The sequence below is a fragment of the Protomyctophum parallelum genome (assembly GCF_964188405.1).
Source record: "Protomyctophum parallelum genome assembly, chromosome: 4".
Lineage (NCBI taxonomy): Eukaryota > Metazoa > Chordata > Actinopteri > Myctophiformes > Myctophidae > Protomyctophum > Protomyctophum parallelum.
This window is the reverse complement of record NC_139700.1, coordinates 24,267,588-24,401,605: the sequence shown is the minus strand read 5'-3', so window position 1 is coordinate 24,401,605 and position 134,018 is coordinate 24,267,588. Positions and strand designations below refer to the sequence as shown.

Sequence of the window (134,018 nt, the reverse complement as noted above, 5' to 3'; positions counted from 1 at the left end):
GAAGGTGATAGGGAGCTACTTCAAAGAGGAGCGAGCGTTTGTTGTTGTTCTCTCCTATGTCGTCCTTGATCCCTCCGTGCGCGCACGCACGCATGCACGTGCGCACACACACCTTCTTTTATATGGTTCTACTGGATGCGTGTCATGATGACGATGCCAGCCAACGGGGTGCGTGACGTTGCCAAACGTGTCGTGTATACCCATGAGGTTTCTACATTAGCCTGATGTCAGTGCTGGATGTCGCCGTCGACCTCATATACAGTATGGAGCTCTAGGTTGTCTCCATATATGGAGCTCTAGGTTGTCTCCATATATGGAGCTCTAGGTTGTCTCCATATATGGAGCTCTAGGTTGTCTCCATATATGGAGCTCTAGGTTGTCTCATATATGGAGCTCTAGGTTGTCTCCATATATGGAGCTCTAGGTTGTCTCCATATATGGAGCTCTAGGTTGTCTCCATATATGGAGCTCTAGGTTGTCTCCCTATATGGAGCTCTAGGTTGTCTCATATATGGAGCTCTAGGTTGTCTCCCTATATGGAGCTCTAGGTTGTCTCCATATATGGAGCTCTAGGTTGTCTCCATATATGGAGCTCTAGGTTGTCTCATATATGAAGCTCTAGGTTGTCTCATATATGGAGCTCTAGGTTGTCTCCATATATGAAGCTCTAGGTTGTCTCATATATGGAGCTCTAGGTTGTCTCCATATATGAAGCTCTAGGTTGTCTCATATATGGAGCTCTAGGTTGTCTCCCTATATGGAGCTCTAGGTGAAAGCCTTCGTTACACCTATACTGTCTCTCTCCCCCTCTCTCACTTACTCAGACGCACACACATCACACACATGCGCGCATGCACACACACACACACACACACACACACACACACACACACACACACACACATACACACACACACACACACACACACACACACACACACACACACACACACACACACACACACACACACACATACACACATTTTAACAAATTACAATTAATTTGACAGTGAAACAAATATAACAGGGTTGAGAGTTCATGGACACGGATAAGGATACACATGGCACCTTCTCCTCCACACAGACAAACTGCCTATAACAGCCGAAACAGAGCCGTATTTGGCACGTTGCTTTGCTCTTTGTCTTGCCAGCTCTTGTTAGGTCACTCGTGGTCAGTTGCAGTATGTATTGTAGCCTACTACATGGCCCAGGCTTCCAAATATCATTATAAATCGATACCCGAGGTTTGTTATGATTCCACGTAATGGTTGGTATTTAGAATGTTTATCTAGGAATGCTGGTCCATGTATCATAGAAATCAAAGACATAGCCCACCTCCAGAATCAGGACTTCCTTGTGGCTGGTGTCAACAAAAACAACATCAGGTGTATTTGGGATGTTAGCAAGGACATCACATGCACAACTAAACCAATGCGGTAACACTCTTGAATGTTTACATTTCTCCACTGCATATTTTCGAACTGCATCAGACACTATAGGTCAACAATATGGTCGTGGCGAGCAATATACACACTTTAGTATGCACTACATCCATGTGTTATGTGTGCAATGGATTCTAGGTGTTGTTCAGAATCATGATTCATGATAGCTTATACAAAGTGACACACACACACACACACACACACACACACACACACACACACACACACACACGCACACACACACACACACACACACACACACACACACACACACACACACACACACACACACATGGTAGTGGTTGGAGAAATATGCCTGTAGTCTGTCTCTCATGGGGCTAGATCAAGTCAAACCAAGACATAGCCTAAATAAATTCTGCCCACTAACACGGACGTCATCATGTATTTAATTTGCCCCTTGCCTGGTCACACCCGTATTTCCTGGAAGCACATCAAACTGCAGGGAAATTGGTTTGTTATTGTCTTGCTGTCTCTCTCAACTTACACACACGAACGCGCACGTCGCGCATACACACCCACCCCCACACACACACCCCCCCCCCCCCCCCCCCCCCCACACACACACACACACACACACACACAAAGGATTTGGCAGTGGTTGAAGAAATATACCTGTATCTGTCAAGTCAAACCAAGACAAATACATTCTGCCCACTAAGACGGACGTCCTGGATGAATCAGAGTAAAGATGGAGTGCCACAATTCTTGTATTTTTCCAGTTTGTCATGTGTCTATGAGGTGACAGTACAATTCATTAGACACCCTGGAGTCGTTTTTATGTGCAATGGTGTATTAACTTATTTAGTGTTTCTTCCTGGAGGACAGTCAAACGGACCAATGAAAAAAACAGTAATATAGTGACATCACAATATCAGCCCCTCCCCTAACCCCTCCCCCTTTATCATACAACTACAGCTGTGGGTGCGGCTTCAGTTCAGGTGGATCACCACCCACCAGGCAAACCAGGTATACTTAATGAACTGGTGGGCGTGCCCACATAAAAACAAAATTTTAACAAATACTGTACACTTTTCTTTACTATACTATACTGTACTGTACAAGCCCTCCCTGGCCTGTGTGTGTCTGTGTGTTAGGCTGTGCAACAGTGACACTTGATGGTGAATAAAGGATATAACGCTATTTTCGTGCTCGGGCCACATTTTCGTGCTCGGACACAGGGACCCACACACATAGCTGTCTATAGGAGTGGTTGCGACACTCAAAAACGCCATTGACAATGAATGGACAATGGAGTTTAATGTTTGTTTTGTCTGTTTGTTTTACATCACCATTACATCACCTAATCATAGTAATATGAGTTAGACTTCAATATATTAGCGCCCCTCACTTCACACGGGTGTGATTTTTTCATATCAGGAAGACTGGCTGTTTAGGGTGAGTCAGACTGATTGTAAACCTTCGGCATTTATCATTCCAGCGTGACTTTGGACTTTGACGTATACGTACGTCACACCAAAAGGCTCTGTCTGCTGCGCCCGTTGTTCCTTCATATACACATCGGAGCAGCATTGTCTGACCAGCTGTACATAATGGACATAATGTACGCTCCCTGCAGTGTGTTCTTGCCTAACATTGGTGTTCAGTGGGTGAGCGAGGTCACAGATCAGATAGCATAGCGTCCACAAAGCCCTCAGAAGTGTCCAGCGGTGGAGGTGTGTGCCGGTCCGGTTTCTCTGGTGGAGTGACCGGGCCACTGACCGGTCCGCTCCCTCCGGTCCGGGGCAGCCGCAGCAGACAGGTCCACAGCGAGCCGCTGGCGGGGAAGCCCTTCATCTGCCGGCGAGTTTTCCAGGCCTCGCCGCCCGACTCCACGCCGTACACCAGGGTCAGCATGTGCTTGACCGTGAACACCTGGTGGTCAGTGGGTGTAAGGTTAACCCACTGAGTTCATGATAAGGCAATGATGATGATGATGATGATAAGGGTAATAATAATAATACTCAAGTAGTTTAAAAAATCGAAGGCATTGCAATAAACACTCCAAACAAATAATTACCATAGTCAAAATACATAAACCAATAAGCAAAAATCAATACCATACCCGTGTCACGATAGAGATCCACCAGGATCCATATACGTTATTTTGCATTTCCATATTAGTTATTTTGCAATAATTACAATAATAGTCATCATTATTACCAATATTATTATCATCATCATCATTATTTTTTATATTATTAGGCATACTTTCCCAAGCAGAGCGCGCAAGTACTGTAATCGCCTGCGTATGTCGGTCATATGTCGGTGTTTGTGTGTGTGTGTGTGTGTGTGTGTATGTATGGCCTACTTGAGTAACTCAAATGTTGTTTTGTTGTACAGTACGTATAAGATAGGCACTTATAAGCTATAGTTGGAGCTTTCATCTCCAACTATATGTTACTGTTTCCTCATGTTGATGAATAATTGTATCGTTACTGTGAAGTTGATCAAATAAACTAAACTAACCGAGTACATTTACTTAAGTACTGTACTTAAAGGACCACTTCAACGCTTTTCAACTTATCTTTGGTCCTCATGTTCATGATAAAATACCACTATCTTTTTCCTACTCAGTCTGTGTCTCATAGGAGGGCCGTGGGCAGTTCAGAAACCTGTCCACCAGTGACATAATTGTTAAGCTAAGATTAGTTTATTTTAAACAATATTATTTAAAAATATATATTTAGATTTGTATTATTGTGAGAACGATGGCTTCCATTATCGCATTGCAACCTTTCTGGAATAGAAAGCCTGCAGTTTATTTGAAAACCTTAGTTTTAGTTACTTTGTAGATTTGGATTATTATGACAAAACCACTTCAGCCCTATTTGCTCACAATGCATTCAGCCCTATTTGCTCACAATGCATTCAGCCCTATTTGCTCACAATGCATTTATACATTTGAAAACTTGAAATTGAGACATTCTGCGCAATAAGTATAGGCCTACTTTTGCTTTTGGCACTTTAAGTACATTTTTATATACTTTTGTTCTTTCACTCAATTTACATTTTGAAATCCAGACCACTACTTGTTAACGGATTTCTACATTGCAGTATTCTTGATACTTTTACTTAAAGTAAATCATCTAAGTAATTATTTTCCACCACCACACCTGGTCGGCGCGCACAGCGGCAGTGAACAGCGCCCCCTTGCTGTTGACGTACAGGCCGGGCATGGCGCTCCACTGGCCTGTGGTCACGTTGTAGCGCTCCATCAGGCAGCGCAGGAAGTCATCACCCGGTCCGTTACGCATCACGTACAGGTTGTCCCTGTGGGGGGGAAGTGGGAACCAAGTACATTTCATTTACTCAAGTACTCTACTTACAGATTGCCATTGACGTGATACATTTCATTTACTTAAGTACTGTACTTCAAGGGTCAAAAATTACCCCGGGTCTTAACCGTAAGTTAGCGAACGGCGATCCTCCCATGGTAGAATCGCGCACCACACGAGGCATGAATTTTGTAACCATGAATTATAATCCGAGACAAAAGGCTTTTAAAAATCCAGCGGCCATCTTGTGGCCATCTCTACCTGTGAGCCACCATACAGTGTCCATAACTCTGCGCTCGTATCATGGTGGTGGTCAGCGTCCATATGTCCCGCCCCGCCTCGTACTCGTAGATGTCAGTGGTGTCCGGTGGTCGCCAGAAACACATGAACATGCGGCGGCGACAGACGGCGCAGGCGGCCGCGCCCACGGGGCGGGGCGCGGGCGCCACGGACGTCCACTCCCCCATGCAGACATCGTACGCCTCGGCGCTGGAGACCGTCTTCTTGTTCACCTCGCCTCCGACCGCGTACAGACGGCCCTCGTGGCCCAGGAGGGTGAAGTCGTACCTGCAGTCAAAACGTTAAAAAGAAAGACCTGCCATCTCTGGTTTACTCCCAGCGTGAAGGGGTGTCTTTGGTCTGACATGCAATAGTCTGTCACCCTATACCCCAAACCCACAGCATGCAATTTAAATGAAATCTTTCACAGACGTTCTTACTATAGGCTGAGGAATATATCCCACTCTTTTCACATTGGCCTGTTATAGCACTACCAGGAGGCCGACTTTTGTAAAACAATTATTTTGATATTACTCCACCATATTTTGTCCAAAATTCCTGCAAATCGTTACACAGTATCTCTATAGTCTATAGTGTGCTCAACACAGCACTGTCTGATATTTCAGATTCCATCCTGATTGGCTAACATTGACTTTCAAAGTTTACACGATTGGCCCGTTTTGAACAAAAAGCCTCAAATCATGAATGCAGCGTGCAATTTACGTGAAATCTTTCAGACGTTCCTACTAGGCTGAGGGATATATCCCACCCTTTTCACATTGGCCTGTTATAGCGCCACCAACAGGTGGATTTTTGCAAAACACATTTTTGGAACAAAATGCCTCAAATCATCCAATTGCCATCACAGGCGTAAGAAGAAATGGCACCCTTTTCACATTGGCCTATTATAGTACCACCAGGAGGCCACAACCTGACCTGCCCTGGTGGAGAGTGGAGACCTGTGCCCTGAGGGGCACTTTTTCTAGTTGTCTCCACCAGGCCGAAGGCATGTGGGGAGAGTATGTTTTGCACTCCGTCCGTCCGTGTGTCCGTCCGTGTGTCCGTGTGTCCGTCCGTCCGTTAGCAGCTAATCTCGGCCACCGTTAACCCGGTCGATGCCAAATTTTGCACACACACTCCCTGGATGCCAACGATGAACCTCTGCCCCAAACTTTCCAGAACGGCCTGTTATAGCGCCACCAGGAGGCCGCTTTGTGCAAAACACGTTTTTGCACAGTACACCTACAGATTTTGTCCAAACATCACGCAAATTGGTACACAGTCTCTCTAGAGCCATTCAACGAAACGGGTCTTTCAGATTTCTCAGACTCCATCCTGATTGGTTAAGATTGGCTTCCAAAGTTCACAGGAGTGCTCAGTTTCAAACAAAATGCTGCAAATCATGAACACATCGCATGATTTCCTTGAAATTGTGCACCCACATTCCCACTAGGCCGAGGACGAAATGCCACATGAACAATTTCAACTCAGCCCTCAAGGTGGCGCTATAACTGGCCGAAAAGTGTTTTTACCTCTAACTGCACGAATCTGTGGATCACTTTGTATGCCAACTCCTTAGAGGCCAAGGAAAAACCTTTGTCTGGAATTTTTCACATGTGCTCTTTATAGCGCCACCAGGAGGCCCACATATGTAAAACACATTTTCTATTATTACTCCTTCAGATTTGATCCAAATTTCACGCAAATCGGTACACATGCTCTCCATAGTCATGTGATCAACACAGGTTTGTTTGATTTCTCATATTCCAAAATGATTGGCCACGATTGGCTCCTACAGTTTTCAGGAGTAGCAAATGGCCACAACTCCTCACGAGTCAACGCAGCGTCCGATTGCGATTAAACTGTGCACGCATATTCCCACTAGGCTTAGGAAGAATCCTGGTGGAGACCTGTGCCGATTGGCACTTTATCTAGTTTGTACCTGGGTTGTTGAGGTCCCGGCATGGTGCTCCAGGCGCCTGTCTCGGGGTCGTAGCAGAAGCCTCCGTCCACCGCGGGCTTGCCGTAGCCGTAAACCCCGCCCACCACGTAGAGGCGGTTGTCCAAGACGGCCACACCTGCCAGGGCGGTGCTGCAGGCTGTGGGCAGCTCCACCAGGCGTCTCCACTCGCCCGCGGTCTCGTCCAGGTGGCACACCAGCCTGAGGGAGTCCCGGAGCTCCGCCACCGAGGGGGAGTGGGTTCCCAGAGCCACATAGGACGCTGGAGACAGAGACTCCACGTATCTTAGGAGGGTTATTATTATAGGGATGTTGTTATAGTCCACTGAAACGAAATGAACAAAATAACCAAAACTAGGACTGAAATCTCATTTTAGGCAACTGAAACTAAATTAATAAAATAACCAAAAATATAGCTGCAAGCAGTGATAAGACGGGGACAAACAATAAGTAAAATCACACACGTGTGAAGTGAGTGGTGCAACTTCGTGTGGGGGTCCGCGGAAGTTCCAGACCACATGAACACGGCCAGGGTCCCGGCCTGGTTCCGGCAAGCCGCCCCGTGTCCGAAACGGTGGAGAAATTACAGAGTTACCGTGTGGGGGTCCCTGGGGGTGCCCGGAACATCCAGACCACCAGGAACGTGCCTAGGGGGCTGGCCCGGATCCTGCGAGCCGCCCCGCATCCGAAACATGACAGAGTTACCGTGTGGGGGTCCCTGGGGGTTCCCGTAACATTGGGGACATCAGTAGATCCTAGCGCTAACGTACGTCAATAGATCCTAACGCTAACGTCGGTACCTCAGTAGATCTGGCGGGAGGTTAGACTCTGCCTCCTCTCTCAGGTCATCGTAGGCGTCCCGTAGGAAGTGGGCGGAGCTCTGCTCCAGCACCCTCAGGCCATAGACGGAGGCCGCACGGTACGACAGAACGCAGTTGTCCGAGTCCAGCGTGTTGCAGAGGTGGCGCTCTAGCGGTGCCATCTGGAGGAAGTGTTGATTTTGAAAACAGCTCATTTTGATTAACTTCTTTTGCCTTAGTCTTTTGAATACATTTTCATTTAGTCAACTGAAATGTTTGTCTAATTAGTCTCATTTTAGTCGTTGATAAAGTCGACTAAATTATGTTTAATTGTCATCTGATTTTAGACTTGGTTGCATCTGCTATTTTCAGAGCGCAAACAAGCATAACATGACTTGTCATTTAGTTCTCTCTTCTAGTCCCTCCCTGTAACATTTTAGTCTAGTTTTTATTTGTCGACAAAATTGTCAATACATTTAGTGTCTTAGTCTTAGTCATCACAGCTTAGTTCTTATTTAGTTTCTAACTTTCTATTCAGAAAAAAAGGTATAGTCGGTCAAAGAACTTTTTTTTTCGTCGTAGTTTTTACTAGTTGACGAAATCAACACCACTATACCTGAAGGAATGCGGCGCACTCGATGGCCTCCACCAATTCGTCGGGGTCATTGACCCCACTGAGGGCGGGCACGACCTGGCCCCTGCAGACGGCCATCGCCAGCAGGAAACCCCGAGCGCTGAGCCCTCCTTTCAGGTGCAGCAAGTCCCCGCCGCTCTCTGCCATGCCACAGGAGAACAGCGCACGGAAGTAGTCGCTGCAACTGGCCAGCAGGGAGCGCTCTGCCGTGAACCAGCTGTCCTCCACTCTCACCTGTGGAGAGTATGCATGCATCACTTTTCCGCCGGGACCCCCCCCGGGGGAGCTAATGCTATTATATCTATATATATTTATTAGTAGGCTTGCTTAGTTGTACAGGTTATAGGGACGCCTGTTTCCTGGTAGGTGTAGGCTGAAGCCAATACAAATAAAAACCCTAAACCCCTGTCCGATTAATTAACTATGATTTGTTATCTGTAAATAAATACAAATAATTATTCAACACAGCAGCTGCACATCAATTCTGCCCTACAAAGCTGGTGGGGCAGAATATATTGGTATATATTTGTGTGTGTAGTGTACACGTGCGTGTGTGGCAACAATTTTGTTGCTACACACGATATTTGTAGTTCCAAGCAGGTGTATAATAGACCTGTGTATAATAAACGGTATAGTGTTGGTTAAGTGTAGCAAACCTAAAATACAAACCTTTGCATTTTAATTTCCCTTTTGGAGTAACGGCACTTAATACAGTGTTGTTTAAGTGTAGCGAAATTATAATAGGAAAGTATTTTGTTTCCGTAAACGAAATGCATGCCTCCTGTTTCCTGGATAGACTGTGACAATAGTGAGCAGCTGTCCTCCTTGGCGGGGTGACATGTGACTGGTGGGCGTCACCATTTACTCAAACCCGCAGAAGATTCCATGCTCGTGCCTCCATGCATTTTGCAGACGCATGCGCACTGGTGGCGCACCAGTCTCACCTTCACAGAGCCTGTCCACTGGTCTCTCTCCCCCAGATCGGGCCTCCCGTCCTGGCTGCCAGGTCGCTGGTCCAACGCCAGGCCGCTGGAAGTCTCCATGATCCTTCACACTCCTCTGGTTGGACGAGGGGGAGGGGGGGGAAGCCCCCCCCTCCCCCTCCCCGTTCTCTAGTGACAATGCATGACGAGCATGTGACAAGAGTGTCGGTCTGTCTCTCGGGACGCAACGTTTTAACACACGTTTAGTAAGTTAGTCAGCGTTCACACGCGTTGTTGTTGTGCCTTCTGCCACGAATGCTCCAAAAATAGAGCTGGGCTATAGATAGCGAGCCTAGCACGCCCACACACACGCACGCACCACTGTGACGCACACGCGCGCACACACACACACACACACACACACACACACACACACAGAAAGACATGCACACACAACGCTATAGTGACAGGATTTAGCCATTCATTTTTCATGACATATAAGGTGACATTCCCCCAGATTGCCTGCAAGCTTCTTTTATTGCACCTGCATAAGATATTCACCTTGCTCTTAAAGTGCCACCCCCTCCGGCGCCGTTTGAATTTGTTTGTGTGACTCTCCTGAGGAACATTATCAGTCACGCAGGTGTGTATTCGTGCGAGCGCTCATGTGTTGTATGTTTGCGTGTCCACACACACGCATATACCTTTGTGTGTGTGAGCGTGCATGCTCCTCTCCTTGCCAGCGAGTGCTAGATTGCAGGAGCCTGAGGTCTGTGAAGTTGATGGATGCAGCGACTTGTGTCATCTTTCTGAGGTGGATGTGTAATGAACCCTGTTCTGCTTTTGTAACAGTTTCACTGATTGATGACAAACAAAGGCCGTTTAACATGCAGTGGTGGTTTCACACACACATGCACGCGCGAGCGCACACACACACACACACACACACACACACACACACACACACACACACACACACACACACACACACACACACACACACACAAACTTTGTTGACCGGTCCCCCCCAGGGGTCTATACTTGGGTTTATGTGGTTAAACCTATACGTATATACTTCAGTTCATGGTCGCAGAATGTTTGCCTTTGGCTTTAGGGGTCCTCTTGTCCCATTCTCTCTCTGTCTCTGCAGCACTAATAAACCGAGATTTTTGCATTGAGACATATAGAAATGTATATTTCCACTGAATTAACACATTCTCCTCCTCTGTCCAAGATGTGCTTTAAAAACAAACTACTTTTCTCTTAGCATCGTCTCCTCCTAATTGCCTCCCTTATTTTGAGTTTTCCCATGCAGCTCTAGTTGGTGTCAGTGTGGAAAAACTGATGGTTGTTTTTTCCCCAGTATCCAGGAAGCTCCAGATGTCCTCCTCCCTCTGTTTGTTCATTCTCCTCTTTCCCACAGTCCAGCCTGGCAACTATAATGTGTGTGTGTGTGTGTGTGTGTGTGTGTGTGTGTGTGTTCGTGAGTGTATGCGTGCAAATTTTGCCCCAACATTTTCAGGATGACCTGTTATAGCGCCAGGAGGCCGACTTCCACAATTCATGTGAAATCTTTCATGGACTTTCCTATAGAGGAATATATCCCACCCTTTTCACATTGGCCTGTTATAGCGCCACCAACAGGTGTATTTTTGCAAAACACATTTTTGGAACAAAATGCCTCAAATCATCCAATTGCCATCGAAGGCGTATAAAGAAATGGCACCCTTTTCAAATTGGCCTATTATAGCGCCACCAGGAGGCCACAACCTGACCTGCCCTATAGTGGAGACCTGTGCCCTGAGGGGCACTTTATCTAGTTATCTCTACAGCACTTCACTGGTCATGTATCACATCCATACTGATCTGTATATCATCTCTTGGATCATCTCATGCTTTCAGTCATATTCCTCTCAGCTTCTTTAATCTGTCTTTCTTTCAAATCAGTGTGAGAGAGCAGAAAATGGATGCATGAGGGAGAATGTGCGTGCGTGCGTGAGTGCATGCTGTCCCTGAAGTGACAGAGCAGGGGTATAAATAGTCTAGGCAAGCACACAGATCACTGTGCCAGACAGAATGTGGCATCTGTTTTGCTATGGTGGTAGAGAACCACTCAACTTTCCTTTCCATCTCTCACCTTTCTCCCTCTCTCTTCTTTTTAGTTGCCATTCCTACAGTCCTTCTCTCTCTCTCTTACTCGCTCTCATCTTTGCCCTCCTCTTCCTTCCCTCTCTGTTTCTGTCTCTGTCTTTTTCAACCCCTGTGTCGCTCCTTATACGTCCCCCTCCCCCATCTTCACTCTCACACACTGCCACACATCTGCCACCATATGTTGAGTGTTGTTGAGAGCTGCTCCTATTTTCGACTTAGATCATCCTATTTCTAAGGCTATTCGTCACCAGTGTGCAACAAAGTATATCAGGCTCAAACGCACGGGTCAGACAAAGTGAGGTAAAAAAAAGGGCGTTTGGGCAGATTGTCCCAGCAGGCCATGCAGGGCTGATATCAAAGCTCTGATATCATACAGTACATGGCACCTTTTTGTTTTCACACATGGTACCGTGTACTACATTGCGATGCTACGTGGGTTGCATGTATAAAAAAACAATCTAATCTTGTGGGATTGTGTGGTGCCTTTGCTATATGCAGACTTAACCGGAGGTGGAGACCACGCAGGAAGAGGAGATAAAAGCAAAGTCATCACAGGCGAAGCTGTGTGGGTTATTTTCCATCCAGGGATGATTATCAAACCAACTGGCCCATCCACACCGATCTTGGCAATTCATTTGCTCCATTGCAGCCATTAAAGTAATCATAAGCATGCACCCATCTGCTGCTACAACTGAATAAGGACAAAGGAGCATTCAGGGTTGCTGCCCTCACTGCGGGAATTACTTGCTTTAGGGCTTATAATCAAAGGACCTATTACCTAATATCTCTCTGGCCATGAGCCAGACCTCCAAAATTGGAATGTTAATTATGAATTGAGTGGGAAAAACCATACCTATATAAAATTGTTTATAGGATCAATATAAGTAAATTTAAATATGATAACCCTTCCACAGTTTTTTTTTCATATTTTCCTATAATGCCTAATTTGCATACCGGTATTTAAATGTACAATTTCTGAATTTTTGTAATACAATAAATCATTGTCTTTGTGTAAGTAATCAACTGGGGAAATTTCATGGTGATAACTATTAATTACATTTTTACCTATTCACCTATCACGTATGTACTGTACACTACAGTATCACGGTGAAACTAAAATGTGTGATAAATATGAAAAAGCTATACTGTGGAAGGGTTATATATTAATTTACTTATTGACCCTATAAACAATTTATTATAGGTATGGTTTTACACACTCAATTCATAATTAACGTTCCAATTTTGGAGCTCTGGCTCATGGACTAAGAACCAAGAAGAACTGAACTGGTTCCCAACCGGAGGAAAATGGGCCTCTTTATGATTTGACATCATGTGGAACAAGATGTCAGAAACTGTCAATATTTTATTTCATGGCAGTTTGCCATGAAACTTTCAGAGAACATTCTGAACATACTATTTTGGTGACTCCAGTATAGTACAGTACTAGCCCTTTCTAGTTAAATTTGACTTAAAAATAAGTCAGATTTGAAACCAAATCAGATTCCATGTGACTTGTATGTGACCTGTCTGCATTTAGACTTGTTAAAACAAATCAGAGATCTATCTGGATGTTGCACAAATCTTATTCAGGCTGGATTTGGCTGCCAGTGTAAAAGGGGCCTTAGTCTTGGGAGAATGAGTGAATGCAGTCTTTCTTCTCATTTTGTAAGACTGTTGTGGTGTGTTTTGCTATATTGTGTTATGCATTGTAATTTGTTATGTGATTATCTGCAGAGCTAGCTAAAAGCATTATTTATTTATGTCCTCTGGAACATGACTTAATCTCTTAATCTGTTTTCCTGAGAAGTTTTGTATTCTTTAAAATATATTGGTTACACTTTACGGTTGAAGACGATAGACATTATCTCCCATCCACTTGTGTGAAGACAAACGAACACACAAAATTATGCACACAAACATGCATGCATGTAAACACAATTGTGTCTACCGACAAGAAGCTTAATGTCCATTTCCACTTTTCCCTCCTTCCCATTTTACACACCCCCCTCCCAACCACCCCCCCCTCCCAACCACCCCCCCCCCCCCCCCCCCCCCACACACACACCTTTTTTGCAGGTGCTGTTCCACATGTGTTTGCTGACGCTGCACTATGTCCAACCCCCCCTTGCCCCCCAGGCTGGCAGTTCCATAATTGATTTTAAGCGTTGATATTGGACACTGACAGAGGAAGACACTTCCCTGTGGAGGGTGCGGTCATGAGAGAGAGAGAGAGAGAGAGCACCTCTGCACATCATCCTTTTATCCTTTTGTTTGCTCACAGGCAGTGTTCACCTCTCAGCGAAGACGAAATTCAATCTTCATCCATTCACACGCTCTGTATTTGTATTTCCTTCCTCTTCACCCCACCCTTTCTCCAAAGTATTCTCTGCTCCCCCATCTCTGCCCACCTTCCTCTCTCTCTCTCTCTCTCACTCACACACACACACACACACACACACAGGCACAAAATCTATCTATTTCTGCCCTACACATCAGTCGCATCAACATACCCACATGCACAAAGGGCCCCTCTATTCAGTTAGCCAAAGGCAGGGTCGTTTGAGTGAACATTGTGTAAGTCTCTTTCACCTTCAAATCTGTAATTACCTCAGTGATTGTTACGCTACGTAGCTCTGCTGTCTTCTTCCTACAATAACCCCCCCGCCCAATCCCATGTTCTTCCTCCAATAACAACGCCCCTGCCCCTGTACCATTGTCTTCCTCCAATACGCAATAACAAGCCCCCATCCTGTCCCTCGCCTCCAATACCACCCCACCCCCACCCAACTCACAGGGAGATGAACAAGAAAGTTCTCACGGATGACAGACAGGTACAGTACAGCACTACCTTGAACTCAAGAGCGGGACTGATCAGAGCACAGAAATAGACTGAGTCGGAAGGTCAGGCAGCGGCATGAAAAGATGATGAGGTGTTGCTCCGTGTGTGTGTGTGTGTGTGTGTGTGTGTGTGTGTGTGTGTGTGTGTGTGTGTGTGTGTGTGTGTGTGTGTGTGTGTGTGTGTGTGTGTGTGTGTGCGTGTGTGCGTGTGCACCTGTGCAAAAGGCTTTGCTTCAAAGACCAGCTGTATGCCTCCTCTGGGGAGCGTGTGCTGCAGCAGCTCCCTGTTTCAATCCCAGATCACAAGTGGGAGAGAGACCTTTGCCTCCACTGACATACTTTAGAACAGTCACAGACTGACATACTTTAGAACAGTCACAGATTGATACTAGGCCTGGCAGTCATTAACAGTATAGGCCTTAATACTGCCATGCAGTATTCCACCGCTTTACAGATTTTCCTTGCTTTCTCTGTCTCTTACTTTTTTTTTGTTGTAAACTTTATTTTTACATTTCTTCGTTCTTACATTTTTACATCTTAATTTTTACATTACACATGTATGCAGGAAAACACACAAACATATACAACCCCCCCCCTCTCCCCCTAGGCTAAAACAAAAAAAAAACAAAAAACAAAGTGGTGGGAAAAGCAGCAGACAATCATAGATCAAAAAAGAGTCAAGACAGGGACATAGTCGGACACAGTCGGACACAGTACAGATTACAGTTCTCAACAAACTCCACAAAGGCACTCCAAGCTAGTTTTTTGGGGGGGCTCTGTCTACTCTATACCTGAGTTTTTCCAGAGGCAGGAATGATAGAACTTCTTTTAGCCATTGTTGAAAGGAAGGTGCCTTATCTGACTTCCAATTAAGGAGGATTAGTCTACGGGTTAATAGGTATGCAAATGCCAAAGCATTTGCTTGTGGAGATGTGAGTATACAGTCTGGGGGAATTATGCCAAAAATGGCGGTGTGGAAAGAAGGGGTCACCACTGTTCCACACATATGAGAGAATACGTCAAATATTCGCTTCCAGTAGGTAGTGAGGGAAGGACACATCCAAAACATGTGGCCTAACGAGGCTGGGGTCTGGCCACATCTTGGGCATCCAGTGTCCGGCATGTTAAAGAGCCTGGCCAGCTTATCCCCTGAATAGTGTAGTCGATGTAGTATCTTAAATTGAATTAAACCATGGCGTATGCACATTGAAGAGGTGTGAATACGTATAGTCTGTCCTCCCACATCTCCTCAGGGAGCTCTACACCCAGATCTCTCTCCCAGGCAGCTTTTGTCTTATCCCAGGTTACTGGTTTTAGATCCCGTATCAAATCGTAAATCACAGACATTCAAGTTACTTTTAAAAAGTAATTAGTTATAGTTATAGTTATAATAATTAGTAACTAATTACTTTACTAGTTAAATTATGAGTAGTTACTAGTTTACTTTACTTTATTAAAAAAAAATATATATATATAAGATTTTCCAATTCAGACACATTGTTTTCAAGGAAAAGAAAAACAGGAATAGAACACTTATGCCAATATTAGTACAATATCCAAAATCACAGACAATATCCAGTCTAATGATATGGATATAATACTGATGCACTGCACATTCACAGACCGGCCTAAAGTATTTACCCTTTGTTACCCTATGTTGACCAATCATCATCATTATGATGACGTTATGCCCTGTGGAAGCCACTTTCTCTTTCTCATGTGGAATGTGTTTCACTCTGGGAGCGCACTCAGTGCACCATGTCAGTTTACATGACAGACTCCACACTGGCAGGAGACGGTTCTTTTGGATTACATTACGTAACGTGGGTAACTACTAACTCACCCATTGAAAACACAGTAACTATAATGGCGTTACTGAATGGGAAAATGTAAAGAGTTACGTTACAAGTTACAGCAAAAAGTAGTTTCGTTATGTAAAGTAACTTTAAGTAAGGGCGTTAGTTCCAACACTGCTACGCCACACACAATACCGATACCGTAAACCTGAATTATAAGTCATCTTGTGCCGAAAATAGCCAATCTACAAGCTCGCAAAGTGTTGTGCGGTTGTTGATCGGCTATTTTCAGCACGTGACACTGGTGCACGCAGCACGACGACGGAGAGTCTCGCATAGGAAAAGCATAGGCCCTGGAATCCTGGATGAATTCAGCCGTTGGTATGGAAGGGCCCGGTTTAGAGTCCTTTTGGCAGCGTTGGGCCTGTGTCAATGCCAGGATGCCATACGTCAGGGGGGCCACACTGGAGCATTGTGACCTATAACGCCCACAGGGGCCTGCTGAGAGGGGACCACTGACGGGAACACTGCATGTTACTGTTGTGGAAAGGCCAACGATCTGCTTTGTGTCCTCAGAAATTATGTCATAGCTTTTAGTGTTCCAGCTGTGCCAAATATGTGCATCTGTTTTCATTCTGGTGAGACGTCTCCTGCACGGTTAAATGCCAGCGCTAATTAAACTCGAAAGGGTAACTTTCAACACTGTCAGAGTTATAAATGAACACTCGAGATTTACTGTGTAAAATGAGTTTGTTGATGGACCTAGTGGGGATTTGCATACAGTATTTGTACAACAAGTATACCGTACAAATGCATGAGGGTGTTGTACACTGTATAGTTATATAGTACATGCTAAAATGAGCCTAGTGCATCTGATGGGAAGAGCATAGTCTCATAATTGTTATTATACCGCTTCGCACAGTCTCCTACTATGAGAAATCACACCCGTGTGAAGTGAGTGGTGCAACTCCGTGTGGGGGTCCGGCACTCAAGGTGCCAGCCCGATTCCGTCGAGCCGCCGCGCTTCTGAAATGGTTGAGAAATGTTCTACCGTGTGGGGGTCCCTCTACTGTACCCTCTACTGTACTGTACTGTCACCGTACTGTACTGTACCTGAAATCACCATAATATGGTGATTTCAGGTGTGCACACAAACACAAAACAGGTGTGCACACAAACACACGCGCACATATTAACTGTATATATTATATACAGTTAATATGTGCGTGTGTGTTTGTGTGTTTGTTAGGTTGCGCACAGGTGGTGAAAAACAACCATGCTGTTTTCGTGCTCAGACACACCCAGCCACCCACCCACACACATAGCTCCGTAAGGGAGTGGCTGCACCACTTAAAAAATGAAAAGACAAGAAGAATCTCTTTAAAGTTCATAACCTGTCTCTTTGCAGCATTGAAGTGGTTGTTCCTCTGCAATTTAGCAGTGCTGCAACACTTAGGGACGGGTGAAGACTTGTTTGCCATAGAATAGTTGAATCACAGATAGAGAAGGAAAACGGGCGCCTCCGGTGTCATGAGTTACCCCTATATGTGACAGTCTCAGACAAATCCCCCATTGTGTTAAGACGTTTAGACCCGGTTGTTTGTGGCAGACGAGAGACAGTGTGACTCTCGTTATTAATCAGAAAACAAAAAAAGGTGCTGATACATGTGAGGCTTTTTAAACTATGTGAAATAAATAGACTGCATTTTCTGTCAGTTTGGATTATGACAAATCTAGAGGAATGGCACTAAAGTAATGTAAAACACTGTAGGTCAAAATGTCATACTGTAACCTTCACCACAATCGCTCTTCTATATGCTCTGACAGTATTACTCATTTGGACACATTCTTTCAGAAATTCAGATTCTTTACCCTTATTGTCCCTATTCTGGACATATAAAATAAGATAAGATAAGAAAACATTCAACAAAATGTTTGAAAATAGCAGATCTATAAGCATACATTTTGTGGCCCATGGAACCAAATCCATCATATTGGCGGCCCGGGAAGTTGGGTTCTGATTCTAAATAACTCTTCCTTCGATGTCCCTTGGTACTTCGATAGTTCTGTAGCCGTATGCAAAATTGGACCTTGAACCCTGCAGGAAGCTGTAAGTTGCACATCGCTGCCCTCAGACTAGCACAGTAAGACAGTTTACCTCAGGGACGGGGAGTGCGTGCAGGAGAGTGATAAGAGTACTGCTTTGATCCAAGCCAGCGAGGCTGTGCGGGACGAGGGGGGAATGTAGGCCAAGGTACTGATGTTGCATCATCCCTTTTTTCCTGTGTGTCTTAATGTTCTTACGACGCGGCTCCTATGGGGCCGAGCTGACTGGAAGAGGGGCTTTGTATGTGCTTGTGCGTGCGTGCATGCGTGCGTGTTGTGTGCGAGCCAAGGGGCTGATTTATCAGTGCCAAAATTCTTGAGCACACTGCCAGTAAGCCAATGAGGTAAATCCCTATATTTTGCCAACTTTAGTGCTTTCATAGATTTTTGAGGGGCTGCACAAAGCGGCCTCCTGGTGGCGCTATAAGAGGCCAATGTGAAAACCTTGGGGCAGAGGTTCAGCTGTGGCATTCAGGGAGTGTGTGTGCAGAGTATGGCTGCGATGAAGCCAACGGTGCCGGAGATTAGCTGTCCACCGACGGACGGACACACACACGGACGGACGGACGGACACACGGACGGATGGAGTGCAAAACATACTCTCTCCCCATGCCTTCGGCCTGGTGGAGACAATAACATAAGCTGAATGTATACAACTTTATTATCATTGCAAAACGAAAGAAAAATAACAGAAATGCAAAAGGAAATGCAAAAGGAAAAACAAAAGGCTCACATGACAGAAACACCAGAAGCAGCAGACCCTGGCTGACACTGACAAGAAGTCTGAGATCCACATGGGAGCTACGCCATTATTAGACCCCCTCTTGTTTACCTTATAGAACTTTATACTGGAGGCCAATGGAGGTACTGTAGCATTGGGTGAGTATCACCAATTCAAAATTGGATTGAACACCAAAAAGCAGATGCTTGTTTCCATTGTGGTCCGTTATAAAACAAACATGCAACAGAACAGACTATACAAAAATATACACAATATACTAATATTGAAAGCCAAATGTAGCCGAACGTCCAGCAAGGGACTAAAGTATAAAGTCCAATTAGTTTTTAAGTGAAGTCATGATTTATCAGTTTTAAACTTTACACTCAGTTACATGAACACGGTTAATTTAACGATGGTTTTACAGTGTATAAAAGTACATTTTAAGCCAATTTGTTGGAATATGAACATTTTGTACTGACAATAATCTAAGTGACTGATGGTCAGCTTGTCTTTGGTCAGCTGTGTAGGATTTGACAACCCGGGGGACTGAAGTGCTTTTCATCTGAGTGACAGAAATCACAGCCGCTTTGCTGGGTATGTCATCAGTCCGTTTTCCCTCAGTTGCATCATGTTATAATCATGGTAGTCATCATGGGTAATTGACATCCTGTCAGAACTTCAATCTGTCTCCCTCAGTGGAAATGGACACTGGGGGATGATGGAAATGTATTATTGAGACATGTGTGCCTTTGAATGTATAGGCCTACTACATAAAACATCCTATAGATCCTCTGGTCTAGGGCTGGTTGATATGGACAAAACCAAATATCACAATATTATTGACGAAATCCTGCACACACACCATTTTGGAAAGAACTTTGGCCCCTCCCTACTTCCTTCACAGGTGTTACCGATCATACTAATTAAGGCTCTGTTCCGAGTTATGGGGGTCCTTGAAATTAAAACGTTTGAGAAAATGAGAACCACTCCACACGAAATGGAACAGAGCCTTAGGTCACATTCCCACCTAATACTTCGGTAGACTCGATGCGAATGGGCGGAGAAGTTGGAATTCTTGCATATTTAATTTGCTGTGGTTTGCCTTCACACTATCATCCGCAGCAATTGGAAACGCAGCAGGGGGGACCTTTATCAATGTGTTCCATTCATAAACTAGCCTACACAGTGAAATCTATGGTGATAGAATTATACTCATAACGTGCATGTTATGCCCATTATGGGGGATGATACATCATGTTATGCACGTTATGAGTCTCTCTCTCTCTCACTATACGCACGCAGCCACGCACTGTTCTTTTGGGCATGGAGGCAGAGCGCTGAGCGCATTGATATAACAGACAGCAGCGCAAAATGTTTACAAGTTTATCGAGATAAACACAGTGACAGCACTCCATGTTTACGGCACGCACAGACAGACAGAATATTCTGTAGGCTATAATACACTGCAGTGTTTTTATGTGTTTCTTTAAGCAATTGATTAATGTACTCGTCCTCATTTCGATCAGGGCTTCAGTCTCCTCATTCGACCACGTCTATCCATGGTAACGGGACATCTTTGCGCTTCGTAAAATATGCCTTCTCCGTCTCCAACTGTGTTCAGCTCCTCACCCGCCACATTGTTTGCTTCATTTCCTTTATTTAGTGCGATTGGAAGCGAAACGAAACGCCCGTTTTTGCTCAGAGTAGAATGCGGTTCTTTGATACGCATTAAGATTCGAATGAGCCTTCACACCTGCCAAACGAAGTGCAACATACAGTATGTGTCAACATATGTGTCACGTGGTAGTGGCCACCATACTTGTTGGCTTGTCTGGTTTGTTTACATTGAGCGACTATCTGGTGTGCTTGTATACGTACCTTTAACCTGACCTCACAATGGTGCAGACTTGCTCAGTAAATAAGTGCCACAGCATATCACGTCGAGGGAATGAGCCAGAAAACGGAATTAGATTTTTAGCATGAAGACATCATCAAGGAACCCAGATTGACCAGTTAACAAAAATACGTAGAATGGCTTGGATCTCGGCTGTACGGCGCACGGGCACAGAGACATAACTTTCAACAAAGTATCTAAGCGCAGCCGGGTTTGTTCACGACATTTTCCTTGTCCTTGTAAGGTATTTGGGCCCGACGTTCTTTCTATCCATCCTGGTGTTGGTTCACTATGTTGTCGCCAAGAACGAGCTCAATATTTACAAAAACATACCACCGTCACTCTATTTGAGTGATGTAATCTCATTGTAACTCACAGATTTAAAGTCTTTCAATGTGATTATTTTGGATATTATAATATAGGCAAAGAAAAAATGAATGACATTTTCAGAATTTTCAAAATAGCGAAAACAGCTAATTTACAAGGTCACATGTTGCATGCAAGCATGCAAGCTTGTAGATCAGCTATTATTGCTCTTTGTTATATGACTAAGTATGTAAGTGGTTACATAAAGGTCTAATAATAAAAATGGCTTGTGAATTGAATGCCACAGACAAAAAATAGTCTAAGTCCACACTATTTTGTATAAATGATAGATAAGGGGTCAGGACAACGAGGCCTTTTCGTGGAGGGGTCAGAATGAAATTTGGACTTGGACTGTTTTTCGTCTGTGGTTATTGCCAGCACTCTCTTCTGCTGCTGCCCATTTACAACAAAATCCGAAAAAGGCCACCACGGTTATGAAAGCAGACATGGGGCAGGCCTTTCGTGCGCTGATTGATTCAATGAGTGGAATTGGAATGGAATTATACTGCCCAGAGGCTGGGTATTGATCCTGTTTCTATAGGGAAAAGAGGAGAGCGTTGTGCACATACAGGTCTAGTCTGATTCGCATGGTTGCCTTAGAGAAGAGAACAGAAGCATGAATTAGACAGAGCCATGCAGCATACAGAGGGCTTTATTGCTTTTAATCAACATTTCATAAATGCATGTGAATGTGAGCGCACATACTGTACACAAAGAAAGAGGGAGAGCGAGAGAAAGAAAGAACTAACGGACAAATGATATTTCACACCAATCTCACTCCACTGTTAGCCAAGAGAGAGTGGCACACTGTTAGTGTGAGAGAGTGAGAGACACACACACACACACACACACACACGCACGCACGCACACACGCAGGCACGCACGCACGCACGCAGGCACACACGCACGCACGCACGCACGCACGCACGCACGCACGCACACACACACACACACACACACACACATGCACGCACGCACGCAGGCAGGCACGCACGCACGCACGCACGCACGCACGCACGCACGCACACACGCACGCACGCACACACACACACACACACACACATGCACACATGAATTATAGACCTGGTTATGATCTACAGCACATTTGATTAAATATGATCTGATACCCATGTGAAAAATGGATTACACGGGTGCACTGCAAAATCCTGAGCATAATTTGAACACTGAGATGCTACAGAATCGGCTTGTAACACTCAGGATTTTACCGTGTACTGTGAGATAGACATGATGAGATGGTACAAAGTACAAACAATGAGAAGAAGCTAGATAGATACTGTATCATTGCTGTCACACAGAAACCTTGTATCTCCAAAACTGTTACTTTTCAGGAAATAGAGAAACTTTACCTGTGTTACAATGGCGCCACTGTAGTTATCATTTAGTCTCAGGCTCTTGTAGTTTTCATGGGTTCAATATTAACCCACACTCCCACAGACACACTTAACCACTTAACCACCATAAAATATATGAGATCAGAGATCTATAAGCTCACAATAAATCATATTGCGATGCTTTGAGAGCTTGTAGATCGGCTATTTTTGCTACTTTTGTGTGACACTGTAGTATGATGAAGTAGTATTAGGCATTAAGCCCAAACCACACCAGTTGCAATACTTGCAAGCTAGTCCTTGGAACAAAACAGTTTTATGGTCAACCACACCAATGCAACTCCTTGCAACTGCCATTATGTTTGCAAGTAGTTGCATGTTGCAAGGAGTTGCAACATGGAGTTGTGGTTTGGGCTTTAAACTATGGAAAAATAGAAAATTTTAAGTTGGAGATACAGTATAAGGTTTCTACCTGATATCAACGATGCTGTAGGAGCAAAGCAATAGAGCAACACTGCTGCAGAGTAGATTTAACTCCACTTTATTTATAGAGCTTAAAACAACAGATTTGAACCAAAGTGCTGTACACTCACTAAACAAATTCTAAGAGTAAATAATAGATATTAATAAGCAATAGATGGGGAGAAAACACACAGACGGTACAACACATAATTTGCCTAACGGAAACAGCAACTCTCAGTCTAAAGTGAGTTCTATCTATTTATAACTCAGATGATGTAACCTTACGGCTCCATTTGGTTCAACTTGTGCACTCTCTGAGTTAAATTAACACAGAGGATTCAAAATATATATAGATTTAGATGACCGGCACAGACAAATTCAATAGTTAGTTTTCATTTTGCCTACCAGGATGTTTACTGTGACAACCGAATTGTGCTTGGTTGTCATCACTAATTATAGACTGCATGACATGTGGAATTAGACATTAACAACGTTATCTTTTGTAGCCTGGGGGATGACAGCATTGTATTGTGTTGTTGTTGGCACTCCGTTGACATGAGTAAGCATAGCCTATACTTGATTCAACACACCGAGCAACAAAGAGGAAATTGGGCTCATTTGATAAGGCACTGTACCGTCTCTCTCTGCTCATGTTGACACTTCAAACGTGGCGTGTTTATATTGAAGTATCCATCTGGGAACATTGTGAGATTCAATAATCAGCTGATTCTCTCTCTCTCTCTCTCTCTCTCTCTCTCTCTCATCACTTCTGAAGCTTCCCCTCATGTCATCCACACCTCTCTCTTGCCTCTGATCAGTGTTGACATCTGTCCTTCAATCACGCACGCACGCACGCACGCACGCACGCACGCACGCACGCACGCACGCACGCACGCACGCACGCACGCACACACACACACACACACACACACACACACACACACACACACACACACACACACACACACACACACACACACACACACACACACACACACACACACAGCATCACCATAGACTGCCTTATAACGCAGTGTATTGATTATGTCTCATGACTCTCAGCTGTGATAAATAAAATAATAAATAATGAAAAGGAGAGAGAGTGTGAGAGTTCATAATTCTTATTTCTCTTCATCACATCTTTCACGTGCATTTCCGCAACTTTTACGCTTTGAACTTCATCTGCAGAGTCGGTTTAGTATACTATATGAATGTGCTGTATGTATAGTTAATTGCTGTATAAACTAATGTATACCCTCTATGTTCATACTTTCTCTTTTGTATCACCTTCGGACATAGGACCACAAGCCCCCAGGGCTTTTTGTGTTATCTTTTTAGCTCAGATTGTTAAATTATAATATTTTCAATGTGCTAATAAAGTAAAGTATTCAATCAATCAAAACCAATACACCAGGGGATCCCAGATCTTGCAAAGATCTTCAGCAGTCTGTGGAACGAAAAGGTTTTGTTTTATGTAATAATTATATTCACGACCAAGTCTGTGTAGGACAACCTCCCTCAAGCAAGCCGCTTTCTCACTGCTATCATGCACTCACTTCTTCATTTCTTTTGTTGTAGGTCTGTGTAAGCAGTCTTGGGAACCAACAGTCCATGATGTGGCCCATAGGTCAGGACTCAGGAGCCTATCTCATGTTTCTGTAGCATGAGACAGTTTGATGTAAACAAGATTGTTTTGAAATCAAGATTTCAAAACAAATATGGGTAATTTGAATTTCACCTTCTACAGCACCGCCATCCAAGCGTGGAATGCCCTTACCCTCTCCCTCGAAGAAATGCAAATCACTTGCATCTTTTAAAACAGGTCTGAAAATCCACCTTTCAGCAGGCCCAAGGGAGAGGAAATTATCCCCCCTTCTCCTTTTTCCCCTCATTGTATATAAAGTGTTTTTATTACTTGCACAAGCAGATCGCGCAAGTACTGCGATCGGCTGGGTATGTATGTATGTCGATGTACTCCACCAGCCAATAAAGCACTATTCTTGATGACGTAAGATTTTAGAACAGCAATTGTACGCATTATGACTCGGCCAGGAATTGACAATATGACGGGTACAATAAATATTCACTGCAGTTGGCAGAGGTCATTGTCACTCTTCGCAATGCTCTTCGATAATAGAAATCTATGTATTAGAGGTGCCATTGGGCACTGGCCCCATAAAGTGAATGGAGTTGGCGTAACTATAAAAAACGGGCCTGTGTGAAAAAAATGTTCTGCTGAGATCAATATCCTGTGTGTGTGTGTATACACGTAATCTCGGAAACTGCTGGACTGCATGGTCAGCACCAACATTTTGGAATTAGCCTCATGGTGATGCTATACCGGACCACTTTACATTTTGACCCCTAAGTTTTGAACCGCAGGTCGTACAATCAAAATTGTAAACGTGGAGTCCTTCGATCATGATGCAACTTCACATATAGGCCATGCCAGAGGGGCCATGCCTATTTCCGGCTTTTACATTTTCATCAAAACACTTTTTATTACTAGTACAGATTTTGTCCAAAGCTCACACAAATCACTACACGTTATCTCTGTAGTCATGTGGTACACACATCATTAAAAAATATATTTTCCATTCCAATAGAAGAAAGACTCCTGCACACTTCAAATGCAAAGATAACATTTAATGGGGAAGAAATGCAATGTTATCCATGCATTTGATGACAGCGAGGGAGTCTTTCTTCTATCTTGCAGGTGCACTGTGCATAATATAAGTCTTGCTCGTTTTTTTAATTTATTTTCATGTTGCAATATTTGGTCATAAAATCAACAACACTCGCAAGGCTGTCGTTACAGAAATTTCTGAACAGCTCATGCCTAACAATTCCCCTTAGCTGTTCTAATCCAAGGCCTATGGGCTTTATTGCTTTATTTACAACACAGCTTTGAATGCGGCTCAGCCAATCACAATCAAGGACCGGAACAATCCGTTATTATGGCCCAAAACACTTGCTTTTGTGTGATGCTCAGTTTCTGCAGTGAGGACTTTATTTTCACTGCTCTCCCTCTCAAAAGTGGTTGGTAGCTTCAAGCTGGTAGCTAAACCGGCAAAAATTAAATAAAATTGGCATTCATAAAATTAAAATTGCTGTCCTAAAAAGTAAAGCAATAGGCACAGGCCCGGCACCACGGTGGGGCAAAGGGGGTGTTTGCCCCCTTAAATCAACCTCTTTGCCCCCTTAGATCAAAAGTGGATTTTTTTTGTTACAGACAAAACAATGGTACATTTCCAGGCATTCAATTAAATTCCATTGCTTGAAAGGAGGGAAGTAAGGATGCATCTTAATACAGGATGCAGCAGCATCTTAATGATCTCCCATCTAGAACTGGAAAAACAACATTCCTCACCTATAGGCCATCCTTGGGGTGGGGAGGGGTGCTAATGTCATTGTTTCAGTGGTCAGGGTGCTTAAGTGGGCAGCTACTGTAACTAGCCTATTTATTTGTTTGTACAATGTCAATGTCAATGATGATCGGGAGGGGTGCTAATGTCATTGTGCTGGGTGTGGTCAGGGTGCTTAAGTGGGCAGCTTAGCTATTGTAACTAGCCTATTTATTTGTTTGTAAAAATGTCAATAATAAAATATAATTTTACTTTGTGTTCTGGATTGGTTTTATATTTGGCAATTTTGGCAGTGCCATTGATTGATAAGTTGCAGCATTTGATGTGTGTAGTTCTTTATAGATCTAGCCTCTTTTTTTATGCACCAGATTATAAAAATAAAATAAAAAACGGAAAAAAAATGTTTTTTTGCCCCCTCAAAAATATCAATTGCCCCCTCAGTCATTTCATCCTGTCTTTGCAACGTCATGTCGCTGGCTTCCTTTGACAATGAATGGTAGATTGCATCGTTTAATCTGCCCCGTATGGCAAGCCGAACTGAATTACAGATATCTGGAATACATATCCAGTCTAGCGATTAAATGTTAAAACGGCTTGCCATAGCCCCGTGTGAACGCAACATCAGTGTGTGTGTGTGTGTGTCATTCCGTCGCTTCTCTCCGTCGCTCTCGGCGAAGCAGGAAGTGGGTTAAAAAAACACGCACGCAGGAGGAGAGAGCACAGGGAGGCAGAGCTGTGAGAACTGTATGGAAGCAGCTGATGATGATGATGATGATGATGATAACACGGAAGTGAAATTAATTACAGTGTCGTATCGGAGCGAGTCGTTGCTCAACTGCTCTGGTTTGAAGTGAAAGTAGAGCAGCAGAAAGAAAGAAAAACAACAGTAGCTTACAAGCTGACAGTGCTAAGGAAGTGTTAGCATCACAGCTAGCTGCGTCGCAACAACAAACCATAACAGAGAGGGATAAGAAGAGAACAGAGAGTAGCAAGCCAGCAAGCACACACTGGAGTGAGTTACACACTGGTAAGTGTGTGTGTGTGTGTGCGTGTGCGCGCACGCGTGTGCATGAGTTACAGTACGTGTGTGTGTGTGTGTGTGTGTGTGTGTGTGTGAGAGAGACAGAGTGAGAGAGAGGAAGGGGGTTCTCTGCATTAAAGTAGTTATTCTGCTGGTGGTTTGTGTCAGCAGGAGACAATACACACAACTCAGGAGAGGAAGGCCCCAAGGAGAGAGAGAGGGAGGAAACAGCGATTGAAATGGAGACTTTAGGGGGGTTTGTGTGTGTGTATAGACTGTCTCTCACTTTATGTAGGTAGGCTGGACCCACGGGGCGAGGAGGCTGGTGAAAGCCAAAAAGGAAGGAAGCGTTAAAAAGGTCACCACAGGCCAGACCTGACAACGCTCAGTGAGAGTCGGATAGCAGACAGAGAACTTGAGAGATAGTGTTTGTTTGTTCGGTCACGCCGAGGGTTGTTGGTGATGAAAGCATGCAGTTTCCTGTTGTTAGCTTGTTTGATGAATGGTATGTTATGTTTAGAGTAGACACATTACTTACAATTGAGGCTGTATGTATGTATGTATGTATGTATGTATGTATGTATGTATGACTCACTCAATATAACTTATACATATGCAGGATATTGCATGCATGCTTGTCTTGTGAGCCAGCCTCTGTTCAATGACTCACTCAATATAACTTATACATTTGCAGGATATAGACAAATTCAGAAACGGGTCTCATGGTCGCAGCTTACGTATTTCCTGTAGGCGGACTCGACATAGCTGCGGCCGGGGTTTAAACCCTCACCAGGCACACCTCTTCTACTACAGTGAACTGTACCTCAAACGTTACTCTTTTACCTGCTTTTTACTAACACTAACATTACAAAGATGCCCAGAACATTGAGATGAACCTGTGTAGTTTATGGCTGCTCCAACAGTAGTGGCAACACACAGTGGCGGAGACCACCGCAGTTGAGTAATGGTTGAGACAAAGCAGTGAAAGTTCCTGAAAGATACATAACGTCAGTCTTACCCAATACCCAATCTTTCTGTTTTATGAAGACAAGGCTGCTGTACTTTATACCTCATACTAAGCATTTAAAGTACTATGATGTAATGTTAGTGTTAGTAAAAAGCAGGTAAAAGAGTAACGTTTGAGGCAGACTAACATCAGTCACTCCGTTGTTCACTGTAGTAGAAGAGGTGCGCTTGGTATTGGTTTAAACCCTGCAGCTATGTCGAGTTCGCCTACAGGAAATATGTAAGCTGCGACCATGAGACCTGTTTCTGAATTCCTCAGTCTATAACATGAAGAATAAAAGTGCTTCTCCCAATAAAGTCCTGGGCAATTGCACGCGCAAAGGAGACGGAGCACTTTAGACTTATATTATCCTGACTGTATCTGGTGTCACGAGGGTTTTGCTGCCCCTTTACGAGACTAGTGGCCTGTTCTGAGTTTGTGCGGATTGGAGGAACAGTGTGCCTGTGAACCCGGTACATCAGAGGTCTGATGAAGGGCCGTTGAGGCTACAAACATCACTTGCTATGGTGGAAGCCAACACACTTTGGAGCATGAGCCAGTGTGCAGACTTTATTGTTTTTTTTAGATGTGGACTTCTGTCCGGCACCTGTCACGTTATTGTTTGTTCACATATATAAGTGATCCATGCATGTTTGGTTGTATGTTTTGATTTGATTTATAAACTCAAACATACCCCCGACTCTATTCCCAAACCTTTTAACAATTATTTTCAAACTAATTCTCAAATACACAAACGCAACACTAGACAGGCTACTCATCTCCATCCTCCCCTTTATCGTACCAGTCATTACATAGTCAGTTTTCCATCAAATACAGAGGCACTGTGCTTATATTCCATCCATTTTTGACAATCATGATATAGATAATGAAGTCTCTTGTTTTTTTCTAGACTTCTTCTTTATAATATGCAATCAGGGGTACGTACACTTTTCCGACCAGTCATTGGCCCGACATGCGAAAAACGACCGGATTAAGGTTGGTAAACATGCATTAAGGTTGGCGAACATGCGCTGCTCCGTGCTTGCAATCATATGTAAGGTGCAGTACAAAAAATAAATAAACTGAATAAATAAATAAATATAATAATAATAATAATTGCTATTATTGTAATGATGTAACAGTTTTTTTTTCTGATTAAACCTTTTATGATGTATTGGGTTAATCAGATTGTGTAAGGTTAGCACTTAGCAGATCAAAATAAGCAACAAAAACTTTTACTTACAACCACACCATTAGGGAAACATTTTCTGATTAAACCTTTTATGATTTATTGGGTTAATCAGATTGTGTAAGGTTAGCACTTAGCAGATCAAAATAAGCCTCAAAAACCTTTACTTACAACCACACCATTCACAACAATTCCAAGGGGAATACTGGTGAGGGCCCGTGCCCATTTTAGGAGAAAGGAAGTGTATGTATACAATTTCATGGCATTGGCATATTAATGCATAACCTTTTATTATTATCTTTGGTTTTGGTTGCCCTTTCAGCAATGTTTTGCAATGATTACAGAGTTGGTGGTGTTTGTAATTGCACTGGGTCTTCTTTATCTTTGACCGTTGCCTCTATTCTATGGTATATTACCGGTATTACTATTTCAGGGATATCAAAGCTGAAACCTGTCCTGAAATGATTAATAAGTGCTTTATGATTTATCATATAAAGGCTTGAAATTGTGAAATTTTGGTTGCATATGCTCCTGAAATTTAACTTCTGCAACGTATTTATTTAAAGTTTTCAGTCAAAAAAACCTGTCTGTACATTCTCAGTATGTGTCTTATGAGCTATTGAGCTTACAGTAGGCATGCTGTATGTAGGCAAGTATAGGTGCTTATGTGGTGTGGAGATGGTTTACGCATTGTCACGGTAACGGGTACTGTCGTCCATAATCCATCTCGCACTATTTTCTTTCCACCGACCTCATGCCGACCGCTCGGTGCAGTGGTTCTTGTGTTCTTTTGTTTTACTTAGAGTAAAGGTCCCCACACACCAAGCGCGTTTTTCGGATTTCTAGCTGCGTTTCTCCATCGGTTTTCTGAAAAACGCGTCCAGTGTGCAACCACCTTAAGGTTAGAAATAAGTTTAGGGTTAGGCATAGTTTTACTGGGTGGGGTTAAGTTTAGGAATACGGTTAGGTTTTGGCACCGTTATACTGAGGTTATTAGGAATAAGGTTAGGTAAGGTTTAACCGTTTAAGCATAATTTACTTAGGTTACTTTAGGAATACCAGGCTGAGCAGTTCCGCCAGCTGTACGCCTGGTGCGAGTTGGTAAAAGGGCAACTTTGTTGATATTCTTTGGCACAATGTACTGGAGATGTCGCTGAGCTCTCCTGTGCCGACATTCCAGCTCTTTCTATGCAATCTTAATCAGTGTCAGTCTGGTGTTTATTCTCCCTTCATTATCTCTTGTCATATATTCTGCCATGCTCGCTGTTTTGCCTCAAATATGTCTTTCAATAACGGCAGCACTCGTGGTGAATTTTGGCCCTTGGCCTTCTGAACAAAAGTCTAGCCAAATCACGTTACCGAGTGATTGAAAGAGGAAGCACAATATAAATTGACTTTTGTCCAGAACTCTCTTGTATTTCATGGAGGCTTAACGCAGAAGAACATTTCATATTGCATCCTACCATGTGTTTTTAAGGCATTTAACTGTTTTATTACTTGTACTACAATTGTTTTTATTTAATCAATTAAAAATAATCTAAATCGGTCATAACTATTTATAACTGGTTCTCTACCTTTATCTTATAGGGCTTACTCATCTGAACCCCGCAGTCACCACCTGCTGCCATGAGTGGTCTTGGGAAACCCGGGGACAGACAGATGCAGCCGATGGAAGATCTTCCGCAGATGGATGGGTCATGTGATGCATGTGAGCCTGACGAGGCCCAGCCAGCCACACAGATGTGCCGTATCTGCAGCTTTGCTTTCTGCACTACCCATGGCGAAAGACATGGCAGCAGCACACGCCACCCATTAGTGCCGTATAGTCGAGAGGAGCCTCCACCACCGCCTCCGAGGCTGGAACGGGGTGAGATCTTGGCTGGACGGGTCGCGTTTGAGGTCCAGGCAGCAGGGAGGATGGCGAAAATAGAGAATTTCATTGGAGACCACATAGCAGTGCTTGGGGAGATGATCCATCAGGCGGGGGATGCTATTGTGGAGAGGGTTGGATTGATTGGAGAAAGACCCGGCATAGAGGCACAGAATGGTCTTTCGCCAGAGGATGGCGAAGGTGCAATGGCTGAGGGCGCAGAGGCAGGCGAGGAGGCTGTGGCTGCACCAGAGCGAGGGAAGAAAGATACCGTGACTGTGGAGAGACTGCGATGCACGGAGCACGGACAGGAAGGCTCCCTGTACTGTAAGGCCGATGAGAAGATCATTTGTGTGGTGTGTGCTGTGCAGGGGGACCACCGCGAGCATGAGATCATCACTCTGCATGAAGCTTATCTCTGGCAAAAGGTGAGAGTTGCACATTGATGACATGACTAGTTTATATGGATGAACTCACCAGGCCACCAATTGCGCCTTTTGACGCCCTATTTTCAGATGTTTCTCCACATCGATGGTGCCTTTTTCACGCCTTTTTTAAATATAAATTGATTACGGTTCACAACTGTGTCCTGTACACGCTCATAACACTATGGTTCCGGTGCGGTGAAAAAAACGAAAAAGGAAAAAAACAGAAATATAACTTCTTGCAGCTTATGCTGTCTATGGGGACGCAGTTTTTAGAATCTTAATATCTCGTCTTCTTTTTGGGTCAAAACAAGCATTTGTGGCTCATTTCTCTACACTATGTGATCCTCGGTTACAAATAGTATGTTTTGAGTGAAACGGCTTTCAGAATTAGATCCTTCACCTATTAAATGACTGGATGGCGCCCTGAGCCCACCACCATATGGCGCTGTTTGCGGTAAATGAGTTAAGTGTCACTTTATCCCCCCTACTGCATGTGATCATTATAGTACAATGCATAGCATCCACACCGTAATCACAACATCCCCTATCCGGTTTGCATTTACTATGCTGTATATACAGTAGCTGTATGCCAATAGCTGTAGGCTCGGTAGACTTTTAAATCAACATACCAGAGCCCCAGGATGAGCTCAGTGTAATGTTTTAAACATAACCATCTAGCGTTGACATCATATGAAATTCATGGCGGGCACATGAATAATTTGTTTGGCTACTGTGAAAAAATAGGCATTATAAAAATGTGATGCACATATTCCAGTGTCCCTTTGGCTTTGTATCAAAAATTGTTTCATGATCTCTATTCCCCACGTATTATTTTTGTTTGTATGGGTGTGTTTAACATAGGTTCACTGAGGGGCGATTCACAGTCACACTATGGTCCCGGCCTCCCGGGTGCGCACTCGGGACCACTTGGCAGATGTTGTGGTAGTGTGAATGATCGCCCAACCGTCCCTGGGACCGCATGGGAGGCGGGTCTCTGGACCGTTTAAGTGTATTCAGATACGGATCGTTCCAATGTGAATGCATGCGTACCTAAAGAAGGAAGTGGACTTTTTTTTAGAACGTGACATAATGTCTAGTCGACGAGCCAAGCGTCAACAAAAAAAAACACGCTGCACGACGCATAACACCAGCACATTTCTCAACGCCGCCTGTCTCCTGTTGAATCTGCGTATACACGCAGCACCACAGTACGCGCTGATCTTATTATGTGGACTACACGTGGCACTTGGGCTTTGCTTGGCATAGTTTCCAAAGTAAAACAAAATAATAATAATGCTAAAGTAGAATCCATAGCAAACTAATATAAAACACGACACTGGAGTACAGAACTGACTGACACAGTGAATAACAGGCAGGCTGACAGTGAAGTAGTAGGCTATAACGGCAAAGAGGCAATGCATTGCAGTGTGTCTGGATTTATTGGAGACAATGTCGCAGAGTTGATGGTCAGTGTCCGTGTGCGCCAACCATCAAGCACACCGCCATCTGGAGCATTAAAGTGTGTTATGCAAGTGTACCCGGGTGCGCTGTTGAATCTCGGGCAATGTGAATCATGGCCATCGGGGACCAGGCAACCGTATTCGGAAACGGTCAAACGGTTCCAATGAAACGGATTCAGTCCCTCTCAGTGTGAATCGCCTATGAGTCTTCAGCCAGTGGCATTGCAATCCGTACAGCAGCCCCGGATAACATGCAGAATGGGAGATTTACCCGGCCTGAGCAGTGAGCACCAGCCTTTCTGTCGGCTCGTGACGTTATTTGTTCTGCCCTTACTTTACTATGTTGGTGTACAGTCTGTACATCGGCACACTCCCTGCATGGTATAATTGGTTATACCACTATACAGTCTCTTTTTGAAGAAGAACAACTTCTGACACATGTCTAGAGTACACCTTGGGTCTTTGGGAGTACCTTGTCGGATGACCTTCACGTCGACTTCCCTCACTTTCTTTTCGTGACCGGGATCAGCCTTGACGAAGAGTCCTGTAGGCCACCCACCCCCTGTCACCCGAGAGTCCCCCAACAGCATGACATCTCCAACTTGCAGATTGGGCTTTTCGGCCTGCCATTTCCTCCTAGGCTGTAGAGTGTCCAGGTATTCCTGCTTCCAGAAGCTATCGGAGAGGACCTTGACTCTACTAGGACTAGAGAAGTTGAACTTCTTATTAACATGAATTGTGGTAGGGCAATTGCTTAGTGGTGGGTTGAAGACTTCCTCATTCTCCCCGCCTTGATCTTCCTCAGTTGATAGGCGCTCCGTTAAGAATCTTTCTTCCCTAGCTTGTTGTTTGACCGTAGCTTCTCCATCGTTGTCCATTGTTAGCTAAGAATGGGATGTTTTGCCACATGGTGTGAATATTTACAATAGCCTGCTTCAGACTTTTGTTCCTCTGCTTCATACTGCTGCTGCTGCTCTTCATCCTGTCGCTGCTGAAGCACTTCGTCCTGGCGACGCTGCTGCTGAAGCACTTCATCCTGCTGACGCTGCTGCTGAAGCACTTCGTCCTGCTGACGCTGCTGCTGAAGCACTTCGTCCTGCTGCTGCTGAAGCACTTCGTCCTGGCGACGCTGAAGCACTTCGTCCTGGCGACGCTGAAGCACTTCGTCCTGGCGACGCTGAAGCACTTCGTCCTGCTGCTGCTGCTGCTGAAGCACTTCGTCCTGCTGACGCTGCTGCTGAAGCACTTCGTCCTGCTGACGCTGCTGCTGAAGCACTTCGTCCTGGCGACGCTGCTGCTGAAGCACTTCGTCCTGCTGACGCTGCTGCTGAAGCACTTCGTCCTGGCGACGCTGCTGCTGAAGCGCTTCGTCCTGCTGCTGCTGAAGCGCTTCGTCCTGGCGACGCTGCTGCTGAAGCACTTCGTCCTGGCGACGCTGAAGCACTTCGTCCTGGCGACGCTGAAGCACTTCGTCCTGGCGACGCTGCTGCTGAAGCACTTCGTCCTGCTGCTGCTGAAGCACTTCGTCCTGGCGACGCTGCTGCTGAAGCACTTCGTCCTGGCGACGCTGCTGCTGAAGCACTTCGTCCTGGCGACGCTGCTGCTGAAGCACTTCGTCCTGGCGACGCTGAAGCACTTCGTCCTGGCGACGCTGCTGCTGAAGCACTTCGTCCTGGCGACGCTGCTGCTGAAGCACTTCGTCCTGGCGACGCTGCTGCTGAAGCACTTCGTCCTGGCGACGCTGAAGCACTTCGTCCTGGCGACGCTGCTGCTGAAGCACTTCATCTTCTAGAACACATGATTGCAGTGCGTCTGCTTCAGCTGATGCAATTTCTGCAGCTTCCTCTGATTTTAGCAACAGCAGATTAGCTTGTAGATTAGCTTGTTGTTTTAATATTGCTCCTTCCTTGTGTGCATAGGCTAGTTTGACAAGTGCAGCTTGTGCTTCAGCACGTGCTTTTACTGCAGCAGTACTGATTGGTTTTGAGCTCTTCATCACCTTTTGAATGTGACATGATGAAGAAAATAAACTGCAGTGTTGAGCCATGTCTTTCTGTGAAGCCCGCTGTGCTTAAAGTCTTTTTACTGTTCTGCCCTTACTATACGTTGATGTACAGTCTGTATGGCTTGGCAGACAGCTAACAAAGTTCCCAATAAAGCTCCAAAAGGCAGTGACTTGGTTTAGGTTCTTTACTGATGAATAAATTGTAAAACTGCAATACAGAAAAAATGGAAAACACAACATAGGTGTCATATACTGTAAAATCATAAACCAAACATAGTTATTTGTATGCATCATAAGATTACAAAAAGAACATGTTGTACTCAACAACTAGTATATTGCTTTAAGAGCCAATATAATGCCTAAAGTGCCATAAAGTTTAACAAATAAAACACAAACTTACAGACTTATCCTGTCCAAGGCCTGAGAGAAACGGTTAACTCAACATGCAGTGAGAGAGCTCTTGACAGTGTGCTGGCTTGAACTGAACTGAACTGACTCTGACCAAACTAATCACTTCATTAACTACCCTGGTGAAGCTACCAGGTGAGGAGAATTACTAATTAAAGGTATATTCAGTGATTTCACTCAAAAAACCATAGGTTTCGTTTTTGGCTGTGGGACCCAGCCTTTCGTCCAATCAGGATAGAGAGTCAAAAACAAAACCTAATGTTTTTTGACCCCCAGGGGTTAACTGGGGACAGGGAGGAACTCCTTATATGGCCAGCACACTCTATAGTAGAGAGGATTATCACAACAAAACAAAAAAATAAGTGATATTTGAATTAAGTGAAATCACTGAATATACCTTTAAGCAAAAGAACATTGGTCTCCATTACACATAGGGCCTACTAGGTGAAAGGTGAACTACCTAGAAAAGTAAACAGCACATTATTGCTTTCCCATTTAGAGTGAGATGTTATCAACACACTGATGAGCGCATTAGAATTATGTCACTGTGTAGAATTAGCAGGGAATGACTGTGATAAGATCAGGGTTCTTGTCTAAATTGTAATACTTTCAACAATCAAAGCTTTACAGAGTGTAAAATGTCGCCTCAACACTGAGTCTTTGTCAATAGCTTGTCTGAGAAGACTGAGAAACCGAAAGCTGTGCATGTAAAAGTGATAAATGGATTCAAGAGCGTTAGCTAGCACAGCATTTACAAACTGTAAGCTATGCACTTTGTTATAGTAGTAATGACCTAAGTGGTTTAGTGGAATTAACTTACTCTTACTGTAATTTCTAGAGTACAATCCTGAGTCTGCAGAGCCATGCCACAGCTCTTTTCAATTGTGATTTATATACATCTAAACGCGGCGCATTTCTCAAGCTTAAGTTACGCTTACACAATGGCAATATGTGTGAACAGAGAAAAGGAGGGTCAAAGCACACGGTCACAAGACACTATTTATTACTTGAGTCCAGAGAGACTCTTGGACATAAGGAACCATTCTAATGGCAACTTTCTGTTGCCAGAACAGTGATTCTCAAACCTTTCAAAATATTTTGACAAGCATGAGTTGAAGCATTACATTTAGTTTGACTTGGTTCGGTTTTGGTTCAATAAATATTGTGAAAATAGCCGATCTACACACCACACAAGCACGCACTGTAGATCGGCTATTTTCACAATTTCTGCCTCTTTCGTAGGTAGTAATATTTGACAGTTTGGACTTAAATTTGCTGACCATGTTTTCATTTATACTATAGTTTATTGAATATTTTGAAGTATAGCTGTAATTCACATGGGTGCATACTGTGCATATTATGTTTTAGTATATCATTGGCTGTTTTGTTTGCTCCATCAGAACAGGGAAGGCTATGACCTGCTGGGCTGCACACGGCGGATGTCTGAGAAGATGAAGACTAAATGGACCAATCCTGAGGTAAATCCAATTAGAGGTGCAACCGGTTATCCAACTAATCAATGTAATCATCACATTGAAATCAAAACGATTTTAGCGTATTACAAAGTATAAAATTGAGCTTAATCGTTAACCCATTAAAACCAGGAAACCTGTGTTATTTCAGATTTTACATTAAATTAAAAAAGTGTGAGAACTACTTATTTAGAAGGCATTTGTAGAATTGGCCTCAGCCAGGTCTTAATGGATTAATCAGTCTCATCGATTTAGTCAATTATAAAATTCCATTAGTATTAGAACCTAATTATGGACCTAGTTATGGATACAGAAACCTGAGTTTGAGTGTGTTGCAGTCAAGCTTCTATTAAAGGTAGGGTTAGTGATCATTTCTGGTTAAAACAAAATGTTTTTAGTTTAAAGCATTATATTGTGAATCGTAATCATTGCCATAGAAGAGCGTTTGTTTAGTAACATGGGTCTCCCCGTCACTCCAGATTTTTAATAAACAGAAAATACATTTTCAGCTGTGTTATCAACTTAACATTTATAGTGTTTCAGTTGTATTTTTTTCTGTCTGTCTCTCCTAATTGGATAAAATAAGTATCCCGACCTGAAAATATGTGTTCTGTTTACTAAAGAGCTGGAGAGACGAGGAGACTTGTAGACATATGTAGCAATGCGTACTATCAGAATATAGAGCTATTTATCACTCATTTTAACTAAAGCATAATCACTTACCCTATTATTACCTTTTAGTGTCGCTTTGTCTCACCCTTTTCGCTAATGTTAAGTATTTAATATCGTCATAACCCTCTGAATAGGCATGCTAGGGTTCATGTGGTTAAGCAGGTCATCACAGAAAAATAAATCAAGCCTAGTTATCATATACCAGAGAGAGCCATAACATAGGAGGACAGATGAGCCGTTAATCATTGTAATTCAGTTGGCAGAGGAGTAAGCACTACAGTGGCATCACACACACACACACACACACACACACACACACACACACACACACACACACACACACACACACACACACACACACACACACACACACACACACACACACACACACACACACACACACACACACACACACACACACACAGCAAGACACAGCAGTCTGGATTGAGATAGAGGGATTAGGAAGAGATTATGTCATAAAGAGTTGGTATACACAGTGAGAGACAATTATTTCAATCCATATACTTTAATTCTTTCTGCCCCATTCAATACAATACACTCTGGCTTTCATCAAAGATATAATTCCAGCCGGAGCTTTGGATTGATGGCATTGTATTGTGTGATTACTGAGTCATTTCATTTCAGGCTGTCTGTTGTGGTTTGCATTGGCGCCTGTGTGCTGACTCACGTTTTCAAACTGACACAGTGATTTGAGTTTCATAAAATATGAAGTGGAGTTAGAATGCTGTAGTCACTAGGCGTTTATTTTTATTTTTTTACTCTTATTCAACAAGATACAATCTTTAACTATAAATGCACCAAGTCTCTGCGTGTGTACATACGTACGTACGACTGTACATGATGCAAGTTGGAAATGCAAGTCCCACCCAGGTATTATGTCTGTGTACAAAGAGGCTCTACGCACGCCAAAGTCCTTGTGGCAGTGCCGGCACACGGGAGAAAACTGTAGAGGAGATCTTGAATAAACAAGAAGGTGGCCGCACACACCAATAGCTAGAGTACCAATATTTATTAGGACAGCAGGTAAGACAGGAATATCCAACGTTTCGGCGGTTAAGCCTTAATCAGGGAATGTGTCCCTTTTGTGCCCATATATGGAGTTCTTTGTCAGGCATGTCCAAATATGGAGTTTATGCAGACGTCAGAATGATGTCAGAACAGGCCAGCTCCATAGTAGGCCAGTGCCCTTGGGCACCGCTCTGGAGGCTCCAATGGGCACCGCTCTAGTTATACAAATACTATGAATACAAAACTTATACAAACTGCAATGAGGGCCTATGGATGAAAAAAGGATTTTATATACATCTACTGGGGGTACACTGTGCCTTTTTAACTCACTTGAGCCACACTGATAGGGCCTCGTTCAAGGTAGTGTCCCTGGTAGGTAGCACCCCCAAAAACAATTCAAACCCAGTTTTCAATATAGGTAAAAAACATTGGATATAGCCTAGTTCTATTAAAGGCAGTGGCAGTAGTGCCACTGACCACACTGTGACTGTGTCCTGTGTATAGAATGTAACAAAGAGCTGTGGTCATCATGGGTCATGACATGTCTAAGTGGCTAGGTCTCATCTATTCACAGCACCAGCTATGGTGGCTGCACCTGCTCTTATGCAAGCGTCCCTCAGCACCAGCCCCGCTCCGCTGTGCTCTGCCACTCTAGTAGTGTAACCATGCGTGCGTGTACCAGAGAAGCATCGGGATTAGGGGAGTGCCGCTCCAGAGACATGACCTGTGGCAGCTTGGCATAATGTAGAAGGTTAATTTGAACCTATCGGCTAGAGGTAATACCATTATTGGCAGCCACCGCCACACCCCAGCTTACGGCCCCTATCATACTGAAATATCAATGCTGCCCCCGAGCCTTCCTAGACCTTTTGTCTCACGCCACCACACCGGGGAGGTGTAGCGTGTTCGGAGAAAACCACTAACCTAGTCACTCGCAGGGCTTTGTGTCAAAACCCATTATGAGAATTTGTCGGCGTATCCTCTCTGCTCTCTCAAATGTCAGCAGCTCTTATTATGCATGAGCGGTGGCCACTAGAGTGACCGCTTCTAGCATGGAAAGAGTGTGTGTGAATATAAAAACGTGTGTGTGTGTGTGTGTGTGTGTGTGTGTGAGTTGGAACTTTAGATAAGCTTCAAGGGAATAAAAGCAGGAGGAGGTCTGTTTTTGTTGCTTTTATTGTGCATGCACTCCAGTGTGGTTTGTTGTGTACCCTAGTACATTGTGTGTCTCTCTGTGTGCATCTTAAAGTGTAAGACCACTTTTTTTTAGGTTTGGGTTGTGTAGTTACCTTGCCATGATGTAACTCCAAATGTGGACAAGAAATTTAAATAAAAAGTTCCTGTGATTAGAAATTGATAATAAAAAATATGCCCCTCATTGACTTGCATTGTACGCTAAACGGCTCTCAAAGTCACTCTTCTAGTACGTAAACAAACACAAACTAAGTTGATTCAGACAATATAGACTATATATAGAGCATCACCAAAACTCATGTGGTTAACTTCCTGTTGATTTTACTATTTGAAGATCTGGATCCGGATCCACAGATCCAGTCCAGGTTTTCTTCCTAATAAAATGGACAAATCAACAGGAAGTTAACATTTTTATGAAAAAAGTTTTGGTGATGCTCTATATTGTCTGAATCAACTTAGTTTGTGTTTGTTTACGTACAGTACTAAAAGAGTGACTTTGAGAGCTGTTTTAGCGTATGTATGTCAATGAGGGGTGAGCTGATGGGAAGGTTTAACCCCTAGTTGTTGTTTACTTATTAAAAACTTCTGTGCTTAATTATGCACGTTGCCTAACTTGCCTCAGGTGTGAGGATTTTAATCTCTCTGAGCTCATATCCCTGTTATCCGCAGGGGGATAGAACTGAGACTATACATATTAATAGGAGACCAGAGAGGAGCGCATGGGGGGGTCCAGGAAAGATGTCTGACATTCAGCTAGTAGGCAAGACTTGTCAACACTTGAATACTCCTCAGAGTTTTAAACATTGTGTGAAGTATTTAGTAGCCTCCAACCATGGTGGCAGCGGGGGAGTCTGCATGTCATTGTTATGTCAGGCAGAAACCCCTTATCTCCATATTTGAACTTGGTATGTTTTCTCGTAAATGAATGCGCTACTTCATCATAGTGTAAACATTGTGTTACATGCATCGTGGCGTGTTGTGAATATCTGCTATTTTTTGGACATACAAGGTTTCCACTTTGACGATATAAACATTTTTTTTTACTCATATTTAATTTACTCACGTCCTGCTGCACACAATGTCGGCTATGGCACAATGCCTATGGGGCTGCTGGCTGGCTGCATGACAGGTACAGAGTAGACTAGAGGTATGGCAGTCTGACGGATCACACTCACGCACGCCCGCACATACACGCGACACACAAATGTAGCTACTTTTGTGAGAATACTTTTAATTAACTTTCTCCGTTTCCTTTTTTTGCGTCAGGGGCTGAATTGGAGAATCTGATTGTGAGAGATGCAAGAAAGGGTGCCAAATGGATGAAAGTGTTCCTTTGGAACAGGTCCACTACTTCCAGGGGCAGGCAGTTCAAACCCATTTGCTCTTAATGTTCCATTAATGCTTTTCACCATTCTTTTTAAAAACATCACATAAAACAGAGCCACTAACTAAGCAGCAGGCCAGGCACTGTTTGGGCAGTGATAACGTTTCACAGAAAGTTTAAAAGCTTGCGTTATTTTTAGTTCTCCCGTGTATTTTTTATTGATTTTACAGCAGGGCCAAGGTGCCAAGCTGCCTGGAACGTGGTTTGTATGTACAGTATCGTACGTATGTATGTGTACCGTATGTCTTGTCTCGTCAAAAGTCAACCAATCGCAGCTCATGCCAGTACATGCATGGCATCACAGAACAGAAACACCTCCAGTCATAAACAAAAGTAACTTATGAAGTGTGAAAGTTGCTGGACGCAGAGCCAACCGCAGACTGCCGAGCCAATTTCAATGCGGCACTGGACTCAATATCCTGTCTGGGTTTTTACAGCTAACGGCCACTAGGGGACCTTCTAAATCTATCTCTATGGCCACCTGCGGCTTATAGTGCAGTGTGGCTTTTATTTGCAGGGCTGCACACAACCTTTTTGGTCTAGTACTCAGAGGAGCACCTGGAGGAGTTTCTTGGTGCTCCTAAAATGCGGCGACCCGTCTCGCCGGATGGATAAAAGAGGGATGAATAACTTATAGCAAAACGATATTTATTGGATGAGTGGGGAGTCAATGGAGGGTATTGCAACTCTAGATTTAGCCATAGAATGGCTCTTGTTGTAGATTTATCCCATTATTAAAAAAATCTAAATTTGCTAAAATCTAGGTCCATGTGTGGTCCAGCCCTATGGAATGCATATTCTAATAAAAACAACTTAATACTTCCTAAGGATAATATGATCATCAAAGCAATATTTAGATTTTTTATTATTTTGTATATAAATAACCGATCTACTAGCTCACAACGTGTTGCGACACGTTGTGAGCTTGCAGATCAGCTATTTTTTTAAACATGCGACACACCGTACGGCGAAGCATACATGGCTTCCCTTTTGTTTTTTGAGGCGACGTAGTCAGACAGTCAGACACACATGGCTCCTCGGTGCAAAAATAAACAGTGTACACTACCCGACTTTACGATAATAAGGGACATTCTAAAACGGGTAGTCCCAATACTTCATTCTGATTGGCTGGTTACCGTCACGTGACCGGTGTAAATTTCACCGATAACCCACTGCTTCAATCACTTTGTATCAAACTGCAGCCTTGTAGCTGAACTGGGGAAGGGGAGCGCTTGATTGCTTTACAAACGCATGCCGTGCGGGCGTCTAAGCACCGCCCGGCTCATATGACTGTGAATGTGTGGCTCCAGGCAGCCCCGTAAATACATCAAGCGCTATTCTCCCGTCACATAGGCTACTTGCGGAGCAAAACAAGGAAGTGTTTTGGCTCTGGGTCGCTCGCTCTGGTGGCACAAAGCGTAGATACTTTTGTGAATTTAATAGTTTTAATATTGCTATATGTTTGTAACCGTTTTAGAAAAGCAATAAGCCACTCGAGGCCCCAGCTTACCGGGTATTTTACACTGGCTGGGAGGTAGAAGACCCTCCGCTTCGCGTCGGGTCTTCGTACGCTCCCAGGCAGTGTAAAATACCCGGTAACCTGAGACCTCTCGTGGCTTATTGCTTAAGTATGTCGAGACACAGTGTTCATGTTGGGCAGCAGCAGTGCCAGTCCGCAATGCTTTAAAGTCTTCCCACTCCACTATGTCGGAACTAAAACCTTAGTACCCGTAAAAAGTCGGTGGCCGGTGCCTAGCAGGGCTTACAGCGAGTGAGAGAGAGAGTCCATTCGTTTTTTTTTAGAAGTATTTTTAAAATAATACCCACAGAGAGAGTCCATTCGTTTTTTTTTAGAAGTATTTTTTAAATAATACCCACATTTTACACCGATTTGCCCCCCTATGATGGCGCCCCCATGCAGTGTACCTCAAGTTGCCATGTATTGCTGTACCTCAGCCAGCCTGCGTGCGTGTGTGTGTTGGGCTTGTTTATGGAATATTTTACATTGGGTAAAATATACCAAAGTTTAGTGATGGTTTGACAAAAAGGATGTTTAGGGTTGTTCTAGGGTTAGAAATGTAGAACGTCACCACTCCAGTCCACATGATCACAAGTACCCAGCCTGTATAGTGCAACGTCGCCACTGAAAACCGCATTGTGGTCTCATTTAAAGAAAGACTCTGTGTCTTGTGTCTCACTCGGGATATGTGTTTGCTCCCAAGAGTTTAGGCTTTACACATTCCTTTTCAAGATTAATGGGTAGCACCACCTAGTTAGTTTATAATCAGTCTCAAAGGATACACTGTGAGGTTCTGTTTGAATTGCTTGAATCATTGTAGTCAAGTGAAATGTCAATGGGATATTTTAGTCTCAGAAGTTTCTATTTTCAGTCAAACACCCATGACATTGTGTTTCCCTTTCTCATAGAGAAAGGATTTCACTCACTCAAAGCATATTTGCTTAGTTGAACTTTTAAGCCACTAAAGCCAGCAGCTTCTATAACTCTTAATTTAGGTTACATACTGAATTCTAATCAGTTCAATGCATTATGCTAATGTATTAAAGGCCTTATATAACACAAATGGTGAAATGGGCATAGTAAAATAAAATATTGAACTAGAACTTTAGTTAATGTGTAGGAGCTCATACTGTATCTCCGCCCGGCAATGTTTTTCTTTTTCTTTACTTTTTTAAGGCCAAATTGATAATTTTATACAATCGCTTAAATTGATTAGTTCAATTAACTGTTGCAGCCCTATTAAAATATTAAAAAAAGAAAAGGTACTTAATTTGCCTACTGACAGTGTGCACAAGAGATTTGGCTCCGATTGGTCCAGTGATTTGCAAGATTAGCCCCGAACAAACCAACCAGCAGACATGGACGAAAACATGCCTTCGGCCTGGCAGTGTTAATTATACAGTACTAGCCCTTACCCGTCGCATTTTTAATTCACTAATAAATTCATTATTCATTTATAATTCGTTAAATTGGAAAATTCGTTAAGATCTCCATATTATCATGGTCAATGCCTGTGTGAAAAGTGGGAGCAATTGGTGCAGGCGGTGAGGAGATACGGCAGTGTTTCTGACAGACATTCAGACAGACATTGACTGAATTATAGTATGATGATGATGATGATATATCAAATCACACCTGTGTGAAGGTAAATTCTCCATTCATTATCAATGGGAATTTAATCTTTGTGTAGGACGAAAATAGCTGATCGTCCACATATGACGTAAATACTCCCATTCATTATCAATGGGAATTTTATGTTTGTGTAAGACGAAAATCTACACGAATAGCTGAATATAGGAGGGGCTAGCGCCCCTCAAAAATTACATGCATTTTGAATTCAAATGATGCTGTTTTTTCGACTTTCTTTCGACTTGTTTCTGTAGATTTCAGAGTCCCGGTTTCATTGTACAGTAATACAAAGTCATTTTTTCAAAAGCTATGACTTAGCAAAACAAATTAATAGTGGAATACATTTGCCTGTACTTTTCATCGCTCCATTGCGCCCCATCTCTTTGCCCTTGTAAACACTGTGTCCCTATCTCTGCACCGGGCCCAATTGGAGGCCTCCGCTTGCAAGCGTGTAAATGAAGATTAGCACGCATGAATGCCTCCCTCCTAGTCCTCACTAGCAGGGCAAATGCTAGGAGAAACGGCGTCTCCAGGCAAAGAGTCCAAGGGCAGAGAGGGCTGCTGCTGCTCTTCACACTACAGAAAGCTGGGCTGAGATCATGACCCCCATCAACCAGAGGGGTCGTGGTGACTCTGAGAAAGGGCAGGTGGCTCCTTGGAGGTCTGGGAGAATAGGAGAGGTGGTGAGAGAACATGTCAGAAGGCCAGATTGATGACTGATAATATACTCAAGAGAAAGGAGGGGCTAAGGGTTGCACCATTGGCTCCTAATCCTGCTTGGCAATTGGTCTTGGGCAACAATAAACGCTATGCATGACAACTAACTGCTTTGTGACGCCCGGCTATTCCTTTTCCGGGAACTATATTGTGTTGTAAAATAGTTGCATGCACTGACCAACTAATGACAATAATTCAGATGTTTCTTTAACATTCATCCGTCAAAATAAATACTATTACTAAATAATATACAATCAGGGTATGTTTTTAGATGAGAAGGAAACAACGGTAAGAGGAACTGTTATAGCTCTAATGCACAAGTCACTTTGTCTTTAACTACATGTTTTTCCCGCTATTTTCACAGAATCTTCACCTATTTTAGTTGAATGTTCACCTACACTGACATGCCATGGCTTCATACGCACTGTTTACAGTACACTGCAGATAATCAACCTTTTAGCCATACATCTGATTAATTTATATACCTTGATCTGACTAGCCCACAACATATCTCCAGATACAGTTTACATGACGAATTAGGTTTATATTCTGCTGGGTCTATTGAATAATTAAGCAAACAACCATTTTAGACGCAACTGTAGTGCATATGGCACACTTGCATTTCACATCAAAACACTTGGAATGAATTAAGTTGTAGCAGCGGTGGTGAATATTTGATTGATGTTTATGTTTGATGAATTTAATTTAATTGGCATTGCGCCAATACCATTGCGTGATAGAGTGAAATCGCAGGACTTTTCCCCATCTTTTTTTTCTCCCTCTTCGGCAAATGATAGGCCTAATCTTGATCAGCGGTGGTTTACCTCATTGGTGCTTGTACAATATACTGAGATGATAAACGGATGGTAAACGCAAAGTTCATTGACCTGACTATGAAGCGCCTGAACTATTGAGAGACGATTACAACATAGAATATACATTTTGCCACATACTGTACGTTAATTTTTAATTTGTTGCTGTGTGCTCGGAGATAAGGAGAACAAGAATACTTAAGTAGGCCTAACGTGAAAGGTCGCGGCGAGATCCAAGAGTGTAATAACTCTTTCAATGGGTCGGACTCCCAGTCCCATCTCCTCTGTACGTAAAATATAACGTATATACAATATAAAGACATAAGATGGAGCCATCTTCTATTGTCTTTATGCAGCGGTGATCATGTTTCAGCAGGGTGTAGGCCTGTCACAATTATTATACATCATTATTTGAGATTATCGCAATTATTTTTGCATAATCCTCAATCCTCAACATTTCATAAAACAAGCTTACAATGCATCACGATGGCAGTATAATAGTAATAAAACTTTTTATAACGAAGCCTTCTGAAATTTCATTTAGATACATATCAAAGTTTCAATGTTAACCCATTTTGGCCTGACGTCGAAATTTAAAAAAATGTCTTCTAAATCCTGAGAGCTTTCTGAAATACCTATGTTTTTATATCAGTGGTTCTCAATATTTCATGTCAAGGTCAAGGACCCCAAAAATGATATGTAATTGGCCGCCGACCCCCATCTGAAAATATGTTGTTCCAGGGACACCCCAGAAGCAAAGATTTGAGTTAAAAACATTCGCTCTGAAAGAATATACGTATATTCATTATTCAAATCTGAAAGAATATATATTGAAAGAATTGCGCCACATTTTCACGATTTTTTAAAAATAGCAGACCAGCTCGTAGCGCGGCTGCTATTTTTGAAAAATCGTGAAAATGTGGCGCAATTCTTTCAATATATACTCTTTCAGAGCGAATGTTTTTAAACTCAAACCTACAAGCTCGTAGCGCGGCTATTTTTCAATAGCTAAAGTTTAACATTACGCTTAAAACACCAAAAGGGGTTCCCGCCCATAATGGGTTAAATGCCAAAAACAAATTCGTTAATCGCAATTATTTGTGAGACAATTCATTTCCAACTTAAATTTGTAATCTTGACACTCCTAGAAGGGTGCCACTGTTGCATGTATATAGCGTAACACTGTATAAACATATCATTGGTTCCTTTATATTAGGATGAACTAATTCATTCAGAGTAGTACATGCCAACTGCACCTTGAACCATGGTCACCTGGCTTATAAAATGTCATTACATTACAGTAAAGTACTGCTAATTATTATACTACTATTATAGAGTCCTGAGCCTGAGCATTCAAAAATAGATAAGTTTCCCAGAAGATTCCATTAGTCGAGCTTTGCAGTCTAATCTAATGATCTATGATCATTTGTTTTGTTAATTGCAAAAACGACTTTCTAAACCCTCCTTTAGTGAAAAAACTTGTAACACTGTGACAAGATGCAATATGGGGAATTCATGCCAATGATGCCATTGATTCAGATGGAGCAAAAGGTTACTGGGACACAAAGATTCTTCACTTTCCATTAACCTTCAACTCTCTGATTCCAAATGCATGTCTTTTTCGTATTACAAAAGGAACTACATTTCTTTTCTTTTTTACTGCTCTCGGTTGGTTTAGTGGGCGATGTGGAGGACCTGATTGCTTATGCAAAATTGTGGAATACATGACAAGACTTAAGCACCTGAGGGTGCTGGCTCTGCCAAACACAGCACAGGCTGATGATTCTTTGCTTCACTGGAGGTAGGGAGGGAGGGAAGGAGAGTGAGATGGAAACAAGAGGTAATAAATAGAGTGGAAGTGAATTGAAGTTTACCTTGGGGGTGGGGGGGGGGCCTGATGGAACAACTGAGATAGATTGGTTGCGATGCGAACTTTGGATTGTTGTCATGGTGACATCTGTGTCGGGGGAAGGGGGGGGGGGGGGTGCCGCGACGGACGTCTCCGTGGGGGTATTGGAGAAGATCTGTTCAGTAATGAGTCGTAGCGAACAACGGAGCCTCATCGGAGAGCAGGGAAATGGATTGCGAGGGAATCTCTGGAACCAGTTCAATATTGCGTTGAAAGCTAAACAGATGGCTTGTTGTAGCGGAAGACGCCACTGAGGTCTATCTGACGATGATGCGCACGATCGTGTCCTCCGTGTCCAGAGGAGCATGCCAACAAATTCGCTGGTGGTTGTGCAAATATGGTTTTTTCACCATGAGTTCAAGGTTCAAGGTTGTACTTTTATGTAACTGTACACAAGATGTAACAATCGAGTAAAACTTATTTTTGTTTGGGTTCCTTCAGACAATAGATAACATGACATCAAAAATCACACACAGCAAGCACAGCAAACAAAAGGATAGTGCAAGAAAGAGCAAAAAAGAGAACATAACATATGTGCATGTTTTCCCTGTAGTAGCAAAGTTATGTAAAGCTTACGTTCCATACAGCATAAGTTTGTTTAGAAAGGTGCAGTTCGAGGCTATGTTCCATACAGTATATACAACAATTTCATTTAGAAAGGTGCAATTCGAGCATAATGTTGCCAGAAGAGGGTGTTTATGTGCGTGTGTGAGGTGTGAGCCATCCTGTTCTCTATCATCTTCGGATTTTCCCTTCATATCCGCTTTGCTTTCTTTAGTGTCATCTCATCAGTATTTCTACAGCCTCATATTAATATCCATGGATTATATCTCAATGATTCATAACTACACAGTCTACACTGATGTTCATTTGACCCTTTTAGCCTTAATGTCTGACTGTACCACGTCCACGTGTTGTTTACATTTCTGACAAAGTATTCAATCAATCAATCAATGAGAAGACAGCCCAATGTGCCTTTAGATTTTTGCTCATCCATATTACTTGCTTCCCCACTCTCTCTCTCTCTCTCTCTCTTCTACTCCTTTGTCCTTCTACTGCATTGTCCTGCTTTCAGATGTCTACAGATGAGTTGGAGGCCTACGTGAACAGCCAGTTTGACGAGCTCCGCAGACTGGCCCGTCTGGAGGAGAAGAGGACCCTCCACCTGGTGGACCTCAAGGAGGCCTTCCTGACGGCCCACGCCGCGGAGAAGATCGCAGAGATCAACGTCCACACAGAGCGGCTGGAAGAGGAGATGGCCTCCATCACGCATCAGCTGGACCTGCTGGACCAGGTGGAGAATAACGAGGCGGCGCTGCTGGCCGGCCCTGCCAGGGCGGTCCTGGAGGCCAGGCCAGCCCCCCGACCACCGGTGAGAACCCCCGCACCACATACTGCTGTCTAGAACAGTGGTTCCCAAACGTATTCATGTCAAGGACCCCCAAATGGACCCGTTGGGGTCCATTTGTACCCTCTGAGTTACAGTCCCATAAGGGTCCATCCATTTGGTTCCAAACTTTCATTTAGCTCCCCGGACCCTACTTTGGGAACCACTGGTCTAGAAACTCGAAATTGGTGATCGTGCATAGTTCCTATTGTATCGTTATTTCCATAAAAAATGGAAGAAGATGGGGTGGGGGCAAGACTAGTGCGAAAGGTGATCAAACAAGAAATAAAAAACATCTACACATTTACACATATATGTAGTGTAAGATGAGCTATAAAGGCACGTGAGGCATAGCGGCAGATGTATGCTGTGCATGATAATATACTTGATAGTTAATGTGCTAGAAAATAACTATACTGGGGGTGAGGTTTTTCACTTTTCCATGGACTTCAGAACGGATGGTTGGATTTGTATTAAAATTGGTGCTGACGCTCAGTCGGCTGCCCCCGAAGGGATTTGCTTTTTGGGTCGAAAAGGTTACGGTAAAAACGGTATACGTGTGGGTGGATTTACATGGTTATTAAGCTGCCACATTTTGGGGTCGAGAAATATGTTGGTGTGGGCAGGATTTGCAGCCCTAGGTGCAGTTTTGTTCCATTTTTCATCACAGACAGAATATTGAAACAAGTGCCACTATCCACAAACCCATTCCAAATGTAAGCAAAGAGTCGCTTGAATGATTGGGATAATACATTATGGGAAAGTTTGAGAAATGTTACTTTCCTTTCATGGTGTCAGCTGTGAAATGTGATCATTTGATACAGGTATTAAGAACCACCAGAGTTGGCTGAAGGGGCTTAAGTGTAACTATGTTTGTCCTCTGGCTGGGAGCCAGTTACTCCTCCATTCCAGCTGGGTACACTGTGCCTGGGCCAAGGTTGTGTTTCCAAACATGCATTCACTCATTCACTACAGCACACGTGTACATATAGTATGTACGTTCATGCACACGTACATTCTTAGGATGGTGGTGGCCCACTTTCACCTGTAACCAGACTCTGCAACACTTCACTCTGTCCCTCTCCCCTCATTTGAACATACAGGAGGAGACTCTTATTGCTTATAGTCCGCAAATTAAAAGAGCCCACTGGCCCATTTGTCACCTGCTAGACTAGTAACCACAGGCAGTCGGGCAAACAGGCTGGAATGTGTTTTCCCTGGTGAACCCATGCAGGGGCAGAGGGACTGCACACTGCAGTAATGTGCAGATTGCTTTTCCAGCTGAGAAATGGATCCATGGTGGGCCAAGTTCATTATGACCCTAATTGAATGCTGATGGTTATTCTGTTCTCTTGTTAGTTATTGCTGGAGTGGGCACTTAGAGATGTATGGTGGTTGGACAGGCACAGGGGGAAAACGGTGTGGGAGCGATGGGTATAAGGACATGCAGGGAATTACTGTCATACTGTCAGTGGTGCGTATGTGTGTAAGAGAATTAGCCTAGTCTTTCTTGCAAATATGATCCTCAGCCTGTTTATGTAACGGGACAGAAAGGGTTAGATCTACTAGCTATCACCACTAGCAAGAGGCTTCCAAAATAGTGCTGTTTCTACATTTTTAAGCATGTCCTTCATATATGGGGTTCATGCATTCTCCTGATTATTCATTCATGTTTGCATTATTCTTGGCAACTCGGTCCACAAATAATATATACAAAAACCGAATATTCGTCCCATGGGCGGAGCTTGAAGGGGTTCAGGGGGTGCACTGCACCCCTGGCAAAAAGGGAAAAAAATGTTTGTTTTTTTTGTTTTTTAAACTTAACTTCTGGCTTCTGACTGTAGTTTGTAATCATCTCTCTTATCATGATATGATGACTCGCTGTATGGCTGTAGTGCATGTGTGTGTGAGCTGCTGTACTAGCTAAATAACTCATTTTTAGGGGTTAGGGCATTGTAAAAACGCTAAAATAATAAAATAAAGGTAAAAAAAATTGCGGGTGTCGTTGGCCAAGCAGTCGCACCCCCAGGCGTCAAGTTCAAGCTCCGCCTATGATTCGTCCGCAGAAAATATTTGTCAGAAAATGGCTAAAAATGCATTTTCGGCCTAATCGGTTTTGGCCCGAATAGGCAGAAATTATATCACTGAATAGTGTATGCAATTAATGCATTCAAAAGAGCTGAATACATGTTTTATGGACCCATAATAGTGATTATTATTTAAGTAAACTTTTGCCATAACCATTTCTTTTGCCATAAATCAGGTAGCTTTAAGGTACGGCCATGACAACAATGGTAGGAAAAATATATATATAATATTAATCATATTCGGATATTCGGTATTTGGTTTGCGGCCAACTGTTTCCTATATTCGGTATTCGGTTTCGGCCAAGAATTTCCCTTTCGGTGCATCCTTAAAATACCATGTTATATTTGTTGTCCAGGACCTTTTTTTCTTTTTTTTTTTACTAAGAATTGTTAATCCATTTTGACCTGAAATCAGATTCTAAAAATGTCTTCTACATCCTGACAGTTTTCTGAAAAAGCTATGTTTCTATGTCAGTGGTTCAGACCTAAAAGCTCGTGCTATGAGCTTGTAGATCAGCTATTTTTCAATAGCTAAAGCATAGCATAAAGTGACTGTGGGTGGTATGATTTATGTATATGCCCTGGACCTAATGCAGCAAGAATTCACAGCACACGTCCCAAACTCTTCTCCCGTCTGGCTCCAAAACTGTGGAATGCACTTCCCATTGCAGTCAGAACTGCAGCATCACTCCCAATCTTCCGCCGTAGCCTGAAAACCCACCTTTTCAGACTCCATCATGGCCCATAGCACTTACCCTAACCCCTTAGATAGCATTTCTGTTGGCTTAGATAGCATTTGACACAGACTTATAGCATGTTATGTAGACAGCACTATAATTGTATTGTATATAGTCATAGCACGCCATAGTACATATGTATAGCATAGTAGTGAATATGTATAGTTTATTATGTATAGTGTATGTATAGTTTCATCATATAGATATTCCACTGTTACCTTCTTAGCTTACGCATGTTTCATGATAAATGCTTTTATGTGATGTATTCCCATGCTTTTGTTCTTGCTTAAATGTAAGTCGCTCTGGATTAAGAGCGTCTGCTAAATGCCTAAATTGTAAATTGTAAATTGTAAATTGTAAAATGGATGAGGAGAGAAAACATCCGGGTGTTATGTGGTCCACTGCAATGGTAAATCAATTCTACAACTGTTACATCAGCCAGCAGCTAAAGTAAACCGTGGGATTTTGAGTGTTTCAAATGGAGTCAAAACATTACCCAATATGACATCAGAAAACTCAAAAGTTGAACTTAACGAAACAAAATCTATTTTCTTTGGTCTGAAACATAGTTTATTTTTATTTATCTTTTGTTTGCTGCTTGTTCCTCTTTTCTCTTGTATTTACTCGCCTTGTCCTCCCACTGCCTATAATCTAATCTCACAGTCCCTTTCTGTTCTAGCCTGCAGCATGTTCTGATGTAGTACCTTGATTCTAGCTGGCATTGTAGAAATGAAAACGATACCAGCTTCCATGTCAAGTCAGGAAAGGCAATGCTGCTTTGTATGCATATCAGCAACTTGCTACCCACAACCAAGTAAGAATAGAACCCTCTGGGGTGGACTAACATTCACAGGATGAACGTTTTTCTCACTGATAATTTTCTAGCCTTTAAACCCCTTCCCAAGCACAAGCCACATAATTGAGGTGATTCTGCTTGTAATTTAGTCGGGCAACTAAATTACCATTGGTTTAGCTTATAATCCTTTATTCATCTAACACACTCACACACTCATACGTGTACTAGGGCTGGGTGCAATAACCGCAATACCGCCATACCGCCGGTATGTAACGCATACCGCGGTATCGGGTTCATTACCGCGGTTATTTTTTATTTAATTTTTTATGATTTAATTTTTTAATGAAATGAAAAGTGTATCATAATAAACAGTGACGCTCAGTCAGTCTAATCATGCCAGCAACACAACACCAGAGGGAGTTCAAAAAACCATGTGCAACCCAGATTCGGCACAAACAAGGATTGATTGATTGATTTAAATATTTATTAACAGTTTGCAAAATTACACTACATTTCAAGCACAACTCACTACAAAGACTGTTAACTGCGAGTGGACACTTGTTTACAAGAGGGTCCACCTAAATTCATTTCACTCCTATGCCACAAAAATGTGGAACGCCCTACCAACTGTCATTAAGACATGTAAATCCCTTGACTCCACCCACCCCTTTCCCCCCTCACTGTATACGTTTTTCCCCCTTTTTACCTCCTTTATGATGATTTCCTGTTTTTGGCTTTATAGAAGTGCATAGTGTACAAAATGATGTGATGAATTGAAAATGGTGGACCCTCTTGTAAACAAGTGTAATGTTTTATGGCAGGGGTATTCAATTAGATTAGGCCTGGGGCCACAACTGTAGAATGATTGTGTGTGGGGGGGCCGCACAGTGTGCTAGCGAAGCGCGGAAATTTGTGGGTTCTCAAAATGCTTTTTGTGCTCAAACACGAAGATTTATGTATATTTCCGCACAGTAATGAGCAGGATAATATGTCTAAACAGGTATATGCTACCTTAGAATAGATGTAGGCCTAGACCTATTTGACAGTGCATAAACAGCATTGCTTTGTCATTAACGACCATCAGCTGGACGGACACAGCGGTATGGGGGCCGGCAATAACCGCGGTAATTAAAATCCCATACCGCCCCAGCCCTAACGTGTACTGTACACACATAAACACTAGAAACGTACAAATCACACCCATGTGAAGTGAGGGGCGCTCTTATCATCATACATCATCCAATAAAACAAAAATGAATATCAATACATTAACATGATTTATGAATTAATTAATATACAGTAGCTAACATGATCTTCATCTCTCAGTTCTAACGTTGGACAAAACAGTTAAAAGTTGCTTATATGGGAGGAGCAGAGGTACCCAGACAGCAGAGAGCTTAGTAATGTCTAATACAAATGCTGTTCTAAATCCTTTCAAACATACATTAGTTACGTCACCAATAATAGTGGTCCCTTATTGGCAGAGCTTGAAGGATAAGCGCCGGATTTACGTCATACAGTATGTGGCGTAAAGTCTCCATTCATTGTCAATAGCATTTAATGTTTGTGTTCAAACAGAATCTACACTATAGCTGTTTTATAGGAGGGGCTAGCACCCCCCCAAAAAGAAAATAACTTTTGGGCACCTTGTGAATGGCAGTAGTCTTGCCTCCAAATTGTTCTCTAATCTCCTCATCTGTCATTTAATCGATACAAAATGCTTGTGGGTAAACAGCTGCACCACTCCACAGTGTTTACCCTTCCAATTGTTGATGACCGTGATGATTAATAAACAGACCCTGTGCCGATCGGCAATGATCTTTCTGTCTAAACAGCACACTTGCAGCTTGTATGTGTTGTGGGTCGGGTGGGGGGGATGAATGGACACATGATCTTAGTACGTTTTGGAATGAAATAATTTAAAATATTTTAAAGAAATGACAAAATAAACCCCTTTAACACAATGAGTGCCGCCTGCTGGATGAAAGTGGTATGGCGCTTGGGTGCCAGTGATTTCAGGCTATTCCACTATGACTCGCGTCCGCTGTTGCCTTCCATCTCGGATGCTAAAGTATTAGCGTTAATGCTACCGAGCTAAAATAAGACCAATCCTTGCTCTAGAAAACACCAATGTTCCAATCGCGATCACCGGATAATCAGAAATGATCGAAACATCGAAGAATAGTTTAAAACCATGGACAGCGGCGTAGTTTCTGAGAAAAGAGCGTGCAAACTTGCAAAGGCTGCGTCTAAAACAGAAGCTAATGGCTTTGTTGAAACAAAAACAGTGCGGGCAGGGCTGTGAAAACGGTGCACAGCAACCGGGGCGGTTAAAAAAATGAAACGCAGCGAGGCAATATTATATCGCGAGGCGATATCAAACGCCTTAAGACGAGCCTGCTCGCCAAGAGCTCCCCGCGCATTGCGCAAAATTGATTAATCAGGGCGAGTATACCTGTCAACAGTAATAATAATTTAAACTAATACAAAATAAAAATATAAAGAAAATTAAGACCGAATTGCTCACAAGCTCAATGCCTTGTGAGCTAAGACATCATTGCTTGGTTGGCACATAATTAAAGCGGAATCATTTCAGTGCCACATATTGGGCATCGTTTTGATACTGGTCCTGAGTCCATTCCGAGAGCACCGTCATCGAGATACATGGCCTGTGGCTACTATGCTGACAGTGATTGTGAGATGGACTTTGTCATTACTCAGGTTGTCAGCACTGCAGCTCAGGATTGCTAGCATACGGAAATCTTGGTACCTGGAAGCTGTGTGTGTATGGGTGCGGGGAGGGGGGGGTCTAGGAACATCCTGCAATCTCTCTGCTGTTTTCCACTCTAGCCCCCCATTACTGCCCGGTACAGACAACTTAATGGATGTCTTCCCGTTTAATGCAAGCTATTTGGTGCTGACAGAATCGATGTACAGAAACTGTAATACTGATTTGCACTGACAGTGAGAATCTATCCTGTGGAATAAAGCTTGCTTAGTGTTAACCTCATTAACCTTCACCCTATTTTAGGCATGTTGTAGGTGCAGATTTTCAATAGCTTTAAAAAATAGCCGATCTACAAGCTCACAGCACGCCACGATGCAACATGTTGGGAGCTTGTAGATTGGGTATTTTATTTTAGGGCTTAAGTGATTCTAAAGGTAGCTCCAGAAAGCACAGACAGTCAACTGTCAGCTAGTTTGAAAGTGTCGGGAGCTTGACGATAGGAGACTCCCGACGACAAGCTCCCGTTGCTTGCCGTCGATATCGCCTTCCCGACGTGTCGGAACCCGTTGATGAAGAACCGAGCATGTTCGGTCGGCTGGCGACCCTTGTGAGCCGACGCTATCAATGTTGTAGTGATGAGGGGGTAAATTACTCCACTGTAGAGTGAATCTCTATTCTCTAGTCTGCTCGTTATGTTTCAGGGCTGACTACTGGTGTAGTGTGAACTACTGTAGATACCATATTCTCAATCTCAACTCTCAATTCCTATACCAATCAATCAACTTCAGATCAACTCCAAAGCAAAGCTAGCGAAAAGAAAATGCTATCTGTGTTTTGTTTTGGTGAGGCTGCAGAAGCTCCATGTTGCCAGATTTTGTGAGTGAAACAAGCGACCAGGTCTATGAAAACAAACCAGTTTCACCACTTGAACTGTTTTAAAAAAGAATGATGAAAGCAAGCCCAAATAAACAACTACACTTAAATAAGCCCAAACTAAAGCAATGCACAACTATGAATAGGGATGTGCTGATGAGACATTTTGGCCAATATCGATATTCAGCTCCTCTGAAGTGACATGTTAAGCGACGTCCATTTCTGCTGACAACACAACGCAGCTGAGGACTCGCAACGCAAAAACATGCTCATTAGTTATGTGTCACAGTTTAATTTGGCCCGCATATCACCCCGCCCACCCACCACCCCATCAACACTGACACTTGCGTGTGTGCATAATATAACATTGCCAGCTGTAGAGGCGGAGACATTAGCATCATGCTGCTCAGCCTAGAAAGTCTTCCTGGAAGGAAGTGTTTCCTCGCTCATAGCTCCTCAGAAATGCTCCTTGGACCAGCAATAAGAGACCTGGCGTGAACATCAAAATGATGGTTCAAGTGAGGATAGAGGAGCAAGGAAACTTGGGATGCAGCCTGTAGCATGGCATTCATTATTCAGCCTGGATTCACCGCAGTCAACGTGCTTGCAATTGTCAGACTACTCTGGCACATACTGCATGACGAGCTGCCAATCAGGTGCCATATTGAGTCGATACCAAGAGAGGATAATACAGCAGGGCAATTTGGCACATTTCATTTGGGGGACCCCGTCACCCCCCACCCACACACACACACACACGCACCCCAATTATCATCCCACAAATGCATGATAATTACTAATTGGGACATCATTATAAAGTCTAATGGACAGGCATTCCAATAGAGATCTGCCCTGACAAACCGCATTTTAACCCTCTTAGCAATATTATTAAAGGACCTATAACATAAAATTCAACTTTTTCAATTTCTTTTGTGTTTTTGGGGCTCCCATGTGTGTTTTCTATCCCCACAAATAACCAATTTTGAACAATCAGGCCTTCATGTCATATGGGTGTTTTAATGGAAATTGCTCTCAGAAACAGCTCATCTGATTTTGGCCTCATCGTGATGTCATCAATGTCACCCTACTTTGTATAATTCCTCCATTTCTTCAGTCTTCAGTTGCAAATTTGCATTTCCACTTTGTTTACAATGTCCACCATTGTTGATTTTCCAAGCTGGCAAGCCTGGCATGGAATGGAAACAAGCCTGGTTTTATCTAGCATGAGTATTATAATGACTCAAATATTAAATAATCTGCATATCAGCACCCTCTCCACCTCAGGACAGTGTGGTACTGCAGCTAAAACTGCTTTCAAAGTCCAGAAAGAATTGACAAGGCCTGGTTATATCAGAGTGGTGATTGAGGCTCAAACCATTAGAAATAACTTTGAGGGACATAGACAATATGATTATTAAATATTAAAAGCCGTTTTTAAATGCATGTTATTTGCGCTTTAATTGCAAAAATGGCACCTTGTTTCTTTTTCCAAGGCTGCGTGTTGAGGCTTATTACGATAAGGGAAATTAATTGTTAAGATATGGAACATTGCCAGCTGTGATCCTACTTGTTGAAAATTACTGTATCTTGTTTACAATTAATGCATAACACCTGTTCTAAGTTTATTTTTTATAATCCCCCCCCCCCCCCCCCCTCTCTCTCTCTCTGTCTCTCTTTTGTCTGTTTCAGCGCGACATTGAAGCCAGGCCAAGGTAAGACTGCCAATGTGATTCATGTTCACCCTTTTATAGAACCGGCTGAGCAGAGCCTAAGAACCCTTAAAACCTCCTCAGTCATGTGCTGCTGCCATGAGAGACATGCTTAGTATTCTACCTGCATTGTGGCAACACACGCACTGACATGTGCACGCACATCCCACCTCCCCTCTTCACTCCACGCACATGGCGCTACACGTTATACAGACCGAGGCTCGGCGCCAGCCGCACTGTACATCAATCCCCCCGCCCTGCCTCCACTCCCTCTACCCCTGAGCTGTATGCGAGGCACGTCGGTGCCCCTGCCAGACAATTAGTAGCACTCATCTGTGTATTCCCTCTGGAATTAGAAGGGGTGACAGTCTGCCTGATCCAATACGGTGGGCCAAACTGTGGCTTTCAGACGTGTGTGTGTGTGTGTGTGTGTGTGTGTGTGTGTGTGTGTGTGTGTGTGTGTGTGTGTGTGTGTGTGTGTGTGTGTGTGTGTGTGTGTGTGTGTGTGTGTGTGTGAAGGACTGTACATTGCCAGACATGACCGTCTGGTGGACCTGGTCTCAGACAAGATCAGAGGAGTACAGGACAGGACAACAAGAATGTATAAACACAGCACTGTAAAAATAGACTGGTTTGATCACAATGACACACATGTCAATTCACTACAAAATATTCCAAATACCCCAGATATTGTGTTCATCAATGAAATTAGAAAAACTGTCACTATATTTGAATTTGAAATAGGCTGCCCATTTGATTTGTATATGGACACTTGTTTTACATCCAAACTTATGAAATATCAGCTTCTGGTGGAACGTATTATGGCCTTGGGATATAACTGTCAACTTATTGTCCTTGTATTTGGAAGTCTGGGCCATGTCCATAAACTTGTGCTCAGGGGTCTGCAATTGGGTGGATTGCTAAAAACAAATGCAAAAAAGCTGGCTAAATACTGTTCTGTCTCAGCTACTATGGGCAGTCTGTCTGTCTGGAGAAGGCGTTGTTTCATTTATCCTTAGGTGGCTTAAAAAACCCAAAACAAACATCCTGTCTAGTAGTGTCAAGTAATAGTATGTCAACAATGCGCTATATATATATTTTTAGTTTTATCTTCTTTTTTGTGTGTTAAGCAGCATGTGCAGCAGCTATATCTGGTTGGACCATATAATGTATAACCTAATTCTGATCAGTGTTTGGGTCTATTGTATTACGCCTCTTGTGCAGATCCAAATAAAAGAAATCAAATGTGTGGCTGTGGTGTCATAGCAGGAGTCAAGTCTCCTCTGCAGGGTTAAGAGCGTATAATATTTACATTTGTAGCATCGCAGCCCACAGATAAATACATGCGTGATCAAAGAGTGAAAAGAAAACCCCAAAAACATATATATTATTATCAGTGTATTGTGTCACAATCTGATGATATATTGTGCCTGCATCTCAGACAGTGTGAAATGGATCCGCCCTATCTCATACACATTGATCGACCGACAACGCTAGACAAGTGATTCCCAAACACGGGGAACCATTTTTATGGGTCACGAGAAAATATAATAAAAATATCTTTCAGAAAAAAATGAATGAACACAGAGTACACCCCCCTGTGATACTGCCCCACTCACTGCTGTCTGTCTCTGGGCTTTGATCTCAAAGTATACCTCCTCTCCTCTGACTATATACACACACACACACACACACACACACACACACACACACACACACACACACACACACACACACACACACACACACACACACACACACACACACACACACACACACACACACACACACACACACACACACACACACACACACACACACACACACACACACAGACAGACAGACAGACAGACAGACAGACCTGTGCACATTCACAAACTCAGATGTCGATTCATTTTCTGACTGTCTGATCTTGGGGAAACACAAGCCTATTTGTCTCCAAATAGTAACACACTATTCCCCATGACACTGGCCTATTCTCCTCAAACAAGGACTGTTGGATTATATTGGTTCAGTTTAGTTTGTTACTTTCCTACTGTATGTATGATGTAAAACACTGTAGTGTGTTGTGCGTGCCCAGTGTCCACTCATAGTAAACTTGTGTTTTCAACAAATGTTCAACAATATGAATCCATATATCGAAGCACAGCAATGAGTTTGGCTGTCATTTTTACCGTCTTATTGTTAGTAGAGAATGCTATTATGAGTCTGTACTGTAGTGCCAAGTTAACGTGCAGCATGCAGCCAGCATTAGATGAGGTTCTTCAGCTCTGGAGCAGATGGCATGTCACTAGGCTTGGACCCCAGTATAGCATGGATTTAATAGTCTGACCTTTCTCAAGGTTAATGCCCCCCCCCCCCCCCCCCAAGTACATTTTGCTGAGTTTCCATGCACCTGCTTCAATAACACTTTTGAATTTTCTCAGTAAAACTAGAATCCAAATGCAAGAAATAATAGCAGTGTAGGCCAAAATAAGTATAGCCAAAAAAGTTGGCAAATCCATAAAGAGAAGATGCAATAAAGGGTGACGGAAACAGAGTAAATGATCATTTATTCACATTGTGGTGCAATACCATTTCAGGCTAGATTTATACTTATTGCACGCGGGTGTCGCACACAGAAAACGCTAGCTTTAAGCCTTTATTCCTCACCTATTTATTGTGATGCATATGTGATGGAGGGCACCAACATTCTTCCAAAAGCAAGCAACATTTTATGCATAGACTGCAAATGCAAACTCTTCATAAATGTTTGTGTTTGGCTGGCACACTTTTGATTACATAATATTGCTGTGTTGATGGAAATGGTTTTCAATCTCGATGTCTAGGTAAATGAAGCTTATACAGTATATATTCACATTTTCTTTTGCCAACCTTTTTGGAAATTCACTAAGAATTTGCGCAACTCTAACTTCTTGATGTGAGGATTTAAGACACAGAGTGCTAGAAGGGTTAACAGAGGTTGTGTGACTTGGCATGAAACAAGGAGCTGTGTTCTGGTCTGTTTCATGCGTGTGGGTAAATGCTATGTGTCATAGCAGTCGATAGTTGAGATTAACGGGTTGTGGAATAAAAGAAAGTGAGAGACCAATTCCAAATGAAATGGGTGGCTAGAAAGGAGGCTGAGAGGGTTGTTTTGTAGGGGGAGAGGGAGAGAAGAAAGAGCGTTATTTTGTAGGATCAGGCCAAGAATGGATGTTTGGGGTGACATGTAATGGGATCCAGACAGTAAATTGATTATGGATGAGAAACACTAATCCTCTCCGTCTGAGCCCCGTTTCACTGCCATAGAGTGAGGTCTGGCATCCTGCACCATCTTCTCATCCTCACTTCACTTCAGCTCATCAATAGGATCTTATATACCCCCCCCCCCTCCCTTGCCAAAATAAAACCCTTAACATAGGTACTCAGAGGCATGCCTGCCAACATTTATCTTTTCATAGTGTTTTTTTCCCGCTCTAATGCAAATGTCACAAATGTTCTTTTATTTTTTCTTCCTTGAACGCTCCCCACACACACACACAGATTCCCTGCAGCTCTTTTCCTCAGTTCCCAACCATGTGTGTGACAGGGAGGGGAATATACTCCAAGGACCCACATCAGAACCACACTTGCATCATCTGGCTCTAATCTGGCTATTTTGGCCTCTTCGTGAACTTGGTCGTGCTTCAGACTGTGGTACTTGCAACTGATTCCCTAACTTCCAAAGAAATTCACATTTCCATTTCTTTGAGTCCACATTTATAAAATACATTATCAAGGGCACAAATATTTTTCAGTTGCTTCTGATATCCCACACACTCGGAACATCATGTGTCTCAGTGCTTGAATCCAAACACGCCCTAAATGTACAGAATATAGGCAACACATGCACAGGTCACTTCAGTCGTGTCATATTACCAACACCTGGGAAAAGAAAAAATCATGGGTACAAAAAGCACCTTCTCCTCCAAATGTACTGGCTGCCTATAATGGAAGAGATTGAACACACGCGCGCACAAACACATAGTTTTATCAGCGGATGTGAATTTGCTTGTCTGTCTGGAAATGTACGCTCTCACTTCTATGACTCTGGTGTGTTTTGCCTGAGCATTTTGATATATTGACTATTGAGTGATATGGGACAGCCATTCCAAGCCCAGATTTTCAGCATTGTGATCAGATTTCAGTGAGATATTGCCAGGGCTAGAACTCCCTGTGTTTTATTTGGCTCCTCCTGACATTAGTCCTCCCCTTTTAACTATCCTCTTTGTGTCTTTTTCATATCCTGTCATGACCAGAGAGACTCAAAGAATAGCGAACTAGACAAGGTGGTGTTTTTCAGGGGGCCTTTTTAGGGGACCTATTTGTCTAGGTCTGTGTTTGTTTGGTCCTTTATTGCAGGCAATCTGTATAAAATAAATTTGGATTTGGTCTGGCACAAGAAAATCACAAAGTTGTTTTGAGCTGTCTGATGCCTGTCCTTTAGAAATATATTTTCAAAAGAACAGGCCATAGACTGTACTTGCATGTTTGTGGATGCTGTGTGTCCATCTTATGTAGGTATATTTCTAAGACTGTAGATTATTGCTTTAGAAGCTAATACCTCAGGGGGTGGCAGTAACTTGGGGACAGCTCGGGAATAAGAATGTTCTGGTTCGATCTCCGGTCTACCTGCCTTAGTGTCAGTGTCCTTGAGCAAGACACTGAACCCCTAATTTCTCCCAATGGGCAGGTTAGTGCCTTGCATCTGCCATCGGTGTGTGAATGTGTTTGTGAATGGGTGAATCTAATTCACATTGTAAAGCGCTTTGGACAAAAAGGGGAGGGCTGTTCTCTCCCTGATAGAATGCTTCTGACAGAAAGAAGCAATAACTTGAGCGTTGACGTGTGTTAGCTCACTGCTCCTTCGGTCTCTTTCGGTCAATACCACTCCTTGATCACTGGCTCTGAAAGCAAATAAACTATCTGAATCAACAAGAGTGAAAGTATGGTGATGTCTGCTTAGCGAGAGTGATGAAGGCCTCTTGAACATATAAATCATGCAGTGTAATCACACTAATATGATAAGACCTGCTGGGGGAGTGTGGCACTTCTAATTACGATACCGGTTCCTCTATGCATTTCTCCAATCACTCATGTCTCTAATGCTGCATTTCAGCCGTCCTTGTCCTTAGCCTCCCTCACTTTATCATACATGGACCTGAACACATGGACCTGAACACACACACACACACACACACACACACACACACACAAACACACACACACACACACACGCACACACATACTCTAACACGCAGACGCTCAGACACTCACACTTGCACATTCTCTTATTATTTCACAATATATTATATATCCTCTCCAATTTCTTTCCCATCAATTTGGGATCTGAACGTGCCCGCACAGCACCGTGACCAGCTCTACTTTACCATGCATGGAACTTGAGGCAATCCGGCATTACATTTGCATTACATTAGCCATAAGTGATGAGAGCTATGCACTGGGAGATGCTCAGATGTGGAACTATCACACACACACACACACACACACACACACACACATGCACAGAAGACACACACGGCATGCAAGGTTCAAGATTCGATCTACTTCCCGATCGTGAAGAGAACATGTGCACTCTGGCACCCACCTAGCCACTAGGTGGCTTGGCACACACACACACACACACACACACACACACACACACACACACACACACGTATGTGTGTGTGTGTGTGTGTGTGTGTGGGGTATGAGTTGCTTGCCCTTCATGAGGTCCAAACAGATGGGCTGGGGGGGTGGGGGTGGGGGGGTAGGGGGACATGCCTAGAGGACACAGCCTGGAGATGAAGGGATGAGGGGAGGGAGAGAGAGCTGGGTTTCCTCTAATGAAATATTTACATTCCCCAGTGGAAAGAGTGACTACGGGGCCTCATGCTTCCCCTCCATCCCACCTCTGTGCAGTCGCTTTCGGCACGTGCTTGTCTGCGCGTGTCCGACTCAACATGCCCTTATTTAATCATTTAAGAGGTTACAGCTGTGTGTGTGTGTGTGTGTGTGTGTGTGTGTGTGTGTGTGTGTGTGTGTGTGTGTGTGTGTGTGTGTGTGTGTGTGTGTGTGTGTGTGTGTGTGTGTGTGTGTGTGTGTGTGTGTGTGTGTGTGTGTGTGTGTGTGTGTGTGTGTGTGTGTGTGTGTGTGTGTGGCGCGCGCACACGCTTTCTGTGACCATGGCTAACCTTCTCTTTCATCCACTATCCACCTCACAGACTCTCTTGTCTTTGATGTGTTCCACTACAGAGGGCTGGTCTCGTCTTCCTAGAGACCCTCTAGTCCAGTGGTTTTCAACCCTATTCATATCAAGGCCCATTATTTCTCGGCATTTGAGCCACGAACCATTTGATGACATTTCTCAGACCCAAAACTTCGAATATTTTGCTTGGATAAGATATTGTCCACAGTTCCACGCTGTATTGATGTTGGTACCATAGGAGAGATAACAGGCAAATGTTGATCAAAATAACGGTAATTATTATTTGACATTCTGTAATTGTGTAGACTTCTTGTAAATTAAGTAATGCAGTTATTTAACAATAATGTAACTCTTGAGAGTGTAAAATGAAACCAAATCGACCCGTTCATTTTACACTCAAGAGTTAGATCTATAAGGGTCCATTTGGTTACAAACTCCATAATTTAGCTGGGGACCACCTGGAAACCCCTCAAGGACCACTGGTGGTCCACAGACCACTGGTTGAAAACCACTGCTCTAGTTAGATAAGAGTCCTGTAGTCGGTTATTTTTGCTGTAGTTATACAATTATTATTCCACAATTCACATGACCTCGAGTTAATCACTTCCTACTCTCTGTCTCTGTTTGGGGTATGCCATTCTAGGTGAAATTAGAAACATAGAAAGGAAGAAATTGCAGATCTATAAGCTCACAATAAGTCACTACGCGATGCGTTGTAACTTAAGCTGGTATTTTCACTATCATAGTAGTGGTTAAGAAGTTATTTTGCTTACAGATTGATGTTATACACAATACACACATCTAATGATTATTTTCCTATTTGAACAACTCAAAAGTGTTCACAGTGGATAAACATGCATTTTTACAGTGTTCATTTAGATTGTTTAGAGTCAACTAATCAATATTGTGTTCCGGCTTTGACCAATGGAATGTTGATCCAAGTTATTATTTATCTTCATCACAATGACATCTCACTTTTCAACGTTTTAAAGTTTGTTTTACATACAAATACATTAGTTATTACATTATCATTAAAATCCTAGTGTTTTTCCTAATTATTTGTGGGGCCACTTGTAATATCCTCATGGCCCAGCAGTAGGCCCACAGGTTGAGAATAAACGGTTTATATGATTTATGTTGTAATGTAGACTATAAAATTATAAATACTGATCATCACACTTATGTTTATTGTTTACCCAACCCAACGTTATTATTATAATACAAAACAAACACAAGCGTTCACATTTTTGTTAATTTGTATATAGCCAATTAGAAACATTTACTAGCCTATGTATTTTAAGTCAATATTGGGATACTAAAGTTGTTCAACCAATTGATTATTCTCAAAAAAATCACACCTGTGTGAACCGAGTGGTGCAACTCCCCTCTCTCTCTCTCTCTCTCTCTCTCTCTCTCTCTCTCTCTCATTAGCAGGCAACAGCTGCAGCACTGTCTCTCTCTCTCTGTTTCTGCATGGCACAACAGCGCCCCTACTGGTACTCATACTGGTGCTCATACATAGGTGAACACATACATAGGTGAACACATACATAGGTGAACACATACATAGGTGAACACATACATAGGTGAACACATACATAGGTGAACACATAGGTGTACACGGACATTGCTGGTTGTAGGAGTGGTTGCACCAATCAATAATTTTATCCCTACTACAGTATCTGTATACAGTGTGCAGTGCACATATCTGTGTGTGTCAAGCAGTTAAGAGGTATGGACTGATTTGTGTCAGTTTTGTGCGTGTGTGTGATACTGTATGCGAGAATGTGTGCACTGTGTATACACTGAAGGAGATAAGACGAGGTGTGTGTGTGTGTGTGTGTGTGTGTGTGTGTGTGTGTGTGTGTGTGTGTGTGTGTGTGTGTGTGTGTGTGTGTGTGTGTGTGTGTGTGTGTGTGTGTGTGTGTGTGTGTGTGTGTGTGTGTGTGTGTTTTTGATCTAACGTTTATCCTCTCTGATGACTAAAGTCAGTTATTTTGCCCCACCGGTGACCCACCTGAATACAAATAAGGTACTTTACCTACAAAAATATCACTGATAGCCATCGTTTGGCTTGCATAAGCAGCATCCATTTATTTCTCTTGTGTATTTGGGAGCTACTAAAGTCTGAATCATAACGTATACTGCCTGTCAAAATAAGAAACTCATGTCAAGGCTTTAGTGTAGTAATTTATTAGTCTATTCTCTGTCATACTAGATATGGCTCCCATGAGAATTTGATTCACCTGGACTCCGACAACGTTCAGAAACATCGCTGGAGTCCAAGGGCCACTTCCACCAAAACAAATCTGTCACTGTCCAGTCAGTGACTCCCTGAGCATTTGAGGGCCCTTGTCACTTTTTGTACAGACCTAGGACCAGCAATATAACAGTGTTTCTACTACAGTAGTAATTGATCCGCCTTTGTAGATGGATATGAGCGTGGATCCCTTCCTGCCACTGAGTGGTGTTGTAAAAGAGGAGTCTCTGTGATGTATCCGTGACTATTACACTGTGGCAGAATCAGGTTAAAGCTGTGTTTTTGTTGATGCTCCTAATCCATGTGGTAGCCTTTTAAATAATGGATTGTTAATGTGCAAAGTGCAGTTTTCACTCTATCTCCCCACCACACACAATTTGTATTTGTATCTATACTAGTGAGGACACCCCACTTTTCTTTTTTTTCAACAATGTATTTATTGTCTCCACCAGGCCGAAGGCATGGGGGGAGAGTATGTTTTGCACTCCGTCCGTCCGTCCGTGTGTGTGTGTGTCCGTGAGCAGCTAATCTCGGCCACCGTTAATCCGGTCAATGCCAAATTTTGCACACACACTCCCTGGATGCCAACGTTGAACCTCTGCCCCAAACTTTCCAGAACGGCCTGTTATAGCGCCACCAGGAGGCCGCTTTGTGCAAAACAAGTTTTTGCACAGTACACCTACAGATTTTGTCCAAACATCACGCAAATTGGTACACAGTCTCTCTAGAGCCATTCAACGAAACCGGTCTTTCAGATTTCTCAGACTCCATCCTGATTGCTTAAGATTGGCTTCCAAAGTTCACAGGAGTGCTCAGTTTCAAACAAAATGCTGCAAATCATGAACACATCGCGTGAAATTGTGCACCCACATTCCCACTAGGCCGAGGACGAAATGCCACATGAACAATTTCAACTCAGCCTCAAGGTGGCGCTATAACTGGCCGAAAAGTGTTTTTACCTCTAACTGCACGGATCTGTGGATAACTTTGTATGCCAACTCCCTAGTTTACTTTTGTTGCCCTTTTATCCAACCACCAGATGAAGGCAAGCTGCAATGTCCTACATTCCTATCCTGGTGGAGACCTGTGCCCAGAAGGGCACTTTTTCTAGTTTATTATGTATTTTTTCCACACAAATGACAATACAATACAGATACAAATATTCAAAAACAACAATGTGACACTGGCGCACAAATACTGTAAGTATTATGTGACTGGTCCTGGAGCTGACAAAAAGGGACTAATTTCGGACTAAAAACTACCTTGCATGGTTTTTAGACTAAAAACTACAGAGTAGTTATTCTGTTTTGTACAGATTATTAAAGTACAGAATGTAAGCTTTCATATGATTAATCATTCAATGAAATTGGAAAATATTTGACAGAGTTGGTTGCACCAAAATACCCAAAGCTGAGAAAAGCCCCTGTGAATATACAGAACATTTCAACACCATGACCTGGCCAGAAGTGGGTGTGACAATGGGAGGGACAATAGGTACTTAACTCCACCCATAATGACTGTCTAATCACCATAACCACCATGTTTTAGCTGTCAACACTAGAAACAGTAGATCAGACAGACCTGCTTTTATTTGCAAAATATACAGTATAGTAGAACAGTAACATTTTATGTAACCTTATGTGGCAGCTAACAAGGAAAGGGAAGAATAACCTAGAACTCTGACATGTTTAAGCCAGTAGAACAAACAATGCAATGTGTAAGGTGCAAGTTGTGTACAATCATTCAATTTAACTCATGTATTGCTACTAGCTGTTGCTACCAGCTCCAGGGTCCAGCGCATACATTCACTTTAAATAGACAGTGTTTGCCCGCCCCTCCCCACCACACACACTCGCTACAGACAGCACCGCAGCATTGGAAGGAACACACACAAGCTCCTTACCTCTCGTCAGAAGCTTTAACATGGCGCCAGCATCGCGGTAAAAAGGCACAAATTAAATCCGAAATGTGGATGGCAGTTGGAACGGTGGGGCATTGTTATGGGAACCGGACCAATGTTAAAGGCTTCCGTAGGCCTCAACCATTATATAGACGGAGTCCATGTTGGGGTACATATATATACGGACTTGGGATATGACACCACCTAGCGTAGACGTACATATATATACGGACTTGGGATATGACACCACCTAGCGTAGACGTACATATATATACGGACTTGGGATATGACACCACCTAGCGTAGACGTACATATATATACAGACTTGGGATATGACACCACCTAGCGTAGACGTACATATATATACAGACTTGGGATATGACACCACCTAGCGTAGACGTACATATATATACGGACTTGGGAAAGAAATAATGAAGTTACACTACCTGGTTGTAAGCTACAGTACACCATTTCTATGCAGATCTACTTTCAGCAATCAAAGTCAGACAATGAACCCAGTTAAGTATTTTTTATTGAAGTGACAAAATCGCTGAATCAGGAATAATGACACTCAAAGCTTAATTTTAGGGGGGGGGGGGATAACCTATACAATATTGCACTTTCCCTGAGACAGACCCCCATTTAATGGCATTTTAACTCAGAGTGTACAAATGGAACCAAAAGGACCCGTCAGGGTCCATTTGGTTTCATTTGTACCAAACGTAAAAGCTCAGCTCAAACGGATCATTTGTTTTTTACACAATCATCAGAGTTTAGCAGATGCCTGTCTTGGCTGAATGGAATATTAACGAGCTTATCCACGTGTGGGGATACGCACGAGTGTTAGCAGTAACAGTAGCCTACTGTTGTCGGGATCCATGATATAAAGTAGAATAAAACGCTAGTGGTTTCATTTAAATCAGCGCAAGGCTTGCCTTGCGCGGTCTTGCGCTGCTGATCCTAAACCAGCATAATCATCACACAAGTAACTCAGCCGTTCATGTCACTGCAACACTAAACTGATCCTAGGTCAGCAGGACTGTTCCTGCTTTCCTTGTCCTCGTTGTCAGACCCAGAACACACAGTGCTCTCCCACCGACAGCATGTGTCCATTTATCTCCAGCCGTGTAGCTATAAAATCCCAAATGCTCCTCCATTCAAATCGTGAAATAAGCGAGATGTTGAGTTACTATAGCCATGTTGAAGAATTCTGTGTTTACAAACACACAAGCACGATACTGGGCGGTGCTCAGATCGTGAAACTAAAGGACCAATCCAAACTGTATGCAAATATCGGAGCCTGCATCTCTCCGCCCCCAAAACACAGGTACTGATATAAACAAGCCTTTTTGTCATATAAATGTAACCATTTAATAACTTTAAATCAACTATCTATTGGAATGAAAACCTTCAACATTCAAACTGTGTTAATATGAAAAAATAAATACATCGCAAAAAAACGATTTAAACAAATTTATTTTCCTATTTTCTGGCCTACATTCTAGCCGAGTTGAGGACCATTTTGTCAGCCTGAGTCACATATCTCTCAGGCACAATTCCTTCCCTAAACCCCAAACCTAATATCTAAATGCCTAATAACTAAGCGCAACCACAATCATTTCCTGATCACTCTTGCCTCTCTTTTTTAACCATAAAAACAACTATTTCTGTTGTGAGGCTATCACTATGTCTATTTCTCAGATTCTACTTTTACTTATAGGGACATTTGGCCCTCACAAGTATAGTAATACAAGTCTACACACCTGTACACACACACACACACACACACACACACACACACACACACACACACACACACAAGCTCCTATTGTGTGTGTGTGTATGTGCAATGAGCACATATGGATCTATTTGTGAGCATGTGTTAATGTGTCGAAAGTGCTTTTTTTTATACCAGGAGAGATCCTTGTCAGCGTAAGCACTTTATTCGCAGAGAAAAGAGAGATGATTGTCAGTTTTGTTCTGCTGACACTGAAAACTTCGTATGAGACAGGATTTAACTCTTTAACAAGGCACGGCACAGGACTAGACTTTAAATATTCATGTTCATTGAACTCCCCCTTTAAGTATTAAAGAAGGTCAGATTTAACACAGAGTGAGGGGTAGGAAACCTTTATATTTGAGTCATTTCGCAGATGCTCTTATCTGCAGTGGCTTCACCGCAAGCACGACAGGAAGACGTTCATATACGTTTACGATCATAAAGGACTAATAAAGAAAGAATGGACAAAGACAACTCCCTGAAGGACACGCCGGTGATTCTGCACGTTCCCTTCCAGAAACTTCATCCATCATTGTCAAAATGTGAACAAGTAATAAAAGAGGAATAAACTATACTTTATAACTATCTAAAAAGACAAATATTGAACTGCACACTTAAACCCTATACTTCATTGAACGGAGTCCCCCAAGTGTCTACGAGGCCTGTTTTAAACCCTATACTTCATTGAACGGAGTCCCCCAAGTGTCTACGAGGCCTGTTTTAAACCCTATACTTCATTGAACGGAGTCCCCCAAGTGTCTACGAGGCCTGTTTTAAACCCTATACTTCATTGAACGGAGTCCCCCAAGTGTCTACGAGGCCTGTTTTAAACCCTATACTTCATTGAACGGAGTCCCCCAAGTGTCTACGAGGCCTGTTTTAAACCCTATACTTCATTGAACGGAGTCCCCCAAGTGTCTACGAGGCCTGTTTTAAACCCTATACTTCATTGAACGGAGTCCCCCAAGTGTCTACGAGGCCTGTTTTAAACCCTATACTTCATTGAACGGAGTCCCCCAAGTGTCTACGAGGCCTGTTTTAAACCCTATACTTCATTGAACGGAGTCCCCCAAGTGTCTACGAGGCCTGTTTTAAACCCTATACTTCATTGAACGGAGTCCCCCAAGTGTCTACGAGGCCTGTTTTAAACCCTATACTTCATTGAACGGAGTCCCCCAAGTGTCTACGAGGCCTGTTTTAAACCCTATACTTCATTGAACGGAGTCCCCCAAGTGTCTACGAGGCCTGTTTTCCCTGTACACTAAATATCTTTGTCTGAAATAGCCAATAGACAAGCTCACAATAGGTCATGTTGCGAGCTTGTATAACTCCTATTTTGGCCCAACAATAGGGAATCTAGGGTTCATGTGATTGATTTTGCATTGTCCCAGGGTGAGGTTGCAATGCAGCCTGTAGATGTCACTTCATGCTGGGAGAGCTGGCGTGACCGCTGGAGAGGACACAGAGAGGAGGGGGGGGGGTGCTACAGTAAGCTCCCTGGGCGGGTTAGTCATACAGCAGGGCACAGCATGAAATACGAAAGGGAGCGTGGCAAATAATATTTCAAAAGGCTCCGCTGCACAAGACAGCAACAATAGGTTACTCTCTGACTGCGAGCCTTACCATGGTTCCTGGTATAAACATTTTGTTATCTTCCCCTTGGGTTATATAGCATTATATCTGCTTCAGCCAGCACCCTTTCTGATAACCTTGTGCTACCTAATATCTTGCCATGTATTGAACATCCTATAGACTTTCATATGCACTTTATTTAGGTCACTTTCACAGATCGTATCGTGCGTCGTCGTGAGGCCCACTCGTCATCTCTGCAGCAGTCTTATTACTACTTTGTAATAATTTTCCTTTTTCTGCACCTGCTCATTAAAACAAGCCATCCAGATTAGTTTAGAAGTGCCATCTCATTGTCACAACACCCACTGTTTGTCTGTTCTTTCAGCAGACAGGATGTGAATAATAATAATAATAGTTACAGTAAATAAGTCCAAAATGTGTTAATTACAGTATTCTCCCCGGGAAGGGGTGGGTGGGGGGGGGGGGGGGGTTGTGCACGTGCACGCGTGCGGGGGGTATGGGGGGGATACAGAGGGATGGGGAAAACTGAACTTTGCACATTAAAACTCATTTACTGCCAAGAATATGTAACCAAATAGCCCCCAGCGCTACAATGTTATTTTGAAGGAGCTTTTATTTTGAAGTGTGCATGTGTGTGGGGGGGTGACAAGGCAGAACAGTGGTGAGATAGTGGAGTGTGACCTCACCAAAAATAGCCAGTCTACAAGCTCACAGGTGTTATGAGCTTGTATATCTGCTATTTTCAGTGCACAAAGTACAGTATGACTGAGGCTTTAGATAGTGTGTGAGCAAGACTGGTGGCTTTGGAGAACGCAAGACTGTTGCCTCCCGAATGCAGATGTTTGCCCATTTCCTTCGAGTGTTACTTACTTAGTTGCTGGTCTGTCAAATAGTTACGGTACATTGTCTACTTCAGTCCTCCATCATCCAGTGGCCTGTTCATGGCACCTGCTAGTCAAGCAACCGCAAGTTTCATCCCTAATTGAGTTGCTCAATTAAATTATACCTGATGCAAGAATGTTTGTTTGCACTCACTAGAACACTTGACAAGAACAGACACAGCATGGCACAGGAACATTAACTGTGAATTGTATTTGTACATCATTTACAAATGGTAAATTGCTTCGCTGGATTTATTTAATTTCATAACATAATGCACATTCTTTCCTTGTCTTGTCTCCCCATCCCAACTTTTTCTATGTAACTCTTTCTCTCTATGTATGTATGTATTCACCTCTCTGGTCTCCATATCTTTCCCCTCTCTCTCTCACTATGTATCTATCTACAGCCTCCATCTCTCTTTCTTTCCTCTCTCCTCTCTCCCCCATATCTCTGTCTGTCTCTCTCCACCTGTATCTATATTTCCCCCTATCTCCCTCCCGCTAGGTGGTCTAGTCACATAATACATTATGACTCTCTGGAGGTAAACTCAATGCCCCACAACATCATGGCATGCACTGCAAGTGAGTGGCGTGCACACACATGCACCCAAAATGCCACACTGACTGAATAAACACCCATTATTCATCTTTAAACCACACACAAAAGACACGTCATGCACGTGTATACTGTATAGTTCTATGCAAATAAGATGTTCCTCCACACAGACAGAAAGAAAGATGCTTGCATAGTAGCCCATCTCTCTGTACCTCGCCGCCTCTTTCTTTCTCCCCTTTAAGCACACGTATATAGGTATGCACTAACACATACACACACACTACAGCGAAGCTATCCTTGGGGTAACATTATATGTGTGATTCTTTCTCTGTAGAAGAGCATTATTAGTCACTACATAGTAAAAACCTGAGTGTTCATTGAACTCTGAGGGTGTACAAATGGAACGAGTTTAAATGAACACTCCGGATTTCACAGTGCAGATAAAGAAAAGGGTTATGAATCAGTGCCTTATCAGACCTTGGGCCCCTGGGTATGAACTGTCAACACTGATACAAGAGAACCAGAGCAACTAGGCACACGCACGTGCACATTTATGGATGCCACTGACAGCCCCGCCCACCCCATTCCACTATGAGATAGTGTTACCAACGCTAGAGGCAGTGACACATCACAGCACCGGGTTATTGGGTTAGATATCAGGACTCTATGACCCCCCCCCCCCCCCCCCCCCCCATTTCCTCCTTTCCATCCCCCCACTAATCTATTCCTCCAGTGAGTGGAGAAGGTTGTGTTGGTTGGTCGTGTTTAAATCAACAGCCCCCTGTGACAGGTGCTGTCGCCGCGGAGATGAATATGTTATTGCGGAGCCATGTGCCTTTCAGTTGAACATCTGTATTGGCTTTGTAGGGAGATAATGGGGAGGGGCAATTTAATCACCCCAGAGATTCTAACGGGAGATTTAGCATGTGCTCTACATGCTCAAGTCCTGCTCATATATATGCCAAGGCCATTTTTCAACTGTTTCTTCCTCCATTATTTTTTTTGATGGGAGAAGTGAATGCCTGAATAGCTGATGTCTTTGTTTTCTCGTGGGCACCGTGTTTACATGTCTGGGGCGTTCCTGAAGTTTGATCGATCGTGCGGTATGGATGTTTGTTGAGCTATAATTGTCGCTATGCCTTAATATTTAGACCAACAAGATATGACAGGGGTCGTTATTTTCCCCCTCTAGTCTACACCAAACCGCTTTAGCCAATAGCCAATCTACAAGCTCACAGCACACATTGAGAGCTTGTAAATGTGCTATTTTTAAGATTATGATCGTCTAATCACAATAATTTGATGTATGATTGTTGAAAATGATTCATACATTTTTAAACGCCATAATTCTGAAAGTATAATTTATTTATTTATTCTGACTATTGGTATCATGTCAGTCAGCCAAGTCTATAATGCCCTGTACAATTGTTGTTTACTAAGCCTAAAAGCCAAAAATATCCACTGCCAAAATGGTTGGATTGCCACACCACCAAGAGCTCTCTATACGAGTGCTTTCCTCACTTTAAGGCCCTCCTCTGTGCAGTTGACCCATGCTATGCGCCTGGCAGGTATTTTTATTTAAAGTTACTTACCTCTATTAGAGCATTGCTTCCTATTGCTAGGGGAGGATGTTCTCGGGAGATGTTATAGGTTAACTTATGACCTCAGTGTTCTTTGCAGTTAGCATGATGCCAACCTTGACACTCTCTAACTCTGGTTAAGAGCAGGTAAAAAATATATATATATTAGATTTTGTCCATATTGCCCAGCCCTAGTTGAAAGTTGACAGATTGCTCATCTGGTACAGTACAGTCTGGTATTATTACCCTCCCACCAAGGCCAAATAAAAGCTTGATATGTGATAGTTTTGTGACCTGTGTGCACGGAGGGATGTAGATTGTTTTGTGCTGAATGTCAAAACAGTGAAATTGGTTTCTGTCTTGACTTGTGATAGAATATTTTAGAGGGACATATCTAAAACCAGGAGTGGGCAGACCTTTATGACAGATGTTTTATAGATGCATTAGTACACATAAAAGTTTAATGGTCAGGTTGCACTGGGGAGCTGTCAGTGCCCTACAGTATGACTGTTTTTTTATAGGGTTGATGTACGGCACCTAAGCCTGAGTTAGGCTTAGTTGCGTGCACACCGTAAATAGAGAGCAATTTTCTGTATCCGACCAACACATTCTACCAATAAAGTCAAACGCTTAATTTATGCATGTGGCTCTGAAGCCTAAATACATTAGTCCTCTTGCCCGTGGCACGGGCAGCTGGTGTCTGGGATTCGCACCCAGCCTGACGGCGTGTTGCCAATCCCAATCCCGACGACCTTTGCTGCGTCTCTCCCCATTTCCTGTCACCCTACTGTCCTATCAATAAAGGCATAAAAGCCCAAAAATGTATCTTAACCGTATCACTGCCACCTGGTGGACGCAAGTGCCAACGCTTGACTGCCGACCCGGATCTACTTGGTTTTAGTGTGATGCACGTCCGGTTTGGGCGTCCATTTTAGATGCTAAATAATTAGCGTCAATGCTAGCGAGGTCAAAACCATGCTCCGTAGATTAAGTTATTCAGCTTTTTAGTCCGCCTGTATACAAGAAGTGAACGGCAGTGCGCACACGCAAAACTGGCCTAGGATCACTGAAGAAGGAAAGGCCAAGCAAAAAAAAAAGGAAAGAAATCAGCTTATATGACGGAACGTTCTGCCAGAAATGGTTTCCGGTTAGATTCTATATGGCGGAATGTTCGGAATGTTTTTTTTGTATTACCTTGTTTGTTTTCGCGAAAAGTGGAAATGTGCCTTTGTGGTGTCACCCTGGAAGAAATGTGGAAGACTGGGATGATGGGTGTATGAGACTTTTCTCAGGTGGAATGAGAGTTGTGACAGGCTGATGCCTACACTTTGTGGGCTGTCTGTCAGTGTCCTTCACACAGGCGGCTTGATGACATGACAGGGGGGGGGGGAGTATTCAGATGACAGAAGGCTTTGCCTAATAGCCAGGCTGTTCTCGAGTTCTGTCTCCATGTTGCAGGCGCGCTCACACACAGACACACTGTACACACTTTCTTTTTTTTTCCCTGGATCTCGTCTTCTTTGGCCATATGTGCCAGTGCCTCTTCTGTACCTTCATCCATGATGGAGAAGAGAGGATTGGAGACAGAAGAAGAGTCATTGCAGTATTTGTTAAAAAGGCTCGAAATTCCCGAGCGTGTCCCACAGCATTCCGGGACACCACCTGGGCGATTCTCTGAGGGACATGGCGCCAGGATTGTGACAGTTGGAGCCGATGGGGGTGGAAGGGCTGGCGGTGGGGCAGAGGGGACAAGCAGGCGCCAGCCTGCCAAGTGTGTGGGCACCGCTGTGACCAGTCAGTCTTCATAAAGGCTTGTGGGACAATGCCAGCGCAAAGCTCATGTGACCAGCTATGCAGGAAGGGTTTCCACCGACAGGCTGGGATTGATGGCTCCTACACAGAGGAACATGGGAAGACATGGAAGGAGGGACAGAGAGGAGGAAGAGGGGCAGCACACAGGATTGTGTGGACAGCGGAGGGCAGTGATATATGATGAGGGAAAGAGGCAGGACTGTAAAGTAGGGCTATTGCAACAGTAATCAAAGTACCGTAATACAAATAATCAATTTAAATCAAATAAATGGTAAAAAAAAAGAAAAATGCAAATCTACTACACGCCGCGAAAAAGCATTGTCACGTTTTCACAGCGATTTATTACAAAATAATTCAAAATCCTGCTTCTCAATTATTCACTTAATCTAAGAAGTAATCAACAGAATAGTTGTTAAGAATTATCGATAGCTGCAGCCCTACTGTAAAGAGAAGGAACTACAGAGAATATCCACTGTAAGCAACTGATGCATTTTGTGTTTTCATCGGCAGGCTTAAGATAGAAAGACGCATTCAAGTGAATCTGCCTAACTCTTGCACTTCTGGCCTTGAGTTCTAAACTTCAAGGAAGTGCTATGTACTACAGAAAGCAGCAGTAGTGGGTGAGGTCGTGAGGATGAATGGTGTGCCTTTTAAAGCTGGGATGTGTTTCAAGATAATATACTTGGAAAGGAAAAGTAAAGTGTCTCTGTGCTAGTTGAGTGTCACAGAGAAACCACAGAATGATTCCCGCTAGCAGCGAACACACTATGTCAAGTAGATAACTGCAGAGGAAAACCTATGATGTGCTCCATTTGTCCGACTGTAGGTCGCAGATTACTATGAAAACCTGCAAAACCTGTCAATCCATCTGTCCATTGATCCGTGTGTCCCGCCTCTATATATGGTTGTCAGTCCATCACGCCTCGTGACATGTTACGCCACCATATATGTTCGTCAGTCTGTCACGCCTGTGACACGCTCCATATATGGCCATCTCCATATATGAAGATCACAACACTGACCGCATCAAACCCTGGATAGCCATACGTTGAGAAGACTGGATCATCACCTAGATCTGCATATATGGAACTGACCTGTTCTGCCACCCTTAGATCTCCATATATGGAGCTGACCTGTTCTGACCTTTCATATGTTGATCTGACCTCATCCAACCCTATACACTCAAGACATGCTCCATATATAGCTAGTACAGAATTCATTCCATATGTTGATCTGACCCCCCGTGCCAGCGCTCACCCAGCAGTCTGCCAGGTGGATGCGTGCACGAGACCTCGCCCTTTAGGTCGCTTCTCACCCTCAGGGCGTCTTACTGGTATAGTATACTGTATACTGTATTTGGCACATGATGAACCAATTTCCCTCTGACTAATCTTAATTCATTTCATCAGTCTCTACTCGTATTCATTCTGGTTCTAGTCATTAAACTGTTGCTTTCATTATCACTTCTTTCCTCTCTTCCATGGGCTGTTCTAAAAGACATCCATTATTCTTTAAGTGCTGACTAATTGGAGTGTAACGACTGTCGGAAGCAGACCACATGGCTAGTAGCACTGTTCTTATCCGGGGGTGGGCTAAGTGCTCTGTCATTGTTTATTGTCAACTTGCAGCTCAGTCAAGAAAGCCTTTGAGGTGTTTACTTCCTTTTCATTTTGTCTTCCCTTAATGACATTTCATGTACATCCCCCGAAGCATGGAACGACTGGGGTTCTGTGTGTCACACTGTTAATTAATGAGCAGTTTTATTTCAGGGACCCCCCCCCCCATTAATTTCTAAATTGACCCTGTGGCAAAAGCAATTGTAAAATCACTAAATGAGCCAATGTGTGATTGACTGTTTTACAGTGGTTAATGCTCTTATCTCAATGGGTTTACATGAATTCCTCTAAATGATTAGTGAGCAAAGTGTACAAGAAATTAGCCCATGGTGGGACGACGGCACATTTTTTCACACCTAAATCCGCATGTGCGATTATTCTAATTGGGTGAACAGAAGTGTTGTGTTTTAATCCACACCACTGAATTTCAGTTTACACTCTGCATGCAAGTGGCGGAACCATCCTCCAGATAATTAATGCATAAATTGCATGCAGTGCATGTGACCTTTTTGAAGGAGTGGAACACATTTCATGATGTACATACTGTAATGGCATGCACATGCATGAGCCTGAATCGGGGGTCGCTTGAGGCTGTAAATCTGAGCGATGAAACGGATTTATCCTCACCCCTTCCATTTTGCTGTGATAAATATGATGCTGTGTACGCCAAAGGTCATGTTGAGAAATGTCTGGACCTTTTTCCTCTATCCTTGAAGCATTTACTCTTCTGTGTTGTTTACCATGTCCTCACTTCCCACATGAACTGATTCACACGCTTTCTGGGGCAGGTGACCCTTTGTGAAAGTTCCTGGTGATACTTAGAGTAGTGATTCTCAGCCTTTTCAGGCCATGACCCCTCATAATAATCATATTTTGAACTGTGGACCCCCCCAACATCATAATTTTTGAACTGTGGACCCCCCAACATAATATATTTTTAACTTCCCTTAGTTGGGATGTGAGGTGTTGAGGTATTAAAATACCTTAACTTGTCACTTCACTGTCATCTGGGGGGAACCCCAAAAACTCTCTCTCTCTCTCTCTCTCTCTCTCTCTCTCTCTCTCTCTCTCTCTCTCTCTCTCTCTCTCTACAATGCGGTGCCATAGTCACTAAACCTATTTTTCTAAATATTAACTCATAAGATGCTTTACATTTGCTCAAGCTCTGGAAGTCAATAACTACTACTACTGCCTGATCACCTTGGGCGCTAGGTCATGTGGAAGCCCAACAAACCACTCCATCTCCTTTGCCTGCATTCTCAGTCTGTCTCTCTCTGCCACACTTTATACATTTTGTTTTGGTATTTTGGACCACATGATGAAATGTACATTAATGTCTCAAAGATTTAAATCATGAACATCCGATTGTGTCACTACCGAAACAATTATGTCACTACCGAACCATAATGTTGTAATAATGATTGTAATGTTTCGGTAGTGACTGTTACGGTAGGGACAATTTGATCTAGTCTTTAGCTAACTCTACAATGCTAGGCAAAACATGGCTAGCAAAAACAGCTTTAAACTGATGTACATGGATAAAAAAATCACATTATAATTTAAGAAGAAATGATGTGTTCGGTAGTGACAATCCTTAAAACCACACACTGATTTTCAGACTTTGGAAGACATTAATTTCAGACTGAAGAAAACAAGCTACTCACCATTATGAACATGAAGTATATGTCACTTCTTGGTGAAGAGTGTGGGGATGTGGCTAAAACTGTCACTCAAACTAGGCTCAATCTATGGACTAAAACACTTTGTATTTCAGTAGTGACATGAAAACAGCTTTTTTATATAAAGCTTTTGAATTTAAAGAAAATTTACAAAATAAATCTACATATTTCAACTTCCCTTTAAGATAAATCAATACGATTTATTTAAAACCAACATTTAATAATACGACAAATCATTTAGATATTTTCATGAAATGAAATGTAGGAGTTAGAGGTTGGGACAGCCACCTCCCAATAGAAAGTAACATATAAAGTATATTTCTTTATGTAAAATTTTGTTCTATCTCAATAAATGCATTGTGATTAAATGGATCATAAGATGATATTTGTACACGTGTAACGTCTGACTACTTAATTGTTTAAAAAATATATATCTTTCCTTGTGGGACTGTAATTTGAACCAATTTGGTAGAATGTCTCATATATATATATATGTGTATATATATATATGTATATGAGCCATTCTACCGATTTATTTATTTTTTGGCAACTGAATGGTTGGAAAATGGAAATTAAGAGACATGGGGTCCCCAGCCTAAAACATTGAGAACCCCTGCTTTAGAAGACTGCTATCGTTCAAAGTGAAAGATTACTATTGTATAATGGAGCTCTTAGGCCTGTGTAGACACTGATTAGACCATAAGTGTGTGTATCACCCCCCCCACCCCCCCTCTCTCTCTCTAGCATTACAGTGGAACAAATTGGCAGCTTTGTTTCATTCCCTATTTGTAGTTTGGCATTTTGCTGATGAATATTTCTCAAAGGCAGAATTGCTCTAGAGATAAAACTGTTTGTTTTGTTTCTAAACTCTTAATCAGAGAAAACTTATTTTTTGTTTATTTAATTCTCTTTATTTTTTTGTGAAAGTTAACGACCAGGCCATTTCGGAAAATAAACCTAATATCAAAAGCAAACCGAAGGCGAGAGATACGGCGGCAACACATTGGCCTCGACCGCTGCAATGTTCCCCTGGCTCACTGAATGTTTTGCACACGTTGACCCTCCTAGGCCCTAGCCTAAAGGGTGATTTATGCTTAATTAAAAACAGGCGATATACAAGCACACAACACGTCGCAGGGACTCTTTCACTCTCACTACCCACCCACTCCTTTACTCCTTTCTATCCACCCATTTCATTCATTTCGTACTCTTTTTTTTATTCCACTTGCAATCCGCTGATCTCAACTGTCTAATCTAAACTCTGGCAATGGACTGCTTTGACATATACTGTAGCATTTACCTACATGCATGAAACGGAACACGGCAACACGTTTCATAGCAAGTCACACAACCTTTGTTAACTATTCTAGTGCTGTCTTCCATCGTCACATCAATAGGTTAGTTAGAGTCACACAAATTCTTAGTGAATCTCCAAAGGTTTGGCAAAAGAAAATGCCAATATACATTATAAGCTCTATAACTAGGAAGTCACGTTGAGATTGAAAACCTCTTTTCATTTTACAATTTAGGCATTTAGCAGACGCTCTTAATCCAGAGCGATTTACATTAGGCAAGAACAAAAATCATGGCAATACATCACATACATAAAAAGTAGTATTCAAGAAACATGCGTAACAGTGGAATCTATATAATGAAACTACATATAAACTATACTATACTTATATACTATAAAGTGCTATGACTACATACAATGCAATTCTAGTGCTGTCTACATCACATGCTATAAGTCTGTATTAAGTCTTAACCCAGAGCCAAAATATTATAATGGAATCAATGTGCATTTCCATCAACTACCGTTATGTGAATATATTATTCTGAATTAGGCGCAACAATATTATGTAATCAAAAGTGCCAGCCAAACACAAAATGTTATGGAGAGTTTGCATTCGCAGTCTATCCATCAAACGAGCAACCAAGTATAAATGGGACATAACTGCACTGTGCACAACAGTCTGAAAATGCATCAAAAGTTTTGCCTTGATGGGAAAAAATATAAAAGACATTGGTATTTGAAAGACAGAGTTTTGCTGTGTTAGCTGGAGAGTCACTTTCAAACTAATATCTGTCCCCACTTGAGTCCTATTTCTCTTTAGCAAATAAAAGAAAGCCCAAGGCGTTATTGAGCTTTGATGTTGTTATAATGCATGTAGACCTCTTAAAGTTTGCTAAATTCAGGGCTAGCAAACTGCTGTGGGGCTTAAACAAACTTCTGTAGAGTATACACTCGTTTGTATGCAGGACCATGTTCGAATTTGTATCCTGAAGCCCGAAGGTGTTCTCTAAGTGCCTCTCTTGTGCTTATGTTTTTCCTACAGCAGTTTTGGGCCATGTGTTGTCACTCACTCACTCACTCATGGACGTTTGTGCCCTCTAGCAACAGCAGCATTCTCAGTTACTCAGCAACCACCACAGCAGCCAAAATAGTCTGCTATTTAGTGCCACAAAAATAAATAGTTGACCACTGAATATGTATTAAAGTCAATGTTTTGTATACAGAAACTTTTGCATTTAAAGTATAAAACCATTAAAGTGAAAACCTTTCCATCTTATATTTGGGGATAACAAATTTAACAAATTGTAAGAATTTTATACACACTTACAACTCAAGGATAAATAGCAATGCCCCGGTAAATATGTGCACATGCACACACTACAGTGGGGGGACATGCAACAGGCCAACAGCACGCACACCAAAGCCCACCCCCGCTCGATCATGATTGGCGGAAGGCCCCTCTCTATCCTGATTGGATGAAGGCTGGGCCACCTAGCCAAGCCTGACCCCACGGGTTAACTGGGGACGGGGAGGAACTCCTTATATGGTCAGCACACTCTATAGTAGGGAGGATTATCACAACAAAACAAAATAATAAATATTTGAATTAAGTGAAATCACTGAATATACCTTTAAGTGAGTGAGCAACACGTATAGCTGGACGAGGGCTATACAATTAAACTTCAAAATGATATGCATTTTTATTTGCTGATTTTGTCAGTTTACATTTTCATCTGTTAGCCTTAGCAAATGATATCACAGTCATAATACTCTCACAAGAAACCAAACCATAGCTAAACTAATGGTCTCTTCCCTCAAGAGAACCAGGTGAAAATGTAACATTTTAGTCTTTAGACTTAAATCATTCTTCATTTCTTGCCTCTAGTAAGTATTGAAACCAAGTATAATGTTAACCTCACCAGATTGCCTATAGAACAAATTGAGTGGCAAAGTGAGCTTCAATGTGAGTTTAATGTTGTTTAATGCAATCAGATTTCTGTTTGGATGTATTGGCTGTAGAGGAGATCTTGAATAAACAAGAAGGTGGCCGCACACACCAATAGCCAGAGTACAAATATTTATTAGGACAGCAGGTAAGACAGGAATATCCAAATGTATTGGCTGTCCTGTCAAGCCCATAAAGTAGTTTTTTGAAAGTGTAAACAAAAAATTTCTGTCTTCACGGTAGAGAATTAAGAAGCAGGCATTTTCTCTTCTCTGTTTTTTCTGAATGTATTCGTTCTCTAGGAGGCTGGGTAATATTCTCTCTTTGACTCAAAAAGGCGCTCCTCCCATCTTTCCGATATAGCCACATCTCAGATTCTAGTTGGCAGGATTGTTGCAGAGCAGAGTTTCTACGTATCACAGTGGGGGTTGGGGGGGCTGTCAATAAAAGATGTGTGCAGAGACCATTTCTAAATTACACATTTCTAGAGTGGCTGTCAGATGAAAGGAGATGGGCGAGGGAATTCACTGAGAGGAGAGGGGCTTGCATTCACTGAGAGGAGAGGGGCTTGCTTGCCTTCGCCGACTGAGATGAAGCTAGATGGCAGGACAATATACATTTAGATCCAGCAGAACGTTAGTCAGCTTTGTCTATTTAATAATTACCCATCATACCATACAGTACATACTGTTTTACTTCTATGATGGACCATCATCTGTCCCCCCCCTCTCATCACTATGTCTCTTGCTTCCCACCCTCTCTCCATCAGTGCTCACTTCTCTCTCATCTCGCTTGTTCGCTGTCCTCCTATCACTCTCGGTCATCTCCCTTTTCAAAGCTGTTTGTAGTGTTAAATCATCCCCAAAAAGTGACAAGTTTTACTTCATTAGGTGGCTGCTCCGCTTCACTGAGGACAAGGACGAGAGTCTATCCTCTCTGGGTCTATCAATAACCATTAGGGACCAGCTCTCATTAGTTCAAACCTCAAAAGGCCTCGAGGGCTTGAGTAATGTGGATATGGCAGCGCATGTGATAGACTACTGGCTCTTTTGGACTACGAAGGGTAAACCTGAACCAGAACCACAACTTAAGGTGTTAGGCAGGTGTTAACATCACCCCAGTTCTCTGAAATATGAGTGAGTTGTACAGTAGCTCGTTAAGCTAAGCAATTCTGGCAGATATAGGTGTGCTCTGTTTCTGTTGAGAAGATGTGTATCTTGTAGTGAAAAAGAGACACATGTCCAGTACATGGAACATGCCCCCCTCCCCCCATCCTCTTTAGCCACATTCAACATGTCACTGCAGTATGATTATCCTCATGGCAACGAGGCCGGATGGAGCCGGAGAGCCAGCAGTGTGATGGGATGAGGGCTTCCGTGCGATGACTTATGAGCCCAGAGGTTTCTCTGCCAAGAGTAGGGAATTCAAACTTAATCAGGGCAAGGACCCCTCCCTCCTCCATCTATGAGAGAGAGAGAGAGAGAGAGAGGATCTAGGAGGCAATGTAATGCTTTGCTTCCTCCTGGTTTTTCCGTGGAGCCAAAAGTTTTAGTTTTCTTCTGTGAGAGATGGGCTCATTTCAGGGCTATTGGAGAAACTTTCTCTTTTACCCAGATGGAAGACATTAGTAAGATTAGCTTAGTTCTATACTCTCTTAATCCTTTCCAACTTCTTCATCCCTGTCTCTCTTTTCTCTCTACATATCTATAATTTATTTTATACATAATTATATTCACTTGCACACACAAGCTCACAAACGCCCCCACACTGAGGCACATGTCGATCCATCACCCCAGAGCCCAGCTGATATTGTTCACTGATCCCAGACAGGGAGCTCTGTGACCTCTGTGAGCTCAGTGGGCTTTTCAGTCCAGCTTGGCCCCTGTCCACAGGCCACGGTCACTGCCTCAGTGTCTGCCAAGGGGAGGAAGCTCTGATTGGTCCTGATCAATAATATATTGACTGCATTAAAGCCTATGAATAAGTCATGGCTGGTAAGAATTAGGAAAGTCCTCAGAAACACGCTAAAATATCTCTCTCACACACACACACACACACACACACACACACACACACACACACACACACACAGCCATACACTTACACACAGCTCATCTATTTAGGCCACAGAAGATGTCGACAGACAGAAATAGAGGATAGAGGAGGGGTTTTAATATTTCCCCCTCTTGCTGACATTTTGTTGCATGTTGAAGCGCTCTCCCTCTCTCTCTCCGCAAGTAACGTCCCTTTCCCTATGGGTGCAATAAATAACTTATTACATCCATGTGTCCTAAGGCTTAGAGAAGACCATCTGAATATAAATAGTTAATTTGTCTCCACGGGGGCTGCCCTGCTCACGTTATGGCATATAAATATATTTGTAATTACATTTCCTTTTGTTTTCTTTCTTTTTGACTGCAGATGAGACCTGAAATTGCCGTTTCACCCCAAACACTCATATCTGAGGCATTGGACACTTAATTGATTAAGTTTCCAATTAACTGATTTGTAATGGCGTAATAGAACAGTGGGTCCAAATAATCGCTCCATCAGCAAGCACTTAATCGTGGAGGGGTGTGTGTGTGCGTGTGTACTGTAATATGCATGTGCATGTTCATTTGATGAGGTGCCCTGTTTTGTTGTGAGGTGTTGTGCGACGACGATGATGATGATGATGTGCTCCTCGTCCTTGGTGATGGGAGAGGAAGCGGCACTTTGTTCCTGCCATCAGACGCGTGTCGGAGAGGAAGCCTCTAGGAAGTGTGCAGTCAGAGAGATGCTGAAGCCTGTTAATGAATGCGTTAGCCTTGCTGCCAGAGACTGTACTCAGTGTACTGCATACAAAAAAAAAAAACCTCTGATGATGATGAAGAAAAAGTCTGACGGGAAAGAGGAATGACGGGAGCAAGAGGGATAAGGAAGGGGCTAGAAAGATGGAGCATGTGTCAGAAGCAGAAATAGATGGAAGTGTAGAATATATGTTTACTGTATGTGTCTTCAGTCGCTGAACTTCGCAACGTACTGTATATGCAGGGTTGGAGTTGCTGCCGGGGAGGATGGGGGGATCCGTGCATCTGCTTTTGATAGTCATACATTTTGATCGATGTGGGGATATGTTTTATCCCTGCTTCTGTGTCGTGGGAATTAAATGGACATTTCACCGCTGAAAGAACCTGCAGTCACTCAATTTTAACCCAATTTGTGCCCTAGATGTCTCCAGACGTCCTGGGAATGATTAGTATTTGTATTAGTTAACAGTAGCACAATTTTAAATTTGCACTCTATGGCCAGAAATTCTGTGTGTTTGACTAGGGATTGCTGAATTCCTACAATGACCATAATGCTTTGATGCACTACCCTTTCTTGTGGAGGCTGCGTGGAGGTGGGACTTGTAGTCCAGGAAGGAAGTGAAACCTAATTTTCATGACAAATTTTGGTCATGAAGATGACAAAAATATCTAAAAACACAAATTACACAGTATAAAAACTCCAGGAAAGTGTTTCTTGTGTATGATTAATTCTAACGTGACTAGCGACGGGAACACGATGGACCGTCATAATCTTTGATTAGAATTGGACGGATTGATTTAGATCAAGAGTTATTCATGTTTTAAGATTTTCGGTCTCATCCATTAAAATGGGGGGAAGGGGACATTTTGGATGACGTCCCAACCAGAAATGACATGGAATGTTGCCCAACAGGCGCTCCCAGTCTGTGGAGCGATGCGCTCTGTTATGATATCAATAAAGTTCCGTCCTTTTATTAATCTCCGTCCTGAGTGTCGAGCGTTACTATTTGATAGGACGGAGACCTCTGTTTATGCCGCTCTGGGTGTTAACCACATGATCCCTGGCATTATTATTATAATGTATTAACTGTGAGCTTGTAGATCAGTTATTTTCAGTATTTGTTGCTAAAAGAAGTACCGGTATAGGGTTTAAGACATAAGTTGTTTTTGATTGTGTGCTTATTTTTTTACGAATCAAACGCTGTGTATATTATATGTACTACTGCAAATCAATTCATGCCATGGCATCAAAAAGATGTAGGCACCAGAAAGCAACTCTTAACGGACGTCAACATTTATGTGCAATTTATTGGTCATTACCTTTATTGACAATTAGATTGGTTGTAACTTATAATAAGCACTTATTGTCATTGCCGGGGTAGACAATACATTTTATATACAAGCATCATATAGCATCATTCAGTTCTCAGTACAAAATTGTCTCCCCAAGGAGACAGCAGCAACATTGAAAGTAACACATTTGAAAAATAATGATAATAATCATAAATAATAATACTAACAATAATAATAAAGTGAAGAAATGTAAACATGAAAGACAACATCTGATCTGATCGAGTAGTTCAGTCAACGGACATGAAAGATAAAAAAAATAAAGAAAAGGAAAGAGGGGAATCAAATATTATGATAAATAGTATATGCGAGTTACAGAACGTACCATACATATTTTTATAAATACTGTCACAATCTACCCACATATTGTACAATCATATCACATTAAACATTCATGATCTCTTTGTAGAAATACATCTTTGTAATGTTAAATCTCGATGCGTGCGAAGGGCGTCCATTTCTTAATAAATTGCTCATTTTGTAGCCTCACCAAATAAGTAATTTCTTCCATGTCTCTAATTTCTGTTACTTTATTCAGCCATTGTTCGTGGGTTGGAGGTTGTTTTCCTAGCCAATTTATTGTGATAGTCTTTTTGGCCGCTGTTAACAGTATCTGGAGGAGGTACAACTTTTTCCTACCTTCAAACCCAGTCGGCACCACTCCTAGAATAGCTGTCTTGAAATATTGTGGTATCTGAGTGTCAAACACTGTTAATGTCATTAAAAACATTATTCCAGAATTGCTGTAGCTTAGGACACGTCCAAAAGATATGCGTATGATTACCAATCTGTTCGACACATTCCCGCCAGCACTCAGTTGTAGGAGTAGTGCCTGCTCTACCAGTCAATAATGGAGTCTTTAAAAATCTGCTTACAATTGTTACATTGATATTCTCTCCAATAATTAGAGTTTGTTACTTTATGCACTTCAGAGCAGGCGTCTAGCCATTCTTCTTGTGAAATCTCTTGTTGTATTTCTTAATAAGCACTTTAACATTAACAAATTACTTAGACAAGAGAATGCTCGTCTAATGGAACATGTCTGATTTAAACATTAAATGGTATTAAAAAGTCACATTATAGGATTGGCTCTGTTCATATAGTTGGCAAGTGTAATGATTGTTTCAGACAACAAAGTACCTTCAGTGAAAACCATCCAATTGCCATCAATCTTGGCAGTGCCAGACAAACATTAGCCTTTATTTTATGTTAATGGAGAGCAACAGAAGCATTAAAACCAGCTTTATTTGTAATGGTCTGGATCCCATAGCATTGCTATTATATATTATAATGTCTAGATATGGACTAGTTTGTAATGAATGGAGGGCAGCAGAACAATGAAGAAAAGTCCCAAATGCTGGAGCAGATGCAGTTGAAACAGATTTATTAACCATTTGAAGTGGGAGTGAAATGGCTTTTTTGGGCATTTTATTTTGTAGTTTCAGACTGAAACGGAAGCCTCTGTGCTTCTGAGCCAATCAGAGCGTTGCATCCCTTCAGACTATGGGTCGTTAGCTATATCTGTGTCTTGTGTCTTTGTTTACAAGTCAGTGTCTGAGTAGCCTCGGTCCCAGGCTTACTTATCTGCGAAAAGAAAAGCCTGGTCACAACCTAAGGCAGATAAGCTATCGGCGGTTGTATCCTCCGGAACAGCCGTCAAATGTATTTCCCCCGGATACGATATTTTCCCGACCAATCACAACACTTGTTTCATTCGCGGAGAATGTAAACTGATTTGTAAAGCATCAACGATTTCACTTCCGCTAAAATCCCGCAACTTCCGCTTTTCAGTCTTTTCAGCTTAGGTCTTGCCCAGGGTGGTGTCTGAGAGACAAACGGTGGATCTCTGTCTGTGTGCTACTACATGGCTTATTTCTAACCTATAATGTTTTCAGATACCTGGATATGCTCCAATAGTGTGAAAATCGTATTCACCGCATACTGTATCCTATACTGTATGGACATGGACATACAGTATAGGATACTGTATCCTATACTACATCTGGACATCTAGTATAGGATACTGTATTGTACTGTATGGATACTGTATGTCTACAGTATATACTGTAAGGAGTTTTCCTTCATCTTTTATACAGTGAGTCTTTTTCTGTAAAGTTTCCCTCTGTTTTTGAGACCACCGCTCCGGTAGTCAAGTTTGAAAAAAAGGACAAAGTAAGGCGCAACAGTTTTTTCAGTGCTTCATAATAACACATTGTTCAGAGTTTAAGCTTTCAATGTGCTTGTCTGGAAAATTATACATTTTAGCATTATGCCTATCCATAATCCCTTTATAGACAAATATGTTCCATATTTCCAACAACCCTCCCTGCAATGATAAAACTGCAAAAAAATAGAATGTGTAATCTCACACCAGTTTACAGTATATTGTAAGGGCCGATTCATACTCCTATTTTAGAGCCGAATAAAAGTCGGTTCGGCTCTGTAGAGCCTACAATTTGACGTCATTTGAGGTTCGGGGGGGCGGGTACCGTCCTAAAGTCGGCTCTTCGGTGCTACTGAAAATTTCTGACGAGCCGAAATCATTTCGGCACTACAGCGCCGAAACAGTGGTAAAATAGGAGTATGAATCGGCCCTTAGTAACTGCTTCATTGACAGTCAATACGAGTGACTGACTGGATTCATACAGTAGTTCAGTTCTCACTGATGTTTTACTTTCCATCAAGCCTCGTAATACAATAACGCTGTCAGCTCTGAACCAGAAAATCACTCCGGGTACAAGCCCAATTACATTTTCACTTGTTTGACGATTCATTCCCCATGGAACTCTGTATTGTTATCGCATCAACGCAAGACCTATACCGTACTTCTCCTTCGCGTTTGGAAACAACAGTCAATATTATAGAAATACAGATATACACCCAAAAGAGTGTAAGAACACTGACACTCAGGATTTTACAGTGGAAGTTCATAACATTATTTATGTTCCTACTGCAGTTCCCAAGAGGTGTGCTGAGGCACAATGATGTGCAGTGAGAAAGTCCAGGTGTGTCTTGGGATTTAGTGACAACCACCATTAGTATTCACCCAATCTACTAGGGTGATAGTAGATCGTGTGTATTATTGCAATCTAACCTAAGATGTGTGAAATCCCTGTACTTCTGTGCGTCTGTCGTTCACTAATCTTGACTTGTTCAACTTGTTGATTGGCCATTTTTGCTATGACTACAGATGTGCCTTGAGATTTTGAATTACCTGTTGGTGTGCCTCGGGTACAGAATGTTTGCAAACCATTCCCTATTGTACATTTGCTTTAGATGCAGAACATTTAGAGTCCAGTGAACAGAGGCACATTTTCCTACAGTACTTTGTAATTACTGTATGGAAGGAAGGAAGGGTGAGTGGGAGTGATTTGACAGAACTTGTGCAATAGCAAGTGAGACTGCCTCTCACAGTCTCTGCTCTCTTGGGGAGGAGCCGTGCTCTGTCACCCTTACCGTGGTTGTCCAATTAGAGCTGTGATTAGTGTAAACTGTCCCCAGTGAAATGAAATCCATCAGACTGGCTCAGATCGCTACAGACGGGTCCCTGCAATCTCTGCAATCACTTCATCTCTGTCACTGCAGTGCTAATATAAAACCAACAGAATGGATGATTTCTGCTTAAGGCACGCATTGATTGAAACTGATTACATTTTTGCAAGTGTTGATTACATTTGGCAAGTGTTGATTATATCATACTGTATGTGTGTCGTGGTGTCTTTGTGGGTTTATAGTGAAAGATTGAAAGACTAAAAGGTCGAAAGAAATCATGTATATTGGTAGAAATATAGGGATGGGAATTATCGATTAATGCATTATTTGATTTTGATAAGCTTATCAATCGATTAACCGGTTAGTTGATATATTAGCGTTTTTGTAAAAAATAAACTATCGTCGAATCTTAATTTCCCTCAATGTCTAACATAAAAAATTCTGATACAAAATAATAATAATACAAAATACATATTATATTCCGTAATCAAATGTTTATTTGACCATTGACGATACAGGGCCAGGCAATGGTATCTTTGTATGTGCGTTCCTCGGCTACGCACACACGCCGACAGTGTTACATTCACAGAAAACCACCCAATGATAGAACCACAGACTTTTCAATTCATTACGATTAATTATTAACTGTTGAGTTTAATTGACTAATTTCTTAATGGCGATTTTATCGATTAACGATGAACTATTAACATCCCTAGTAGAAATATTTTTATATGGACTGTATGTTTTATTTCAGACTGCCGCAGCCAAGACGAGATCCTGTGGACCGTCGGGATTATGAAGACAATGAGCCTGGATCATCCATGGGCCACGCCCCCTGACACCAGACCAGTCACTGACCACAGCCACCTGATTATGAAGACAATGAGCCTGGATCATCCATGGGCCACGCCCCCTGACACCAGACCAGTCACTGACCATCAGTGTCTGCCTTCCCCACCTTATAGATTAACAGCAAAATGATGTGTGTGTGTGTGTCTGTCTCTCTCCCTCCCTCCCTCTCTCTCCCTCCCCTTCTCACATCTGCGGGAGAGAGGTGACCTTGAAGAAGACTTCTGTGACAAATATGGATGGCTGCGTATCTTACGCTCTCAGACTTTTTAATTCCCCACTAGCTCCTAACTTTTATTCTTTCTCTCTCTTTAATTGAAACGCGAGTTCTGCGCCGTAAAATACCATCAGGGTCAATTTCTCCGCAGCCAATCAGAATCAGGCTTCTTGGCAGAACTCGTCTGTTAAAGCCTGCAGCAGACGGCAGGGTAGGATGATTATGACAAAGGCCTTCACGTCCGCGTATTCACACAGACATGACGTTTCACGCAGAGGAAGAAACGGATATTTGTCGTCCGTCAAAATGCCTTTAGCATGATTGTAAAAAGAAAAAAAAGTTAATTTAAAAGTGTCCATTTCCTCCTCACATCCTCTCTTTGTTGTACAGCTTAATTTTCTCCCCACGTGTGTGTGTGTGTGTGTGTGTGTGTGTGTGTGTGTGTGTGTGTGTGTGTGTGTGTGTGTGTGTGTGTGTGTGTGTGTGTGTGTGTGTGTGTGTGTGTGTGTGTGTGTGTGTGTGTGTGTGTGTGTGTGTGTGTGTGTGTGTGTGTGTGTGTGTGTGTGTGTGTGTGTGTGTGTGTGTGTGTGTGCGTGCGTGCGTGCGTGCGCGTATCTGCTTGTCAATCCATCATCAAACGCACCCATTGATCGGTGAGCATATGGTGAGTCCATACTAGGTGAAAATCGAACTGTAATTTGACTTGCACTCCAGCAATGTCAGCATTCTGTGTAATGTAGAGAAACGTTGGACATTGACGTAGGCAGGCTTGACTTTCAGTCAAGGCACGTTGCTGCCGACTTTAGATTTTTCTGTACCTCCATGCTAGTGCCTTTTTTTATTGCGATTTATTTACTTAATTCCTAGATACAAAATGAAAAGCTATCTATAATAATGTTTAGCACTGTTGCAGCGCACTTGAGTTGCACTAAGGGCCGTGTATAGTAGGGGTGCAGCAGTAAATTGTACTATTTGATTTAACCAATTATAAAAAGATATTTTTTTTATAAAGCCGATTGGAGGGTAATTGAACTATAATTTTTTTGAGATTTAGGCTACGTTCGCTATTTTGGCACGAGACCTTCGTGCAAGAAAGTATAAAAATGTGTTTAATCAGACTGAGATTGTCCATATTAAACATTGGTTGGAATTATTTTGCGTGAATTTGTTGATATATCTAAAAAATATCATCACTTTGAGTAATCGCTAAGACAAAAAGCGATAATTGCAGCCCTAGTCTACACCAACAAGGGGAATGTAGATTCTGGTTTATTTCAAATAATTCCAGTGAATAACTCATGTCTCTACTGTAGGCGTCTGTGATAGATGTGTGTAGAGAGGACTGTCTTAAGTTCCTTCATGTATTTCTTTTATTTTTCTCTATATTTGTATTAAATCAACAAATAAAGAGAGTGCCCTATGTTATGGTTGCCAACTTGCCATCAATTTAGTCTTTTTTTCTTTATTTTTCTACATAGTTCTACATAAATGTTTGTCAAACCAACAGGCATTGGGAGACTATCAGGGAGACTATCGATAATCTCGGAAATTATTATGATGAAAACCTGGCCATTTTTCACCCCTGTCAATTATCTAATGTGATTCTGGGCTCTACACACCCTCCGCCAACCTAGTCCCCATATAAGGGGGACATGGGGAGAGCAACAGATTTGAACTCATGCTTCCTTCATGCCTAAGTGTCCAAGTTTCCCTGGTTGGACGTAGCGCGTGGAAGGAACACGTTATTCCAACCAGTTCCTTTCCCCTCCATCAGGCACCCCGGCTGGCCAAGGGGAGGCAGTTTAGAGACCAGTATTACTGCATGTTTTTTGTGAGGGTACCTACCCTATGGGACACGGGGAGAACATGCAAACTCCACCTTTCGGCAAGGCATTTATGAAGTGATCGTAAATAGCTGATCCTTGCGTAATTTTGGTCGTAGCGTTGATGTGATCAATCTGGCACGCCCTGTGAAATGAAGCCTCTCCCTCATTTTTGCGACATAAACAACTGCAATACGACCAAACAAAGTCTCCACGGCTCACCTTGCCAAACATTAACGTGTGTGGTACTGGTGGTGGTGAGCTGACTGGGTCCGGTTCCTGGGACCGGGACTTGGGTTTCCAATCTCCCAAGTCCCGATGAAGGATGCAGTCCCCACTTGCGCTGGCTCGGTACATTTGGCATTCGAGTGACGTGTCGGGTTTAGCCTTAAACGAGACGAAACGAGGAGATTGCACATAACTCCAGGAAAACATGGGTTTGTCTGCTGTAGATTACAGTACCCACGTTGGGAGACTTGACTCTCCAGCTGCAGCAGTCTCCAATGTCACATTGATAAATGAGGGCCTTGGTCTCGCTTCACCTGCATTCAGGAATGGTGGAGCGACCTTATGTTAAGGTCGGGTCTATAATGCGTTATAACCACATTTATGAATTATGATGCATTGTGCATTATAACTTATTATAAATGTTTATAATTATGCATAACAACTTACAGTATAAAAAGGTTTATGAAGTATTATAACTTACAATAATTTAATAAGTGCTGGTCATAATGCATTAACTCAGTGGAACAGTGCATTACCACGTAATGCCAGGTAACACTTTACTTAAAGGTCGGGTGTATAATGCATTATAATCACATTTATATTGCACTTAAAATGTCTCATCTCAGACGAGCCGGATCCTACTTTTATCACATCACAGAAACAATCAAAACACTTTGGCTCACACACCCCCTCCATCCTCCATCCCCTTCCATCTCGTTCCCTCTCAGCGTCACGGCACGCGGCACACGGCACGCAGCGCGCACATGGGCTTTCACACCTGCTTTCAACCTTAGCTGAGATGTTCTATCGGAGCGTGAATGCTGTCTCAGCAGTACTGCCTTCTCGGCACTGCGATATTGACTGATTGGGGAAACTCATTTAGCCAGTGGGCATGGCTGTCTGGGTGGTAATGTGTGTGTGTGTGTGTGTGTGTGTGTGTGGATTCACATTCTCTGTCCAGTTTCTCCTCATATAAATAACTGCACTTAATGACTTACTGGAAGAGTCATCGATCCCCAGCACTAAGGTAGCTCAGACGTGTGTGTGTGTGTGCGTGCGTGCGTGCGTGCGTGCTGCAGGTGGGCTGCAGCACAGAAATTGTAAAGTATTGCAATCCAATTCAAGTGAGATTATTTATGTTTAGTTATTATATATCTAGTATTATGGTTAAAACATTGTGATCTGCTGTCTGCACTGCAGACAGTGCCTGCTGTGTTGTGGGGTAGCTGTGGAAAGATAGATAGATAGATCTCTTTCTGGGGGGCTGGGAACCCCAAAATTACACCAAAAATAACTGACTTAGTGCACTATTAGTGGCTGTACTCTTGTATTGCTCATCTCTTTACTGTCATTTTATAGAGCACATTGTGAAATATTGTGCTGTAAAACTGCATTAGTGCACTACTGGCTACTAGTGGCTGCATTAATTCAGCGACTAGTCTGTCTGTCTGCCTGCCTCTCTTTTGTGGGGGCTGGGTACTCCAAAATACCCCAATTTCGCATTCGGGGGGCCCTGAAATGTTGTCTACACACAAACGACATACGATATACAAGCCCTCAGGACACGCATCGACAAGCTATGTGGTCAGTTCTAATAAATAAATCCAATTTATTTCTTATTTCCAGTATGTCAATAAACAGACTCATCAAGGCTCGTCATAGTGGGAATGTAGGTGGTGGACTGGACCCAGTGCTGTGAAACCACAGACACCAACTGTCTTTTAAAATCGCTGCAGAGAGAAATGGGGTCTATTAAATACAGCAATCAAAGCCGCAGTGCCACTAGAAAACATGTCACGTAACTAATTCAATCCCACAACCCACGAAGCAATTAATTCCTGTCAATACAAATGCACATATTGGCTCTTGTGCCCATCAGGCAGAGGAGGCCTTATGGCTCTGTTTGTGTTCCCTTGTGTGCATGCATTCTGCATGCGTAGGCAAACAAGCTCTATGAATGAAGTGGAACCTGAGAGAGCAGGTGTAATCGGGTGTGCGGGGGAAAGAAAGGGAAACTTGTGGTCTCACTGGCTAAATGAGATCAGACAAGCTTTGCTTCTCCACTTCCTCTCCAGACAACAGATGTATTGCCTCTGGTTTGTTATTATTTCTCTGATCGCCTTGGACACAATCTGCAGCACAGATGACAGGATAATGACTAGGCGTTGAAACCGGACTGCCTTTTGACAGAATGAAACCCCCACTCTTGCTATGCCGTTATACTGCTTCCTTAATTACATTGATGTATAGCTGCATGCATGCAAGTGCACACAATATAGACATTTAAAGTATCCGACCTGTGTTAGTCACTAGAGGTGTATTGCAATATGAAAATGTCACTCATGTTGATGTTGACCACAATATTAGTGACATGAAATGTGTTTGTATTTAGTTACGGCAGTAGTTGTGGTTTAAAGGTGTTACTATGACTCTTAGATGTACACTAGAGGACTAGTGGTTAATAGTAAAACGTAATAATAGTAAGTAATAATGACTTGATTGTCCCATTTATAAAGATGGGTGAAATTCTACAGGTCAGATATAAAAGTATGCCTGAGTAGAGTGAGATGTATACATAATATACAAGCGGGTCAGATATCGGTAAGATATAGGGTACATGGTTATATGAAACGTAAAAAAAGGTTGTCATTTTACATTGATATGCGGCATGTTTTACATTGATGTGTTGGGGTGCCCGCTGGCCTAGTGGTCCAGGCGCATGCCACATATAGGTTCTGGCCTGACAGCGTGGCATGTGTTCAAATCCCGTTCATGATGACCTTTGCTGCATGTCTCTCCCCTTCTCTCTCTCTCCCTCTGTCCTGTCTATCTTTACTTGCAACTATCAACAAAGTCAAAAAGCCAAAACAAATCTTTAAAAAAAAAAGATTATGGGGTGTTTTTCATTGAGATTACTCAATGTCATACAACCACAAATTGTGTCATTGACAGGATATAAATGGAAGGGATAATTAATCTAGAGATAGTCTATTAATTCCATTACATTGGAATTAATAGACTATCTCTAGATGAATTATCTGTCAGGAAAATCCAATTTTTTCTTCATTGTTATTTGTGTCCATTTAGCATTTTTACTCTCTCATGGAGGCATGGTTAAATTAACTCTCCCAATCTGTTTTGTCTGACTGCCAAAAAATTTGAAGCTGATAATTTCCTCTACCCATTCCTAGCTGAATGGTAGAGAGCCCTGCTGTGAAGCAGAAGATGCCAGGTTTGATTTCTGGCTGCAGCAATGTGCAGTGGCGTGCACAGACATTTAGAGGGGCTGGTGCTCAAGTGAAAAAAGTGCACCTTGTGCAGCGTGTGGTTGCCTTAATAGTGAGATTTATAGATTCTGGGGCATAATTAATATATTAGAAGATTTTTTTTAATCAAGACTTGATCAATGTCACCATGGGCCACATACTGCACACGTTTTTCTTTTTTTTTTTCTTCAAAAGGGCACATTGCTGTCCAGAGGGCTAGGGCAGGTGTTGTCTATCTGTGCACGCCACTGGCAATGTGTCAGGTGTCCCTATAAACAAGACACTTCACCCATTCTGGGGTTCTTCTCTTGTTGCTATGTACAGTATATTGGCAGCATCATTTTTCTTTGTAATTGTTGAATTAATATTTGAATTTTTTCAGAAAACTTAGGTCAGGATTTAGAAGGCATTTTTTGAATCAGAGTCCATTAACCCCTAACTTCCCCTCATGGTGCCACTATAACAGCAACATGTTTTGGTCTAACCGTAGGTTATACAACATAAATGTGTTTCCCCCTGGATTCCTTGGATCATAAAGCTATACTTCCCACATAGGCCCTGCACTGGCCATTTTTGCCAGACCAGATTTTCCACCAGTTTGCGTTTTTTTCTTTAAAAAATATTTTCTACTACTCCTACAAATCCTACAAACTCCTGCTCATCTGCTGAAAAAACTTAAGTGAGGTGCTGGAGTCACAAAGGGATAATGAAAAAAATAAAGGGAAGCTCGAAACTCTTTCTTGATTCAGATTTTCCAGATTCCATTCAAATTGGCTATGACTGCCTTCCAAAGTTTGCAGGCCATAGGTCCTCAGATGAATGTACTTTTCTCTTCAGTTTGAATTCTGATTATATTCATGAAGACAATTACCATCAATATGAAACACTGATGTAATTATTAGAAAATATTTGAACATCTCAGTTCATAAAAACAAACATTTGACAGCAAGGCAGCTGTAATATTGTCATCCACCTTAGTATCATTAGTCTGAAAACTTCAGACTCCATCTTAGTCCATAGCACTTGCAGTAGTACTTGCCCTAACCTCGACCTCCTACGGGCATATATGCATAGGCTCAACTTCTGTAACTTAAATAGCACTTTATGTTATAGACCTAACACTCTATAGTGTATACACTTAAAGTTTCATTAGATAGATATTCCACTGTGAGGTTCTTAAGCTTACGTATGAGTGTTGATGACTATTTTTCATGTATTTGATGTATTACCATGTTTGTTGTTCTTGCTTACTGTAAATCGCTCTGGATTTACAGCATCTGCTAAATTGTAAATTGTAATTGTATCATACTATTTATTGCGCCTTGAGCTATCACAATATATGCCTCTGCTGGCTCGTGATGAGGCTCTTTGTGAAGAAATATTCTCCTGACAAATCCTAGACATGTATTTCATCGGCATTCAACCCTGGAGTGAACACAGTTAGGCTAGCACAGTCTGTCCATTACAGTAACTAGCTCTAGAGCTACGTCATCCAGGTGGATAGTTGTCCGGGTGCCCACTGGTCCAGGTGGACACTCATCCAGGTGGATAGTTGTCCAGATGTCCACTGGTCCAGGTGGCCACTCATCCAGGTGGATAGTTGTCCAGATGCCCACTGGTCCAGGTGGCCACTCATCCAGGTGCCTAGTTGTTCAGGTGCCCACTGGTCCAGGTGGCCACTCATCCAGGTGCCTAGTTGTTCAGGTGCCCACTGGTCCAGGTGGCCACTCATCCAGGTGCCTAGTTGTTCAGGTGCCCAGCCGTCCAGGTGCCCACATGTCCGTAGTTGCCGAGTTGTCCAGGTGCAGACACGTCCAGGTGGCCAGTTTGTGCAGGTGGCCACATGTCCCTAGTGGCCAGTTGTCCGTGTGTGTGTGTGTGGATCTTATGAATACTGGGCGACCAGTAACGTCAGACTATTGGGGTGGCGGACTATTGGTGTGTGTGTGTGTGTGTGTGTGTGTGTGTGTGTGTGTGTGTGTGTGTGTGTGTGTGTGTGTGTGTGTGTGTGTGTGTGTGTGTGTGTGTGTGTGTGTGTGTGTGTGTGTGTGTGCGTGCAGTGAAAAAGGGAGGGGTCATGGCATGTCGGACAGCACACACTCAAATAGAGTAGTACCTTTTCTTTATTTTTCTTTATTTAGATGGTACACCGCATATTCATACAACAGTACATATTGTAAATAACATATCGTTGCTGTCTGGAAGAAACCACCATCAGATTTGTTTTTTTGCATAAATCAATGCTGTTGAACACATCTGTGTGTTGGTTAAATAATATTGAATATTGAATAGTATTAAAATTGCTTCGGTGAAAACCTCCTAACTCCATTGGATCCTCAAACTGTCAAACCAGCTAACTCCACTCGGTTTAGCCATCCTTTTTTCTTCATAAATTGAACACCCTTTACGTCTCTGTTGGTTAAAAAAATATTGAACCAATGAAAAGTATTAAAAAGCGCGTAGACAAAAACCTAACTCCACTTGAGCAGGATGTTTTGTTTTTTTATTAATATTTTGGAGTTCCCTATCGCCCAGTCATCGGTGAATGCATTGACACCAGTTCCAGACCATTGCTCCAAATACTCTGATGTCACCCAGGCGAGTACAGGTGATCACTGATGGCCCCATGTAGTCAAAGCCTAGCCCCTTTCGGGACCCTACATAAAACTTTTCTGATATATTGTTGAGTTTTACGTTGGGTCCCTGCTCACTACTGTATTTTCGTATGGAAATTCCTATATGCGGAAATGGAGATTCTCTCTAAAATAGGACCCGCGGCATGTGACGCCATTATTTTCCTTGAGTTATTCTGAATTCGGTAACTTTAAGTAGCTATACATCCAGCTGCGAATATCTCCTGTGGCGCGGAAGCCGTTAAGTATTTTTAATCTTTGTTTGACCGATTTGGTCGCTTTATTTCTTCTTGTTTGTTTACCGTTTATTGTACCGCCTCCCGGTGTGCGGTTGGCTTGTGAGGCTACGTCCCTGCCTCTGATCTGCTGTGTCATAGCTATAGCGCCACTAGCTAGCCAGATAGGCGGTACAATGAGGTGTCAATAAACAAGGAAGGAAAAGAAGAATCCAAGCTTCCAAATCGGGCAAACATATATTAAAAATACTTAACGGCTTCCGCGCCACAGGAGATATTCGCAGCGGCATGTATGGGTACTTATACTTTACATATTCAGAAAGCCTCATACTGAAGAATATCGTCAAAGAGCGCGGGGAGGCGGTAAACATGTAAACATGAGCCAGTAAATGTTTTAATCAGGTGGCATGGACGACGTGGAACAGGACCCAATGCACTGGGTCGAACAAAATGTCAGAAACTTCAGTAGCATTTGGGTTCTGCTTGGAGGGCTAGTCAAAGCCATACATTTGCATTTCTATGGACAAGGGTCGCATTGAATGGCAACAATGGACTGCAGCCCAGTATCTTTGTTGTCATGGGATGGGTTACTTTCTTTCGATTAATCTGACGGCACACTTGAGCAACTCACACAGCATACGAAAGTGGCACATACAGGTTGGGAAACACTGTATCTCTTAAATGTCAAATCAAAAACAGCGAATTAAACAATGAAAACAAAAGTCGGGAATGTCGTGATCTGCAGGGAAAGATCTCTTTATCAATTAAGTCAGAAATGTCGTGATCCGCAGGAAATGTGTTATACTATTGGTGGGTAATTGGTGCAGTGTGTTGAAACTGTATGTGATGGTGGAGACTTGTCAAGCCTATGGCTCCTCTATGATCCAGGCCAGCTAGTGGAGGCTGGTGGCTGCGGGCCGTCCCACCCGGACTGACAGCAGGCATCTGTCAGGGCTGACAGGTACAGACAGCTGTCTGGCAGCCCCAGCTCGTGAACAATGACCGGGCGGAGACGAGGGGGCTGGAGGAGAATCCATCTCGCACTCTCTCTGACAGCCTCCATCACTGCACCCGAGTTAACCGCGCCATTGTGGGAGTCGATCTGTGCCCCCTATCGCCTCATCAGGTTAGGTGAGTGGAACTGCTGCTGTGTGGATTGTGGAATGGGAAGGAGGTGCTGCAGAAGGTGATAAGGTGGACAGACTAGAGGCTAAGGCCTGAGGTAGAGAGATGACCCTGGTCCCATGGTTCATGCTGGGGCTCGGGGAGATCAAAGCAGTAATGTTGGTCACGTGCAGAGTATACTGGAGGTTGAGAGCATTATGAGTTTGTGCAGTGGAAAAAGTGTTGGAATGGTTGGTTTCCCATGCAGCTGATAGTGGATTGTGATCGTGAATGAAATGAGCAAGCATCCCGACCAAGTAACTCATCCTACTGGTCTTCTGTGGAGTTGCACCACACCATGAATCCACATTGACAAACAACTGTCCCTTTCGCTCTGTCCAGCCTAATTTACACTTCGTTGTATGACTGTGCACTCACTTTAAAGTCATTTTTGGTTGGTGTGCAGTGCACTCTACGATTAAGTATAAAGTAAACACACACACACACTATCTCGCTCTTTCTTTCTTTTTTTGAGTGGCTGAGATGAGATGAGATATACTTTATTAATCCCAGAGGGGAAATTGAAGCATTACAACAGCATAATCTGACACATAAAAAGCTAAAACAACTGGACATTCAAGGTATAAGAAAGAAATGGCATTGTTTTCAAATTGGCCTGTTGTAAAAAAAAAAAAAAAAAATCTCTTTTGAAGACCGGAAGTGGTTTTTCAGCATTCTCAAACCTAAGGCACTATGGGCGGGGCCTAGCCTAACTTGATGACGTCATCAGATTTCTTCTGTTTGATGGCACTTTCAGATTGACAGTTGCAACTACTACAGTTGGTACTTCCTCTTTCGAGTTAGCTTCACTTCCCCATTTTGGTGTAGACGTCTGTAATCACAAACAGATGGTCAAACAGATGGTCAAACTAATAGAACACACCACAACACACCAAAATAATACAATACATACATTAAACAAAACATTAAGACACCATGTACCAGAGGTGGGAGGAAGTCCCTATGTTGCAAGTCCAAGTCGAGTCTCAAGTCTTTGCTCTCAAGTCAAGTCAAGTCTCAAGTCTTTGGCATTCAAGTCCCAAGCAAGTCCAAGTCCTGAACTTTTAGTTTCGAGTCCCAACCAAGTCCTAAGCATTTTGTTTCAAGTCCCAACCAAGTCCTTACTTTTTGTTTCGAGTCCCATCAAGTCCTAAGCATTTTGTTTCAAGTCCCAACCAAGTCCTTACCTTTTGTTTCGAGTCCCAAACAAGTCCCACCAAGACATAATACTAATTAATGATATGTAAAGATTTACATAAATCATGAGCATCTATTGAGCCATTTAGATCATGTCAAAGGTCATGTCTCACCGAGACACAGGATCTGACACAAATTAAATGTTTCCCCTGAGCAAGCAGGCTATTATTATTACAATGGTAAAATGTCATTACTTGCACTGAAAAGGTGTTCAAATCCAGGGTAGAAGAGGAATGTTACATAATGCCTCGATCCACTTTTTCCACTCCCGATCCGATACCGATCTAAAATCATCAAAACCGATCCGATAACTGATACCGATCCGATATCGATCCAATCCGATCCAGCACATATTTAAGTCGCTCTATGCTTTCCCAAATCTGTCAGACATTTTTTTATCTTTACCTTTTATTACAGATTTTATAGTCTGGAATGTTGAATCAGGATTGATCAAGTGATAATATTATTACTCAAAACAGAGAACAACACCTCCCCAGAATAATAGTCAACAAACAAGTTCCACATGAGTATAGGTTGAGAATAACTGACCCATTTATTTTTAACAACTTGAGCCTATACTTCAAATGTGGAAGTGTTCTAGTGACAAATTTATTTTATTGTATTCTATGCCTTTTTTTATCCATACTATTTATTAGTATTATGCACATTATGCACAAAATTTTAAGGACCCAGCAATTTGTATCTCTGTGACCCCAAATTATTATTTTGTATTTGTTTATATTGTAAAATCAATGTCAATTTAGAGTGTACAAATGGAACCTATCATTTGGCTGGGAGTGGGGACCCCTGATCCCCAAACCGTGCATACTGTCCTACAGCTACACAGCACACTGTCTGTCCGTGACAATGGAAATAGTGTCTGTTTATTTAAGCATTGGTTAGCACTTAAGCAGTTATTAGCATCATAGCATGGTCTGTCACATAAGTATTGACAAACAGCGGTCATATTTGTCAACCAACTGTTGGGGACTGTGGGGATATATCATTTTAAGAACATGAGCATGTCGTCATGCTCAGCTGTCAGCTTGTTGCGCTGTTCCGTCTCTCGTCTAAGATGTTGACGCTAATCAATGCTAAAGATTAGCTTGCATGGAGCTAAGGCTGAAACTTTGCTGCTGTTGTTGCCACGGTGGCGAATCCATTTTTGCACTCGGCTGTTGGGTCTTTTTTGTTTTAGAATATATAATACTCCCATGCGGGAGCGGCTGTCAATGTGGCTTTCTCCACACTGAGTAGCAGCGCGCAGTAATAGCTAGTGGCTAGCCTAGCAGCCTGCACTGTGCAAGACTGCCACTGTGAAGTGTGACTGGGGCTGCCAATGCCTCTGTAGCGCACACTGCTGGAGGAATAAAGTCCTGGAGTGGAGTACTAGAATGGACTGGAGTGGAGTGCTTGCAGTGCTTGGAATGGATCGGTCATTTTCGCTGTAGTCCGATCCGATCCCGATCACGTTTTTTGGCTGATATCGACCCGATATCCGATCCGCGGCATCCCTTTATATACAAATACCAAACTATTTTACATGTCATAAAAAAGATAATCAGATGCTGTAAGGTATTAAGTGACTTGAAAATGTTCAAGTCAAGAGGGCTCAAGTCAAGTCAAGTCTCAAGTCCTTGGCGTTCAAGTCAAGTCAAGTCTCAAGTCTTTGGCATTCAAGTCCCAAGCAAGTCCAAGTCTATTTTTGATTTGATCAAGCAAGTCTAAAGTCATCAAAATCGGGACTCGAGTCCAAGTCGAGTCTCGAGTCTCGAGTCCAAGTCCCCACCTCTGCCATGTACCATACAAAATTAAAAAAACACAACACAACATACCAAAAATAATACAAGACATACATTAAACAAAACATTAAGACAACATGAAGAATAAAAAATTCACAAAACACAACACCACATACCACAATAATACAGGACATACGTTAAAACAAAACATTAAGACAACATGAAACATACAAAATTCGCAAAACACAACACCACATACCAAAATAATACAAGTCATACATTAAAACAAAACATTAAGACAACATGAAACATACAAAATTCACAAAGCACAACACAACATACCAAAATAATACAAGACATACATTAAAACAAAACATTAAGACACCATGAAACATGCAAAATTCACAAAATACAACACAACATACCAAAAATAATACAAGACATACATTAAACAAAACATTAAGACAACATGAAACATACAAAATTCACAAAGCACCACACAACACACCAAAATAATACAAGTCATACATTAAAACAAAACATTAAGACAACATGAAGCATGCAAAATTCACAAAACACACCACCACATACCAAAATAATACAAGTCATACATTAAAACAAAACATTAAGACAACATGAAACATACAAAATTCACAAAGCACAACACAACATACCAAAATAATACAAGACATACATTAAACAAACCATTAAGACAACATGAAACATACAAAATTCACAAAGCACAACACAACATACCAAAATAATACAAGTCATACATTAAACAAAACATTAAGACAATATGAAACATGCAAAATTCACAAAGCACACCACCACATACCAAAATAATACAAGTCATACATTAAAACAAAACATTAAGACAACATGAAGCATGCAAAATTCACAAAACACAACACCACATACCAAAATAATACAATACATACATTAAAACAAAACATTAAGACAACATGAAGCATACAGAATTCACAAAGTACAACAAACACCACACACTAAAATAATACAAGACATACATTAAAACAAACCATTAGGACAACATGAAGCATACACAATTCACAAAACACAACACAACATACCAAAAAGAATACAAGACATACGTTGACCAAAACATTAAGACAGCATGAAGGATAAATCACAAAGTTATAATATCAAAGTGCTCAAAGTGTATGTGTAAATTTACATATGGGGGTAGATTTGACGGAGGGGACACCATAGTGCAGCCTCCAACTTTTCATCCTAACCTAAAGGGGGGAAAACTGATTCATGTTTTATCAAAAGATAGTAATGTTAATAGCGTAGTAGACTTCACATACTAAAGAATCTATGAGGAGCTATATGCAATAGATGGGCTGTTAGTGCACAGACATCTCCCCCAAAATTGCCCAGATCAGCCTGCTATAGCCATGCCATGAGGCTGACTTTGGTAAAACACATTTTATATTACTCCCCGCATATCGCTACACCTTATCTCTATAGTCAACCTATATTTCATATTCCAGCCTAATTGTTTAACAAGTTTGCAGAATTGTCCCTGTTTTGAACAAAAAAAAACTAAAATCATGAACGCATTGTGTAATTTATGTGAAATCATTCACGGTTCAACCATCTATACATTCTTCTTAAGAAAACCCTGTAATGGGTCCCTAGTAAAACTGTACTTTTCTTGGAATCCTTTCAATGCTTTTAGCTCTTTCAAGGTTATTTATCTGCTGATCTGTATGATACAATCTAAGTATATCCTACGGATATACTTAAAACTAGTATGAGTGTATGCTAATGTTGATTGACAGGAAATTATACACATGAACATACAGGTTACGTCAATATGATATACATGATTACTTTAACTCTTTGAGGGTTTAAAGTCAAATCCCATGTCAAATCCCCTTTTCCCAATGGGAGAAATGCGTTTTTGAATGATTTATTGAAAATTCTCTGTTGTGACTCTGCGACAATAAAAGACCTTCAGAGAAAGCTTGACGAGTTTTCTTCCAGGAAAAAAAAAAATTGAGTTGATACAATGTTTAGTTTTTGTGTTGGAAGCCATTTAAAAAAGCCTGCGCTTAGACAATGTAGTGTTTTTAGCACATGGAAAAAAGATACAGCCGTTTTAAGGTTTATCTTGGTAACAGCTTTTTTTCTACAGGGAGCACATACCTATGACATATCTCATTTTAAAGGGTGAGTTTTCTAGTTCAATAATAAAAAAATAAAAAGTTTGCCACATGTACCACTGTAGATATTTTGCCATCTATAAATAGCATAGTCACTCATGGCGAAACTGCACCAACCCAGATAAAACTGCCTACTGCCCCTTACTGGAACAAGATAGAAACTCATTGTTATTTTCTCCTTAAACTAGGCTACATTACGCATATTTTGATATATAATATGTTTACATTGTCTTACCAGTACCCTAGTCTATTCATTCATGCATCTCAAAAACCTGTTATGAAGAAACACAGTTTTGATAAAAAACACATCCAATGACAGAGTTTTGAGGACTTTTTGAGGACTTGAGGCCTATGACATATATAATAATGTAGACTTGAATGTATAATGTATTATATAAAAAAAGAATTGGGTTCTTACCATCTACCGTTACAGAGTAAATCACAGTTGAAACTCGCTTAGTCAGAACATAAACCTCAGAATAGTGTAAAAATAGACATGAGATGTATCTCGGATTTGAAAAGTGCAAGTTTTATTTCTTTTTTTCCTTACAAACATAAAATTATAATAAATATAGAAAATAAATAATGCAATAAGACATAAAAAAAGAAAAAAAAGAAAGGAGAACAGTTATTCAAAGTGATGTGCGATATTCTTGTCCTTGTGGTAGACAAAGTAGCATGGGTATAAGCACAAGGGCACCTCACAGTCAGGGCAGACATAATAGGTGCAATGCCTTATTGGTTTGCCTGTGGGACCGTTGCTGAGCAAGTGGAGCCTGCAGTCTCTCTTTTTTTCCACTCTCACCATTGAATGGCCACCAAAACGCACTGTCAGTCTCCCATTGTCATCACCTGGCCTTGCCCTGCCTGGAGCATCACCCGCCGCCGCCGCCCCCCCCGCAGCCCCCCCCTCCTCCTCCTCCTCCTCCTCCTCCCTCAGTGATATCCACTTCTCCACCACCAACATCAGATAGTCCAGGAGATTTTTTGTCCTGCCCTGCTTTTGTTTGTGCAACAAGAACGCATTATACATGGCCATTTGGAACAGGTAGAAAACAAACTTTACAGGCCACTTATATGACTTTCGAGCAAACGGGTAATATGAGATGTGTTGGTCTAGTTTGTCCACACCATTCATATACTTGTTGTACTGGTCAACACAATGTGGCTTGATTTTGTCCTCCCTGACTGGCTGGCCTGGCGTCACTTTTCCTTTCTTACGCCTCTCTGTGACTTTGACCATCGTGTGTGGGTGGATGGTGGTGCACATCTTCACCACCTTCTTGTCCCGCCAAGCCAACAGCATCACCCCGTCATTGTTGTGGCGCATGAGAGTCTCGCCCGGCTTCATGTCATTTGGTTTGCTAAGCCGCTTCATCTCCGGTGGTCCCCCCCTGTTCTTCCTCATGGTCCCACACACATGGGTTCCCAAAGAAAGCAGCAACTTACACCTGTCCACCGAGTTGTACAGATTGTCCATGTATAAATGGTAGCCTTGGTTGGCCAACGGACCGAGAAGCTCCGTCACGATCTTGTCAAGCCCACAGCTTACTCCTGTGTATGGTATCATGTTCCAGAGGTAGCCTGTTGCTGAATCAGCGAGACAGTAACTCTTCAGGCCCCATTTAACTGGTTTAAGAGGATTATAACACTTCCAACTAAGCCGTCCTTTCCAGAGCATAATGCCCTCGTCTATCGAGATGTTCTTCTCTGGCGTGTAGCAAGACTGAAACCGGGCCAGTAGATAGTTCAGAAGATGTCTGACCTTGTACATTCGGTCCCCTGTGTCTGGAGACAAGGAGTCACTGAAGTGAAGAAACCGCTTGAGCAGCAGAAACCGGGCCAGTTTCATGGTTCTCCTGAACTGCGGTGTCTCATTAGCCTTACGCCTAGACCAGTAGGACACGAGGGTTGGCTTCTTCACTAGGCCGGTAAGGAAATAGAGGCCGAAGAAGTTTTTCAGCTCCATCACAGACACATCCGTCCATTGCTTCACTCTGGAGTGCGGGAGTGGATCCTGGATCTAGATAGATAGATAGATAAGTTAGATTTATTTGCAGAAATTACAACAAAGTAATCAATTTGGGAAAACTCAAATCAATGTGGAATATACACAATACACACCTTTGCAATGGACTGCGCTGCATATCTGTTAGTCTCATCGCAGATGTACTGGAGCAGCTCCTCCGTCAGCAGCAGCTCAAAGAAAGCAACAGGATCACTGTCTGCAGTGAGGTCAGAATGGACACCAGGCTCTCCAGTAAATGGGATGTCATGTGGCTCCCACCCAGCAGAAGACCACCCTGCCGAAGCCGTTGTGTCGGCATCACCTAAATTACAGAAATACACAATTATTAGCATAAGAAAATACATTGTTTTTATTCATGTAGAATACATCTGGTGGCGCTGTAACATGTGATGAGACTATAAAATGATATACATGACTTTGTTAGTGCATTGTATTTATACCTGCTGTCATGGGCACAGGGGGAGCAGATAAGAGGACAGGCTGTTGTTCATCCTCTACAGGGGCAGCACCTGCAGATGCGATGACGGGCTGTTCATCTGTAAAACAACAACAATTTCAATCAATGAGAGGTGTAGTACCTACAAGGATTGTGTTTGACATTACCTGTGTATCATACCTGTTGAAGTCACATAGGTGTTTACATCCATAGTTTCCACCACCTGCCAATAGGTGGCAGTGTTAGTTCACTAGCTGTGAACTAACACTGCCACCTATTGGCAGGTGGTGGAAACTATGGATGTAAACACCTATGTGACTTCAACAGGTATGATACACAGGTAATGTCAAACACAATCCTTGTAGGTACTACATTGGCATGGTGTAGCGTTCTCCATAGTGCCAAATGCAGACAGACTTTAGCCACATCCACAAGTTATTTAGCTCTCTAGATAAAAAGTACATTTCTCACCTCCATCCACATCACTGTCGACCTCACTGTTCACCTCATCTCCGGCGTCAAGCCACTCCTCATCACCTGGTTCTAAATATGTACAAATAAATAATCATTTAGCTGGAGTGCACGCTACAATTACATTCCTTCATACAAAAATGTAGCCAATCACATAGGAATTGTGGCCAACACATCCATCTATTCAGTGTGGAATCCACACTGAATAGATGGATGTGTTGGCCACAATTCCTATGTGATTGGCTACATTTTTGTATGAAGGAATGTAATTGTAGCGTGCACTCCAGCTAAATGTGTGTTTGGCTACAATGTGTTGGCTGAAATGGATGTGGATCCATTTCAGCCAACACATTGTAGCCAAACACACATTTAGCTGGAGTGCACGCTACAATTACATTCCTTCATACAAAAATGTAGCCAATCACATAGGAATTGTGGCCAACACATCCATCTATTCAGTGTTGATCCATTTCAGCCAACACATTGTAGCCATCACACATCAGTGTTGATCATCCATCATTGTTTTCTTTACTTTGCCGCTGGGGAAAGAGTGGTACTGTAATGCAGGCCTCTATCGATTTAGTAGTATAATAAATTAGCTTATAGTATTGCGCTTGCATGATGATCAAATTAACGTATTGTACCGTGGTTTATAAGCTATATATTATGAGAAATGTTCCATTACTTCCCCCCTCCTCCCATACATCCAGATCGCTGGCAGCCTGTAATGCTAGCTGCTAGCTGTAAGCTCAATACAGATCTATTTGAAAGCCCCATTGGTTCGCTTAGGGCTCCACCGCCGTAAGGGGGGGGGGGATACAACGACGGACATTTCTCGTAACAATGTTTCAGATAATAAGATTCTTACCATGGAGCTCATCAGGGGACTGCTCGTCCTCGTCGTGATAGCCGTGCCTGAACGGCTCAAACTCCTCTTCAGAGGAAGATAAGATGGGAGGGGGGGGGGGGGCAAATCCCCCGGAGAACCTAGTCGCCCGTCCAGAACGGCGGAGTACGGCGGTGTCCTCGCTCACGCCAGGCCGGGAAGAGGGATCCCCGCTACAACCGGGGCTGGGATCAGCCGCTGAGTCCTTGGTCTTCTTCTTGACCGGGGACAAGAGCGGCTTCCCGACAGCGGGGACAAGGGGCTTGCCACCAGGCATGTCTCCGTCGCTACCAGAGATCTCATCCTCGGTCAGGGTTTGAAGAGGAACCGGACGGGGCTTGTCCTTCTTTGATACGAAGAATGCACAGAGGTGTTCCTCCATGGTTGTCTGGCGGACACCACCAGTAGATGTAGACGGAAGGGGAGATGGCCTCTTTTTGGCGCATTTCTTTGGCGCCATGCCGAACTACGCTACTACTCAACGCTCACAAAGCACTAACAGTCTAGAACAGTCTAGAACAGTCTAACACACTATATAAACGAACAGGACGTACAAAACAAACCAACACTCAACCAACAGACGGACACACACTAAACAGATAATAAAATAACACACTAAACACTATACTATATCTAAACACTGATCTAAAGCTATACTAAACACTGATCTAAAGCTATACTTATTACTAAACACTGATCTAAAGCTATACAAAACAGATAAGACGCGGACACTTTTTTTTGGGTTTTTTTTTTTTTTTTCACAGACAGACAAGACAAGACAACAGAAAACTAACTAATAAACTAACTAACTAACTAACTAACTAACTAACTAATAAATCTAAACTAAATATATACTACTACTACCACTACTACTACTACTACTACTACTACTACTACTACTATTACTACTATTACTAAATCGCTAAATCGCTAAATATATACTCACAAGCTTTCAACACGGCACCATAGACTTACACCAAACTGTCTCCCCACAAAGATCCACCGGGCGCGGGCACCTTTTATAGCCAAGGACGCGCGCGTGTTACGTGACACGGGATTTCTGGGTAATGTAGTTGGAATTTCAACAAAGGGACTTCACACAGCGATGCGGAGGTTGTTAATCTACCGATATTCATTAAAAAAAAAAAAAACGAAGAAATTCGTTTTCCCCCACACTCAGAACGTTATTGAATAACGCATTTATTAGTTATTGCTCTTCTAACATGTAGCTTACTATTTTGTATTAACTTGTAAATCACAAAATATTGAAAAGTATAGATCATAAAATCCGTTTAGACCCATAAAAATTGGTAATCCATGGTTGGCTATGAACAGTTTTGCAGTATTTAACCTGATTTGAACAAAAACCACTCAAAAGTGTGTTGTCAACACATAGGACAGTGGTTGATGAACTCATATGGACACCACTGATATATGTATGTGGCTTACTTGGAGTATCTAATTCGTCTTTTTGATAGAATACATCCGTGAATAAACCCAATCCCCATGGTCTTTTGTTTGATAAAAAGTCAAAAAGTAATATGGATTTGCTTTATAAATGATAAAAACGGTATTGGGTGAATTATGTACTAAACATACCATAATATAATACGAGAGAACAAAATGTGGGGAGAGACAATTACTTTTAGACATGGTAATACATCAAATACATACAAATTTGTCATCAAGAATCATACGCTAGCAAATAACCTAACATCAGTCCATCAGTGAAGGGCCTTGAGGACACTATCTAGATGTATAGCATCCCAAGTCCTACCCCATAGACCTGGATCATAATGTTGGGGGTTATTTAAAAAAATGCCACGATCGTTATTTCAAAAATAATAACTATAACCAGCCGCATTAGAAAACACTACATTTTACACTTTTACTGAAAAAGATGTACTGTATCCCTGCATCCTGTGTGAGTAATCACAGGTTCTGACAGTTATACTGTATTGCGTATTGTATACATTGACCTAACTAACCGTACATCACTCAGTATTATCCCCAACCTCACAGCTCAGAGTGCCACAGACATGCCTAGGCATGCCTGAACACACATGCAAACACACACACACACACACACACACCCACACCCACACACATACACATACCGTACATCATACACACATACACACACACACACACACACACACATACACACACACACACACACACACACACACACACACACACACACACACACACACACACACACACACACACACACACACACACACACACACACCTGGTGTAATGTGAAGTGAAAGATAAAGAATCAGGTGCTATAGGTGGAGGTCTGTTGAAATAATAGTAAGAGGCATATATGTGGACTGTTACGAGTGACATATTGTGAGAAATACAGATCTGCTACTTTTGCATCAGTGTGTCTTAACACTTTTTTCCCCTCATACTTTCGTAGCTTAGAAACACGTGAAAATTGGTACCAGCGATTAATGGCTAGACTTATGTACTATATAATACTGGTAAAAACTAACCTTCTTTTATACAGACATGAGATTACACTACGACTCCTGTGGGCTTAGGTGGAGTCAATATAGTGTGCATTCAAACCCCCCACCCCCCTATTCAAAAAGGGAAGTCACAGTCAGTCCTGCATGCAGCAGTTTGATTGCGACACAGATGTCCATGTCAAAGAGGAAGTATCATATTCACACACACACACACACACACACACACACACACACACACACACACACACACACACACACACACACACACACACACACACACACATAGACATGCATACAAGCTGCTTGCCTTGCAACCAAACTGGCCAGACACAGTCTGTCAGTTTTGAGGAAGTCACATAGAGGAAGCGAAAGTTGAAGGCTCAAACACACACAGAATCAATCGGCCAGTCTGACTGCGAGGTATAGATAAGAGCAGTAATTGAGAAATCGAGGAACTAAAGTAGGAACTGTTGACACACACTTACACAATCAGTTAGACACAGTCTGTCAGTTTTGACCATCTGTTTGTGATTACAGATGTCTCCACCAAAATGAAGAAGTGAAAGCGGAAGCTGCAAGTGAAACTAATTCGAAAGAGGAAGTACCAACAATAGTAGTTGCAACTGTCAATCTGAAAGTGCCATCAAACAGAAAAAATCTGATGACGTCATTAAGTTGGGCTAGGCCACGCCCATAGTGCCTTAGGTTTGAGAATGCTGCCGAACCAGGGGTAGTAGCTCAAAAAGGTGCCTTATACCACTACTGGTGTGGGGAAGCTCGCCGGAACCGAGCCGGCACCCTGGCCGTGGTCCTGTGTGTCTGGAACTTCTGGGGACCCCCCGGGGACCCCCACACATAAATCACTACAACAAAGAATGAACTGTAAGTGGAAAACAAATCAAAGCCACAAAGAGCAATCTATAAACAACTTGCTCCACAACAGCGATGTGTTTGGGTGAAACCATAATGCAAGTACGGTAGTACACATTCAAATCCCTAGATTTGGGAGCTATATAGTGTTCCCACTATAGCTGAAAAATAACATTGGCTGGTTTCCCAAAGAAATGTTGTATTGCACGTAGCTTGGACACACCCCTCTAGGCCGCACACCGAAGCCTACTGTCCCATTGTGCAAGTGAATTAAATGGAATAGCATTCGATTGCGGGTTAATAAATATAGGCCTATACGAGGTTAAATGCGAGGCTATTGTGCAGTCAAAGTTACCAATACAAGCTAGCTAATTCAGCATTATTTTATTGACCGGTCAGGCCGGTATGGTAGGCCTCAGGCCTACCATTGCGTGGCACATCTATGCACGGAATATCTACGTTCACAGTGAAAGGGGGTGTTGTTGAGAAGAACCACACTCCCTACGCAGATGCCCTTTGGGAAACTTATCAATACACCTATTGCGCGTTCACGTAAACTTGCCATTCTGCCATGGTCCTTGTTTTGTTTTTGCCTCCATCGCCGTCCCTCATCCCTCACCCCTCTCATCACTCATGCTGTGTATGTGGCTTGTCCTTTTCTGATCGCCCAAGCTCCTCAGGAGCTTGTTAATTGCTCCAGTGACAGAGGGCTTCGTGTGAGCCAGCAATAGTAATTGCTCTGGGGAGGGAGGCTGTGGCTCTAGGCCTCCAATTTAGCTCTGATGTAGTCAACCTTGCATTAGATGGATGCTTCGTTGTCTGCTGAGATGGAAAAGCACGGGTAAATTAAATCAGGGTTGTATCGTTATAAATGTTTGTAATGTGTATCTATCATATTTCTCTCTTCACTCATTACCCATCCCATTAACCAGTATCCCCATCATTATTGATATCCCTCTAAGGACATGTGTGTCTGCACGAGCATGTGTTTGTGTGTTTTTGTGAACTTGTATGTCTATACATGAAACTGAGTGTCTCTTTATGTCACATTGATAAGTGTCCATCTTATTGATTCATTATCTTGTTTCTTTTTTTGCACGTATAGATCCTCCAATGTATGAGTGTATTTGTGGGAAAACAAAGACCCTCCTAGTCCAAAGAGGTTTGATTGATTGATTGAAATATTTATTAACAGTTTACAGAATTACAGTACATTTCAAGCACAAACTCGATACAAAGACTGTTTACTGTGAGTGGCCGACCCAATTAAGCATTACACTTGTTTACAAGAGGGTCCACCATGTTCAATTAATCAAAACATTTAGAGACGTACAAATAGACACTTCTATATAGTCAAAGAACAGAACAGGAATTCATCATAATTCTCTCTAGATCAAATAAAGGCCTTCTTGGTTTTCGTGTGCGTCACTCGAAGCTTGGCTAAGTATAAAAGTCAAAATGTGATCCTAGGTTTGTCTTGAAGCAGACTGGGATAAAAGCTGGTCCTACCAACATTTCTCGGCTGTCTTTGAAATGTTAGATTCCTGTTGGTTGCCACCTCATTAACATCCAGTTGTAGTACTTACAGCAACCAAAGTCCCTGGTTTTCTTCCCATGTTCACGCCCTCTTTTTCGATTCTCAGATTCTGTCTCCTTGAATGTCCTTCTAGGTCTAAGGACTTTTCTAAAAGCTGTTCCACACAGAAAGAGATGACACCAAGGTTTCTAATTCCGCAACAGTATCTGAGGTGTTTGTTATTAATTCCTCCAGGCCCTTTATTTTTCTCACGTTGAGATTTAATTCAGGCCCTCAGCTTATCCATAGCAGAGTTATTTTCCGCTTTCAGCGTTGCTATCTCTCTTCTCAATGTATCAGTCACGCCAGCAAGTTTCTCTCAATCCCATACATCTCTGTCTTAACGAGAATGAGCTCAGAATAGCTGAGACTTTAGCTATTGCTATTGCAGTCAGAATTTCTCGGTTGCCACTACTCTGGGATCTCTCCTTGCCAGTCCTTGGGGTCTGTCACCCCAGCCGAGCCCAAGGCCTTTGCGAGATACAAGGATCGGAAATTGGAGATGATTTAGCTGGAGTAGTATGTACTCTGGATTCTTTGGGGCCTTCTACCTCGCTTGTAACTTATTTATTTTATTAATTTGTTAACTCGTATGAAATAGTTCCACTGAGTGTATTAAGAAGTGATTCCTGCTTGCTCAATAGTGGAGGATATTAAGTCAATATTTCATGAGAATCGTTCACTTTATGGTACAAGCACCAAAATTGGCACACGAGTGCTTCGGAACCTACTCTCTCAGAAAAGTACGTTGTCCACTTGAAAAAACTAAATGGACACCATTTTTCAAGATGGCCGCCAAATGAAAAAGGCCTTTTGTGGCGGTTCTGGACAACCGTGGGTCCGACCGACTCGAGACCGGGCACTGCACTCCCTGTGGGTGTGTGGAACGTGTGTGTCGAATTTGAAGTCGGTGGGGCGAACGGTTCTCGAGTTACGTGGATTACAGACGTACACACACACAGAATTTGTGCAATTAGCAGATCATTGGAACGGTTGTTCGCTTGGTGATACAAGCGTGACATTTGCCGTGAACATTCCTTTGGTCAACTCTTTAACTTTTTAAACCGAGCCATCCAAAAATCCAATATGGCGGTGATATTTCAAGATGGCCACCAAAATTAGACTGGTTTTGCATTTCAGCATATATTTGGCTATACCTTTGTGATGTACTGTACCACACTACTGTATAATACTGTACGGCACTGTAGGGCATCATACTGTACCATACTGTACCATACTGTACTGTACAGTACCGTACTGTACTGTACTGTACTGTACTGTACCGTACTGCATGGTACCATACTGTACCGTACTGTACCATACTGTACCGTACCTTACTGTATGGTATCATACTGTACCATACTGTACCGTACTGTACTGTACCGTACTGTACCATACTGCATGGTACCATACTGTACCGTACTGTACATTACTGTACAGTATCATACTGTACCATACTGTACCGTACTGTGTACTGTACTGTACTGTACCTACCGTACCGTACCGTACCGTACCGTACTGTACTGTACTGTACTGTACTGTACTGTACTGTACTGTACTGTACTGTACTGTACTGTACCGTACTGCATGGTACCATACTGTACCGTACTGTACTTTACTGTACTGTACCGTACCGTACTGTACTGTACTGTACGGCATCATACTGTACTGTACCATACTTTATGGTATCATACTGTACCATGCCGTACCGCACGTTACTGTACCGTACTGTACTTTACCATACTGTACTGTAACATACTATAGTGTACTGTACAGTACCGTGTGTGTGTGTGTGTGTGTGTGTGTGTGTGTGTGCACGTGCAGGGAAAAGGGGAGGGGTCGGTTAATGTGGAAATTGTAATGTAATTTGTGTCACAGTGAAATGTTGTGCAATAACAGTATGTCATACAAAAGCAATATTTGTACAGTAAATATGACATGGATGCAATGTAGTGCAGATGGATTTCTGTATTTTTTGTGCATAGAGAGATGTGTGCTAACGGAGTGATTTGGTAGGAGAAGTCGGACGGATAAACAGACATATTGCTTTGCATCCCCTATAGTAGTAGGATCTAGGATGAGCATCAAAACTATATATTTTAAATACTTTTCATTAGCACAATTTTACATTCCATAGGGCTGGACCACACATGGACCCCATTTGGTTTTGTTTTCTACATCTTCCTCTGTGACCTGCCACCTTCATGTCATCTCTCACAGCATCCTTAAACCTCGTCTTTGGCCATCCTCTTACCTGGCAGCTACATCTTCAGCATCCTTCTCCCAATGTACCCTCATCCCTCCTTTCCACATGTCTAAACCATCTCAACCTCACCTCTCTTGCTTTATCCCCAAACCTTCTAACCTGGGCTGATCCTCTAATTCAGTAATTTCTGATAATGTCCTTCCTTTTCACTCCTAATGAGAACCATAGCATCCTTAATTCTGCCACCTCCAGCTGTGCCTCCTTTTCATCAGTGCCACCGTTTCCACTTTCCAACCGTATACGGCATGGCTGGTCTCACTACCATCGTATACATCTTCCCTCTCACTGGTAGCCTTCTGTCACAAATATTTCCTGACCCATACTATGTCCCATATTCTCAATACGTTGGCTTCTCTTGCTAGAACATTTCCATCTCTATACTCACCTTAACCTGTTACACTACTGTCTACTGTCTGGTCAATTGGTACAAATAATTTTCTCCCTCCCTCACCATCTCTCTTTGCACTTACTGTACATCTCAAATAGCCCTGACCACTTCTTAGCCCACACCACCTGACATCACATCTCTCTCTTCTTACCCATCATCTAAAAAAAACCCCAATGGGCATTGCCCATTGACATATATTCAAGTCTGTGTGTGTGTCTGTACATCTGTAATCCACATAACCCGAGAACCGTTCGCCCCACCGACTTCAAATTCGACACACACGTTCCACACACCCACAGGGAGTGCATTGCCGTCGGTCGGACCCACGGTTGTCCAGAACCGCCACAAAAGGCCCTTTTTATTTGGCGGCCATCTTGAAAAATGGTGGCCATTTCGTTTTTTCAAGTGGACAACGTACTTTTCTGAGAGAGTAGGTTCTGAAGCACTTGTGTACCAAATTTGGTGCTTGTACCATAAAGTGAACGATCGTGTCATTAATATCCTCCACTACAATGCTTGACAGCCCCCACTTTGTATCAATGATATGTTTGCATTGTTTTCAACAGTTTAACTGTTTTCAAAGTAAATCATAAGCATTTTGTGTAGAGACAAGTTGACCACTCAGCAATCACACTGAATAGCAGTAGGGTTTTTAATTCTTTCCATATCAGTGGCGTTGGATTTAGCTTAAAGATGCAGGAAATAAAAGCTCAGATGGAAGGCCATCTGTTCAATGAACCATGGAGTGAGAACAGCACACACAACAGTGAAATGAACTGAATGAGGTCCAATTTACACAATTTGCTTCTTGAGGAGCTGCTTCGGAAGCTGTGGGGGGAAAAGATAAGTGGTTCAGAGAACAATTAGGACAGGCGGATGTTGAAGTTGTTTTGACAATGAGTCAGTTTGGTCTCTTTTTGCTGTTTTGTCAAATTGCATTTTGCACTCTGGAAGTGTGAAAATGGGCCCCTCATGGCTTATGGATCCGGGTTCCATAAGCTTTACCGACCCACCAATAGTCTGACATGCGGAAAATGACCGGATTAAGGTTGGCGAACATGCGTTAAGGTTGGCAACACGATTAAGGTTGGCGAACATGCGTTAAGGTTAGCGAATGCCCTGCTCCACAGATTCAGGTTCATGCTCTGAGTTTAACCGGAAACTGCCCATAGATCCGATGTCCCGTTAGTCCGAACATGCACATCCCGTGCTTGCGGTTAGGTTTAGGTTTGCTCCCGTGCTTGCGGTTAGGTTTAGGTTAGGGTTAGAGATAGGGATAGTAATTTCGGAACAATGAACCTTCTGACTAATGACACGGCACCGTTTAACCAATACTTCTCTTGTCTGACAAATCAAACGCTTCATGCTCCGAGTTACATCAATACTTCTCTTGTCTGACAAATCAAACACTACATTTATTGGATTTGAGGATGTCTATGATGATCATGAAGGAAAGACACAAACCTGTGTGCTGTGTCCGTCTGTCTATCATATCTGAACGCCTCGAAACTCCCATGAGTCCTTGGCAATGCCTGCGTTGAGTTAAGTCAGTCCATGTAAGCAGGGGCATAGCAGTCGGATCTGTTGCTCTGGACAACCGACTCTCCATATGCCTGTACAAGTTTGTTAACATGACTCTCAAAGTTTGGGCAACAGACCAGATTCGGTATTGCATAAAGAAAGGTCACTTCTCGCCCCCCCCTACAAATAATTGTAAAGTAAAAAGTTAAATATTTGACTCTGAGATGTACGGTAGTGGAGTAAAAGTACAATTATTATATGTATTTTGAAATAAATAAAGGACTGTACTTAAGTTCTGTACTTTGTTATTTTATAACCAGTTTGTTGGAATATCTGGTCAAGCAGGATGCACTGTGGAAGAATGTATCCCTAGTCTCCATGGTTTTGTGCAGGTACTTGTGCAATATACTTGCAGACATTTACTAAAAAGAACTTTGTCCTCATTTCAATTTCAATGTCATGGACAGATACTGTAATCTGTAAACTCTCTCTCCTTTACATCAGCAGAAGTCACATCTCTCTGCTGCTGCTGTGTAAATATGCTTCCCACACACAGAGGCCGTCCCACCTGCGAGGATGGGAAGCGTGCTAATGACCTCTGCTCAGCAAGCAGGGAGAAGAGCGAGCCGCCCTCCCCTAGTCCACAGCGCCACTAAACACTCCATCACGCCCCGTGTGCATGGAGAGCCAGCCGTTTCTCATGGTAACGATGCTAATGGAACAGAATGCTACAAACGTTGGAGTTTCGGAAAGAAATTGCCGCGCAACACATTTGTAGGCAGGGCACTTTGCAGGAGACATCTGTTCCTCCTCAGCGTGAAGTGGAAAGATATATCAATTAGAAGAAATAAGGAGGTGAGTAGAGAGATGGGACATGGAAATTATTATCCAGGGACCAGACATTATGACTCGCTTAACCACATGAAGCCTAAGCATCCCTATTATGGGCATGTCATTATAGGTAAAATAAATGCAGATCGAGCTAGCAGATCAGCTAATTTCTGTGAAGAGATTTGGTATTTAGAGGGATAATAGGAGCAGACCAAGTATAAACCCTCGGGGGACCCCAAACAATGCAGTATGTATGGTTTAAGTGGCAATAGTCTGGGTGAGTGATTTCATTCTGTTTGTGATTGTATCTGTCCTCTTTAGAAAGAATGGAAGCAGGTGTACTCTAATGGGGTTGGTTTCTTTTTTGCAGGAAGAGCAGTGCCGTCGCTACACAATACGCACTGCACGTAGGGCAACACGCCGATGAGGGCAACAACATGTGCCAAAAAGCGGCAGGCCAAAATAACAATTTTCTCCGGATCTGCTGCGTAATAACGTGTGGGCCATGGAAGCGAGGCAGTTGAGCTTTACCATCAGAGCTACATACAACATCCTTCCAGTTAACCTTCACCAGTGGTTCGGTGAAGACCCGGTGTGTGTTCCATGCCAGCCACCCTCAGGCACATTCGCACAGCGTGCTAAAAATCCTTGCGTCCACCCTGGAGGACAAACCACTGACACCAACTCCCTACCACCACCAGCATCCAACCACCAACAGGCAACTACCCAGGTCTGATCAAGCTGTATAGCTGGCCACCTTGGGGAGGGTCAAGGCCGAAACATCCCAAGAACCAACTGTACACTACTGATGGTGCGTCCCAAATTACAACCTAAACCCAGTGTCCACCATTCACCACCGTTCATCACCAAGACGACGCAGGATGACACCAAGACGTCCCACCATTCATCACCAAGACAACACACTCTTAGGTATGTGCACGCTTGCACAAAATCTTATCCTGTGTTTGATAAACCAATTTTCAACTGGAAAAGTACACACAAAAAAAGTTAATTTCTAAGGAGAGATACAGTTATGCGTCAAAATAAAAATTAGTCTTTCGATTCCCTTATCAGTGATGGCTGGTCCCAGAGGAATACAGAAATGAGAAAAGCTATAATTGCGGTAAGCTTTGAGATATCAGATCTGAGGAAAATGATAAAATAAAAGACAGACACTGAATGCAAACGTATGTATGTTTGCAATCATCAGAGGAGATTCTTTGACTTAGTTCAACAAATTCAGATGTGCCATAGGACGTTGAAGTTCTTTTTGTGCTTACAGTGCCTGTCCAAAAGGAGGTAAATAAATATCCATTAACGTTGGCAGCTTGTGGAATGAGATGAATGTGTTCCACTTTTAGCTCCCCTCTGATTACGGTGCAGGGTCGAACAGCGCACTGGAAGAGAGCATGAGGTGAGAACCAGAGCTGTCCCAAGACAACCTCCACTGTTTCAGACTGACATCATGTCTCTGCCTAGGGGGAAGAATACTAAACACACACACACACACGACAACAACACACACGCATGCACGTACACAACAGTGTAAATTCAAATCGGAACCTTTCAGACTTTCAGAGTTAAATTAAATTAAGACTGGATTTTACCAGCCACGTACTGTATATAAATAGCTGCACACACAAATTCTCTCTTTCTGTCTGAGTCTCTCTCCCTCTCTCTCTTCCTTTCTCTCAGTCTCTCTCTCAAAAGTACACACACACACCCTATATACATCTAGTGCTTTCTAAAAGCAGTCACCATCTCCAAAGGTGAGACTCTGACAATGGATCTAATCAATTCAATTCGGCACATTCTCTTGCTGCACAGGGTCTAGGGTGGCAGATGGCGAGCGAAGAGATGGATGGCAGCGATACGCATGTAGACGTTCTTATAACCCTGACAGAGAACCGAGGGAAGATAGAAGCAGCTCATTACCGAAGAAGCATTTATTCCAACTTGACAAGAAGCAGAGGCCCGCTCGCATTCAGAGCCGTACTGTGAAAGCCCAGGATCTCCTCCACATTCGGCATTCACTTCCTGTCTTGTTTGAAGGCCAGTGAGATTATGTTTTAGGCCTATTACAGCCTTTGACCCATGGGAATGCTCGTGTTCCTCCTACAGTATGTATCCAGCCCAATGCACCGGTGGTAACGGTGAGATGGATAGTGTTCGACTTTAACAATGATGTATGGCTCGCCATAGAGATAATAATAATAAAACACCCTTCTGATTAAACAATCGCCCGGTCATCTTAATTGTTCTTATGATGAAAGGTCAGTCTCAGCAGGCGATGGTACTTAATGACACTTTCTCAATTAAATTATCCACAGGGAAACAAAGAGCCAGGCCAGCTCCCATTGCCCCCGGCCGACATTTACAAGGAAGGAGCCGTTTGTTGGCCCATGAAACATGATCAAAGATGACTCATTCTCTCTCTCTCTTTCTCTCTCTGGTTGTTCTATCTTCTTCAAAGCTCGTCTTTCCATATTGTATAAGGGGATGTAAACAGCCACTTATTTTATACTTGCGTTAAGACATAGGCTATTTAGATTATGTAAAGCCATACTGAACACAAAAGGCGATCAGGTGTATTTTGTTATTCAATTGTCTATATTCGCTACTTGTCGTACAACAAATTATACTGGTCTTAAATGGTACATCCAAAAACATTCCTGTGCAAACATTGTGTTAATTGTACACCTCCCCCCTCTCTGTCTCATAACTGTACAAAGCCATACAGTATACGCAGTCACACATCACAGTAGATCAGTACAGTCCCATCCCTCTCATGCCACATTTGGCCTTTCCGTCCTAGTATACTGAGGTGCCCTTCTCCTTTGAGGATTAACAATGAACTGCCCTCAGAGGAGAAAATTAACATGGTTGTATATAGCATTTAAGCTGCCCTGAGAGCAGCATTCAAAGGCTGCCCTCAGAGCAGCCAATTAACATGGTTGTTACTTGTTACTTGCGCGAGCAGAGCGTGCGCAAGTACTGTTTTCGGCTGCGTATGTCGTTAACACCCTCGGCCAATCAGGGCGCTGCGTGCGTATGTCGGCGCGTCGCTAGGCCAATCAGAGCGTGAGTTGGCAGCTTGCTGCGTATGTCGGTGGTCCCTTTGACCCTTTGGATTGCCTGCTTGTGTTGGTGGCACTGCTCTGCCAATCAGGGATTGGCTGATGACGTACCTATGTGTGTTTATGTAAAAACGTGTTTAAAAGACGTATGTGGATGACATAATCAATCTAGGTTTATACTAGTATATATTAATTATGTCAGATCATGTTTCAATAACTTGATTGGGGTCTGCTTATAGCACAGTAGTTGACGTGGAGAGCCGTGGCGCCAAACAGAACGGTCAAGCACTGCGCTGCTGCTCTAAATGCTATACATACAACCATGTTTTCTTTTTTTTTTTTTTTTTTTGACCCACGATTTTGTAACCCATTTTTCACCCCTGTGTCAATCATCCTGTGATGTGATCCTGGGCTCTACACACCCTCCGCCAATGTCCAAGTTGCTCCTTTACACCTGACAGGGGGGAGTTTCCCTGGTTGGACGTAGCGCGTGGAAGGAACACGTTATTCCAACCAGTTCCTTTCCCCTCCATCAGGCGTCCCGGCTGGCCAGGGGGAGGCAGTTTAGAGACCAGGATTACTGCATGTTTTTTGTGAGGGTACCTACCCTTGGGGACACGAAGAGAACATGCAAACTCCACACAGAAAGGCCCTTTCGCCAACCCCGCCTTCGGGTATGGGCACTGATGACGCGGAGGAGGAAACACGCCGCCAGCACCCACAACGCCCCGAGCGGGAATCGAACCCAGGACCTTCTAGCTGTGAGGTGACAGCACTACCAACTGTGCCACCGTGCCCCCGACTACATACAACCATGTTAAATTGCTGCTCTGATGGCAGCTTTTGAATGCTGCTCTCGTGAGTGACCCTCTCCTTCAGTCTCTTGACTGAAGGAGACTGTCAAGAACTGTCTTTATCTCAACGAGACAAAAACTGAATACGTAAATATATGCAAATCCAACTAAATCCAACAATCGAACAATTGCATCCAACAATGCAAATCCAACACGTTTTCAAAACACTTACCAACACAGTACACTCCTTTGAAACAGATTAATGCCTACAAGTATTTGGGTTCATATCCTCTTCCCAAACGGACTTTCAAACTAGGAAGAGTATGGCCTGGTCAGCCTGCAATGACATGCATAAGATCTGGTCATCCCAGCTTAACTCGAGGTTCAAAGTAACAAATATTTAGGACGACCGTCGAGCCGATTCTACTCTATGGCTCCGAGACATGGACACTTTCAAAGAAATTAGAGAAACGGTTGGATGGCACTTACACCCGCCTTCTAATGAGAGCGCAAAATCTCTCTTGGAAGAGCCACCCATGGACTTTTCCGGCCACTGCTGCAGAGCTGATCATGAGGTTATGCGCCACACTTATCCCTAAACGTATTTGCCATTTTTTACTATTTTGAAAAACATTTTAAAATAGTTCAACTAGCCGATCTACATCGAGACATTGTGAGCTTGTAGATCGGCTATTTGATTTTAAAAGGTTTTTTTAAATAGTAAAAATGGCAAATTAGTTTAGGGATAAGGGTTAAGGGGTGGCGCAAGATATAGCCCATCTTCTCTATACCCTTCTTCTCTGGAATCCTGCCTCAAAGCAGACCAGAGGTAGAAAACTGTTGTTCCCTGATGTTATCGCTAGGGACAAGTAAGCAGGAACTAGGGATGGCAATGACATACCGTCAAGTCTGGCGTGGCATTGTGAAATCCATGATCTCGACCGCACACGACACGACACACACACACACACACACACACACACACACACACACACACACCTGCCCTCTGCAGTGCTCTAGTCTAAAGTGACTGGAGTCAGTCTCATTTCTCTCCAAAAGCTCTTGAATGATGATGGTATATGATTAAGGATTACTGTCATTAATCTCACACTTCATATCATACACACCATACCTGTAACTTTAGCTGTAGTGCGTGCGTGTGTGCGTGCGTATCACAGCTAGATCCACACTATTGCCTCTAATGAGGGGCTGCCCATGTCATGGACACAAACTGATTTATTTGTCTCTATATGTGAATTCTAATCAGATAATGACAGGGCTTCACCTTTTTGACAATACCGTCCCTCCATACCATTACCTGTTTCGGTTTGCAGTGGCCTGGACCCAGCAGCCATGGGTAATGAGCTGGTAATTCTTCACTTTGCTGATCAAAGGCCCAGCTCCCAAACAAGCTCCCCCCCCCCCTCTCCCCCTCCACTCTCTCTGCTCCAATCAGATTCGGGGGCAGCCAAGCGTGAGTTCTAAGTTCTAACCCTGTGGCGGTAGTGCTCATTATTCTGAGGCCTGGGAGACCCCGGTGACACGTCACCTGACTGTTGCCCCTTCAACCCTGACTTCCAATCCTCACGGCCAAAAGCCTCCGGCTTCTTAGCTGTTACCACGGCCCACAGGCAAAACTAATCTGCTTCAATTCTCGGCATGCAGGGACATTCTGGATGGCTGTAGTGCTCCCGTTTTGTTCGTTGCCTCACTTTGTCCCCTCCTGCCGCCCTTTATTCGTCACCTTGTGGCCACTTGCACAAAACGCTGTTTTTGTGTCCCTGATGCTAACTAACCTTCTACTACAGTACATGCTTCCTGCTTCCTTTTCTGCGCCCCTCTCACCCCGCCTTCAGCCTTCTCTAGCCTGACCTAGACTTAGTTACAAGTGGGTATCGTGCGCCACAAATAGCAGATCTACAAGCACGCAATGCATCAGGATGGCAGCATGACTCATTGTGGTGCATGCGTGATTTGCATCTGGTATTTTTGGTGTGCGACATCCACACGCAAATACAGTAAGTATATATCAGGCTTCACTCACCGCTGTTGAATTCATAAGTACCCCCCCACGCACACACGCACGCACGCACACACACACACACACACACACACACACACACACGCTTACTTTGTTCACAAATGCTGTCTGCAGCTCGATCTACTCTAATTCACGTATCAATAACTCAGACGCATCACTCACTTGGCAGCATGCATATTATTTTGCTTCTCTCTTAGACATGGAGAGCAGCTGTAATATTCTCAAGGTTATTCTCGATGTTACCCTCCAGCAGCTCCGGGTCTTTTTCAATCTAATACAAATATAGCCCTGAGTACTGAGTGGGCCTGTGAAAATGCAGGAGAGCTATGCAGGCCGTGGCAGGGAATTAGGGAACAAGTGGCCCACTTTGGCCTGCGAGAAAGCACCTGCAGTGCATTCATTCGGTGGTCCACTAAACTCTAGCAGCCTGCGGGTGCGAGTGTAGGCCAACTCTAAGCCACGTTGATTGGTGTAAAAACAGGCCAAACCTGCTGGGAGCACTGGTGGCTCTTAACATGCTGGCCTCCATCCATCATACACTCCTCTGATCTGATTTCTCTCTCTCTCTCTCTCTCTCTCTCTCTCTCTCTCTCTCTTTCTTTTCCAGTTTCTCTCTCAATCTCAGTCACTCTCTCGCTCTCCTTTCATACTTTGACTAATTGGTAGCCCCGTTTGGAACCTCACTCTATGCGTTTAGCTCCGAGAAGTGGTTCCGTGTCAGGATATCCCTGCATCGGTAGAACGAAACCAAAACAGTGGCGAAAACCCTTTTTGCAGTATCGTTTCCAAAAGGTAAAGGTATTTCTGGCTAGCTACAGATGATAAACTTAGGACAGGCACGTACATTTGTTAGACAGGGGTGGAACAACTGCTTGCAAAGCTTATGAAGTCAGACAGTACCATGTTTTACATGCAATCTTACGGAAGCAGTACTGCGCATGCGGACGGACCACAGGCTGCAATTTTAGCAGTTGTTTAAGTTAAGTTTATCATCTGTAGCTAGCCAAAAATACTTTAACTTTTTGGAAACGATACTGCGAAAAAGGTGTTCTACCGATGCAAGAATATCCTGACACAGAACCTCTTCTCTGAGCTAAAAGTGTAGAGTGAGGTTCTAACTGGTCACGTGCGCAATACTTGTACATAACATGGAGTGAGGCCAATATAGCATGAATTAATGTCTTTATTTTCTGTTCTTATCGCAAATAAATTAAAACCTTGCCTTCGGCAATCAAACTTAATGGCTTAAATGAACATGCGTAGGCTAATGACTCAGCCTGTGGATATGGGGGCTGAGGAGAGGAGTCGTGAAGAGGCAGAGGGATAGAAGAGGGTAGATGCAGGATAGAGGGAAGAAAAGGGTCTGGATACCATGATATAGGGCTTGGCATTGGGCAATTATATTATAATAGATTGTTTATAATCAACCTGTATTATACTTCCTTGAACAATGGCATGCAAAAAGTGCTGATCTAGGCTACCTCACAAAGCGTCGCATCGCAACGTGTTGTGAGCTTTGAGAATGGAGATATGCGATTTTCCCTTTTTTCAAATCATTTATTAATCCTATACAAGGCAAAAGTGTGAAATAACCGTGCTATCGATTTGAAGTCATATTGCAAGGCCCCACCGTGATGTGAACATTACAGCGTGGAAGATGCACCTACTGCAAGTGTCTGCATCAAGGCAGACAGTTGGTGGCTTGTTACAATGACATCACCCATCGGTTTGTCGTTTTGAAGCCCTGCGTTCAACATTTTGACCATCACCATATAGATCTGACCATCACCATCACTGATTTCTGCAGCCAGAAGTGCCCATATTTGGATGAGAGAGTGGAGCCGGGGATACGCATTGGCACGCCTCCATCCTGATCACTGTGGTAGCAACTTATCAATCACAATAATGCTAGTATGCTACGCCCCGAAGCATAGTCTACTACTATACTTGATCATCTAATTTACTCTAAATGGGACCATCATTTACAAAATGATCAACATGCTGAATTCAAACTAGCGATTGGAAACTTTTTCATTAGGAAAATGTTTACTGAGGTAATAAATCAAGTAAGAACTTGCAGTAGGGTAATTTTCTCATAGACATCCAACAGTATATAATCTCGCTCCCTGCTGGCCATTAGAGAAAATACAGGTTTAAGTCACATCCTCAGTAGCTTCATGAACAGGCAAAAATATATAACCTATAGAAACATGTAGCCATAATAATTAGGAATTAGCCACAGGGAAATAGGCAAAACATGTGCCAGACCACCAGGTAGGCTATGGTTTTTTAATTATAGGCTCACAAGCCTTCCTTGACTGTTGCTTCTGGCTAGATGTCAGCCTTGTAAACTGATTTCAGAGATAGTGAAGAGGAATTGATCAGGTGGAGGAGCATAAAGGAGGCTCAGGGTAATATTGTGTGCTTGCGTGTTCTAGTGTGTACATGCTTGCTGTGTGTGCATGCGTCCGTGAGTGCGTGCGTGGACCATTGCTCTATGTTTTCCAGTTAAGTCAACATGATACTGGGGAATCATTAAAGGGATGCTACTTGGTGTATTATTTCTCCTATGTCCTCCCTCCCCCTCTCTCTCACACTCTCAGACAAACTAACCTCACATGACACATACCAACTCACATACACAAACCAAGACGTCCTTGGTTATTAAATGTGACATGTACAGCCGCATATCATCATTCAACTGAGGGCTGTCAAGGTGCTGTCCAGAAAATGAGGTGGGCTTCATAGATAATTGCCAAGCTTTCTGGAGAAATACTGGTCTGATTAGGAGAGAGGCATACATCCCATATGAGATGGTACAACTCTCATAGTAATATAGATGAGTATAATAGTTAACTAAAAGATGACAACCCAGAGTAGAACATGAGGCAAAGTAAGTTGTATATGAAAACCTAATATAAATTAACACCACCACTGCAGTAGTACCACAAAATCAGATAGTTAAATGTGGAAGATTTGATCTCTGTCACCAAAACACAATCTACTTAGATGATCATATTGATTTATTTTGTCTTGCATCCACTCCCCTCAGTCATATTAATACTTAAATTCCTCGAGACACTGGCAGAGGTAAAGTTGCAGCCGTTCTCTGTTGAAGCACTAGTAGCGACTACTAGTGTAGTCGCTAGTGTTCAGTGGGGAGAGGAACTAGGTTTGAATAGCGTGTTCCTCCACGTGTTACGCCCTCACGGTGATCAACACCTCAGTGCAGAATTAAACGAGAGGTTGTCGATGTTCTCGTCTACTGTAGGGGTTAGCACAGTGACAGACTATAGGGCTCCATTTTTGTCAACGAACTAAACCCCTTATCCCTAAACTTCCTTGCCTTTTTTTTTTCTATTTTGAAAAACATTTTTTCAATAGTTCAACTAGCCAATCTCCATTGACATTGGCCATTTTAACTATTAAAAAATGTTTAGCAAAATAGTAAATAAGGCAAAGAAGTTTAGGGATAAGGGGTTTAGCGGTGACGAAAATGGAGCCCTATGGGCCCTATCTTGCGCCACCCCTTACCCCTTATCCATATACGTATTTGCAATTTTCTTCTGTTTTGGAAAATATTTTATAATTTTTCAGCTAGCCGAACTACATCAACACGTTGTGAGCTTGTAGATCGGCTATTTTAACTATTTTAAAAGGGTTTTTGAAATAGTAAAAAATGGCAAATAGGTTTAGGGATAAGGGGTAAGTGGTGGCACAAGATATAGCCCTATGTGTATGTGGGGAAAATTGGGAATTAGCATAATATCTGTAGTAAAAAAAGAGAAAATAGTAATTGAGAAAGAAATGTGGGATAATGATAGTCTTAACACTGTGTTTTGGCGCCGGCCTACTCGAGTGTCAACGCCAGTCGAGAATGATGCAAGTCAGGAATACAAGTCCCCCTGATATAGTTGCTGTACATGTGGCACTGGTTGTGGTCTGAGATGTTGGCTGCCGGGAGTAGGGGCGGCATGTGCCGGGGGATTATGTCACTCCACTGCCGCTCCATCTCGCGGCCACCGCTTCACGTAGCAACTGCCGGTAAACTGCTGGTAACAGCCGCGGCGCTGCCGGGAGAAGAGGCGGCAGCTGCCGGGGAAACTGGGGGGATTATGACACTCAACTGCCGCTCGCTTCCACGGCAGTGCGTTTGGTCCGACGTTGCGTCGTGCTTGCGGTTATGGTTAGGGTAAGGGTTTGGGGTAGAGTGTCGGACAGATGCCGCCGAGAAATACTGGCGCCTGCCACGGGTGTTCCGCGGCTGATGTGTTGCGTCGTGCTTGCGGTTATGGTTATGGTAAGGGTTTGGGGTAGAGTCAGAGTGTCGGACTGATGCCACCGAGAAACATTATGGACTGCCGCAGGTGTTCCGCTCTCGGGTGCACTTGCTCTCTAGATTCAAATGGCTTCTCTCAGAGTGTAAATAAACCCACCATCTTATAATCTCGATCTCATTCTGATATACGTATGTCATCAAAATAGCATCGGAACTCTCTTCCTAGAGAATCCTGTTCTATCAGACTACATCCCTGGGAGGCTTATTACTGGACTACGGTACTCACCATTTTACAAACATGTGTGATCTGATAATTCTGTGACTACATTTAGTTCTGTGAAATACCTTTTAGGGAAGTGATTTCATCAGCATAATTTAATGTTATATCTCACAGATGACTCTTAAGCTATTCCCTCTCAAAGTGGTCATCTTATTGATAGTGTCGAAGTCTCATTGCAAGGGACACTTGAGGCCTCTCTAAAAAAAACTGGTTGGGTCCATGCTAACTACCAAACCCCAAAATTAAAGTAAACATGAAAACCAGACTGCTTGCTAGTCTTGTAAGATAGTCATTAGAAGGCTCTCTGTAATACCAAAGACTATTACACATAGCTTTAGAGGAAATAAAAATAAAACCCCTAGGCAACACTTTGGCCTATGTAGCTGACTAAAATAAAAATACATGACCTTATTGATCCATATAGCTCTCAGTATGACGGCATCAGCTTCTTTAATGATAATAATACAGCATATAATAGGAACGATCTTTCACTTGGTGATACAAGCGTGAAATTTGGCATGAACATGCCTCTGGGTCACCTCATTAACTTTTATAACCAAGCCAACGAAAAATCCAATATGGCCGCCAAATAAAAAAGGCCTTTTGTGGCGGTTCTGGACAACCATGGGTGCGGCCGACTCGAGACCGGGCACTGCACTCCCTGTGGGTGTGTGGAACGTGTGTGTCGAATTTGAAGTCGGTGGGGCGAACGGTTCTCGGGTTACGTGGATTACAGATGTACACACGCACACAGAATTCGTGCAATATAGCAGATCATTGGAACGGTTGTTCGCTTGGTGATACAAGCGTGACATTTGTCATGAACCCTCCTTTGGGTCAACTCTTTAACTTTTTTAACCGAGCCATCCAAGAATCCAATATGGCCGTGCTATCTCAAGATGGCCGCCACATCTAAATGTTAGCCTATGTCTACATTTCTTACAAATTTTAGGAAACATTTCACCATTATAGATAGATAGATAGATAGTTTTTATATTTATATATATATATTTTTTATATATTTATTTTATTCTTTATATTATTATTTTTATTTTTTTGTTATTTTTAGTTTTCATACTGAAAATTGTAGCATGCTAATGCTAACTTAATGCTAACATGGTAGCATGCAAATGCTAATATAGCATGCTAACATGATAATGCTAACATGCTAATGCTAACATGTTAACATGATAATGCCAACATGCTAATGATAACATGCAACATGCTAACATGCTAGTACTGACATGCTGCTAATGCTAACATGCTAATGCTAACATGCATCAACATCAGCATGTTAGCATGTTAGTGCTAGCATGTTAGCATTAGCATGTTAGCATTAACAGCATGTTAGCACTAGCATGCTAGCAGGTTAGCATGTTAACATTAGCATGTTATCATTAGCATGTTAGCATTAGCATGTTAGCATTAACAGCATGTCAATACTAGCATGTTAGCATGTTGCATGTTAGCATTAGCATGTTGGCATTATCATGTTAACATGTTAGCACTAGCATGTTAGCATTAGCATGTTAGCATTATCATGTCAGCATGCTATGTTAGCATGCTAGCATATTACCATGTTAGCATTATTATGTTAGCATTAGCATGCTACCATGTTAGCATTAAGTTAGCATTAGCATGCTACCATTTTCAGTATGAAAACTAAAAATAACAACAACAAAAAATTATAATATAAAGAATAAATAATATATATAAAAAAAGAAAAAGAAAAGAAAATCTATCTATCTATAATGGTGAAATCTTTCCTAAAATTTGTAAGAAATGTAGACATAGGCTAACATTTAGATGTGGCGGCCATCTTGAAATAGCACCGCCATATTGGATTCTTGTATGGCTCGGTTAAAAAAGTTAAAGAGGTGACCCAGAGGCATTTTCATGCCAAATTTCACGCTTGTATCACCAAGCGAACAACCGTTCCAATGATCTGCTATATTGCACGAATTTTGTGTGCGTGTGTACATCTGTAATCCACGTAACCCGAGAACCGTTCGCCCCACCGACTTCAAATTCGACACACACGTGCAGTGCCCGGTCTCGAGTCGGCCGCACCCATGGTTGTCCAGAACCGCCACAAAAGGCCTTTTTTATTTGGCGGCCATCTTGAAAAATGACCGCCATATTGGATTTTTCGCTGGCTCGGTTAAAAAAGTTAAAGAGGTGACCCAGAGGCATGTTCATGCCAAATTTCACGCTTGTATCACCAAGTGAAAGGTTCTCTCACAATATGGCTGTTAGCCGCTGTACTATAAACTGTTAAAGGGATATTTCACAGCTGGAAGTCACTCAATGTCAATAGTATTTGTAGTAGATAACAGTAGAACAATTTGAAATTGGCACCCTATGGCCAGAAAAATAATGAAGTCTGTGTTTGACTAGGGTTTGACTGGATTGCTGAATTCCTACAATGACCATAATGCTTTCGTCCACTGCCCCTCCTTGTGGAGAGGGGGGAGGCTGCACGGAGCTGTGACTTGTATTCCAAGAAGGAAGTGAGACCACATTTTCATGACAAATTTAAATATATATATATATATATATATATATATATATATATATATATATATACATATCTAAAAACACATATTCCACCCAGGAAAGTGTTTCTTGTGTACTAAACATCATTAAAATAAGATCTGGTTGCAAAAGGGTTGAAGTGGCCCTTTAGCTATTAGCGAGAAAAGATGACCACCTCTTGCCCTCAGTCGGCATGGTGTCACCGGTCTGTCCTCGGGCGTAGGAGCCTTGAAAACAATTGTAGGGCCTGATGTATATCTGGAGACTGTTTTCTTCAATCGACCTTTCTGAATTTACTTTAAACAATTTCTTCAGCTAAACCATCCCAACTAAATTACGTAAGGAGGTCTTGCCACTGGTTGTTGCATAGGACATATTCTGACGGCCTATGACCTTTATCATTACCCCCCCCCCCCCCCCCCCGTAAGTACACTGTATGTACTTGACAGGTAAATGATGCATTCGACTAAAACTCTTTTTGGCAAAACTAAATTGACATACTAACAAACTACTACTTGCAATTTGTAACGCAATAAAT

The 134,018-nt window shown here is 42.6% G+C and overlaps 2 protein-coding genes across 3 annotated transcripts; one reads left to right on the top strand and one right to left on the bottom strand.

The window, feature by feature from the left end:
- Positions 1 to 2,705: 2,705 nt before the first annotated feature.
- Positions 2,706 to 9,632, bottom strand: LOC310856901 (kelch repeat and BTB domain-containing protein 13-like). Its single transcript, XM_083762428.1, has 7 exons — positions 9,356 to 9,632; positions 8,394 to 8,645; positions 7,778 to 7,959; positions 6,960 to 7,262; positions 5,000 to 5,305; positions 4,577 to 4,733; positions 2,706 to 3,335 (listed from the first exon to the last, which is right to left on the bottom strand). Exons 1-7 carry the CDS (start codon positions 9,452 to 9,454, stop codon positions 3,081 to 3,083), a joined length of 1,554 nt encoding a protein of 517 aa, XP_083618554.1. The 5' UTR covers positions 9,455 to 9,632; the 3' UTR covers positions 2,706 to 3,080.
- A 17,443-nt stretch (positions 9,633 to 27,075) lies between these two features.
- trim44 (tripartite motif containing 44) lies at positions 27,076 to 93,685 on the top strand. Of its 2 annotated transcripts, none has more exons than XM_083764209.1 (6): positions 27,076 to 27,394; positions 31,186 to 31,896; positions 37,170 to 37,247; positions 49,182 to 49,478; positions 58,404 to 58,426; positions 91,934 to 93,685. In XM_083764209.1, exons 2-6 carry the CDS (start codon positions 31,225 to 31,227, stop codon positions 92,016 to 92,018), a joined length of 1,155 nt encoding a protein of 384 aa, XP_083620335.1. In that variant the 5' UTR covers positions 27,076 to 27,394; positions 31,186 to 31,224; the 3' UTR covers positions 92,019 to 93,685. The 2 variants fall into 2 exon arrangements, with proteins under 2 accessions (XP_083620335.1, XP_083620334.1); XM_083764208.1 differs by having other exon boundaries at positions 27,076 to 27,409.
- Positions 93,686 to 134,018: the final 40,333 nt, after the last annotated feature.

Coding starts and splice junctions, on each gene's coding strand:
- LOC310856901 (XM_083762428.1), bottom strand. CDS start 9,454: ATGGAGACTTCCAGCGGCCTGGCGTTGGACCAGCGACCTGGCAGCCAG. Junction 5,306..6,959: donor CCGGGACCTCAACAACCCAG/GTACAAACTAGA, acceptor TTTTGACTGCAG/GTACGACTTCACCCTCCTGG. Junction 4,734..4,999: donor CACTGTATGGTGGCTCACAG/GTAGAGATGGCC, acceptor TCCCCCCCACAG/GGACAACCTGTACGTGATGC.
- trim44 (XM_083764209.1), top strand. CDS start 31,225: ATGAGTGGTCTTGGGAAACCCGGGGACAGACAGATGCAGCCGATGGAA. Junction 37,248..49,181: donor CTAAATGGACCAATCCTGAG/GTAAATCCAATT, acceptor TCCTGCTTTCAG/ATGTCTACAGATGAGTTGGA. Junction 58,427..91,933: donor GACATTGAAGCCAGGCCAAG/GTAAGACTGCCA, acceptor GTTTTATTTCAG/ACTGCCGCAGCCAAGACGAG.